The 132,619-nt window shown below is 39.4% G+C and overlaps 1 protein-coding gene across 12 annotated transcripts; it reads left to right on the forward strand.

The window, feature by feature from the left end:
* The first annotated feature begins 27,817 nt into the window (after positions 1 to 27,817).
* ENAH (ENAH actin regulator) lies at positions 27,818 to 118,249 on the forward strand. 12 transcript variants are annotated; one of them, XM_064648082.1, is made up of 16 exons: positions 27,818 to 28,178; positions 70,556 to 70,721; positions 72,125 to 72,302; positions 82,897 to 82,908; positions 83,269 to 83,353; positions 97,924 to 98,243; positions 99,442 to 100,242; positions 101,964 to 102,271; positions 102,538 to 102,686; positions 103,067 to 103,121; positions 103,388 to 103,436; positions 105,107 to 105,173; positions 107,631 to 107,693; positions 111,188 to 111,266; positions 112,992 to 113,049; positions 114,183 to 118,249. In XM_064648082.1, exons 1-16 carry the CDS (start codon positions 28,174 to 28,176, stop codon positions 114,218 to 114,220), a joined length of 2,433 nt encoding a protein of 810 aa, XP_064504152.1. In that variant the 5' UTR covers positions 27,818 to 28,173; the 3' UTR covers positions 114,221 to 118,249. The 12 variants fall into 12 exon arrangements, with proteins under 12 accessions (XP_064504152.1, XP_064504153.1, XP_064504154.1 ...); XM_064648089.1 differs by having other exon boundaries at positions 27,825 to 28,178; positions 100,132 to 100,242; XM_064648083.1 differs by lacking the exon at positions 82,897 to 82,908 and having other exon boundaries at positions 27,819 to 28,178.
* Positions 118,250 to 132,619: the final 14,370 nt, after the last annotated feature.

Genomic DNA, 132,619 nt, shown 5'->3' on the forward strand with positions numbered 1-132,619 from the left:
ACAGCTACGAGCACACACATTCCTTTGACGTCTGCAGTATGGCACCTTTCTATAAAAGATGTCTGATACAGAGCTAGTGTAGCTATTGGGCTTGCAGGCCCACATAAAGCATATGTAGGAGCTAGGATCTGTGCTGAGAAGAGCTTCCTTATTTCCAACATGGTGCTGCTGTTAAGATCCTCGTCACAGAGGTTGCAAGTATTTACCTGGCCCTTTGGTTGGTTTGGATCTGCAGAGGAATTTTAACCTCAAATCTCTAAGTTTAGCATTTTCATAAGATTTGGAGTAGATTAAAAATATGAAAGGAGTTCTAGGTGGTGTTTAGGAGTGGGGGCAGGGAGAATATCTGTATAAATTACACTCTATTACTGTGACTTTATGTTGAAGGGATAACCACTAATAAGATTTGAAATGTGCCCTAACCATTGCATTCGTGCTGCGGTGTTTTTTTCCTCTCCATTAGCAACTTTTACTGATCTCATTTTTCTTAACACTAAGTTGGTCAAAGGTTGAAGTGATCTTCCTCCTTCAGGAATTAATGACAAAATTCTCCTTTCTTTTAGATGAGACAAAAGTTGAGAGGTCGCACAGATACCAGGAACACACAGGCAGTGGATGTGAATGAAGGAGGAAACACTCACTGCTCTCACCATTTCAGGGCCCAGAGAAAGATGAGGGGCCTTCAGGCAATTCCCAGACTGCTGCTGACCCTCCTGCTTTGTCTCCCTGCCTCTTACCCACTCCTGGTTGGGAGGGAGAGGAACTGGAAATGGTAGCTGCATGTTTTCTGATGAATCTCTTTACCAGATCTCTCTGTATAAAGGATTCAGCCAATCTGTGTCCCCTTTATGCAGCACAAAGAGATGAGGCAGGGCATTGAGGCTGCTCATACATATTTCAAATCTCTTTCTTTTTTTTTATTTTTTTTCTGTAGGGTTGTTTTCACTTTTATTTTAAAACAGGGTAAATCTGGCTGCCCTAAAGCTAGCTCATCTTCTATATAGCTTACTCTTGTTGATTTAAAAACAAGAATCATGAGAAAGGTTTGCCAGCATAGCATTTGCTATGCAACATTTACATGCAGCTGCTTTGAACTAAATTCCCAGCAGAAGTGAAAGGATTTTGAGGCTTCCAGATCTTAGCAGACTACTGGTTTTTTTTGCAGACAGAAATCTGCATCATATGTACTTCTCCAGAGATCCTTCCCAGTCAGCTAGGACTGTACTGTCCTTCTCCAATCCCACTGAGACAGCTTTTGGGAGGGGATTCTTCTGGACCTAGAAAGTTAATTAGTTTTGCTTACAAATATCTGCCACTGAAGTGACTGATTACTTTTTGGAGGTAAGGAAAACTCGTCTCTCGAGCTGAAAACAGCAAAAGCATGTGAATTTGTGTAGATTTTGATGCTTATTTCTCTTCTTTGGGGCAACACATTTCTCCATATGTGGGCAAATTTTTCCAGCAATTCCAGTTCAGTTCTGAAGTTGTAGGCTGAATGACAAATCTAGTCTTATAGATCAAGAATATGATCAGTAGTATTTGAAGGCTGTTTGCAAATCAAATGCTGGTACTTTCTAGGAGGATAAGTCTTGCCCTACCTGACTCCAGCCTGACCAGTTTCACAGAAGCTGAGAATCTGTTGACACTGATAGTTTTTTTGGGTAATGAAACCATGATCTAATCCAGGGCAAGAGCAGTAAACAAGTGGTTTGTTGTTTAGGCATGTAAGGTAACTAAAGCAATTAAGGTAATGCAGGTCGCTTACAGGTGAGGTGAAGATGCCTCCTGGTTGACACAGGAACCTCCTCACACCTTGGTGGCGATGTTAACTTTAGCAAGCGGATGCTTTTCCCCTTAGGAGCAGGATCAGTTTGATGCCCCATAAATCTTATTAGGTATTCTGTTCATTCTTCAGAGAAGTATCATGAGGGTTAATTATTTCTCTGCTCTGACTCAGACAGTGATTTTGTGCCAGAGGATTCTGGCACTAAGTATAATCCTAGTGATACCCTCAGTGAGGAAACCATTGTTAATGATGTTGATGAGGAAGCGCTAATGGAAGCTGAACCAGAGCCTGTTATAGAAACCGAGAGACCCAAGGCAAACAAAGGGAAGAGGTTGGAAACCTGGCTGTTTTCAGCTTTCTGCAGCAGATCTCATGAAAAATAACTCTTTGTCTTCTTCCCCCTTGCCCCCCCCATCCAAACGCAGGCGGCAGAATGGCTCTCCTGAGGCTGAGCTGTGCTAGAGGGAGGGAGGAGATGTGCTGCTGGAGTGGTGGTGCTGACCATCATTCCCTGGGGAAGATGTGCAGCAGGGGGCAGGTTTCAAATAGAGTGTTTCCTCTGCAAAACCAGGTTGCCAGATGGGGGCCGAGGCCCTTGCTCTGTCCAGGCTCCAGCAAGGCATTGCTTCAGAGCCGGTTGGCACTGTGAATTATAAATACATTGGCCATCTTACTCCATTTAGGACTGGTGCTCTGGAGTTAGATGTTGCATGAATAAAACATATATTCCATACTGATCTTTCTGCTATCAGTATTTTATTAACTCAGGATGAAAGACCAGTGATATCTACGTGCTTTTAACTGTACTGAGAAGGGTAGAAGGGCTCCCTGCACCCTGCATTAAGGACAACTTAGCCCTTTAAAAGTTTTCCTTGTCCCAAAGAGGTTATTTTCCTCTCCTAGCCTCTTGTGGTTTCCAAGGCCCATGTTTAAACATACAATGACATAGGATAGATAGCTATTTTCCATACATGGCCTTGGTTGTTCAGCAGGAAGCATTCATTGCTTTAAGACAGTACTGAAAGGGATTCTGTTCTGCACTCCAAAAGAGCAGCAGGCAGGATTATCTTGGGTCACATCTTTCTTCTATTAGTCAAATGGTGAAACCAGACATCTGAGTTGTTTCAGTCTGTGGCCTTACCCTGTGCTTCCTGACAGATCTCACAGCTTTTCAGTTGTCCCTAGTTTATATGCAGGATTCTTCAGCCCCCCTGACAATCTGCATTCTTATTGGAGCTTTTTTCTGGTATCTTGGGCCCTTGGGAGATCACAGCCTCCCCTTGGTTTCTATGTGGCTGCATAGCTAACCACTCCAATAATTCACTGCCTTAGTCTGGATCCCTCTGCTGAACAGGCTTAAAGGTATTCACAGCCTTCTCCAATGTTTCTTGATGCTATTCAACCTATATAGTGTTCTTTCAACTTGCATTCTTCCTGGATGCCTCCAGAAGCAGTACAGCAGGCTCCAACATTTCCTGACACTGTGGCCCTTTATAGCAACCAGCAGCTTACACATTTGTCATTCAACTCACAATCTGCTTCACTCTTTCTGGCATCTTACGGTTGCTCTCTCATTCCCTAACATTCTATAGCCTTCTTCAGGCTCAGCAGCTGCTCCAAGAAGGTTCCTAAGGCTTTGGAGCTTTTTGCTGAAAACATTTTTCAGATTCTCCCTTATGCTCTCTAGCAATGAATTTTTTTCCCCCCATTTTGTGATGTGTTTTTCCTTGGCATATTTATAATTGCTTCTTCATTTACCTTTATAGGTCCCTGATCTCCAGCAGCATGTGTTATTCCTCATAAAATATGGACACTGACTTTGACATTCTTGTAGTTATACCCAGCAGTTTTAGCCCTTCTTGATGTGATTGCATTCAGTAACACTCCCTCATATTAGCTGACTGTCTTTTGTGTCCCCATCAATTCTCAGCCTTCTCTGGTTTTCATCATCATCATCCCGAGGCTTACATCTCATAGCACTGTGAGGCTTTCTCAGACAACTCTGTCATGATGATGTGTCCTCTGGTTTTTTTGTATCACCCTGGGACGTTTCTTGACATACATATCTTATTCAACTTTCCTTATGTCCCACAGCACTACGCAGACTTCCTACATCCTCAGCAACTTTCATGGTACTCTGATGTCCCCTGGCTGTTATCTGCCTCTCTTTGATCTTTCCCAGCTGAATCGCAGCACTCTCTTAATATCCCTCTCTCTATCCTCTATGATCTTCGTAGGCACCTCTGGCTTGCTAATGGTTATTTCCACATTCTATTTTAAGTCTGTTTCAAAACATTTTCACTCATCTACAAACATTTGCAATCATGCAGCCAAAAAGGACTTTCTGCTAAAGCAGCAGTTCAAGCATTTATTTTGTTTCTCTGACAACATCTTTTTAAAAGAAAATACGTAGTTGTCCCGATGAATTTTGAGAAGAGGAGGTTGCTACAGCATTTGCAGAAATGTATATGAGCAGTCTGATGCTCTTTTACTAAATGACTAAAGTAAGGTAAGGATTATACCATGGTGAGCTTGCCTCATATGTAAAGACCCTGCAGAGAATAAGACTGGCACTGCTCTCAAAAATTTGATCCATAAATTCCATAAAATGAAGCAGTGCTTTTGCTTCTCTTTGTTAAAATGCATACCATTGTTCAATGCGTATTCATGTAGTAATATTTGTAAAGTACTTGAAATATTTGGGCTCCATGGAAGGTTAGACTGTTGCTATTCTTACATTAGACATCTTTACTCATAATGATTAATAAGAAAATCCTGAGTTGGACAGGATAAAGCAATTTTTTGCTTGCCTGCTGGTTGGTCTCAAAACTTGTTTGATGTCTAAGGTTTTCAGACAAAAAAAAGAAACAGATGCTGAAGTTTATGAAGCTCTAGAATTGGCTTTATTCTAATATTACCTCTTGAAAATATATGAGCATGAAAGGATAAAAGTTACATTTCTCATTAGCTATTTATGTCGTAGCATCATCGTCATCCTCAAAATCATCTCAGCTGGTATAATGTAAGCCAACAGCATCCATTCTACATGGATATAATTCTAGAGTGAATATTCCTTCTTCATAAAAATTCCAACGCTCAAGTTTGTATACTTTGACTCTTTCCTTGTCCCCAGTGTTTTGCTTGCAGTAAGAATCCTAAAATTAATTTATTCCTATTGTTTGTCTTGTGCAAACATGTGCTGCACCCATTCCTGGTTTCTACTTACAAAAATTACAGAAAAGCCCACGTGATATAAATCATACAGTAGTGCATTACAGCTTTATTTAGTTCCTTAGTCAACCGTGCTTTTAGTTATCCCCAGCAGTAGATGCCATGTTTAACAGTGCAAGGGCTACATGCTTGTGTGCTTACTTTATTTCCTTTGCTGCCGAAGTTCTAAAGCAGTCAACAGCACTTTAAATACGGATTTATTGCTGCTTACGCACCACTGAACTGCAGGGGAGGGAGGATAAAAATGTTACCCAGTACAGTGGGGTCAATCTCTTTTTGCATGAAAGGCCTGTTTGGCAGAGGGGGAAGAAGCTGAACCTGGTGCCAGATATTTTTGCACTAGCCAGGTCCTGTCATCAAAACTGCACAGAGGCTGTGCTAACTTAACTCTGCAGTAGGGTAAGGTTAACTTAAACTTCCAGATGTACACTTTCACAAAGCCCTGGTCCTTTCCTTCCTTCCTCTCTTTTTGCTTCTGGGACAAGTGCAGAAGCCATTTCAGCTGGCTAGACATCATCATCTGTGATGGTCATCATCACTCTGGAGAGCTTAATTCAGCAAGTGATCCAAGTTCAGTCATGGCCTCACTGGGTATAAAGGTTTTTTTGTAACGTGAAAGCTGAGCTGGACATGATAGCTTTTGGAAGATTTGAGGGGAAAGGAAAAACAAAAAATATTGAACATAGTCTATATTACTTTTGCACCAGATAGATGTCTCTTTTATTGTATTTCCTAAGTCGGAATTTCCCTGGTGTTAAGGATTCCCCTGTGGGTGCAGAGCCAGCATCAAGGGTGCAGCCTGCTCTCTGATATAGGCTATCATCGTGGAGGCTGGAGAATAAACATTCAATAATTTAAGCTCGAGTGGTCCTCCAGAGGTAATTTGGTCCAATCTCCAATCCAAGCAGGGCCAAGTAGATGAGACTGATTCCTGATGATCCTTCACTGAGAGATGGCCCATGGCGAAAGTAAAACCTTCAAGTTTAGATTAGGAAAGCATTTCTTAAACTTCTTCTGAGCTTAGATAGACCTCTCATGAATCATTTGTCTTCCCAAGATTTTTCTGAGTGCAGCAATTCTGCCCAGACTAGGGAACAGCTAACTTCTGCTGATAGCAACAGCTCAAATTCCTCCAAGGTGAGGGAGTGAGAATTGATTATAGTTTACTTGTTTGACGTGTGAAGATCCATTTCTTTGCCTTGGAAGAACTGCACTGCAGTGAACAGTTACATGAGCTTGCATAAGTACTTGCAGCCAGTTCTCATGCCTATATTCTGCAGGAAATGAGCAGCATCTAGTAAGTAGATCAATTATTTTTCTCTATCTTGTTCTTTTTACTATATATTTCTTTTTCTTCCTGTGATTTGCCTAAATTTATGGTTCATACTTCTTAGCTAAGAAAGAAAATATTTCTTTCTCTTACATGTCTTAGACTCCTTGTGATTCTGTTTGAATCCTATTTCATTGTAAAGCATAGTCTTAACTGTCTTTGGCCTAGCACCGGACAAACATCAGAAACAGAACTGCTGGTTAATAAGGAGATTGAACATGGGCATTGCAGAATTAAGTTTTCTATTGCTTTTGCTTTGTAATTTGCCTCATGGTTGATGCAGCGGCATTACCTCTAGCAGTGCTGGTTCTCTCTTTAGCCTCTGTATTGATATTTCTCCCAATAAGTGAGAAATCTATTTTTGTGAGCATCTTGTGACAACCGGCTCAAGTGACACAAGCCACTGAACAGCTATTGAGCAAATCAAGGCTAGATTCAGAATAGTAAATTAGAGGGCCAAGTCTCCACATTCAAATAGCAACAACAGATTAATCTGGACCAAGTTTTTGTCCTTCAGTTTCTACTTGGTGTGACAACTGTCCACTTAAAATAGCATTTAAATGAAAAAGAAAGGAAGCTGTGTCAGTCCTTTTGGTCCCCCTGCGGAAGATGTTGGTACACCCCTAATGCATAATGCACAGCCTCTCCAGAATACACATCTCTTCAGTTCCCAGTATCTGCAATGTTATAAAGCAGTTCAGAAAAGAAAGGGAAGAATAACTTCTCCAAATGCAGCTGGAGAGAGAAGTTTGAGGGAGCACTGGATATAATTACCTGAGCTGGACTCTAGCCAGGAGAACGCTGAGCTAAGGAACAGTAAAGTCCTGACTCTGCACAAGGGATCCAGACAAATTTAAAAGAAACTGCAATAACAGAAGTGGGATTTGAGTGTCTGGGAAGACGTTTTAGAGAGTGAATGAATACAAACTAAGGCCTCCAGGGAGTCTGATAGGAAACAAAAGGAGCAAAATGAAGAACAGATTATAATGGTAATATATATGGCACTGTCTGCCTTACACGCAGTCGGGGCTATCTGGTAAAACTGTATCCTCTGCATGATCTAAGAGATCTGACTTCTCTGAGTTCATTTACCTCTTTACCCAAGCCAGACTACATGAAGGAGGATGAAAATAAGACATGTACTCTCTGTTGTGTTCTTAAACAGCGATGAATAAGAACTGAGTCAGACCTGATAAATATGTTAAATCTTTAACATAGCACCAGGTTAATTAGCCACCATTAATGGAAAGCTTGTGCAGGAAGAAGGATTTCTCTCTGTTTGACTGCTCCCCAGCTAAGGAGAACTGGTCTCAGCTCAGTAGTATTTTACCTTTAATCACAGATTTCTTAAAGGATAGTTATTCTACCACTTGGCTACTGGTTTTTGACAGGACTGGTGTCATATAAACATTTTAATTTTCCTTCACTCTTTCCTCTTTTACAACATTTCCTCTTGTACAAAGTCTTCACAACTGCAGTATCAGCAAACCAACATACCCAGTGGAAGGATGACACAAGGGTCTGCTATCGACTACCTTTCACTTTAAGGTCCTATTCTTGGGGTGTTTTTTCACATTTGCTGGGAGCTAAAAGCATACTCAGGCAGCTACCATTGCACAGACCATGCTCAAAGCCTTTTGGTCCTTCCAAACTGTTCTCATTCAGGCACTCTAAATTCAAAGAGAAGTGGTTTAAAAAGGAATGCAAATGCAGAAGTGAAGAGCTGATAGATTCGAACAGGGAAGGTGGTCCACATAGCAATGGTAAAAAAAGGAAAAAAAAAAAAGCAAAAATAAAAAAAGGAGGGGCTGGAAGGAAGGTGGAACATGACGAAATCCAAACAGGGTAGCATTTGGGATTTGAAACCGTGCATTTTTCCCACTGGCAGGTTTTTTTCTTCCTTTCCCTTAGTCCTTTCTTTTTTCACATTCCTTTTCCCCCTGGCTCATTTGTTTTATGCCAAGAGGCTTATTTGTCTTTCCTGGCTCATTTGTAGTGCATCTGGATTTAGGCATTCTGATAAATCAGTTGCTCTGAAGACTGTGATCTAAAAATGAATGTTGAGTTGGATTTTGAGCTAATTTAAACTGATATACATCTGATGAAGTGAAGTTTAGCCATGTAAAATTCCACTGCTTGAGCAAATGCATAAACAATGAACATTATTCCCCTTCAGTGTGTCAGAAAAAGATGTTGTCTGCTCCCTACCAAAAAGATTATTTAAAATTTGAAACACGTACCTATAAATGCCTGTATTTTGCAGTTTTGAAAATCTAAGCATGGAAATGTATTATGTTAATACATAGCACACACTTTAAGAGATTGTCTTCTACTGAGCACATTATTTTGAGAAGAGCTAAACCTTTCGTTAGTTTTATCTGCCTGAATGTATTGGTTTAATTGTGTGTTTTATTTGCTTCTATAATATGTGTGCTTACTGTGCTTTAGCAAACAAATGTAAGCCAGGGTCAGAGTGCAAGCTCAGACAACAGTTTGCAATATTCAGCACCCTGCAGGATTTGGGATTTCATTAGTAATTTTTGGATTTATTTTATTATTAAACACAGAATGAGAGCACCACGGAACTGATTCATCTTAGTCACTGTTCTTATATGACTTGCTTGGAATTGAAAAAATATATTTTAGAGACAGCTTTGCTTCTGATGTTAGGGAAAGCACTGATGGGAATTAGTTAGGCGCTGCATCTCAAAAAAAAAAAAGGCAGATAATTAGAATCCAAATTTTAATCTTGCTGCCTTTGAAAGCCAAACAAAATCAGTAAAAATCTAAAATCATGTCCCTTGCTACTTTTCAATTTAGTCAGAGCAAGCCTGATTTCCACTTATGCCAAGAGCTTTACTGCGTGTTGAGAGATGAGCTCTGGTGAATTTTGCTGCAGCAGCTACAGATGTCACTGCCTTGGCTTCCCAGCCTGCTGCTTTGCTGGAGGTTATTGCCACCCAACAACACCTCCATTTCATCATGGAAAACCTGGTTGTCTACTTACATTCACCTCAATTGGATTCTTAACTGGATTTTTAACTGGATTTGCACCCATTTCCCCACAGAGGTGGAAGCACAGGCTTCCTGCTGCGCACTCGGCCGTCAGGTGGAAAACCTCCATTAGAAGGACTGGACAGCTGAGGGTGGAAGCTCTTGAGTCCACCACAGCAACACTCATCTGTCAGTGGTGGGGAGGCATCAGCTCATGGGGTACCACAACTGTATGTAGACAGCAAATTATGCAAAAAAGAGATTAGGGGCTTTAATGGCAAAATAAACAAAAATACACATGTATAGAAATAATAGAAGGACAAAATGCTGTAAGATTCAAACAAGAATTCATATGGTCAGTAAAATGAAATCTTCCTTTTCTATCAAATACTTTTATTGTCATATGCATGAGGGCCAAGTACCACCACATCAGTGGTGCCTAGGCCTTTTGTTATCTCTGAAGATATGAAAATTACACTCTGAATGAAAGTGCAAGAACACTGTGGCTTCCACTGGATCTACCACCTGCCATTAGAGTAAAAAGCTATCATTAACTTTAGACATTTGGACCGAAAAGATACAGCTATCCCAGCCCTAACTAACTGTTCTTGTTCTGTAGTCCAACTGGAGACATGTTTGGACATGTAATTTCTTAATTAATTATTCACCTTAGTCCTGACTAGGAGCAAAATGCATTTGTCCAGCAAACTGCATGCAATTGCTCTGGGAACTGCTGAGCTCCTGCCTTTTTGGTGTGCTGTTGAAAATCAAATTATATAGCTTCAGCAACAGTACTATAATTAGGGTCAGTGGAAAACTGTGGGTAGGATAATATTGTGGATTCTGCAATTTTTTGTCATGTTGCTCTATAATATGCCAGAAACCAGTAGTTTTATTGCTCTGCAGTGCATTAGCACTGTCAGTGAAACATCCTCTGCTTCCTGACGTGGGACTGACCCTTCTGAGAGCCTGTTGCCAAGGCTGGCCTCAATTTACAGTAATTCACAACTGTGCTCCTCCTGGAGTTAGTGGCAAAGCTTCTGTTAACTTCTGTAGGAGCTGGGCAGGCCTAGGCAGGGAAAATGGGGATAGACAGGGAAGATGACAGAGCAGAACTGAGGAGAAAAGCAGGCTATCGTGTTTCATTATAATCTCTCCAGTTATCACTGAAACTCATACTGGTATCACCAGGAGGTTTGTTCAAAGATTAAAATTATGTTGTAACTAAAATTTAATCAGTTCTTATTTTCCTGTTCTCCATCACACTGAGAAAATCTCTCCTCAAGGCTACTGTTGCTTCTGCCTCCGGGCTCTTAAGTTCCTCCTTTTCCTCCTTGGATGTTCTTTTGCTTACCCCTCATCCCCCCTGCACACCTTTCTTCCAGCTATTTCCAGATCTTGCCTCTTGGGGGGTGTCATTCTCTCCACTTGCACCATTCCAACCCCCAAAATAATGAGCTGTGGGCAGGCTAATCACTGACTGAGATGTGCCATTGCTGGCCCTCTCAGCCAGGAGAATACACCTCTTGAGATCATTCTTTCAGGATGTCAGCAAATTCAGGCAAATGTTACAAGACTGATATCATAGTTGGAAGGCTGCCTAAGATCAGTTTTTATCAAAAAAATTATGATTAAAAAAATCCCTGAGTTTTAACTCTTGTGACTCTAGTGGTGGTCTGAAGACGTAATACAAGTTCAAACAATTATAAAGATAATGCAAGATCCAGACTCATGCTTCATTCCTTGTGACAGAAGAGGGAAATAAAAATGAAGAAGGAAAAAAAAGATGAGTTAATTGTGGAAAAGCAGAACAGAAACAGAAGAGGTGGAAAGGAAAAGAGCGATGGAGAAATACAGAATGCTCTCATTTTTTTTGAAAAAGTGTGAAAAAAGCACCGAAAAAAGAAATAAAATCTAGGGAGTGAAGAAAAAATAAAAGGAGGAAGAGTAGGAAGAGTAGCATCGTAAGCTGGGGGTTGGTTGAATTCAATTTGAGCGCTGCAGTGAAAAGTTCCAGCTATGGAATTACAATCCAGATTCTTTAGATTGCAAAGTTGTCTGTGAAGAGACTGGCTCTCTGACTTAGGAACTACCACCACACAAATACTTACAAATGCTAAGAATAAAAGGTGAAGTAACTCTGGTGCACCAGATGACTTGGAGGAACCTCTGCATGAGGTGGCAGAAATAAAGATGGTATAAAAATGGAAGTGATCCGAGCAGATGAGCAATGCTTGAGCTCCAATTCTTGTATTCCTGTACTTCCTACTTTTTGAATGTATTTTCATTTCAAGTTCCCTGCAAACTAGTTTATGTGTATACACACACACACACACTCACACATATATCAAAGAATTTCACAGCTTTTTAAGGAAGGAAAGTTGATTTCCTTTCACATGTTACTACATTTAGTTCCTTTTGTTTCATTGGAAGAAATTCCAGATCCGCAAATTGAAGTAGAAGTTGATGGACAGCTCTTATTATGTAGAAGTGTATTATCCCCTGTGCAGGCTGCAAGGAGACAGTGGATCTCCATAGGAAAAACAGAAATATACCGCAACTCAGAAATTCTGGGTTCTATTCCAGACTCTGGGAGGAACCCAAGGCACAGAGTCAGCTCTTAACACAAATTTGAAATGTTCAGCTCCTAGTTCTTCTAGCTTTTCCTTCTTACAGTCCCAATTTCTCCCCCTCTTAGCCTTACATCTGCTTGTCTTCATCCCTGTTTCTCAGTCTCCTTTGAGCTTCATGTTTTAGTCCTCACCATTGCCACATTCCGGCTGCCAGGAGCTCCTTCTTCAAGTCCTCATCATAGATTCTGCTGCTTCCAAGCTCCATAGGTCGGTCCCTGGTACGCCAGGTACCCCCTGGTACTTTGCCACAGGGCTGCTCTCCCACCTGGCTCTCTATCACATCACACAAGTTTAGTCCAAGCCTGCCCATTCTTGACTGAATGAGTAAAAAGCAATTTTCAGAGATTTGATCAAATTGAGAGGCTCATGGTATGAACAGTAAAAGGTGACTCCTTGATATCAGCATTGGTGATCTCTCCCTCCTTCAGAGTAAGGATGGGTTAGGATTACTACCAAAAAAAGATGTGAATGTTTTTAAGACAAAATTATATCCTTCTTTCTTGGGTTACTTTGGCTAGAATTACCCAAAATATTGAAATGAGGTGGATACCTAGCAGTGTAACTTTTGGCTGCTTGCTAATTTTGTAATACTGCAATTCAGCTAGAAAACAGTGAATTAAATGGACAGTGTAAAAACCTCAGATACAGGAAGCCTTAACTTTATTATCCATAATGTCACAACCTCCTTTCCAAAATAGCTACATCTGCTTTGAAAATTGCAACTAAAGACCTCAGCTCACTTTAAACACATTTACAGTCTCTCAGACTTCCTAGGTCAGGGAAATTATTACTGTGAAGGCAGAAACAGAGATACAGAAGCATCAGAGGGCAGTTTCAAAGTGCCACAGGGGGACCCAAGGGAGAAACAGATCCCGCATTAGCCTGAATTCCCGTTGTATGCTAAATATCATAATTCATTCCCTGTGGCGTCAATGGATTTAAGGAATTCACAGTAACTGAAGCATAGAGAGTGCACAACAGGTATAGTAGGAAAGGCAGGCATCAGAGAGCTCATCTTATGCCATATATCAGAGAGACACAAGCAGTTCTTTTCCCAAAGAAATTTGTTATCTTGGATGCTGTTTGCTGTTGTATCAGTTATGCCAACAGTTAATTCACGTGTGACAGAGCCCAACCTACTCAAAGGTCCTTATGACTTGCAGAGCCATGGCTTAAGAAATGAAGTTAAAAATTAACTCCTGAAAGTTTTTTGCTGACTCCACCTCACCAGCTTATTTGCCATTTAGCACATGTCATGGATTTACATATGAAACATGAGAGGTTTTTTGCTCAGATGCTGATGTCCCAAGGCTATGTGTGTGTACATGAACCGTATGTAAAAGAGAGGAGCTCTGTTTTCCAAGTGCGAAAAGGAAATTGTTCTAATGCGAGACATGCACCATCGGCATCCCTTTCCCTTTGTTCCCAAACATGGTAAAGAGCAATAAAGCTGTTTGTGGACTATAGGGTGACGTCACGTAAGAATGCCCAGTTCCCATTTTTTTATGCATATATGTATATAACAATGTCAGTGCGGGCATCCAAAGAATTAATGGTTATGAAATACTGAGCAGCAGCAATGTATAAAAGGTAAATGACACACGGCAAAAGAATCTCCTTCAAATCACATAGCACAAGAAACCATTTTGGTCTGTGACAACTACACCACTACATTTTTTCCGTGTTTATCCAAAGTAGCTTAGTAAGCATATCACGCATGCCATTCACTAATTCTGTGCACCAAAATACAGAGTGTGATGACCCTAAGCAATGTCTGCAGTGCTAGTAAGCTTGACAGAAAGGGGAACTGCTGATACTCCTGTAAAGTATTTATTTGAACTAATTTTTGCGAGAGAAGTGACAAAAATAGCTCTCATTCTACTACAGCTATGCAACTGTTATTTTGGTGGAATTACACCTGTGTAAATTTCTTAGAGGTAGGAGTTGTGCACATGTTCTGTGCACTAATGAGACTTCAGAAAAGGTTGTCAAGGATGGCACAAGGCATATCTATTATTTTTGATTCAGAACCAATCCACGTATCTTTTCTCTTTGCTAAAAAGGGCAATTTCAGGGTTTTTCTGGTGACTGAAGAAAAAAAGTAATGCTAGATGCAGGCCTCCTTCTGTCCCATATGTCTTAAGTGTACAAAGCTTTTTTTAGAGAATAGCTTTCTTTCAGGGCAAACCAGTTCTTACTAAAAATAATTCTTATGAGATCAGATAAAATGAGAGGAATGTTGTTGGCAGATCCTGGTGCCTTATTCACAAAAAAAATAAGGCTAAATCAGCCTAATCCAGACCTGTAATACGAGGAGAGAGCTGAAGAACCTTCCCTGTTCCCCAGGGCTGTGGTTGACAGCTCAAGAGCTATTTTGGTGGTTGTGGTCAGAGGATGCAAAGGGCTGTACAGATGCCTCCTCTGGTCTACCCTAACCCCTGTGACTGGCCCACAGAGGCACACATGGCCAAACACTGAGGTTTTTGGAAAGGCACAGGGGCAATCTACATGCCCGTCTTGGGACCTGAAAACACAAAGTACAAGAGCATCTCTTAGTTTAGTAGCACCTACTTAGATACATAACTCTCTAATTATAAAAATTCAGGCCTACCTATGACAGAGCTAGAAATATAGCAAGGACTGGGTACATGCATGGAGGTGATTCTCCTTCCAGCAGGTCTTGAGATCAATCACACCCAGCATGAAAGTAAAACTGAGATAGATGTCTTTCTAGTGTAAATGTGCTCTTGACTTTGAACTTCAGAGTTCTGTCTTCCTTCATACCAGTGTCTTCTCTCAAACCTTTAGTGTTGAACAGTGCCAAATCGCTGCTAGTTTCTGCTGTTGTGTATTATTTTCCATCTTTTTAGGCCATTTTTGAGGTAGATAGCAAGGCCCTGAGGCAGGGGCTTGCGTCATCTATTAAAAAAAAGCTCAGTAATTATTTATGATTCATTTGTGGGATGGGATTTCAGCATTTGTGTACATTATTTAATAACAGATATGGACCACAACTGTTGAGCTGACAGGATGATCCATATTGTCAGAAAGAGTGAAGGTGATTTTGCAGACTCTGCATGTTGTAAAATGCCTACATCAGTGGACAAATTTTGTGCATATTTACATTCAAATCAATCCAAAGCATACCGGTTGCTTTCTAGTTGCATAAATATTTGTTCACACAAAGCATTGTGAATTGTGTATCCACACGGTTACTTGAACTGCACCAAACAAGCTTACTTGGAATTGTGTTGCCTGGTTTTACATCTAGCTTTCTTTATTCTTCATTTAAGAGCAAAACTGAAAGGTCTGAGAGGGACTGGGGCCTTTTTCTTCAAATAAAGCATTTTCTTATAAAGAATTCATTGACTTAACGTGTTAAAAAAGTGACCTTCCATCAGGTTAATTTTATTTTCGAACTAGATGAAGAATCCCAGGATCCAGTTGTTCATTTATAATTCATCACTAAGCTAAAGAAACGAGCAGAAAATGCATAGTTGTAAATCACAGCAGCAGCCACAGAACAATATAATGCCGAGCAGCCATTTTAGGGTTTCAGTTGCTTTATACCCTTTCCATATAATGAAGTCTGTTAAATTAATCCTTACGGGAATAATTCATGCAGTTCGTGTTTTTTACATGAAATTCCAAATACGAGAGCTTAATTTTGTGAAGTAAATGGTCTATGTTCTGTAAAAATTAGTTCAAGGTACTTTTTTTTGGAAAGGCTTCTTGCTTTCTAGGTGTAACAACAGTTTTATCCTTTTAATAAAATGTAGACCCATTCTCTCAGGAAAAAAAACCAAACAAAATAGAAATAGATTTCAGTGGAATTATATCAGTCAGATTGAATAAAGGTGGCAACCACAATTCCTGGCGTATTTTATTTAGAAGGATTTGTTCTCTACAGACATGCACATAGACCAGATCCTGCCTTCTCTATTGCAGAAATCTCTGAAAGAAACAAACTGTTGCTGTTTCATTCCAGTCTTCAAAGTGAAACCCTCACAGTGCACCGAGTACAGACTCTACTCAGTAAATGTGTAATTCTAGACCACCTTTTTTCCTAATGCTTTGCTGATGAAATTACCACACTCTCTCTTCCCGAAATTTGCTTGTGGATAGATGTATTATTTTTCTCAGTGAGAAATAATCCAGGTGTCTGATCAACCCTAAGGTTGTGCATTCTTTATTTCTATTTAAGTTAATTAGAACTGTGCAGATGTCTTTTCTATTTGATGATTTGCTTCCAGAGAAAGACTAGAGAATTAATTAAAATACACAATCTAATAGAACTGAAATCATAAGATTTTGTTTCTAGGAAACAACATGTTAGTACAATGGATCTAAAGTTGTGCATTCATATCTAATTAGAGAACGTATCATTTCAAGCCACTTCACCAAAGTTTGAGTCTGGGGTTAGTTTTTGGACTGCAAGTTTAATTTAGTTTCAGAATGGAGCTTAAGATTCCCAACGTCCAGAGACCTGGCTGGGGCGTACGGGGGGGAAACACGTGATTTTGGTTTCAGTTAATTTTAGATTTATTTCTGTTTATGAGATCAGTTGTCTCTTTCTAAAAGTGTTTTCATTTTGGCAGACTCCTCAAATGAAAGGCTTATTTCGAGACATTTCTTGTCGAGTAACTGATGTTGCTGCTGCTGAGAGGTGAAGGGAGACATATACAATGCTGAAGGGAACGTGTGGTAGTGTCATGGTAATGACAAGCATGAAACCAAAGATTGCCAACATCTTTCCCTCCATTGTGGAGGAGCTTAACAGGCAGTGCAGAGGAAGAACACAGTATATAGTGTTAGCAGATCTATTCCTCCAGGCTGTTGGGTGTGCTCTACTAGCCATGTATTCTGAACATGGGCCATAATCTGTGTTTCGTGTGGTCACAGTTTCTAACACTTCCCTTTTCTTGCACAAAGATTCCCAGTAAGCTTTGCAAATGATCTATTTTTGAGGAGAACAGGGATCGTTCATCATTCATTTCCACTGTGGTAAAGACACCAGAAACCAACAAAGCTGAAATGTGCATGATACTCCTACTTGGATGAAGCCATGGTAAAGTAAAATATCAGCCAAAAAAAAAATCTGTCTTTTGAGGTCAATATTCAGAAATCTTGGCATTTTGATAAATTATGGAAGATCACTGTTCCCAACTAAGCATTCCTTTCTGTCTTCCCCTACTAATGACCACCCTTGTGCAATTACTCCATAGTTTCTGTACCCATCTAAAATGATCATCCAGTTTCACAGCCATAATAATAAATTTAACATCAAACAAAGAGTTTCTTTACATAATAACAGGAGAAGAGACAATGCAGATGCAATCCTGGACACTTAAGATGAATCTTTTTTAATTGCCTTGTGGATGTTCTGCTGTTAGTTTAAGTCCCTCAAATAAACTTAGACAAGCCTTTCCCTGGTTCTTACAGTCAGCCAGAACTCCTTTGTATAGTTGCTGTAGTTGCTGTAAGAATGCAGTAGCTGGATAGAAAGCATTAAATGAGTGAGGTCAGCATCTCAGGAGAGTATGTCTGCAGAACTGCAGAACAGATAGGTAAAACCTAGGCTATGGAAGGAAAATTCTCAGCTTTTGAGGAAAACCTCAAAAGGATTTAGCAAATGTATACAGTAGGATATAGGAAGAGAAACACATTTGTGTCTGCTTGAGAGCCCTCACAGAAACCAGTAAGATATGCAAAAGGTGAAGGTCTAAGGATTGGAGGGAGAAATGCTTATGAAGCTGAGCAATTGTCTGAATTGCAGCTAAATTCACAAAACTCTTACATGAAGAATAAAAAATGCAAGGCAGCCTCTTGTGTGCTTATTTAATGAAAGTAATTAATGCATCTGGATCCACTTTTTTTGGTGCAAAGGGATCTTAATTATAGCATAAAATTCAGATGTAATTAATGTAAGAGATCTTCATGTAAATGGAAAGATGAGCTGCTATGCTTGAAATGAAGGGAAGAGGAAACGCCCTGTTGTAAGGTCACAGTTTATGTGGGTCAGAGTCTCATATGATTTGCATGTGCTAAAGGTCCAACTCACACAGAAAGCAACATGCTCAGATACTTCTTTATCATACAGACCAGCATTACATTGTCAGGGGTGAGACTGTAATGCAGTGATAATGAGGATAATTTGCTTATTTCTATGAGTTAAAAGATCCATTACAAAAATTGCCTGAAAATATACAAATTAAGAGTTTTGTAGAGTCAGCTCATTGATTTAGCTGTGCTCAGGCAGAGCTCCTGTGTCCAAGACTTTCCTGCAATCTGTACCAGACTAATCTACCTGAAAAAATTCAACCATTTTGGGCTTTCCTCCGTGATACAGTCTAAGTAGAGGCAAGAACACCTTTTTCTTTGTTAACATATGAGTGCAACCAATATTTATTTAGTTGGGTGAAATTCTCTACATCTCTGTACAAGTCACAGGCAAAGATTCAAAAGCAATGCTTTTAGTCTCATTTTGTCAGGTTTGAAGGCATCACTTCTAGTGATGCTCTTTGACCTACATGATCTATGTATAAAATTCCCATAGGATTCCTTGGGCTAGTTCATCTTCTGAGCTCTACCTAGCTCCTCTCTCTTCCCAGGCATATCCTGCAGCAGCTTCCAGACTGCTCTGAGTTACCACAAGCATGGTCAATCCACAAGGACCATTACGAAGCAGGAAACCTTGCACTTTGGCAGGATGGGAGGCACATATCCCCTTTCAGCTGTCCTCTGAACTCTCCATTTATTCCACATTATGGAGAAGGATGTGAAGTGAATGATGATTTTTGTCAAGTGAATGAGTCTTGTAATGTCTCTGTTTTAAAACTCCTTTTGAGCTTTCATGATGAAGTTAAGAGATGCAAGGGTGATGCATAGCAGCTTTATCAGAATAGATAGCTGGATTTCTTTGGTTTTAAAATGGAAATTAAATTGATAAATGCAAAGCCCAACTCTACAATGGCAGACCGACTTTGGTATTATATTTTCCCTGGGATTTGGCTTAGAATAATGGTCTATGAAGCATGATTATATCGTAATTCCTTTAAAAAAATACATTCCCTGGCTTTGTAGATTGATGAATTGTTCTTTTCTCAGAAAAGTGCTCATGAATGCCTCACAGAGTTTTGTAATTTTTTTAGCATTCTAACCTCACCACCTTTTTGCTAAAAACTCACTTCTTTACTTGCTCTTGTTCTCAGCCATTGCTCCAAAGGACCACACAAGCATTTCCCTTGCAGCTGGGTTTTAGGAACAGGCTTGCAGACTTGCATTGTTCCTCATTCAGTTCAGCATTTTTCACCTTATCAGTCACCTCTTGTGGAAAGAGATGGGCTTTTCATCTTTCTGACATTTTTTATCTGAGCATGCTTTCTTACCATCACATCAGATCATATTCATAGAATCATGGAATCATAGAATGGTTTGGATTGGAAGGGACCTTAAAGACCATCTGGTTTCAACCACCCCTGCCATGAGGAGGGACAACTTTCAATAGACCAGCTTTCTCAAAGGCCCATCTAAACTGGCCTTGAACACTTCCAGGGATGGATGCCATGATCCACGTGCAGAACCTTACACTTGGCCTTGTTGAACTTCATAAGGTTTACATGGGTCGACCTCTGAAGCCTGTCAAGGTCCCTTTGGCATCCTTGCCCTCCAGCATGTTGATGACACCACTCAGCTTGTGTCATCAGCAAACCTTCTGAGGGTGCACTCAATCCATTGTCCCTGTCACCACAGAGATGTTAAACCGTGCCAGTCCCAACACTGACCCCTGAGGAGCACCACTCATCGCTGGTCTTTAGCTGGACATCAAGCTGCTGATCACAACTCTTGGAGTATTACCATCCAGCCAATTCCTAATCCACCAAGTGGGAATTTCACCAGACTGCCATGACTTCTCATATATGATGGATAGTGGCTTAGCCACTTCATCCACCAGTTCCCTAAGGACCCACAGATACATCTCATCAGGTTCCATGGACCTGTACACCTTCATATTCCTTAGGTGCTCTTGAACTTGTTCTTCTCCTACAGCGGATGGTTCTTCATTCTCACAATCCCCAGTTTGGTTGGTGTGGCTGAAGCACTTGCTGAGGCAAAAGAGCCGTTGAGTACCTCAACCTTCTCCATGTCCTAGGTCACCAGGTCTCCCATTTCCTTCTGGAAAGGGCCTACATTTCCCCCAGTTTTTTTTTTTATCATCAGTGTACCTATAGAAGCTTTTTCGGTTGCCCTTGATGTCCCTGGCCAGGTTTAACTCTATCAGGGTTTTGGATTTCTTAACCTGATCCCTGGCTGCTCAGACAAATTTTCGGTATTCCTCTCAGGCTAGCTGTCCCTGCTTCCACCCTCTGTAGGCTTCCTTTTTCTGGCTGAGCTTGTTTAGGAGCTCTGGGATGATTTTACTGATGATTTTGTGAATAGACTAACCCCATCAGATGCTAACGGTTATGGTTGCTACCAGCTTAGGATGATTCTAAACCATGAAGAAGTAAGTGATGGAAGGGTTTTTATTTCTTTGCAGATATGCCAATACTCTAGTATTGTTGTTTTAATAATAATAATAATTTCAAACATTACGAAGCTGGTCCTTCCCTTTCGCCCACTGGTGTAGTCACAGCAGAATGAATGGATCATTGTTTTAAGAGTCATTTTGCCACACAAAGCAACCTCTATTCACAATTAAAGGTTAAAAATGTTCAACCAGTCATGAAAATTAAATAAAATGACTGTCTGAGCATCCCTTATATTATAAACCACTCTGTGTCCACTCAGTTGGTGCTACCTGTCTTCTCTTGCAAATCCGCAGCATCTTTTAGACTGACAACAGCCCAAGTGGAAACAGTGTCATGAAACGTGATTTTTGTTTCTGTGTTCAGAAGCAAAGAGCAGTTGCCTGTGCCTTGAATAAAGACATGAGTCTTCCTCCCTGGACTAAAGACATTGGAGGGAGCTTAGAACAAAGCCACAAAATGATAGCAGAGGCTTTTATATAACTGAGCTATGGGAACATTGAAAAATCTTTTTAGTGACAGAGAGCACTTGATGGTTCAGGGATAGCTGATGTCTGAAGAAGACTGTGATAAAATTTACAGCTACTGAGAAGAGAAAAATACAGGGAAGGTAGAATATATCTAAGCACAGTAAGCCTAAGAGAAAGAAGGAAAGTTTTACAAAGAAGAACTTCCTGACAGTGAAATGTATTCCAGATAGCATAAGGTTGCTTTTGAACAAAACTCTTTAAACAGCCTAGTGAGGAATCTTCATTGGTCTTTTCCTAGCTCTATTTAATTACATTCTTCAGAAGATTAATCCTTTCTTACTAGCCAGGGAGAAACCCCAGCATTCAGCAAGGATTTGAATGTAGACTCTCCAGCAGTACTTTTTAATAAGTGGTATTCTTGGAAAGCAGTTTTTTGACCGTAGTACCTAAATTCCTGACTGTCAGGAATGACAGTCAGTGTCAAACACTCAGTATGAGTTGTTTAGAAATAAACCTGTGACATAGGAAATAGCGTATGAGGTTCTGTTCTGTCTGAGGGTGGAAGGAAAGAAAAGCAGAAGAAAATCCATCACTGTTTATGTGATTGTATTTGTGAAACATGGGAAGCAAACTACTAGAGGAAGTAGAGAATAAATAAATACTCAGCAGAGAGAGTGATTATTGTTGAGATCCAGATCCCTAGTCCTGGAAGTGTGACTTAGTGTGACTTAGGGCCAGTTGCAAGGAATTCCTTCTCGTTGATTTTATAGAGTATATTTAAATTTTGAAATTGTTGCTAACTAGTTATAGTAATAATAATGGCATGGTTTAGCATTGTAATCTCTTAAGAGCTCATTTCTTCATGTCTTTTTATAGAAACATTAATTCTTTTGGCAAAAATTTTTGTGATGTTCTTTCTAAAATACTGAGGAAGAATATTTTTGCAACTGCTGCTTTGTATATTTTGGGTCTCATGCATGATTTATCACTTACTAAATTTGAAATCCAAATTACGGAACTGGCTATAGCTATTGCCAGAAAGCAGAATCTGCAGTGCTGGAAAGGACAAAAAAGGTTATCATCTGACTAAGCTGCTACCTTTATTGGAACAATATTTGTATTGTAAGTTACTTCCAGTTTTGCAATCCACAGGTGCTCACTCACAATAGCAAAAGTGTTGTCATTCATCTATAATCGGGACATTATTTTGACTGCAAGTTATTCCAACTTTGCAGTCAGTGGAAAGTAACCAGTTATAGTAAAAGTGTTGTCATTCATCTATAACTGGGACTGTACTTTCATCGTAAGTTATTCTGACTTTGCAGTGAATGGAAACTAACCAGCAATAGTAAGCGTGATATCAGTCATCTAAAATAGAAGGGAGGAGAAAGGAGAAAGATGGGCAAAATACAGAACATGCTTGAAATGGAGTCTGAGTAGAATAATCCCAGGGTTTCACAACATTTTTTGCAATTCTTTAGGTTTTGGTTTGGTTTTGGGCTTTTGGTTTTTTGTTTCTTTGGGGTTTTTTTGTCTGCGAAAGATAAATAGCAAAGGGCAAGGTAGCATTAAATCGGTGAAATTCGCTACAGGCTTCAAACTGAAAGGCTACACCACCTCTTATGATATCTGCCTGCCTCAATTAGGGCAGAATGAAGGAGTCTGGTGCAGTGAACGTGCTCTGGTAAAGTCAAATCTCTGACAGTGTTGTGGAAGCTGCCTGCAGAGCTCAATGCAGTTTCAGGTAGACTGCACCAGATAACTAATACCAGCTGAGTATTTTAAAGCCAGCTCAGATATAGAAGACTGCAGTGTAGACATCCTGTAGAGTACATAGCTCTTCTAGGCATGAAACAGGCCTTTTTTTATGCCACAAGTGCACTGTAGGCACTTAACAATTATTAATAATAACTAATTAATAATGGCCCAAATCCTTGGCTGTGACTGAGGAACTTACAGCATAACTCATCTAGAGTTGTAAGAAAAGATGGCTCAAAACAATCTTAACCAAATCCTGGGCCAGCTTTGTGCCTGGACTTTCCTCCAGCATAAGACAAAGCAGTGGAGTACAATTTGTTCTAAGACATTAGCAAGGGAGAGCAAAGAACATAATGAATAAATTTTATTGGTAATGCACAAGAAGAAGGCAGACTGGTGGCAAATAAGACCATTAGGGGATAAGAGTACAAAATTAGATGGAAAGGAAGAGATGAGATTGGTCTATTGTGCTGGTCCTAAATCAACATTTCATCTCAGAAACCACAAAAGTCAGCAACTAAGCGGAGGTGAATGAAAGACAAGGGTCAAAACAACAATTATAATTTGTCTGAGTGTCAGAAAAGCATTTTTACACTCAGTACACAATGCACTGATTTACACTTGATAGACAGTACTTACACAAAAAGAGGCTTCAGCTCTCACTGAATAGCCTACAGCACAATACAAAATCTTTTCATGCTAAACCTAGGGGGAAAAAACAATCCCTGTTTCTTCAAGGCATTTTCACTTAAATATTTGAGTCTACTGGGAACAGACTGAAAGACACCTACCATACTCCCAACTCACGTCTAGAGAGGCTTGTGGTTAGATATGCTGATGCTATTTGACAGTATAAGGGGCTCTATTAGGAACCTTGTTGGAGAGAAGGACAGTGGAAAGCTTCAGCTGGTGTTTTCCTTTCACTTTGGAGGTGCTTGATGGAAGACCTATGAATTGTTTACTTGTGCAGGAATACTGAGCTTCCCCTTCAGGAGCCAAAGGACTGTGTTTGATAGCAAAAGATCTGCTTCCTTTTCTGGTGGTGTTGTTTTTCCTTTTTTACAACAGAATAAAAATGTTATTCCTTTAAGAAAAGACCTTGCTGGCTATTGTTGTTGTTATCTGCTGAGTCATGCCAATCACTGTTTATTTTAGCATTCCTAGAGAATTTTAGAGATAGTTTTCTCCCCCTCCCCCAGAAGACAGTTGAGAAATACTGTCTAATTTCATAAATAAAAGAAAGCTAAAGAGTTTTTGGTTGAAAGCATTTCCTTTAATGGTCTGCTATGCAACACTTCAGCAGTTGGCTGATTCATGGCAACCTGAAATTGAAAATGACTTGAGGGTGAGGGAAAGCAAGAGGAGGACAGGAAGAATTATACTATCCAGTATACTTTAACTATCTATATAAAAGTCTGATCCTCATTTTGTTCAACTAACCATGACCTCACAGAATTGGTTTGGGCGTCAGCTCTGTCTCTGGTCCAGAGCAGAAAATGTATTTATAAATTAGATTAACATAATCAGTGATGAGAACTATATATTCAATTACTTAATTCACTTCTGTTTTGATAATCTTCAATGCCACCAGAAGCACACCGTCTGAGCAATTTTCTTTTAGTCCACCATTTTTGGAAAGGCCTTCACTATTACAGAGAGAAAGCTCACGCTTTGTTGTTGCAATTCTCTCACTTCTATTATATAGAAAACTGTGTTCTCTTTCTATACTAATTCTGTGGAAAATAATCAAACAAGAGAAATTAAGTATCTTTCCCGCATTTTCAAAACCTGAACTCTAGATGCATTAAATAAAAAGAACAATAACCTTCAAAAAAAACCCAAACCACCAGAGAAACACACTTCTACCTGCTCCAGAAACCTTTCTGACTGTATTCTGCATTATGCTATCTATGTACAGCCATCAAAGAAGGCCAAAGTGATCTTCTACAAGTGCTGTCCTAGGACACTGACTGTAGTAAGTACTTTTTCCTCTTAAATACAGACTTTCCAAAGAAACAAAGGCTCCAAGGTGGGAGATGGTTTCAGAGAAGATGGGGGAAACCTCACTGTGAGAGAAAGGATTACTCTGCTTTTGCTTTTTGAAGCTTCTGGATTCCCCGAATGTCTCCAGAGCATTAGTCATGCATCCTGCTCATGACTCTGTATCAAGGGTGAGCCATGCTGATGAGATGCGATGGAGTCAGCTGGGTTTACTCAGGAGTAGTCTGCCAAGCCTCTTGCAGAGGCTGATACTGAACAGAAATACATTATCTTCTGGTTTATGCCTGGTGATCCATTTCTTTAGCATTCAAAAGCCTTCATTAGGTTGTTTGGAGAGGAGGCAGGCCATACTTTTCAACCTGAGCTGGCCTAGCCTTTGGAAACATTGGAATTCCAGTTCTCAGCTGCAGCTGAGCAGCAGAAAATGCAAGTGGGAGGGATGCAAAGTGGTTTTGGGGTATTTTGAGCTGCTTGGATCTAGAGGAAGAAGGGCATGAACACAGTCCTTGGACACAGATTAGAAGAACCATTACATGGCTCTGCCTCATCAGTTGTCGGGGGCCTCAGGTTATTAGCGTGACACCACCAGCTATGAAGGCTTTCTGCCACATTGATTTTGTCACTACCAGAAGAAGGGAGAGCAGCAGGAGGGGATGCAGAGGGCATTGACATCCATGCTGTGCCGATGGAGGATCCCGTCAGCGGGAAAGATAACAGCAGGATCGCACCAAGCGACTTGGACACATTGAATGATTGCAGCCTGAGAACACGCAGCTGCTATGAGAGCATACAGATTTCTCAATGCATAATTCAGTATCATGACATATACATGACACTAACTCATTCTTCTGCTAGACTACTTTAATTTCTTGACAATAACCTCACTAAATTGACCTGGGAAGAAAAAGGCACTCAACGTTTATAATTTGATTTCTGCCCTATATAATTTTGGCTCCCCTCCTTCTCATGTAGCTGCTAATATGAGTTGCTGCAGATTTAGTATTTTGTTACAGATTAATTCAATGAGATTTTTGACTAAGCTAGTGTCCAAAATGACTTTGCACTTGGTGACATCTGCGATGCCAGCATGCAAAATGATTCTTCTGGCATTTTTACAAATTCTGTTGTACCACTGAGCACGTCTTGAGAAATCCAGCTACGACCATATCTGATTTGGCTAAGAACATCAAGTAGTATAAGACAAATAACGATAATAGTTATTTTGCAGGAGTAACAGCTTCTGGCTATTTTCATTCCTTCTCAGGCAGACATGTAGCCCAGGCACACTTTCAATGTTTTGTATATACCTGTCACAGTCAAAATTGTTTTAAATTTGACTAATAAGACCAGACAGTTGCATCGGGACAGTCACATTATGATCCTGATGTTTTCTGCTGTAGAACAACTGGTCCCTTCGAACAAAATCTTTCTGACTGTATCTACCATTCCTTCCACTGATGTATCTGCTGAAACCCATTAGACATACATCTTAGATATATCTATACAGATACATAGATATATCGGATACAGCTCTTAACATTTCTATTTGGCTGCCTTCAAGGGACTTTTCATTGTCAGAATGGCTTTCTTTCCAAATCTTTTATTTGGAGGATGTTCTGGTGATAGGAAGCCCAGATCTTAGGAACTTCATGATGTCTTAAGAACTGAGGTCCACTGTTAGTCATTAGAGTCCTCAGTAGTTGCTGGAAGCAATCAAGGCAATGTTGTTTACCAGACTGATTTGTGTCCCCATTTTCAGACTGTGTTTACCTTGTGGTCAAAGGTACACAATTTTTAAGACTGCGATGCCGCTTTTCTTCTGATTACTCATCTGCATTTTGTGATTCACCTCAACTGCAACATTTTCATTGACATCATCTCTAGGCCAGCAAAAACATGTTTTCTTACTAAACTCTTCATTAGCTTCCGTTTCAGAGCCTGTCCTTGTTCCTGAGTTAGTATTTTCTAACAATTGACCATTTTTTTCATTGACCACCTCTTACTGCATTACTAGTGATTAATTGACAGCGAACAACCCTGCCTCAGTACCACACTGATCGAGGAAGAGATTGTGTGCATAGTGTCAAGTAACTGAGATTCGTGGTAAAAAAAACTTCACTGTGTGAAACCTACATCAGAAATACATAAAGATATGTATTCCTTTACTTTTTTATATCTAAAAGTCTAGACATCTATAAAGAAGATTCATACACATTTATTTCTCATGTACATTTTTAATAACTAGACCCTGGAAAACACTGGTATCCATGGGGGAAAATGAAATCGGAGATGCACAAGCACTAAGATGGCTTAACGGCATTGGAAATCACAAAGACACTTGCTCATCACTTCTTTTAGCCCAGACGAAAGAGAAAGAGTATTCCGCTTGGCAGAAAGGAGCCGAACAGGAGCTGGGTTAAAGTTACGTATGAGGTTTGCTGGGTCCGCTGCGGGCACCGAGAACAGAACCTAAATCCGCATTTAGGACAAACGCGGGGCTACGGAAAGATGCAGAGCTGAAATAACATTCCTGTGTTCCTGGAAAAGGCTTAGGCCATCGGCTTCCGAGGGCACAGAGGGGCGACTGCCCGCAGTGCTGTCGCCTGTCAGTGCGTGCCGCGCTCGGGCAGCGGGGCTGCCGGGGCTGCCTGTTCTCTCCGGCAACGCTGCACCGACCGCCGGGTTCCCGGGCGGACAGAGCCCGGTGAGGCAGCGCAGGGGCCGAGTGGGGAAGGGGAAGGGTCTGCTGATGGATGGGGCCGTTCGCACCCCGGGAGGCGCCGAGCTCCGCTGGCCGGGACGCGGCTCTCCGGCAGCCCATCCCGCCCCTCCGCTCCGAAGCGACTCCCGGGGCCGCCGGGGCAGGAGCCGCCGCGGGCGGGCCGATGGTTCTCCCGAGGAGCCGGCGCTCCCTCACCTGCGGCCGCCCCGTCCCTCCACCCCCGCCCGCCCCCGCGCCGGGGACGCCGAGCCCCATTGAGCCGCCCGGGCACAGCGCGGCGGTGGGCGCGGCCTCCGCCGCCCGCCCCTTCCTCCCGCCCTCCCTCCTGCCGCTGCCCCCCCGCGCCCCCCGCCCGCCGCCGCTCCCGCGGCCCCGCCGGTGTCTCCGGCCGCCCCCGCGCTCCCCCCTCCCGTTCTCCTCCTCCTCCTCCCCTTCCTCCTCCTCTCCCCCCGCCCTTCCCGCGCGGTGGTTCGCTCCTCCCCGCCCCTTTCCCCCACCTCTGCCGTCCCCTCCCACCCCCGGCTCCCCGCGGTGGTCTGGCCCGGCCCGGCGGCGGAGGGAGCGGCGGAGCGGGCGGGCGGGCGGCGCTGCCGGGCGGGGGTCGGCTCTCGCTCTCCGGGGGTCTCGCTCTGCGGGGACGCGGCGAGGAGCGGGGCAGGGCGGGAGACACAGCGCGGCGAGCGAGGCAGCGGGAGCGGCTCCCCGACCGCGGGCAGCACCATGAGGTGAGCGGCCGGCCCCGGAGCGGGCGGCGGGCGGGGAGGGGGGGGATGCTCCGCGCCCCCCGCTTCGGACCGCGCACAGCCGGGAACGGGAATAGGAATAGGAATGGGAAGGAGGGGGGGGCTCGGCTGGCGGCGGGGGAGGGGGCCGGGCCGAGGGGAGCCCCGCGGTGGGGGAAGGGCCCATTGTTAGTGGCGGCGGGGGAAGGGCGGCCCCGCCGTCCCCGTCCCCCCGCGGCGGCGGCGAAGTTGCGGTCGGGGGGCGGCGGCGGGGCCCGGGCCGGGGCGGGGGGCGGCCCCGCTCCGGCGCCTCCCCCGGGCCGGGCACGCCGTGAGCCCCGGGCGCCCGTCTCCTTTCTTTCTCTCCCGGTGTGTTTTTTTTTTTTTTCCTTCCCCCCTTCCCCTCCGCCTTACCCGGCGCGTGTTGCATTGCAGCAGCAGCTGGGCTTTTCCCTCGGTAATCAATAAAGAGGCACCGGGGGGCGAGGGGGAGGGGGGACCCCCCTCTCGGCAGCCGGGAGAGTGTCGCGTTCGGAGGTTTGGGATGTAAACACAGAGGTGGCCGCGGCCGGGGCCGGGGGGTGGCCGGGAGGGAGGTGGGTGCCTGCCGCCTTCCCGCCGGGAACTCCCGCTCCCCGCCGGCTCATTCATTTGAAGGCGATTTTCTGCCTCCTTGGCCCGTCCCCCCCGCCATCCTCCCCCCCAGCTCTCTTTTAGCGCCTGTTCTGCTTCCATAATCTCCTTTCTGGATTGGTGCAGGACCCGCTGAGAAATGCGGCTCGGTGGCCGAGCGCTGGTCTGGCTGCTCGGGGACGCCGTGCTCCCTGTAGGCCTGTCCCTCGCTGGAACAGCTGGGGAAACGAGTTACTCGAGCCTTCCTTTTTTTTTTTTTTTTTCCCCCGTGGAAGTTATTGTCTGCTTTGCAGTTGGATATGAACCTTCTTTGTCTTAAAGATGACTGTAAATCGTCAGGTTCTTTAGAGTAGAGGTCCGCAAGATCTCCGTGATCAAAGTCGGCAAATTCCTCTGGTGCATAAAACTGATGAGCCATTTGAATTCCTTGTAAATTACGGGAAAATCCTAATCAAATTTTTTGAACCGTAAGGGTTCCCCCTTCAGTGCACCTTCAATGGAAAGGCTAGCATTGCAGCGGGAAGCATGGGAACAGTCTCCCTGCTGTTTTGTTTAGAATTGTGTTCCTGTATTTCCCTCTAGTTTTCTTTGTTAAATGTAGGTATTTATGTCCTGCGTTATTTTAAGCTTTGCTTTGTCTCGTGATAATTTATTTTCGATTATTCACATTGCTCATGTAGAAGTCAGATACCCTGCAGATGAAAAGTTAAAACTTGGAAACCCTACAGTTCGTACCCAGATCCTTTACACAGAGGTGTTCTTTTTAATTATCTTGACAGCCTTTAGCACAATGAAATGCTGTTAATCGAGCAGGACTTGGCATAAATTTCTTGGGAAGCCCCGTATAAATTTGGGTTTCTTACTGGCAAAAAGTACTTGAATTGTGCGGGTGATGCTGAGTGAAGTGAGCTATACCAGCAAGACTGCTCGTTCACTGATGTAACTGTATGTGTGCTAGGACTTCTGCCAGCTTGGAGGGAGCACAAGTATTTCTCTTAACCAGCATAACAGGAAAGTGTCTGGGTTGAACCTACCCTTAGGTTGCTTATTTAGAGGTTTGAATAGTTGACTTGAAGCAGTTAGTAAATGTAGGTAAATGAATATATTACAGGTCTGAAACTTTCTACCTGCTCGTGTGTGTATACGTTAAGGTGGTAAGAGGGAAACGTGGTTGCAAGTTGGAGGGTCGCTCTGAGTGGTCTTGGGGTATTTCAAAGAAATCTGACTTCAAGAGCGCTCAGTTCCAAGCCTTTGGAAAAAAAAAGCAAGCTGTACCAATTAAACTGCACAGGCTAAGAAAATGATGTGGTTAAAGAAGTATTCTCTCTATAGAGGCACTATTAAATTCACTCAGTTTTGCTTAATTGGTCTGATTCCAGTACAATGGCAAGCTTTCAGTACATGCTCTGTCTTTGGACTTGTTTAGACTACGATTGACGGTATATTTCTGAAACATGTTTAAACAGTATCTTCAAACTGGATTTTGTTCAGGCAATGTCTTTTAAGGTGTATTTGCTGGTCAAGGCAAGTTGTGACAGGGGAGGAGTGACAGGGTAGGTGGGACAAGTGTCCAGCGTTTCACATGCAGCTCCTCTGTTTGCAGGTGGTGTTAAATCTTAGCAGTTAATACTAAAAACATACTTTTGGCACATATACTGATGGTCTCCTGGAATGCATAAACTGCATTCTACCATTGCTGTTAGGCAGGTAAGTATGCAGTTGGTGCTTCAAAGAGTACAAAAAGAAGCAGATGAGCGGGGGCGGGGGGGGAAAACACCCTCAGTTTCTGTTCTGTCCTTTGGCACATATATATATATATTTATGTGTTCTTGAGCCTTCATGAGCCTGATCTAATTCTGATGATTTTGTGTTAAGGTCTTGCATGTTGTCTGGGTGACCAACTGGTCAGTTACTGAAAAACAAACTGGTTTTTCCTTATTTCAAATAAAACTAATCATCATTGTGAAGAGCATCTTGGAATTATAAAATAATCAGCTATTCCGTAAGATGCAAACATCGGCGGTACACAAGAATTAATTCTTGCAGAAGTCTGCTTTGTGTTCAAATTGAAATGATATGCTATTTGAGTAACATCTGTTAGGGGTTTTAGGTTGCTGATAAACTTTGAATATTAAATATCCCAGTTAAATGGTCTCGCCTAAGTATGAAGTTACTTGGATCAGGAGCCAGCTTGAATAGGTCTTGTGTGTGTCTCTCTCTCTCTCCTGCCTTAGGTAAACAGGTGATTCCTATGAACACCTGTTGCTCTCTTTGTACGGAGGTTAGCTGACCTAAGTACCCCTCCTAATTCAGTTTCCTGAATGCACTTATATTATAATAGGTATCCAGGAATCGGCATATTCAGTGAGGTTTCTGTTCACTGGCTGACTGGAATGTGGTGGGGGGGAAAGGTGGTAAAGATCTAGGTAGCAGCACAATTTGGTGCCCTGGTTCTAGTAATAGCATGACTTCCCATCGTATTTGTACGAGAGGAATATGTGTGAACAGACTTTTATTGTAGCATATGCAGAAGCCTGTATTATGGGAGCTGATAAACATAATTCTACTGCTAGGGCTGGGGTTCTACGGTGAAGGTTAACTGTATTATCTTAATTTTTTATTTTTTTTTTGTATCAAGCACATTTTGAATGTTAACTCCAATAAAAATAAACAAGCTTTCCAAGATACTGACTTCTTAAAAATCAAACTGTACAGCCTTCTCTTGGGATTACTACATCCATTTCTTTGTGTGGGAAAGAATTGTTTTTCATTAGTGTGCTAGTCAGAAAGCAGACTGCTTAGTTAGGTTTCATTACTCAAGTTGCAGGAACTGAGAAAGAAACCGTATTTTCAAGGAATTTTAAATTCTAGTGTTTTCAGAGCTCAGTATAATGCTTTGTTTGTGATGGGCTATTATGTATATCATATATGTGAATTTCAGTGCATGTTTAGATAAGGCAAACAGCTAAGTTATTATAGATTGTGCCTTTCTAGAAAATCATGTCATATCCTCATATTTTCAAGGTAAAAAGTAGGCTAAATTTGTGATCTCTAAACCATACTAAAACTTCTATTTACTTCCATTCAGCAGCTTTTCTGCTCAAGTATGTTGCTTTAGAAGGTAGTTCATGCTATTATTTGAAAGTCAGCTTGTTTTGTGCCTGGATTGGTAAGCCCTCATTATATTTTAAATGTTGTGCTAAGAAAACTAATACCATACTCACTGTTTACTGAGTGAAAGCCCACAGCAGCAGTAACAAAACGTGTACCTTCATTAGGACTAGGAATTCTTGAAGGAACCCACACACGTTTCCTAGGGTTTCCAGGAAGGTGGGCATACAAGAACATTATTAGTGACCGTAGTGCAGTTCAATATACTGCAATAGCTGCACTTATTTAAGGTAGAAAATTACACAGCAGCAAAGCCATTAATTTTGATGGTGACATTAAGTTACTATGTACATTGATATGTAAGGTAAGGCTTTGGAATCGTGCCTTCACTTTAGTTTTAATAATAGCCTGAATAGTGTATTTGAAGTAGAAGGCTTAATTTAGTTGAGAAATATTTGACAAAATGTTGGAAGTGCAAGCAGGCAGTTAAATTAGGCTGGATATGCATAACTGCAACCAATACAGTTCCTAAAATTGCTTGTATCTCAAGAGAAAAATTGGTGGTGTAGGCAGGTTTTTTTCAGGTGGATACAAGAATTCAGGTTACTTTCCTTTTTCTTAAGTAAACTAACAGATGGACTGAGTCATTTGTCTGCAGTCTTTAGCTAGCACTTTATTTGTGAGAGTTGCAAGTAATTTTTGGACAGGTTGTTTCTGCCCACCTGATATGGAATCTGACAGCTGTTTTGCCCTCAGGGCCTCTAGATAGTTTAGTGAACTATTTTGATAGTAAAAGTATAAGTCTTTAAAAAATTACCATGTGAATGGAGAGTGCAGGAATCAGAATACAATTTTTTTAGAAGAAGCTATTTATGACCATCTTAGCAATTATGTTGTCAGCCTCTAAAAATTAGAAACAGTCTGGGAGTGCATATAATTCAGGAATGCTCACTGGAAGGGCATGTACAAGTTTTTTCTTGACTCTGATTCAGGGTTTCATGTTTTTTGTCGGAGGTCAGACAACAGGACTGAGTGAGTTGGTGTCCTACTTCAGGCCACTATAGCGTAAAAGCCTTTTTTCTACACTTCCATAAACAGGAGAAAAATTTTTCTCCCAGCACCTGTTTCAGCGAATGCTTTGCCCCAAGTGACGTATCTCGGCGCTGCCTTAGGCATGTGATTGGAAATACTTTGTAATGGGGACTGCTTCTTGCCATGCCAGGGCATTTCATGCGGAACTATGGCAGAAGTAGGTTATTGAACCACTGGATAGAGTCATTAGCTTTCATTACTAGAGAGCAAATGCATTTTGTGGAACAGATATTATTCCCTTCTTTACTTTGACCTTTCATCTAGAATTGCTTTTGACAGTTCATGCCTGCTTCCAGTCAGCAGTGTAGAAATACATGTGCCAGCTCTTTAAGCATCCAGACATGTTTAGGTTTTAAGAGTGCTGTAGTGTTGAGAGAAAGCAGAAGATATGCGCTTTTTATGTTCGATTCCAAAAAATTTGACTTTTAGTAGTAGCTAAAATTAAATGTAGTGGTGACAGAAGTCACACAAGCCTTGTTGAACTACCTCAATATATAAGTAATTTTTGGTAGTGCCTATCTCACTTCCCCAGCCTGCCTTTCCCTGCCAATCCTTGGGAATTGTATAAAACTACCTTGTGTTCTTGGGGTGTTAGATCCTCTTGGAATGAATAAGGGAGGGAAGCTGCTTTTGTGTCTGTTGTATTTAAATCTGCCAGGTGAAGAGCCAGTGTTGTGTCCCTACTGTCCCTTTCCTTCCCTAATTTCCTATGTTGTTCTCACAAACCTGGAAAAGAACACAGTTTGTATAAAGCTTTTTTTGTTGATTAATATACAGACTCTTTTTCCCCTTTTAGAAATAGCTGCACTACCTAATTAATTGTTGTAGTAATTGTTCAGCCTTTCTCCTGCTATCACTTGTTACAAGTATCCTTCAGTGTAGCTATTTCATGATTAATGTTAAAAAAGTTCCGAAAAAGAACATGAGAACTGCGCTTACCAACTTTTGACAGCGTTATGCTTGTGCTCATCCTAATGTGATAGTTCTGTAGGCACTTATGGGAGGCTTATGGAACTGCTGCTGGGGAGGTGATGTGACATCTTTCTGGGTCTGCTGCCCAAATGTTAGTGACAACGTGCTGGAGAAAGCGGGACTGTTCAGTATGACGTGAAAGGAATTGTCAATCCACTTTGGATTAGTCTTTCCAGTTGAACTGCTAAGTGTTAAGCACATATTTTGGGAATCAATGCACAAGTAAATGTGAGGAGTTGAAGTAAGATTCTGTTGTCTCTGTGAGTAATCTTTAGGCAAGGCTCATTAAAAGAAAACACAGTAAATATTCAGGCAAAAAATAATCTGCTCTTAGTTTCACATGTTGAAAATTCTCCAAGCGAAGCTGTCTTACATAAAGAAAGAATAGTAAAAACTATTTCAGTTTAGTGCAAAACTAGTCTGCCTCTTTGCTAAGTGAGTGGGTTGGTGTGGGTTTTTTCTTTTTCTCTTTTGTTTTTTTTAAAATTATGGTAAAGAAAGGTGCTGACACCAGGTGATGTATGAGGGAAAGAAGTGGAAACTGATTGCACTCCAGAGGGTGATACAAAAATGCTACTTCGCTGGACTGGTGTGCTGCCAGAAGTAACTCTGTAAACTCTAGTTCCAGGCACAAACATGATTGGAAGGGTTTTGTTTCAAACATTCTCTCATTCCTTTGGGTTTTTTTGTTACAAATTTCAAACTTCTGTTTCCTGAATTGAGTTCCAATGTAAATCTAAACTTACTGCAAATTCTGTAAAGAAGGTGAGGTGAGGTGGGTGTGTGCTATAATAGCCGCCTAGTTCAAAATAGAAAAAGTTTTAAAACTTGGAATTTAGCAGAACAGTAAAAGAACAAGAGTAATCACTAGATTACCTACTCAGTTCAGTGTTTTTCTGACCAAGGCTGAGGAGAGAGGTCCGTCTTGGAAAGCTAGAAGGGAATCCGTGTCTAATTATGAGTAGAAAGAAGAGCAGCTGAATGGTTAGATCACTTAAGTGTTAAGTATTTGAACTTAAGCAGAAGTTGAATCCGGTACTTCAGTTGCTTCTTCAGTGTTTTGGAGAGTAATTGAGAATGAGGTTTTGTAGCATTTCAATGGCTTTTAGCTAAGGAGCGGAAGTGCAGTAGTGGCTTTCAGATGAAAATTTTTACTTGAGATTGAGGAAGACGACCAAAGCATCAAACACATGAAAGATGTAAATCATACAAATTCTCCACCTTAAAGATCTTGTGCTGCAATCTCAAGGATTGTGGTGATACTGTTCTAGTTTCCACAATGCACTGTGATGAGTTCAGTAGCCTTTGGTTACTGGACTGTGTTAACTGCATCATATATGAATTATCCTCAAAATGATTACTGCTGCACTTTACATCTGATCTTGCAACTAAGTTGTGAGGTGAAGAGATCTGGCCTGCTGGGTTCAGGGACTTCATTTTGTATTTTGGCAGTACCTTTGAGTAGTCTTTTCTTAAAGTTTAGAGGAATAGGTAGTCTTAGGCCTCTTGGTTTGGCGTACTATAAAGGCTAAAAACCAAAGAGTATTCTTGTATATTTTATTTGATGTGCCTTTCTTACTCTCTGAAAGAACAGTCCTATGTTCCTGTAATTGCCACTGTTTCCAACAGTAGCTAAACCCACAAATGGATGGCAATAGCATAAACACAAGGGTTGCCTTGCAAGTTATGAATACTGTTGCTGTAGCTGTGTTGCTCTAAGGATATAAACAAGACAAAGGTTTTATAAGGACAGGCACTATCTTTTATTAGATCAACTGCTGCAGTGGCAGGGAACAGGGCACAGGCAAACTTTCAGACATGCAAGTGCTGAGCTCCTGAGAAAGTTACTCAATTGTTTGGAGACACCATGTGGAGGTTTTGTACTCTGTGGATTGTCACAGGCACGTTGCAGATACAGGTAAATGTTGCTGTGTTATTTTTTATACATAACTCATAGTTTTGATGCCTGACCTAGTAGCAATATATGGTCCAATTCTTATTTCAAAGAATAAGGAATTAGGTGCTTTATAACAGGTTAGCAGCTATAGGATGTTGTTTAAATGGCCACTTGTTTTTGCATTGCTCTGCAAAGATGATGTCTGCATGAAGGATGTGGAGATTGCTTTGCAGAGAGCACTGTCAAAAGGTAAACCTGTGAAAATACTTCTCAAATGTTACATCGTCATGCTTTACACAGGAACAGTATTTTCCTTTGAAGCATCTGACTACTGGAGATCACTGGGGGGAAAAATGCTTGGAATGCCTTGTTTAAAGAGTTCATTTTTGTTATTTTTGTGGTGACATGGTCTGGGTCACTAGTGTGGCTTTTGTGTAGTAAATCTGTAAGATGCAGATAGTGTATTGCACTGCAAGGGTTGCATCTTTAGATGTGACTAATGCTTAATAATACTTAATAGTAGGATTTTATTTTTGCCCTGTTGAAATCCCTAGTTACTCATCACGCGATAGAGGAGTGTACAGTTAAGCCAGTTCTGAGTCCTCTGAATATCTTGCCTTAGATTCATATATATCCTTTTCTTAGGGCAGATGGTTGCAAAACAAGGAACCTCTCCTCTTGCACTGCTCCCTGCCTCAACAACAAAAAGAAAACACTGTTCCTTATATGTTCTGTTAACCTCTGTGTGCTACCTGTGCAGGTGTTCGCTTGTTTGGGTTTTCCAGTACTTGATGCACAATCTTCACCTACAATAAGGTATCAGATTTCTATCCAGTCCATTCTGTCTCTCACTAGTTGTGAAAAAAGAGGAAGAGAAGTGACTGTATGATAAGAGAAATCTCTGGCTGTTTTGAACTGGGAGGTGTTTGTTACCTTGTTCATCCATGGTTTATGGCTTTATGTTAACTAGGCCTTCTTAATAAAGCCTTCATAATGTCTTTCCTTAACTTGTTCCTCTAAGTAAATTGCATGTATTTTATAAGTGCTGTTAGGATGAAGTCTGTCAGTGTAACTGTTAGGAATGCTTTCAGATTTGGTGACTTGAGTAGTGGCAGTCTCAGTATTCAACATCCATATATTTGAAATCTCCCATTTTTTCCTCCTGGATTGAACAGAACTCCCTCTCCTCAAGTACGTCTGCAGTTGGGGTAGGTGTAGGCAGTGGACTCATCCCAAAGCCCAGTCATTAGATATTTTGGTTGTAACTCTCAGGGAGCTTACCATGGTTTCGTGTGGGAATGGAGAGGCTGTTTAAAAAAACAGCAAAAAAACCAAAAACCCGAGAGGATTCTCTCCAATTTGTTGATGCATATTTTCATGTAACTTATGATGTATCAATTTCCAAACCACCTGAGTGACTGTAATTTTCTTATTCTTCAGGGCACAAGAAAAAATTTGATGCAGCTCATACTGTCTGACAAAAAACTTTCTTTCCCACAAAGAGATACACAGTTTAAGTGTCCATATATAGTTTATCTTCAGAATTCATAACAGATCTTAAGTTCAAAGTAGTTTGGGTTGATGCTCATTTTTATTTTTTTTTTTTTTAAAAACAAAACCAGTCCCCCAAACAAAACAGAGCAAAACCATTTAGAAATAAAGCCACAGGCTTTTCTAGAAGTTTCGTGCCTTGATTTTTTTTTTACATAGTATGACAGAAATACTGTATAAAAGGATGAAAATGTTTCACACTTAAGAATGGTCTGAGAACTTTTTCTTGGTCATAACTATAGAATTAAAATGCTGCTGGCCATATGCATTGCAGCAGTTAATTTTCTCTCGGCAGCACCATACCCTACAGCTGTTTAAATGTATTTAGAGAATCACTTTAAAACAGAGTGAGTGTTAGGTATAGCATCTTGGGTAGATTGGTGACAAGGGTTAAGAGTTTTATGCCATGGATTTTCTGTTTCTCAGGAAGACTGGGGTTAATTGTGGCTTGGCAAGTAAAAAAAAAAAAGTTCCATATTGTTTTTCTGCAGTAGATTCCTGTTGCTATGCAACAAACAGAATGTCACTTAGTACAGGATATATTAAATTGGTATTCCCGGCACATATCTCTGCCCGTTCATTTTATACTTTAACAGGAGGGTATGGTTCTGGCTTCCTGTAGGACTGTAGTATGAAGTATATATTTGAGCTTCTATTCTGGTGCTTGCTGTAGCTGCGGTGACGTCAGTGCACTTGCAGAGCCTTTCTTTGTTTTCGGCTGGATGGGACACCTGTGCAACACAACCAGGCTTCCAAACAGACAAAAAGGGGTGGTGGTTATCTTTCCCTGTGGTGGGTTGGTATTGCCAAGCAACATGTTAACACTTCAAAAGGGAGAAATTTCTTAGAGGGAAAAAATATTAGGCTGTGAATTCTGAAAACCTTTGTGTGTGATGCTGAGAAAATTAATGCAGATGGCATTGTATGAATCTTTAAACCAAAAGATCCAGTAATTTTTTAATTATTAGAATCAACTTTGATATTTGAATATGTTGATACTTCCTCTCCCTACCTTTCTGTTCCCCCCCCAGTGCTAAAACCAACCAATCTCAGCATCTGAACTCTTTAGATTTGCTCTTGATGGATTCTAGAATAGATGTTTAGGGCGTGTTTGGGAAAATTACTCTCTATGGCTCTGGAACCAGTAATTAAGTAATGGACAAATGACAACATCTGGTAAGGCATTATTTTATAATCTAGTTAATCTTCTGTAGTAGAGAAGAAGACAAAAATGATTTGAAAGCTAGGAGGATGTTAATTTGATCTTTGCCTCAAAGTCTGTCATGCAGTATAGATGTCTGAAATACAGAAACTTGAAAGCTGGGGATTTGTAATACTGTGCTTTTAGAAAGCATGCATTGTGTCTTACATGCCATCATATTTATACTGTGTAATGACCCATCTTATTTTAAGCAATTCTGTGAATTTTAGTGTGGAATTTGAAAGCCAATTTACAAAAATCTATCTGAAATTAAGTTAGGAACTAAAATTAGCAGGTCAAATGCTTGCCACTGTTTCTGCTCTTAGAACTGAAAGATGCCATTGTCTACCATCTCTTTAAATTATCAGTCTGAAGCAGGTTTGAAAGTAGCTGGTTTTTAAAATACTGTAGTAAATGTATTTATGTGTGGTTTCTTAAAGCAGAAATCAAAAGGAAGAATAAAGTTTGGAAAGATTTAAAACACTTCTCAGTACTGTACTCTTGCTTGTTTTGCCAAGGGGGTGCCTCTAATCTGTAAAGCATCATTGAGCAAACAGCCTTTAGTAATACAAATTTCTTTCTTGTAGTCTGATGCCTAATTCAGACCCCAATGCAGGGGGTTCTGTGCCTGTTCTTAAGCAGACCCAGTAAAAAGCATTCCTCTGTGTACAGAAAGAGAACTTGATATAACTTAAAAAATTCTTATGGCATTTGGTGAGATCAAACCTGAGCTCTGTCACAGAGAAATGATTTAAATACATGGATGGGGATGCTTGGGGGCTTTTTACTCTCTGTTTTGGGAAGAGGAATCTTTGCTTCTGTTGCGCAACTGTTTGGAATGAGTAAACTGCTTGTGGCTTTCCATGCTATGCTGACTTGTTTTAATTTTATCTTTTGACACAGGAAACAGTAGGAATTTGTAAAACTGTCTCTACTTCTTAAGGAGGTAGCAGAATGTAATTTAGTTGTGAAGTTAACAGATTTATCTGTAACTTTAATGACATGAACTTATTTTAATGTGTAGATAGAGAAGTTCTAGAATACACACGGGAAATCAGGAAACTTGAGATTAAGTTATAAGTAGTGTGTTGGTGGGCTACTTTGGTAAGTCTTAAAGGAACTCAAAGTAGAAAGTGGATGTTCTAAAAACACTAATTGTAGGGCAAAGAGCATTTAAAAGTTAAGCTCAGGTGCTGTGGTGCAATAAATAGGGCTGTAACAAAATGGTCAGCTTTTCATATCCATCATCTTCCTCCCAAATTGAAAATAAATTGTGATACTGGTAGTCCAAAGTTCTGTTTGGGGGTTGAAAAGAAATCAATACATTCTTCATGTATGTGTGACCAGTGACACCAGCCTGCTAGCTCTTGGTCATTATTTAATACCTGTATGCATATACTATATGCAGAATTATCTTAAAAAGGATGTTGAAGCATGTGAATGATTATATGCTATTTTTTCCTCCCCTACAATAGAGACTGGATTCTGCTTTGTAGAAAGAAATAGATTGGGGTTTGAAGATTGCTTTTCTTTTAGGTTATCTTTCTCTGTTGCAGGGGTTAGAAAGTCTCTAATGAGTGACGTAGGGAATTGCTTGAAGATAAGATGGTTTCATGGACTCAGCTCAGTGTTTTCTGCAAGAATGACTGCTTTTTATTTTTCAAAGAATTTCTGTCCTTTGGTGCTGGCTGAGTTGTTCAGAGTTGTCAGTGGTGTTCGTTAGCTGTGTCCTGACTTGTTATCTTGCTGACTAACTTGAGTCTGTGGGCCCAATCTGTCAAAATATTAAATTATTCAGCATATACCTTTGTCCTTTAAAGCACAGAGAACATTATATGGCCACTAAAGACAAAGGGGGCCCTAGATCATCTTGGATTAAATGATCAGCATCAGAAGGCTTGGTGCACCAGTTGTTGTGCTTCAGCTCTCCAGTGGAGGAAACAACTTCCCGTCTTTAATTTCCAACTTTTGCTTATTTCTTAAAAAGAAGCATGTTCAAGTTTAAAGCTCTCAAATGATCTGTTTTATGACACTGTGCTTAAACTGCGAATAACTACTGAATTTGGTATTCAGAACAAGTTTTGATTAATGTGCAAAAAACGTCACTGCACATTGAATAATGAAGAAACCTACTAGCTGTTCGTTTACTCCTCAGTTCATCTATCCTAAGTCAGAGGCAGTCTGAGAAAAAAGGTGGGAGGGGTGAGAGGAGTAAGTATATAACTAAGACTTTTTAATGGTTTTACAACTGTAAGTCACTCCTTCCTTCATATATAAGCAGCCAGAACTGTTAGTTGTTCTCAACTCTTGTAATTTTTTTTAACCATAATACAGTGTAATTTCTCGTGTTCTTTAAAAGTTGAAATACTAAGCCAAACATAACGTGCCATGATATTTGAAATACACATAGATTTGGAACAGCTAGATTGTCAGCTGCGTGTTCTCCCTAAAATCATTGTAACTTTTGGTAGTTCTTGTCCTATTAGCAGAGCATGCACATGCAGGAAGCTGAAACTGTGATTATGGCAAGGTCTTCTTACCAGACAGGAACACTAGGTCCTGGAATCTATTGTTTCCTTGTACTATGCTTAATCAGAATTGCTAACTTCAACCAAGCTAAGATCCATCAGTAGTTATCTGCCAGTTTTTAAGATAGGACTGGGACACTTAATTCGTTGTTTTAGTAGGTTAGACCAGGTGGCTTTTTCTGAAGATACTTCAAATTGGTCTAAGTTGGTCTCTGTGTTGTCTTATATAATGGGACAGTCCTCTTTGGTGACTCCTTTTAGATAGTCAAAGGTGCAACTGGTCTATAATGATGATGAAATGGTCACTTTTATGTGTTTTGGCTACATGGCAGATGTAGGCCTGGTTATTAAGGAAGGAGGTGTTGCAGTACCCTCTGAGGAGCGAGGAACAGGTTTTCAAAATAACTGTACATGTTCTCTTTGTAGGGTCTGGGGAAAAATGATACCAGGGACCAGTCTGGTCAGACAGATCTTTTTCCTGCAGACTCTGGTCTGTAGACTGCAGTTTGGGCACATCAGTTAAATGCATCTTTAATCTGAGATGGTGTCACCTCCATCAGGAAACTTACTCCATTCTGAATTATGTTTGGAGTTTGTCTCACTATGTGATTTCATCTTGCTGCATATTAAGACTTCCATGCTCACTGTGGACAGTACAGAACAGATTATTCTCTCCAAAGCTACATCTAGTGTATATGAGACTTCACGTTTCTCGTAAGTCTTTTCAAGATTAAAATCACCAATTTCATTAATATCTCACTGTGATCTGTTTTTAGACATCCTGCCAGTTGTTACTCTCCACTTGGTCTACATAATTTGGAAGCTGAGGCTGATTGTTGTCCCGTCTGTCATGTACTGATTTGCATCTGTTCATTGGAACGTATCTAAATGTAGACCTGAACTTTTTTTCTCCAGGCACTTTTCTGGTATGCCAGTATTATTCAGAATTCTTACCCTACTTGCTTGCATCTTCTTCTGGGTTTTTGTCCTCTCTGATGATAGCAAGCATATTCTTCCATCTCTTTATTGTTCTGCTGCAGCACAGGCATTGCAAAACTGCACTCCATATAATTTCTCTGAGTGTAGCATTGATAACTGGTGTCTGAATATGGTTTTCAAAACTCCTTTCTGCTCTCCTTACAATAATTTTTGTGTATATATCTCTCTTACAAAAATGTCCTCTGAATTCTGTCAAGAACCTATACTGGAGGTCATACTACAGCGTCTGCTACTTCTCTATGATAATAAGAATAGGACTCCAGAAGAACTAGAGGAAACTAAACTTATCTGATGTTATTAGTTCATAAGTAGCATTGAAGATGTATTTGTTATTTTTTAGCAGGTTTTCACTGGTGTTTTTCTTGGGAGTGAAGTCAAACGTAAGTTCTTTATAACCCTGACAGCTTGATTCCTCTCCCATTCAGAACCTCTGCTCTGGACGTAACACTGAGCCATGGGCTTCTGCAAACCTGACTGACATCCCTCCATGGTCTGAGGCTCTGAACACCAGCTGAAAACATGGTGGTAATAGTTTCAGGGGAAATTTTGCTGAGTGTCTCCTCAGCTTGGAATTGAATCTGTTCAGCGTAAGCCAAACAACTGCAGTCTCCTGAAAACCAAGGCTCGTAGCCATGACATTCAGAGTTTTCTCTTAGGGAAAAGATACATAGTAAATGCAGACACAAAGTACACGAAAAAAGTCATCTGTCGTAGTTGAAGCTTGCAGATTTTTACGCAATTGAGAACATGGGCTTTGTAAAAAGCAGCGTGGAGCAATCTGTTGCTAGTATCACTGATAGTATCATGGAGAAAAGACTAAAGCTTAAAGAATGAGAATGGTATCAGCTTCCTTGGTAATGCTTGGGGGTATGGTGTTGAGAAGGATTACCCTCTTGGGATCCAAGCAGGATGTAACAGTTTATGGGGCAAGATGTTGGGCTACAACCTACTGATAATAACCTAAGAGAGGGGAGGAGGTTGGTTTTGTGGGAATAACCCTCTTTTTACCATAAACTCGTTTTGCTATAGCTACACAATTGCAGTGTGCTTCAGGTTTCATTCCCTTAAGGTGGTACTGGGGCATTGCAGGCGCCTGATTAAAATCCTTTCAGTCAGACCCAGGCTGTTGTTTGCTGCAGTGGATTGTGGCAGAGTTCTGTGCTGAATCTTAAACTTGCTCTGACTTTCAGGAGAAACTCCAGGTTTTCATCAGAATGAGTTATATTGTCCTAACAGGAATCTACATAGTCTAGAAACCTTGAAGGAAGTCTAATGCATTCAAGAGTATTTTGTGACCTGTGGTCAGTCTGTTCTTCTACAGTGTAAAAGCCAATTGTTTTTCTAAAACAAAATGTTTTACGTGAAAATAAATCCCTGATTGAAGAAGCTTTGTTCTGTACAATGAGAGTTAATTTTGCTGAGATGTAATTAGCAGTACTCAAGGCTTCTGCACCTGGCAAAAATACTACCTGAAAAGACAGGTGGTATTGCCTCCTTTGTACACAGCTTATTTGTGTTTCATAGTAGCCTGAAAGTGTTGGAAATACTGCTAGACAGTGTTATTAAATACTAATTTTCTGTGTAGCTAGTTGGTACACTTAGAGGATAAGCTCTTAAACGGGTAATCATGGATTATTTACTTCTAGAAACTAGCTGAATTTTCATTAAAAAGTGTCACTATGGCCACTTCTGTCTGCAAAATAGCTTGAAAATGCAAAAGCCTTTTCACTTTCCTTTTGTGTTGCAACAAGCCACTGTTTGTAGTTATGCTCTTTTCATAGAGTTTCTTTTATCTCCTGTACACTGCTGAGCATCTTTAGGTTTAGGTGAGTAACTTCATGCTGCTTGACTCCCTATTGGAAATTAGGCTTAAAATGTCTCATAGGCAGTATGGAAGAACAGATCATAAGGGGAATGGAAGTGGGGAGAGTGCCCAAGCTTTTTATCCAGCTCTAGCGAATGCATGTACAGAGAGAGTTTAACTTACTCTTTTAAGTAAAATCCAGAGGTGCAAGGTAAGTGGCCATTTTTCCTAGCAGGAGCATCACATTCCTTTCAAAAATGAGTGCTACTTTTTGCTCTCCGCTGTTAATCTTAACTAATGAGACCAGCAAAGGCACAAATGAAAACCTGGAGCAGATACTTATATTTTAAACCTCTGTCATTGGAATTCTTAATGAAACAAATGGTTTCTCCCTTTACTTGGCAGTCAGTGTCTTTCTGTTAACCTGTCAGGGGTGCTTTCCAGGTGATTGTTGTAGGGTTACAGATACCTGTAGATGGGATGGTTAGAAGAACATCCACAAGGCCATCTTTATAGCTTGGGTTTGTAGCCCAGTGGTTGTGGAGCTGCTACCAAAAAACGTAACAGGGTGAACAGGACTTGACTGATAGTGGAGTTTTCAAACTTGTGTCATGCATACAGTCATTCTCATTTTCTGTGATTTACCCCAATAACTTAGCTCAGTACAAGGTTTTAGAATTTAATTAGGCTTGGTCAAAATAGATGTAGTTTATAAAGCTTATCTGATCTGTGCTTTGTCCGAGCTTCAGTAAGTGCTGATAAGTGATGTCTAACACTTCCTAATATTGTAGTTCATTGTGAACTTTGTGGAAATGAGAGCAGAATCATAATTTTTTTTTGTTTAAACCTGTATCTGCTTTTTTGCTGTTATTCTTGTCTTAAAAATTTTGAAGTTAATGGAATGTTATTTTGTAATGTCAGTTAAAGCCATTTAAAAAAGATTTTATTCCTGTAAATATCTCTAAATTTCTTTCTGTGATTGGGCAGCTGAAGTACCAAGTCTACATTTAGCTTGCATTTAATTTTTTTTTTATATGCTGTGTTTGCAAAATAGGTTCTTGTCTGAAAATGAGGGGTTTTGTTTCCTATCTTTAGAATGTCTTGAACTATGGTTTAGGCAAGGCTGGGTCAGCTCAAACCACTTTAGAATCTATTTGCTCATCCTCAGAGATAATAATGTAAAAAGCCATTTCAAAAGGTGGCTGCAGGCTGTAGAAGCCCCAAGACTTCCCCCAGTATTTCCCCAGTGTGGGGAGAACTTTAGTGACAGCCTGTGTACTGCGTGTGACCATGGCGAAATATGCTGGGATTATTTGCAGCTCTATTTGATCCATGGAATGCACTGCATCTATTGTTAGCTCTCCAGCTGAAGCAAGAGCAGGAGTTGTTTTTCTTTTTTGACATTGCAGCAGGTCTGGCTAGACACTGCTGTATCTGTCTTGAGTAGTTAAGGGTGATAGTATTGGCAAACTTCCCATCCTTTTAGTAGCCGTGGGGGAGCTGAGATGTGGGAGATCATAACTTATGTGGTTGGGTTTGCTTTTTAAATTCTTCAGAAGGCTGCAGGCAGCATATCTCTTGAAGCCTATAAAGTTCACTGTGTTCAGCTTCCTTGTTCAGTTTAGAGTCTCTTGGAAGTATAAGTGCTTTTCCTGGATAATTCCTTACCACAGAGATTAAACACTGTGTGTGTGATAGCAATGAGCACAACATTGTCACATCTAGCCTGTAAACACAACAGCCTCGCTAACCCACATACATGTGATTCTTTGCTGTTGCCTGTTGCAGAAGTGATCATAATCCTCTTTTATTTTCTCCTCAGTGTAAAATTTGGATATTGAACTCTTCAGTTTCATTGCAGAGTGCACAGATCTTTTTGTTGTCTCAAATTCAGTCTTAGTCTGCGTTGTACTTCAGTGTCTCTTCTTTCTCAATTTCTCCCATCTGATAGCATGCTGTAAGAGGGGCATGGAGCAATGCTTTTCTCATGTTGCCTGATAACTAGAGAACAGGCCTTTTAGGGCCTTGGTTTAGGTTGATCTGTTTGTTATGAAATATTAGAGAAAAATATATCAAAAGTAGTGTAGCCATAGATTAAGTATGAAATAATGCAAATAGGTTTGAAAGCTGTTATAGCTAAAATTAATGCCAGATTAAAAAAGAAAGCTTGCCAAGATTTCCCCAGTGGTGATCCCTGGGCAGAGTGGCTGTTTATTTAAACTGGGACTTCCTTCTGACTACTTAAAACAATAGAAAATGACTCTTTATCTAAAAGACTTTGCTTCCTATCTTAGATTTAACTGCCCTGATAACAAAACAAAGAAAACAGGATGTATAATTTAAAGAAGACAAATTTCAGAGTTCTGTGATTCCCTGCCCATGGAAAGAGTTCGGGTTTGTGCAAGTGGGAGAGATTTCAGTGTTAGAGTAGCATTAAAATGGAGAAGTGCCCTGCTAGGGCAGACCAGTGTTTGATGCAGTCCCATACACTGTCTTGGAGAGTAGCAGTAGGAGAAGCTTCTTGGAAGAAACCACCAGCAGCCCCTTAGCAATCCCTTTTCCTCCCCCTCTGCCAGCACCCTAGAATCCATTGTCTGTTTCAAGGTGTTTTGGAACATGCCTATTGATTCCTTTTATTAATTTTTTTTTTAAGAACCTGTTATCTGTGAATTCTTCTAATTCCTTTTTAGCTTGCTGATCTTATCTGCATCCATAACTTCCTGTAGCAGCAAAGTCCAGAAATTCACCATCTCTGTATGTAACTTTTTAACCTTTAGGGTGGTAGGGATTTATGTTAAATCAGAAGCTCAGATTTGGCAACTGGCTTCTCTTTGCCCTGTCATTGTGAGTTCTGCTTCTGTTAAGCAGCCTGGTTTATGGTATGCAGTGCAGTACAGTGAATATATTTATTTGCAAGTGAAGTGACAGGGAGGAGTAATCATGTTGTTTGTGCTATTGTAAGACCAAAAGGGCATTGTTAATTTTCCTTGGCGTGGATTAAGTGGATATGCAGCTGAAGGATTTTAGACCGTCCAAGTAGCACCTTCCAATTTATTCCTTTTAGCAAATAAAGGTCTGCACTAGTAAGGAACGATCTCTCTAAACATTTTGACAATTTTTTGACAGGTTACTTTGGTGATTGCTCTAGCAGTTTGTAATATTTTTATGGAACTGTTTCTATAAAAGTATTCTTTGTGTGTCTAGCACAGAGGCAGTACATGTTGCGTAATTTTTATGGCTGGAGGGAAGAGCTTGAAACTTGTGCAGCTCCTGTGTATGATTTACATTACACAGGAACAGGGTTTCCTTGCAGCTATTGCGTCAGGTCAGTGTCCTGCTGCTGTACCTGGCTCATTATGGGTCAGTTTTGCTCTTTTTTCTTTTTCCCTTAGTTTTTTAACTGTACCCAGGCAGCTGTGTTAACAAAACACAAAAACCAGAGTGGAAATCCTATGACACAGGGGAATATTAAATTTGCAAGTTTAGAGCATGTAATGCAGGAATACTAGTATGAGGTTGTTTTTAAATTCACAGCATCCTGGTAAGTCAGGAGAAAAGTCAATACCTTTTTATGGAGTAGTAGTATCGGTTGGCTCTTCAACATTCCTTTCCTCTGTCTCCTTGTTACCAGAGTTGTAAAACTAAAACACAGTGACCTCAGAAGATAGTTATGGTGGCAGCACTCTATATACTGTGACTTTGATAGAAGTGTTTTACTTGACACTTGAGTTTTTCAGTGTAAGTATGTATTGACTGAAAAAACCCCCACCATCTATAAAGATCACAGTTAAAAGTCTAGTGCAGTGCTTGAAATGACTCCTCTCTTAAGTTGTATCCAGGCTATTACATTCTTATTCCTTATATTCGTGGGTTGGCGTAGTTTGTGTATTGTGAATGTTAGGATTACTCCGGGAATTTTCACATAAAATTTCTGGATGTTTTAAGTCTTAATCTGACACTAATGAAGGTTTTGGGCTTGATTTCTCTTACATCCTCCATTATCATGAACAGGTGTAGGAGTAATTCTTCAGTGATGAAAAGTGGAAGTTTTGTGGGCTTTGGATATTGAAGATGTTAACAGTCTAATATTGGATTACAGGCAAGAAACTGATGAGTAAGGAAACTTCCCATTTTGTTCTGGGGAGTCTGAAACCCTGTTTAAAATTAAAGTTCACAGGTAGTGTACACTCAGAAGGTACAGTTACTTACAGCAAAATTCTGATTTTTTTTGTCTGACAGTTTCTAGCTGTACAGAGTGAATGTAACTGTATGTAAGAGAATGTGGTTGTGTTCCAGTTAATTCAAAATTCAATTACATTCCCATGTCAGGACCAAAAGCTGCCTCTATTTACACTTGTAAAGCTCCTGTTGAAAGAAACTGAGGTTACGTAATTTAAATTTAGGCCAAGCTAGGTTCTTTTGGATGTTTTGGAACAGTGAATGATGCAGGAAAGGCCTTATTTGTCTTGTGTGTTAGGACTGTGTAGGGGTAGCACCTAGTGAGAATATATGCTGACCACAGTGGGATGCCTTTGCAAATAACTTGCACAGAGCTCCCATTTTAAGGTGGAAAACTCTACTAATACAGAAAACCTCTGCCTTTTGTTTCCCTTAAAAGCAGGTGTGAACTTAATTAATTACCCATTTTGTCCAGTTAAGAGGCCCAACTTTATATTAACTATTTTATTTCTCTGCAGTAGTTTTGCAGACAGCTAGCTGTGAAAATCAGAGTATATTTAGGTGTTTCAAACATAACTTCTTCTCACATGCTTTTTTTTTTTTTTTTGTCCTGGGAAATGGAACTTTTTGACTGAAAAGGTGTTCAATATTTGTTTGGATTTTTAAAATAAATGAATGTTTTTTCTGCTAATTGCTTTCATAGATACATAATACCATAACCTAGATTAAAATACAAAAATACTACAGTAAATTTGGATTCCTACTAAAATTGTAGTGACAGCAAATTGATAATGAAAACTTGTTTATAGCCACTTGTTTTATAATTGGACAGTTTGTTTAAGTTTTATCACTGGAGTATCCAAAATTGAATAGTGATGAAGAGTGGACATGATTCTGGCTGTCATTGCTGCATTAATTTTGCAGAGAACAGCATTTTTGGCTGTTGTGGTTCTGCATAGGTGTACAGAAAACAAACCGAACAAAACGTATTGAGCAAGAAGAAATATTTTTCCAATAAAATCAAAATGGTGGGATTGTTAGTTAAATGTAAGTACAGAGATTTTAGGTGAGTTAAATCTAGGCCACATCAAGTAAACTAAATTTAGGGTACAGTACTAACATTACAGGACATATTAATTTAATGCTATGTCTTTCTCTTCAGAGGAAGGGCTGATGTATTGCAATTCTCCTTTGGAAGCATCCAGCAGCCTTGTTGCTGACCAGAGAGGGAGCTTTTTGTCACAGGTGCTGTGTCTCACTCAGGCTTCTTATGAAGCTGCCAGAGAGGCCTCAGCAGGTTCTGCAGTAACCCACGGTTTCAGCAGCACCACCTAAAACTCTGCAAAATGTGGTACAGTGATAGAAATTCATGCTTTGGTTTCTGGTCCTAAAGAATCTTCAGAGACATCAGAAACTGAGTGCAGCTGTTTGTTTAAGGTATAGGACTTGATGGAAATCTGTTTTAAACAGCCTCAGAATGAAGAATGTGGGGCTTCGTAGGGCGTTTTTTTTCCTGCCAAAGTTGTATAGTTTTCAAGACTGGAGACTGCTATAGAACAATAAGTGATGTTATGATACCAAAAATTATTTTAAATACTTCTAAAAGTTTGAGGAAAGAGAACTTTATTTACATTACATTACAGCAATGGTCATGCAAACTCAGTCAATGTATTGACTGAATCAAGCTAAAAATCGGAATGCAAAGAACAGGGACTTCTTGTCTTTGGGATTGCACTGTGAGTCAAATGGCATGCACCTAGCAGGAATTTGTGGAGTCATTCTGCAAACCTTGTGTTCCATCTGACAGGTTTTTTTGAATCTAGTTTGTTAAAAATATAACCTCTCAATATATGCTGAAGTCAAAACTTTCAAAAGCAGGATTTGCTGATATGTTCAAGTTTTAACTCTAAGCTTTCATTAGCCACTATTTCTAAAAACGTGACTTTGTATACAAAGAGGAGCATGGATAGCACCAGCCTAATTCTAGGACAAAGAACATCCATGCAAACTTTCCTACACAATTTTCTTCTCTGTTTTCTTGCAGACATACTCAGATCAATCTATTAAAAAAAACAAAAGAGAAGGTTCCACATTTCTTCTTCATCCTTTATACATGTTTATGCACCTGGCATGAAAGTCCATTTGCAGTGGCTGGAGCTTTGGAGAGCAAAAAGCTGACTTCAGAACTAACACCAAATACAACAATCCCAAAGTGCTCAAATTGTTTTTAGGAAAATCGAGTTAATAGTTGTTCAGACTTCAGCGGTCAGTTGATTGACTCTAATTATCAGAGTTGTAACAAGGTGTTACAATTTATCCAGACACTGTAGAATTACGCAGGACAACTGATACCAGTTTTCTCGGGGACATTGGTAAGATCGATTGCTCACACATTTGTTGCCACTTATTGCTATGACAGAAGTTTATCCCCTAGCTGCTACATCTGAAGCAGTTAATAACTGAAGTTAAATTAGGCTGAAATATGGACTGCAGCTTCCGAGAAGCTAATGCATGTGTGCTTTGCAGCTGTGCTGCAGAGATGGCGTGACCTCGGGTCAGATGGTGAACAGATATAAATTGCCGTAGTTGGAATTACCAGGCACTTGCAGATGTGTGGCAAACATCCTTGGGTTTCTAGAACAACCTGGATACAACAGCATTTTCAAAGAACAGGCAAGTTGTAAGGGACCACATTCGGTCATCTGGGTTAACCTCCCTTCTCCAGCAGGGTCATCCCAGAGCACGTGGCACAGAATTGCATCCAAATGGTTTTTGAGCATCCCCAGTGAGGGAAACTCCACAACATCTCTGGGCAATCTGTTCCAGTGCCTGATCACCCACACAGTAAAGAAGTTCTTCCTCATATTCCTGTGCATCAGTTTCTGCCTGTTGCCTCTTGTCCTATTGGCACTACTGAGAAGAGCCTGGATTCATCCTCTCAACACCCTTCCTCAGATACTTACAGACACTCATGAGGTCCTCTCTGTTGTATCTTCTCAAGGCTGAACAGGCCCAACTCCCTCAGCCCTTCCTTGTAGGAGAGATGCTCCATATAGCAAGTTGATAGTGCACTAAATGTGAAGAAAAGCTATACATGCTCAGGAGTTTTTTGAAACTACCTGTAATCCAGAATTTTGAAAAACAGCAGATAAAGATCCAGACTGTTTAACCAAAAAACTTGCATATTCTTATTAGCTGGAACAAATACCATTTGAGTAATCACAGTAGAATGAGTTGACCAGGCACCTAAATAATTAAAACAACTGAAACTTAAGTAGAATAATACTAAACCCAAAATTATCAATTTTACTATATTAAAAATTGTTGGGAACAGACAAGAGTCTGTTTCTAGACTGTTTAGGGATTGGTTCCATTTTGTTTCATGTTAAGAAAAGTTATTGCTAAAGTCTAATGGGTTCTAGAAATGACAAAAACAGATAACACCTGATGTTGACCTTTTAGTCTCTCTGTCAGTGTATGGGCAACACTAAATTAGAACCATTATTATGCAGGTACTGCCCCATTTTTGGGAGGAAGGGGTTGTCTCTTTGTCATCAACCCTGAAAGTCCTTGGTGTATCTCTATCTAAGGAGGCAGAACATTTGTGCTTGTTCTGTAATTTGTTGTCCTGGGACTCAGAATTAATCAGATGTCTACTCATAATTTACCAGGATCATTTCTAGATGCTATTGCATTTGAGGGACTGTTTATCCTGGGCAGATAAGCCAAAATACAAATCACTTGGAGAAGTGTGAGAGAAAACAGTAAGAACACTTCTGAGCTGTGTCTCATTTATGTTGATGAGATACTCTGAATTCAGAGAAAAGTTTTTCATTTCCCAAACTACTGTCGTAAATGTGAGTGTTTAGATCCTTGTTCAGTTGATTTCCTGCATATTACTTTGTCTCTTGAATGTTGAAGGAAGTTGGGATAGTGTAGGCATCGGGTTTTTTTACTGCCATGGATATTGAGAGGCTCAAATAACACAGCATGGTGTTTTGGGCCACCAGCTGGTGCTGTAATTGCAAATTAGCTGAGTAGCTTCAGATCCTAATAAAGTTATGCATGCTCCTTGGGTGTTTCTCAGACATGGGACCAGAGCCATGGTCTGGGAACATCTGAGCCAGATTCATTTGGCTGATTGATTCTTACTCCGTACCTTCTGAGACAGCAGCCTGCTGATCTGAAGGCGATAAAACCGGCACCTGCTAAGTGCTGCGATGCATTTAGTAACCCTGCTGCTGGATCTTGACCTTGTTTTGCATAGAGCCAGTGTTGGTCTCTCCTGTGGCAGGGTTCATCCCTGGTGGATACCTGTGACCCCGGGGTGCTGTGGCGGTGAGGTCACGGACTCACGTCGCTTCCCGGAAGGGTTTCATGTGCTGGGGTTCTGTCCCTCCTGCCTGGAAGTGTGCTCTGCTGGGTGTGAGGCTCAAGGGCTGCCTATGCACAGGGATGCTCCTACAATACCAAGTTGAGAATAAAGAAGCTAATAAACTTACCTTGACATGTGTTAACTTTTTCAGAATCTTCCATGGGATTTCACAATATTTCTAAATAGTCTGTTCCAGTATTTCACTGCTGTTACTGTTAGGGGAATTTTCCTGTTATTCATGTTTATGGAGGATGTTGTTAATACATCCCCAGGTTTTTTCCTCTGTGTTTGCTCTTTTATTTTGTAACCTTGTAACCCCCGTGTCTTTTTCTGATACACTTCTGCCCTGCCAAGCGTTTTCCCAATTTGTATGTCTGCTGTAGTCCGAAGTGCTTATGTTTGTAGAAAGCTAATTTGAAGCTACTTTTTCCTTATACTTTGGATTTTACATCTCCCACCATTTTAGTAATTATTATATGGCAATGTTTAATTATCAAAACCGTATCCTTAGTGTGCAGTGCTTCGCCCCTGTCCTGAGTAACTTGGGTAATGATGAAAGGTAGTGGCTGTCTCTTCTGTGTGATCTCTTGTTCTTCCTGGCAGTGAGGTGATACTTTGCTTATAGTTTTGTATGTGCCCACATTACCTGAGCCAGATTATTACAAGCAGGTCCCAAACAACCACTAGTAGTTACAGCTTTTTCCCCCCTACATGCACTATTTCATGACGAGCTACTTATTAGTGGATTTGCCACAGAAAAGGTTGTAAAGTGGTAAATCTTAAATTCCACAGGTAACTAGGAACCTTGATTTTTATGAGCATGGTTTTCATACTTTGGGGTAAATTTGCCTCTCAGCAGGAAGTTCTTGCTCTCGGCAGTAGTTGATGCTCTTTGGATTGTTTTGGTCAAGCCAGTTTTAGTGTCTGTAGGTCTTACAGTATGAATGCTGGTTACTTAATGGAGGTGAAGAAATTATTTTATACATTTGTACTTTCTACGGTTCTTTTTTTTTTGTTTGTTTGAATTTGTATAAAAGTATTCCCTATTGGCTTATGCTGCTCTATAAAAGGCATGTATTTTCACAAGTCTGCTCCATAAATTGAATGTCTTTACCCAACGCAACAGTAGTTTTAGGTAGTTCAGGATGCTGCTTCACCTCTTTGAAGGCTTTTCTAATTGTTCCTTTAGCTGTTGAGGTGAAGGAAACACTGGTGCTCATGGTGGGTCCCGCTCTAAGCTGTGTTTTGTGAGGAATTGTGAATAGTATTGGTTCGTTCCCAGACTTTTCAATTTGCTTTGAATGCTACCTTATAAAGAGTTGGCTACTTCTCTGACCATTGTTAAGCAGGAAGAGGTAAGACTGCATGGTGGTGCCTGTTATTGTATTTTTTCATTTGGATATTTTCTTCACAGTGACTGTGCTCATTGTGTTGGTTTTGGGTTATTTTTTGAGAATTCTTGCTCCTGTGAACATCTGTGCGTGTCCATTTAATTTAGCAGATATTAGTTGTTAGAAAACACTGCCTGATGTCCTTGCTGGTGGAGCGAGATGTGTTGCCATAGCTAGATTTAAATAACCTCTGTGTCCTGCTCTGAGTGCAAATGATGCTGTTAGTCTGACTCAGTACCATAAGGAAAACAGCTACTGGCATTCAAACTACTGCTATTAACAAGGCCTGGATTTGATTAGACTGCCTAGGTCACTGGCAGCCTTAGATCACTGGAATAAAAGCTGAAGTAACTGGTTTCTAAACCAAACCATAACTTTGGATTATTCAGTGGATTGTGTTGATGGGGTAGCTGGCCAGTTTGCTTCTTTTCTCCTGTGGCCTGAAACAGCCTTTCTGTAGCTTTTTACTTTGTTCACTCATTGCTGGCAATCAGAACCTTGAGTCCCCCCTGCTTGTTTTTGCTTCCTATTAGTCCATTTGTCTCAATTTTAATTTTGTAAAAAGCCATGAAGCACTTCTGAAGCAACTTGCGTGAGGATGCAGAAGCAGAAGAGCTGCATGAAGTAGCATGTGCTTCTAATAGTTTATGGTTACATTATCCTCACTGGCATGCTGGTAGATGGATTCAGAAGTAGTTTGCAGTCTGACAGAATATGATTAGTCTGCACTTACTGGTACACGTAGTGTCTGGGAAACCCTGATGTAAGTCTTGAAAGGCTTTATCTCAACAGTTTTGCTTGATAGCCTTTGGGAGCTTTTTTCCAAAACAAATGACTCACAGCCCTTAGGTACTTCATAGACACGGTGAATGCTGTTCTTTGTACATGGGAGGAGGGAGAACAAACAGTTCACCTTTTTGCTTTTAAAGATAAACTTTATAAACAAAACAACCCCCACAACTAATATGCTGGTGTGTGTGGGGGGGAAAGGTCATAATGGAAAAAGGGGTTGAAGTATATAATTTTCTGAAGTCTATAATAAGCTTGTTAGTGTTTTCTGGAATGTTACCTGTTTGTTTTATGCACAGAGATGTGTAAACTAAGTTCCTTTGACTTTCTGTCATGTTTCATTAACCAAATTTTATCATTACATTTCATCGTATGCTCTTTAAGAAATGAATTTGGTCAACTGAATATGCATAAATAGAAAAAGGGTTTTACTGTATCAGGGGCCAGCTAATTGAACTGTGGTTTTAGCATGTGACCACATATGGCATAAAGCTGATAATAGAACTACTCTTTTCTCTCTATCTCCCCACAGAATACCTTTTTAGGGCTGGTAGTGAAGTCTTGCCTGGTTTTGTTTGCTTACCTTAAGTTTGCAGCTGATCACGTAATATATTCCAAAATAGGAATGCTTGGCTAGTCTGAAAATGCAGTATCATGTTAAGCCCCTTGTCTTGTGTATTGCTTACCTGAAAGAGGGTTTTTGTGGGGCAGGTAGCAACCAAAGACAACTAAGTCTTGTTAAGTGTGTAGCTGGTGTTATCAAACTGATTTGTGTGCTATAACATAGTAGTATATGCTTATAGCTTGGGTTAAAAACAAAACAAAAAACCCCCTCCATTAACACAAACCCCCAAACTGCCTCAAAACTCCTGTTTGCCAGCAGACCCGAAGGCCCTGGTTAGAAATGCTTTTGTTAAGAGGGAAGATGCAAAACACTCCCTCTGTGGTTTAAAGATTAAACTTCCGAGGGTAGCTGTTAAAAGGGTGTCGTGACACTGGAAAAACCCAGGCTAGTAGTAAACGCTGTAAATAGCAGAAGAATGTTCTGTGACATGAAGCTTAAGATATCCTGGCACCAAAATGACTCTTGGTGACAGTAACATAATAAATTAAAATGCTGATTAAAATGATGCAAGATTGCCTGGAAAAGGTGGTTTCTAAAATGAAGCTATAGCTGGAGAGGAAAGATAATACAATGGTTGGACTGTTGATCCAGAGTAATGAAAGCCACGTTACATTTCTAGCTCCGTAACAGCCATCTTGTACAATGGAAGAGGCCCATGGGATGCCAGCTGGATTGTGCTGCCTTTATGTGTTAAAATAGCGTTTTCCGATAATTACTGCTGGATTAGCTGAACTAGTGAAAATCCCTGTTCAGATAAAGCTTTCTGGCACTTGCAGTTAGCACAAACCTAAACAATGGATATGCTGATAAGGAGTCTTAATTTTCTAGTGTGAGCAGAATTGTTCTTCAACTCACCTTTGCGTTACAGATACTCCACTAAATAAGTTATTAGTACAAATAATCAACGGATATATAACTTTTAAATTCTCTTTTCCCAATTGGCATTTACAAATTTTTTTTCAGTTGAAAAGTATGATGGTTATTATAGGTCTCTACCTTTTAGTTCCTCTGATGTATTTCCAATACTTAAAGACACAGAATAAAAACCTTAATTGGCTAGAGCTGCTGGTCTGTTTAAGCCGTTCGTATTCCTGCTGTCTAGACTGAATTTATAATTTCAGCGTAATGAGAAGTATTTGCTTATATGTAATGATTCACTGAAGAAACTTGGGTAAGAAAAGATAGGCAGAAAAACTATGTACAAAGTAGTAGTAACCTATGAACTACTTTCAGTTAAATACTGGGCTCTCAGTGGAGATAAGGTGTAGTGAGTTACAGTCATTAAAAAGGAGGAAATAGAATAGCTGACATCTGATAATAACTGATATTAGAAGAAAGTGTCTAAATATCTCTTCCAGTTTTGATAGTAATGGACTAAATGCACTCTTATTAGATTAGGATTTTTTTGGATCCAATTGCTATTTTGAAAACTTTATTTTCCTGTTTTTCTAGTAAAGGAAGCCAGTGACTACTTTTGTCCCTGCCCTAAAGGAAAAAATATTTTTGTCAGAACTTTAGGGGACTTCCCGAGCTGTTAATACCATTGTGTATAAAGGACTTATACAGTGGATTTTTTTTTTAATATAATGCATTATGTATACAATATAACACACAAAAATATAAAAATCTGTAGACTTTTTTCTTCCGAGTGATGTTTTAATCCAATTTTGACCGTTCTGGAGTCAAATCTTGTGCCCAAGTACAAATAGAAATTCACACGCAGAGGTTTGAATTTGTTGCATAATTATTTGTGCTTGTTCATGCAGATATACTTAAAGGTATGATTTGTCATGTCTGGGAAAGTTTTAAAATGAAATGACTCTTGCTGGGACACATATTTAAGATTAAAGTAACTGCAAAACAGAATTGACTTTGGATTCTTAAAATTCAGGTTTTGTCTCTAAACACTGAGCATTTGCAAAGCAGAGAGAACAACTGGAGAGACAGCTGAAACATTTAGGAACTGGGACCAGAAAACCAAGGCAAACACAATTTCTCACTGTTTAGCTTGGTAACTGTTTTTCTGGTGTGAAGGCAGATCTCAGTGACAATATTTAAGAACCTAACTTGCAAAGCATCCTAAAATGAGGGGAAAAAACCCATTGCAATCTTAAACATTAATTACATTGCCAAGAGGTTTGAAATACTAAAAGAGCTACTCTCTGGAAAAAATCAGTGTGTAATGTTACGATAAAGAGTTTTTATATTGATCAACATTTCTTGACGTTGCATCATAATTTAGTAACTTCTTATATGTGGGTGTTATCTGCTCTAGAGTGAGATTGTTCTTTGTTTTTTTTTTCACATTGTAACCATTTTGGTAGAGTTTTGATAATAGACCTATTTCAGGGGGGCAAGACATGGTGAAAAATAGTTTTGGTTTTACTCATTGAGATGACAATTCCGATGTCCATTTATGTTGGCTGCTCTGCCTGGGTAAAAACGCTGCAAACAAGTGTTTCAAGCACACATCTGCATTGATACACTGCTGTTCAAGGGCTGTGTGCTTACTGCCTCTTCACTCCAGCCGCTTAATTTTTATTGCAAGAGATGCTTGAAATAGCTGACATTGTGAGAAAATCAAACAGCTTCTACTCAGTGGTTCATGGTGCATCTAGATCATCCAATTTTCTGGGACAGAACATTAGATGTAATGAATGCACAAATGTTAATTATTAACTAGATTGAATTAGTTACTGGAATCGTCTGCTGGTGCTCAAAGTTAAAAGTGGGTCACTGAGTCTCAAAATACTTTTGCAGTGAATTCTAGCATTGATTTTCGTATTTCTCCTTGTGCTCTTCCTTGTCCGCTGGTTTAGAGAGGAAGAGTAGAGCACTTCAAGCCTTTTACTTACACCCTCATTAATGTAAAAGTAACCTGCCCCTTCTGTTAAAATTGCAGTAGCATGTACATTTCAGGACAGAATCCTCTAAATCCCTCTGCCAGCTACTGAAAAAGGATTTTCTTTTTAAATTAAATGTGTGTACTATAAAATTGCTGTAGAATTTTTAGATCATACTACCTTTATTATCTTGTCATCAAATTCATTAACTGGTGAAGCCAACTTCAAACTTAGGGAAGTGCAACATTTTTTACTTTTAGTTCTTAAAGAGCACTGTAGTGATCACATGATTGAATGATTACAGGTTAATTTAAGCTGCATTTAATAGAAGAATGTATGAAAGTGGGATTTTGCTTAAGTAACTAGATTTTAATTACCAGACTTAGTACTTTGAGGGAAGTGTATTATATGAATTGCTGGAAGAAATAAGGAATAGGGCTTGTGTGTGAGGTGGAATCAGGAGTTTCTTTGAGTTAGAGGCTGAAATCTTGAAGTCAGACTTGGAAGAAGGGCTTCTGAAATGACTGTGTGAGTAGCCATTTCAAGAAGGATATTACCAATACATAGGGTACAGGAGGAGTGAAAAAATAATCAGTTGTGTAAAAAGGGATATTTAGAGATAAAATGATGTGGGAAAGAAATCAGAGTTATTCTAAATAAGGCTGAATTAGACCTGCCAAAAAGTAATTTGGATCAAAGAAGAGAAGAGAGGAAGAAAAATGTGCTGTTCAGTGAGTAAATGCAGTAGTTTGGCATGAAAATTGAATTCATGTTTCAATATAGGTGATAACTTTGAATGTGCTCTATGGTAAATGTAAATTAACCATAATTGAAGTGGAAGCAGAATGCTTCCAGATTGTGTCAACTTGATGATGATAACCTCTCCTTGATTTGTGAAATTTGTATGTGGAAACTGGGCTCAAAGAGGAGAGTAGAGCTCTACTGTAGAGAGGCATTTAAGTGGAAATTTAGTATTCCTTTGGTTTACAGATTATCATAAATGTCTCCACTAAATGCACAACATGAGAATGCTCATTAGATCTTCCTGTGCAAGGAAACAATTGTAACTGGAGTAATTTTTGCAGATCAGTGTTTGTTTACCACACCACGACTGCTCTTGGGTTGCTTAAGAATTCACTTGTTTAGAGTCACTTGAATAAGGCCCTGAACTTGCCTTATCCTGGTGCCCTCGGAAATAAGGACAAGATTGTCAAGAGACGTGTTTATATTTGAAGTGTTTTGTAGCACAGACTTGTTAAGAGATTTCAGAAATTCAGGAATCAATCTTACATCTTTTATTGGGAGGAGAGTATGCAAGAAATAGGGCTTATTACTTATTAAATATTCAAACATTTATTTGGTAGTACACGTCAGCAATACAAATACTATGTAGTTTATTTAAACTTCTTACTTTTAAACACTGAATATTAGAACTACTAGCAGTGCTTAAGATCTTTATTTATAGGCTACAGAAGGAGAGGCTGGTTGCAACTTCAAGTGTGAAATGCATGTTGTTATTTTTGGGAAGAACATTCCAATAAAATGAGGTGCTAAAGCAGAAATTGTCATAAATAAGGTACTTGTATATCTGCAATTCAGTGAGGTGTTCTCAAAGAATTTTATTTCTTCTAGAGCCATACAGTGTCTTATTCAAGGTGGGAGTTTTTGGAGTTCATTTGCTCCAGTCACCTTGGTTGGGTTGCTTAGGGCCTTGAGATTCCACAGCTCCTCTGGGCAGCCTCTCACTGATGCAACTTTTTCTTACCTGGTTAGAAGCCCCTTTTCTGCAATGTTTGACTGTTACCTCTCATCCTTCTGTAGTGCGCTTTGCAAAGATTGTGTCTCTTATTCCCTGTAATGACCTATTGAGTAGTTGAGAATGGCTGTTATGTTCCTGCATTAGCTTAAGACTGAACAAGAACAGCTGTTGAAGCCACTCATCGTGCATCTTTTTCTCTAGCCCCCTTTATGGTTTTCTCTTTAATTTGCTCCAATTTGTCTAAGTCTTTCCTTCCACTGGGGAGCCCAAAACTGGGCACAATGTGCCAGATATTGTCTGAATATAGGAGAATAATAGCTTTGTAAAGCATTGTGGGTTTTTTCCTAGCTGCAAGTTTTTGCTCTTGCCTCCAAATTTCTTGATGTTTCTGTCATCTGGTTTCTCCAAACTCCTGAGACACCTCTGCACAGTAGCTCTACTGTACAGCATATCAATCTAGCCCAATTTATGGAAAGCCATCCATAGACTTGCTGAAGTTGCATTCCATCCCATTTTTCTGGTCATTAACAAGTACCTTAAACAGCATCATAGCTGGTGTTGACCCCTGAGAAATGCACCAGTCATAGCATACAGTTAGATGTCAAACTGCTCACTGGAACTCTTTGGGCCTCTGGCTCCCTAAACCTTGGTTCTTGTTCTGCTAGAGGGTGATCATGATATTGGCCTTTTTCAAGCTGTCAGGAACTTCTCCTAATCACCTTGTAAAGATATGTTAAAGTGGCCTCACAATTTTACCACGTAGTACCTCCACCTGTGTTGGGTGCAAACTGTTCCATTTGATGGACTCCCTGTATCCAGTTCATCAAACTGGAACCCCTAACTTTATTTTCCTCTTCTTCAGGTAATACTCCAATACTCATGCAGACCTGGGAAGTCTGAGAACAAAAGTTGCCCTCAGAGACTAAGGGAAATACATGTAACCTTTTCTGTGTCCTTTGCTGCTCACAATTACCTTGATTAACTAATACAACCACAGAATTGTTTGGGTTGGAAGGGACCTTTAAAGATTCCCACCCCTGTGCCCAAGGGCAGGGACAGCTTCCATTACACCAGGTTGCTCAAAGCCCCATCCAACCTGGCCTAGTTTGCATTCATGTCAATGTCAACTTGGTGTTTAAAAACAATTAAGAAAATACAGGTTTTTTACTTTCGTATTTTTTAGGCGAAGTTAAATTTTAGAAAGACACTCCTTAAAAGGCTCTTTCTTGTAATGAACTGTGAGTTGCATATTCCTGTGTTAACACTGGGGCCAGGATGTCTCAAAGATCAGCCGCGTTGCCTTTAAACCTCTCTCTACATCAGAGGCTGCCGTTATATTAAATAGGTAATGTAAAAATCCTACTGTCTTGCTATTCCAAGAGGAGTTGGGCGTTCGTTATCTGAAAGTAAAATGAGTTACGTGATCTGTAGTGATGGTAATGTAATGACGGATTCTGTTGCAGTGTGTTTGGGAACTCGGATTGCCCGGGAAATCTGGGCTCCGAATGCTGTGATTTGTACCACGTGTCGAAAGCTTAAGAAATAACATAAGGTCACTTTTTGTTAAAATATGGATAGAAGATAGGAAATGTATGTTAAGTGTTTTTTCACAGGAAATCGTCGGCTGTCAGTCTAGTTGCTGAAGATGTTGGTTTTTTTGCCCACTTAAAAAGGCTTTCCACAGCATGTCGGGCTCAGATTCATGGAATTGTAGCAAGGAAAGCAAAAAGCCACCAAAAAATAGACTATTTATAGCAAAGAAGTAATGTATATGGATAGCTTTTGGCCCTGGTTTTTAAGACCTTCAAGTTAAAAGATTTGAACTTTTCAGTCTGTAATGATTGTTCCTATTCAGTAAAAATACTGATTTTATGGTTGATAGCTTTGTTAAATTACAGGGTACCCTGGTCCTTACAGATTGGTTAATTCCCAGATTTTGCTGTAGAGCTTGTTTTTCATTAGCTTTGACAACAGGTAGACAAACCAAGAAAGTGATTTTTGATAAAAATCTGTCTTGAGATAGAGGAAAAATCATGGTAGGAATCTTCTGTTCCTGTTTTACTGTTAAGTAAAATCACTATCCAGACAGTATTATCCTTTACTGTGGCAAAACCTTTGGCTTGCATTGCCACTGTATCGGATCTGCATTGAGGAAACGTAATCTATTTCCATTACTGCATAGATACTGCATAACCTTTTAGTGTAAGTAAAGTAGTAAATGCCCTTAAGAAATATGTTTGAAGAATCAGTGGAAAAATGGATTTGATTATAACAATGCAGTATTTTCAGGAAAAAATCTGGGTAAATTACCAAAAATGCCATGTCTAAGAGAACACCCTGTGTAAAGGGATAAAAGAAAACAAGAATATGGATGAGTGCATGGAGGAAGCATGAACTGAATTATCTTATTTCATGGTTCTGTGGAGTCTAAATGTAAGACCTTATTTTACCAGGATAAAAATAATGGCTAGAAAGACTCCCCCATCAGTGTAAATGCATTACGGTGAAATAGCCTCTGTGTAGTTCTGATTTTTTTTCAAAATATCCTTTTGAAACCTTTATTGGGAAAAAATCTTCATGATTCTCTATAGGATAAAAAGATCTAGAAAATTCTATAAGAAAGTGAGAAAATATTGCTTTTGTCACTTGTAGGTTGCTTCACTGAAAATCTTATCTCAAAGCTCAATAATGAAGGCCTCTAATAAAGTATTTCTGTTGAGTTATCACTGGGTTTGCATACAAGGCAAGGACCAAATCTTGTGTATAAAATTCCAGCATATCCAAGTTCTTATTTCTCTGTCTCAAACTTGGAATTTTAAGTAAACCTAGTATTTTTTTGACAGTAAGGTTTGGACAAATTTTGTAATGTCTGGTTGTTCAAAGTAAATTCTTCACTGAGATTTAAAAGCATCACATTTTATTTTAAGGATGTAAAGTATTGTCTGTACAAGGCTGATCATTCTTTTCGGACATGTATAGGTAACATTCTAGTGCTGCATTTTTTTTTCAATCCAAATTCTTTATAAAGAAAACCTTGACCCTGCAATGCAAGCCATGAAAAGTTGTTCCATTTAACAGGCACAAAAATAGTTAAATATCTGGACAGGAGTACAGTAATACAAACAAGTATTTGTATATATACAAGTATTTGTATAAGTACAAATCAAGGTTAACAGGTAACCTATGGCAAATTAAGTGATAGACATGAAGTCTTGAGTTTGATCTTGGTGTTTTTAGATAGTAATTTTGAGCATCTCTGGTTTTATAGAAGGCAGTGTCTACTATGGATGATAAAAGTTAAGAATTTTAAATTTTTTAAAAAGCAAGACAACAAATGGTTGTTCCTCTTGTATGCTGGAGGATACACAATTCCTTTGTGTATTAAATTATTTTAGTTTCTGTTCCTATTTAAAAACTGGTATCTGGTTTTGGGTAATTATACAGACTCTTTAGTTCAAGAGTTGAGAAGTGGTGACTTGTACTGGTTAAATAGTTCCTCGCCTGAAATGTATGCATGCTGGGTATCTAGTTTCATGCTACTCAAAATCTATGGCTTTTATTCTCCTCTTTTTAATTCCTATCAATACTTTGGGTTTTTTTAAGGTTTGTCTCTGTGTAGTGTGGCTGTTTCTTGGTTTGGCTGTTGTCATATTCTTTCTTAGATATTCCTGATTTCCATTGAGGGAATAGGTGAATTTTTATGTGACTCAGCACAGGAAAAACCTAGAGACAGTATTGAATTGCCAACACAAAATTACTTTGTCCACTGCATGAAATATGGCATGTGAAACAATGTTTGGGAAAAAAAAAATTTCCTTGGGTTTTAAATTGATAATTCTGTGTGAAAAGCAGGCTTCCATTTGACATCAAGCTGCTGTTCTAAATAATGTTTCTTTTTCTGCCTGAGTGTCCTGCAATGATTTTCTTCAGCTGTTTGATATTCACCTGCTGCTATGGAACAAGCTACAATTGCAAAATCATCAAGGAGCAGATTTATAGCAAGAGGAGAAATTTATGCTGTAAATTTTCTGGCTCCAAGAGCAGACTGCTCTTAAATTAATGTTAAATGCTTTTATACACGAGATGAAAAGCAATTTTCTTTCAGTGGAAGGTGCTCATTGAGCAAAGTAAGTTGGCCTTCAACAAACTGTACCAACTAAAACTCTGGAGTGTTGCAGAATTCTGTGCCAAAAGCAAAGCACCTTTCCAATGCCAGCTATTAATCCTAGTGATTCAGTTTCCACTGCTTCTCAGCAGTACTAGTTTTATTTCTAGTTGGGACTTTCCTATGCAGGATTTTCCACTGGTTTCTGATGTTGCAGCTAATCTGTATTCTGAGTAATTCATGAGAAGAAAAAGTGGGAGAGATGAATGAATCTCGGTTATCAGAGACTGAGAAGTGGGAGAGATGAATGAATCTCTCGGTTATCAGAGACGAAAAAGTGGGAGAGATGAATGAATCTCTCGGTTATCAATCAAAAGTTTTCTAGGCACAGGCAAGTACTAACTCATTAGCAGCAGAGCTGTTAGTGAAGCAATCTGGAGCTACTTCTGTATTCATCCCCTATTTGAACAGCAGCTCTCGAGTTTGATCTGCTAGAAGGAATCAACAAGCACTCTTGTTCTCTGGGGCATTGTAGTGTCTGAAGAAAAATCCACATGAAAACTGATGAGATCAATCAGCTGGTCCTAACTGAGTCTTATTTTTAAAACCTAAATAGCAAGTAAATTCTGTACTAGCTGAGGTGTTGGAGTGGTCATTTGAAGTTGGGTGCAAGTAGAATAGCACAGCTTAGTTCCTTCTGCTGTACTAAGCCTGAAATTTTCTCCTGCAGCAGCATATTCAACTGGGTTTTAGTAATGCAGGAAAAAGTTGAGACTCTTGCCTTTTTGCTGTGGATGAGTTAGAGAAAATTGGTTTATTATAAGAACCATTATGTTAATCTTTGCTGAGTCCAAATGGGTTGTATTTTCCATGATGTCCTGTTGGTGGTGTGGATGCCAGACTAGTTGGCAGGAGAAGGTAGCAATTGTTATACTCAGCCTTCTCTGAGATGTCCTTTTGGCTAAAGTTCAAGAAATGAGTAAAATTAAAGTGGTTGATTATGAGTTAAAAATTAAAGTAACCCAAAGTTCTTCCCCTCTACTCACTCACATCACCCTCCTCAGCAAATCCAACCCCCTTCCCCTACTCTCCAAAATAAATATTTATCTATATAATGGAGTTCAGTCTGGATTTCAGCAGACTATAATGTGAGGAGCACATTTGAGGGCATAGGAAACATTTCTTGTGTTAACTGATGCTGACAAACATTTCTGTGTTAACTTGTGTTAAGATGCTGACAAGTAGCTTAATTGTTGTGTTAAGCCAAATGAGCATCTTGGAATACATGACAACTTTGTCTACGGGGTGTCTGTTTTAGTTAATGAAAAGTAGAGGTACAGTGCACAGTGTGTTGTGGGCTTTTTGTTGTTGGTTGGTTGGTTTTGATGTTTTTAATAGCAAAACGGAGAACATGTGTTTTCACCAGGATGTGCCAGTCAGGGTTCATGAACAAGCAGGGAAAATCATCTTGCAGAACACCACCACCAAGGTACATAACTTGATATCTGGACCAGCATTTAGCTGCTTTTCAAAAACGTGTATTTTTAAGACGTTGGGATTGGAAGTATTTGGAATTTCTTTCTAGCTTTGTGCCACATGGTTTGAAAATCCTAAACAGGCGTTTGATGAATCAGTCTCTCTTTCCATTCCTTCTGCCCCGCAAAGACTGCACATTTAAGAACATGTTGTTATGTCTCTCTAAATTGAGAACATAGCAAAAAAAATCCCTGAATCACCAGAAGCAGCGGTAGTGGGAAATGATTTTTCAAAACCCTAATTGTTACATCACTGAGAAAAATACTAAAGGTTGAGAATGAGAGCAATCACAGCTTTTCCTTGCTCTTGTTAGTATAGTTAAATGATCTATTCTGTGGCTGCTATCGTGCTGTTTTTCATATGAGTTTGATCAGTTAAGTATGTTTATCCTTTTTAGTTCTTGAGAGAGGAAAACCAAGCATTCACTTTTTGTGGAGAGGGAAAAAAAAAAAGGCTTAAGTCAGCAGACTGTGGATTGGTGTCACTGTGCATTGAGCTCAAGAACTTGGGAGTGAAAGAATGAACACATTCCATCTGGGCAAAAGAATGATGTCTGTTAGGGTTCAGTTTGCTATGGTTTTTGAGCTTTCCATATGATCTCATCACTGGAGGAGGAAAGTATATTCTCCCATAAGAATAATCTTATAGTTATGATTCATTACTACTGTGGTTTTTTGTGTGAGCCTTTTGAGTGCCAGACCTCCCCCCACTCTTCCACCCCAAATAAAAACCAGCCACCCTGTCTTTGGCTTTATATGGTATTGCTGTAGGTGGACTTACCCAGAATAATGGTTGGCTTTAACAATCAGAGCCTTACATCTTTGTCTAGAGAAGAAGTCTTCCTAAAATATATTTATTCAGCTATTTGTCAAGCTTTACATTTTGGGAAGAAAGCTTGTACACTTTGTTTCCTAAGGTTTGGTAAGCACTCTTTTGCGTGAATGTTCTCTTGTATGAATTTTCACTTTTCTGCGAATATATATATATTATAACTCATATACTGAGTTTAGTAAGTTTACTTGGGAACATACAGTTTCTCCATTTTTCATAGTTAATGTTTGGATTGTCGCTTTAGTTCCCCAGACCACTGCCCTAACGAGTTAGCAATCAGTTCTCAGAGCAGCTGTGCCTTTTGGCAGTATCATTTGAAGCTGGAGATAGATCCCTTCGCTCCTTCTCCCTCATCCCCCAGTGAGCTCTCATATGGGGAAAGGGCAGGCTAATCCAAGTGTAATGGTTTCTGGAACTGTTACACGAAACCAGGAAGAGGCAAATTTGTAGAAAGGCAAGTAAACCCTGTAGGATGCTTGGCAAATAGGTGAAGACGTGGCAAATAGGTGAAAACCCTTTTTGTTTTCTCTTTCAACGTGACTGTAGACGATTTTTTTATTTCTCACTAGTGAAAAGTAATCTGTCTGTAAGAAATGTGCCTTTCTGAACAGACCAAAGTGATTCTGGTGCAGTGAATGAAGTCATCCTAGCACAGGTCAGTTCCTGCACGTAAGGGACATGTGTTACAGCAAACCCTGTGGAGAGAATTCATGTATAAACATGGAGATCAGTGAAGACTTGTTTCCTGTTAGAAGTACAGCAGAGAAGTGTAATAAGTGTGATAAGCAAGAAATATAATAAATTATACTGTTCTGATTCAGTTGGCTCTTCTTCCTTTGAACTGAATTTTAAGTTCATATATATTTTCAAAGGAATACAAGAGCACTGGCTCAGGTTTTAGCAACAGTCTGTATGTTGAACTTGGCATTTTCCTAGAAAAAGTTGGAACATGGTAAAAAAACCAACCTTGTTTTTCATTAGACCAGTCAAAGACAGTCATGAGCTACCAGCATGAATTTTTGATTTGGTGTAGTAGCCTTTTGAAGTTAGTGGAGTTGTAACAAAAAAAAAGTGATTTTTTTTTTGAGACTTAAATATTTATAGTGTTTAATGGCTACAATATATGATATACTGTATTGAAATGCTAAACTATCAAATGACCATTGAAGAGCAGACTTAAAGATTCTTCACTAAAGCTCATGCCTCCATGCTTTTCTTCAAAACGAAATGTAATCGCTATAGAGAATTGTTACTAAGAGAAAGTAATTAAATAAATCTCCCCTGCATCTAGTAATATGGAATTATTGAACTCTGGAAAAAAGCTGGCATACTGTGATGGTTTAATTTGTTTCTAGTAGGGATAGCTTCATTTTTCCATCTCTCTGTTGCAGCCTGATAAACAAAGTGATGATTGGTGGGAACTGTTGGCAGGAGGGGAGTATGTCACCTTCAAATTGATACCTGGATATGAAAATTACATACCTGGAACACTGAAATTTTAGTTTTAGGATTTGTGTGAAAGGAGGGCAGAAGTTTTATTGTGTAGTGATTGAAAAGGTCAACTGAAAATTGTTTTTATTTGTAACTTCTAAAAGTATGTGAATCATCTCATATCTTTATATGGTTAAGAATAATTCCCTCTTAAGAAAATTGTTTTATTTTAAATGGAGCATGAAGTATTTGAGATCTAGACTTGGGTAATAGTTCCAGTTACAAGGCATAGCCTGAGAAGCAGAACTAAAAATAGTTTAACAGTTGTTAAAGAAAAGCTAGAAATTCTACTCAAGGTCATTGTATTTGCACTTGTGAAGTGTGCCATTGAATACCAAATAGTTCTAAAATGAATAGGTTTTTCTTTTTCTTTTTTTTTTCCTCCTCTCAGTATGTTAAATAAAATCATAAAAACTTCTATAAACTTAGGCCTGAGAAAGGACCAAGGCAAGGCAGGGAGAATTCTCCGAATAAGAACACCTGATCTTTGACGGTCTGTCCTAATAATTAAGTCTTCTGATCACTGTACCATTACTCAATCACTCTCTGGTTCTACCTTCGTTGTAATGGGAACATATTAGCTTAGAATCATAGTCTCAATTTTTAATAGATTTTTTTTTTTTAATCTGTCTGGCACATGACTGAGTTGAAGTTATTTTTTGGCAAGAACTCTGCGAACCACATGGCTCTGCTTCCAAATCAGTATCTAGGTCCTGTCACCTACGCTTTATCATGCTTGTGATTGATCCAAATTCACACGTAGCAAGAAATTGTTATGGGTTCAGAAGTTTTCCAAGTTTACTGTAATACTGTTAGGCATTTTAGAAAAACCACTACTGTTTGTCATGTACTTTGTGAACAGTACAGAATGTTTCTGGGTTTGAACTTTAAGATGTGTGCCAAAATATCTAAAAATAAAGGAATCCAGTAGGTTCTTGCACTGCCCTCTCCTCAAATGAGTGAACATTATTTAACTGTGCCGTATTTTTAATGGGGCTGTGAAACACATAGAAGTTGTAACTAAATTTATTTTCTTTGCATCTAATCTTTCTTCTTGGATCAGATGTGGTCCTTCCAGTCTAAACTGTAAATTATATTTAGTAAAAAAGCACTGTATATATGGATATTATAATTTTAATGTCCCTACATTGAACTAGTTTCTGGCTAGAAAAAGGGTGGTCTAATTAGAGGTTGCAATCCAATTCTTTTCTAGCTCTTGAATAGTTGGTGAGACTAGAACATGTGCATTTTTAAAATTAAGAACGTATTTCCTCGTTTGTTCTTGAATCTCTTGTGTGCATAAGAGACATGATCTCAGTACTCCCTCTTCTCCCCTAGCCTTGAAAAGCATCCCAGCGTTCAGTGCTTTTCTAGTTGTTAGATTGTCACGGAAAGTATTATAGAAATTGATGCTGTTTTCTCAAAAATGTCAGTATTGAAAGTTAACAAAACAGCTGGATACAGTGCAGAATTTTCTTGTGTTGAGAGACAGAAATAAGATATTAGGAAATTCAACATGGTCTTTAAAAAAAACCCAACCCAACAAACACACACTCCTCTCCCCAAACCAACCAACCAACAAAACCCATACCCTCCCCCCCTCCAAGAAAGATGGGTGGGAGAGGCATCCTTCATGAAATATGAAGAAATACTTCATTTCTTTCCTTTTGTAACTTTTGAAGAATGTATGTCTCCTCAGCCTTCTCAATTTTCCAAATGGCAGGCCACATTCCTTACAAGCCAGGCATCATGTGCTTTCTATAATGTTGGATGTACCAGAGTGGTATGTTCAGAGAATTTGACTTACTGATAAGAAATCATTCCTTTCTATTTTTACTTCCTGTCTACATCTGGACATTTCCCATAAAGCCAACTTGCATAGTGTCACCCTTTCCTCTCCTAGTAAACAGTGTGTTTATGGTATGTTCTGAATTCTTGTGTTTCTAATATGATGACATCCGTGATACGCTCCTTTGTAACTTCAGGCTCTACCTTAGCTTCCAGATGACTGGCATAATCAGGAGTACCTACTGATAGCAGTCTCCTGATGAAATTGCACTTTTCAGTAATCAGTGGAACCTTTTCTTAGGGAGAAAATGTTACATCTGGATGTTGACTGTTGTAAAATGTGACAAAACCAAAATGTATTTCATTTACGAGCTGGTGAATTTTTTGTGCTGAACTTTGTCCCATGTGTGTTTGTTTTCTTCTATATGTGTTAAAGGGAGAAAGGGCCTTCCAATTCTCATCTCTTGTGGAAGTAACTGCCACTGGAAAATCCAAACTGTATGAAGCTAGTGTGACACCAAATTCTTTGCTCTTCAGATTTTGCAGAAAACTTCTGTGTACTGTTATGTCATTTAATTAAAATTCATGGTTGGTGGTGAGGAGAAAGCAGAGGGGGAAAGTGCAGGAAAAGTAAATATCTTCTTGATCTCTTTCGTTAGTAGTTAGGCCTGTCTGTCTTGACCATAACTCTCTAGAATGAATACATGTAAGCAAAATGTCAAAGTGCTACAGGGTTTATATTCAGAAAGGTGGGTGTTTCAGCAAGTTGCAAGGAGTATTGCTTTAACATTTTGAGGTAAAAAAAAAAAGCTGACCAGAAAATTGATGGTTTGCCATAAGTAATTTTATTTTCTCCTCCAAAATATTTGTATTTTAACAGTGAACAGAGTATCTGCCAAGCACGAGCTGCTGTAATGGTCTATGATGATGCCAATAAGAAATGGGTACCAGCTGGTGGATCAACTGGATTCAGCAGGGTTCATATATATCATCACACAGGCAACAACACATTCAGAGTAGTGGGCAGGAAGATTCAGGATCATCAGGTAAGGAAATCTCTGAAAATTTGGAATGTTGAGAAATAAATCTTCAGCAAAATTATGGGACCAGTAAATAATAAATGGATTTTTTTTTTTAATCGAAGGAGCAAAACTGTATTATTGCTTTTTCCCCATGAACTAAGCACTTTGCACACCTCCAAGGCAACAGTCCTTTTACCATCCCTTCTTACAGATATCTATCTACAAAGGCTAGTAGTGTACACAGAAGTCATCTGGTTGTTTTTAAGGCAAAGTAGCAACCGAAAAGTTTTTCTTCCCTGCTCTGTGCTGTCAGCTGCAGTCTGCGTAGACACCAGCAGTTGTCTTTTGGCTCTTCCCATCTTATCAAAACTTGGATGCATGATATCTCATTTCCTCCAGTCATTTTGACCAAAAAGCTCTCTGATATTTGGTAATGCTTTGAGAGACTGAGAAGGGAGTAATAAGGATTATATCTTAATTTCCTTGAAGAAGTTACTGGATCGGGATTACATGGCAAATTTAGCATTGTGTCTTGAAATATGCTCTGCCATGTGATACTTAGGATGGGGTTAAAAATCTAATCTTTTATTTGAGGAAAGCTTCTTATATTTGTTTCCCTTTCTCCCAGCATTTCATAGAATTGTTTTGGTCTGTTCTTGGTCATTTATCACACACTTGAAGCATAGACTGATAATCTCCCATGTGATTTGTCACTAAACACTTATTCCAAGTAATAAATGGTTTCTGTGCATTCATCTGAGAACAAACGTGGGGTTTTTTCCTCCCGTTATTCAGCGAAAAAGGTGAGAGTGATCCAGTTATCAAAGTGCAATGGGATCCTCTTAGTGGATGGCTTGTAGTAAATGGTTGTACTACCAGCTCGAATTTATCATCTTTTGTGTGAGCCATAACGATCTTGCAAAATGATACCTTGTGATGCATCGTTGAAGTTCGCGTGAACTGCTGCTGAAAGCCCTGCAGGCCAAGGGGTGCAGCAGCCTCAGACAGGTGATAACTTGGGTAAAAAAAATTATAACAAATACTCTGTGAAATTCATGGAAAAGTGAGTTTCTGAATTCCAAGTGCATATTCACATCAAGTAGTCTGCTGCTGAAAGTCAGAAGTGTTGATGTTACTACATTGCTGTTACGAAACATCGCGGCATCTTTTGAAGTGAGAACACTTAAGCTACAAAAGTTGATACAAAATATCTCATTAGTCCCCTTGTGTATTCTCGTCACTGATTACATACAGCCTTGGAATTAAAATTGAAATGGTTATGTGCTTCAGCATTGTGGTCTTTCAGATTGTGGGTCTTGAATTAACCCATGTGGTTAAGGAATAAAATCTACACAAAGCTGAAACTTGTGATGAAACAGCAGTTTTAAACAGAAGTAATTTATTTTATTTTTTTTTAATGATTGTAGGTGGTAATAAACTGTGCCATTCCGAAAGGGCTGAAGTACAATCAGGCTACACAGACCTTCCACCAGTGGCGTGATGCCAGGCAGGTGTACGGTCTGAATTTTGGCAGCAAAGAAGATGCCAATGTCTTTGCAAGTGCCATGATGCATGCCTTAGAAGTATTAAATTCACAGGAAGCTGGTAAGAATCTCTTAAGTATTTTTTTTCCTAAGATTGTTCAAATACAGAAATGGAAAAAAATTCAATAAATCTTGTTTCTAATCAGGATTCAGCCTCTAGGCATTTTAATTATTTGGGTGTTTTGTCTGACTAATTACTGCTTCTTAACAGTGTTTCTCAACTGCAGTGCCATCCCTGTAAATGCAATTTCTAGCAAGTAAATCAATTTTCATATTATCTATTACCTATAAAAACTGCTGGGTTTGCCTTTTTTTTTTCTTTAAGGAAGCAAAAGCAAAAGACCTGACCAAGAAAGATGTACTCTGTAATTAGAATACTTTTCAGGATTTCTAGAGTCATCCACTGTTCTTATGGTGTGTCAGTATCCTTGCTTCTCATTGATTACTGATTTATTATAAAAATAAGAGGTTTTTTCCTCCAAACTTTGGAATTCAGGTCATCCTCTTTGGCAGTTCTTACCATAAAAGAGTTTTCTAGCTTGAAGACTTTAAATCCAGAGGTAACCTTCAGATGAGCACATAAAATTTAGGCAACAGGTCTGTCATTTTGTCTGTTTGAAGACTGGGGTGACATAGGGTGTAAAACATTGGTGGAAAAATTAGTTGCTTTCAGTCTTCAGGTGATATCTGTAACATATTCTAGGTAGGCTCTACAGCAAATTGATCGGTATAACACTGTGATACACACACAGGGAGTTTTTCTTTTAAAAGACTAAGAGTCCTTTGTGTTCTTGTAACCAAATAGAATTCTTTTGTCCTCATTAAACTTTAAAGATTGCCCATGTAACAAGAGATAGTTCTTCTGTACCGGTTTTCTTTCTTGTGTGTAGGAGAGGCTGTAGATAACTTTACTAGGGCTCTCTCAACTACAGCAAAAAAAGGTGACTTTATCAAGTTGCTCTTTATTCTGGTAGTTGTTTCAAGACTTACCTTTTGAAACTAAGATATCTAGACCACGGGTGATACATTCTGCAGTGCTTACACTGTTATGCAACATATGAGGCCAAATAGAAATGATAGCTAGAGTTATAGGGTTTCTTTTTGCCTGCTAAAATAATCCAGTTGTGATTCCCATTCTCCTACCCTCAGCAGGCATGACAGTGCTCACTTTTTGGTCAGCGTGTCTTCATGGATTATTGTAATTTGTCTAATCCTAATTCTCTTGCTGTCTTATGCAAAATACATGTGGGCTAACAGCTGCATTGATGTATTTTTGCAGTAGCAGAAGTTTTACTGAACTAAGGTGCCACTTCAGTTGGAGTTTGTCTGCTTCATTCAGTTTAAGACCACTTAATCTCTGATGATTGGTTGTTTTATTTTCAGGCAAATTTTGAAATGAGAGTTGAGTATGACTGTAGTATCACAGCCCAGATGCTGGCTGCAGTGCTGTCATCTACTGGTTCGTTCTTGACAGTTTTGAGGTGTAGCTCTGACAAGGACATGAATTAAGTTCTGTAATTATGTCTGAAAGTGACTGATTGTAACCTTTAAGTTTTCCGAGTTGTAAGGTAGTCACTTTGTTTCTCCTTGTGATTTGACTTGGTAGCAGCAGTAGGTACAAGTCAAAATGCATTAATTAGCTGCATCACAAGCTAATGATGGGCATAGGAGATAAGTGTTCTTCCCTAGCCCCTGTCAGCCAAAAAGAACTGGAGTTGTTTAAGATGAGCTTTTTCTGTCACTGACACATAGGTGCTCTTAAGCTTCCATCAAGATGAAATAAAACCAAAGCTTAACATTATCAGGATGGTTTTCAGCAGATGTCTGAAGATGAGTAGTTTAGCACTGCTGCTTTTTAAAAGAAATCCTAACAATGCATATAGGATTGCTCTGTAAGCCTTGTAACATTGTAGCATTTCCAGAGAATATTTAAAGATAATGTTCGTAATGTATCTGTGTTAGAATACTGTCATCAAGTGTTCCTAAGTTTTATCAGCTGGGAGGTTTGTCTTATATGTATGGTCTACATATGTTAATATGTATGATCTACATATTTTCTGATCTCTATCAGTGTAAGAATTAAAAAAGATCAAGTATCTTTCTAAACATGCCTGCTTCAGTATTGGAAATGGGATACTGAGTAGCTTGCAGTTTAGGATCAAGCTAATTGGACTCCTTGCTCAAAGTTTAATGCATTTCTTCTCTCTATAGTTGATATAATTTCCTAAAAGTGCAGCTAGAAATGAATCCTTGCTGTTAATTTTCCCCCCTCAGCGTCTCTGAAATAGCTGAATATTTACTTAGATGGGTCACTGGCTCTGAGGCTTTCATATTAGCTCTACATTTTAGAAAATGGATTGCAACTTCCCTTCTTTTATAAACAAATTAGCCTATTTTTTGGAAAGGTGTTGAGAGAGTATATGTTATAAAAGTAAAGTTATAAATACGTGAAGATCAATGTATAATGTATTGATGGTTTTGTTTCTTTCAATTATCTGCTAGAATTTTGAAGACTTCTAACACATACAGTTGGTATTATGAAGATACTGCTTCAAAATCTGTACTTAAAGAATTGAAAAATCTGTACTTGAAGAAGACATCTTGTCTCTAATATTTTAAATAAATTGCTGTATTTTATAGCATATGAAATATAGCATATAGAGCTTCCAACTCAAGTAAAATAAATGCTGTATAGGTAGCTTTCCTTTTCCTGTAGAATTGCTTACAGTCAAAGTTTGATTCTTGCAGTATCCTTATTTTCTGCTGTGTTTTCTCACTTCGGCGATTTCTTTTATTAGCTTGGTTATTCCATGTTGTATTTTATTCATAAAAGGAAAGCACTTTTAATGTTAGCTGAGCATACTATTCAGAAATTCATAAAGCTGTAGATGAATTTTAAATTTTATGCAAGGGTTCACAGAAATCTAAATGACTTCTGAGGAATATTAAAGATTGTGCTGTGTACATCCTTTTAGTTTGCAAGTCAGCTGTTGGGTATGGCTCTCTCGCTCTTTTTAAAATAAAATTAAATCACAGTCTCCTTCTCTTGCATATATTTGAAAAATGTCATTGATCTTTGCTTGCAGTTGGCATCCTCAGCTGTTCTGCTGGCTGCTGGCGAAATTGGAGGTTGCTTAATTTAGGATCTCCCTCTAGTGGATCTGCCGAAGCCGAGGTGAAGGCACTGGGTGCCCTGTACCGCTGAGCTCGCAGGGATGGGCTTTTCCTCCTTCTGATGAGTTCAGAATGCAGAGTGAAAGTCTCTGAAGTTAAAGGCTTTACTGCAGCTGTCAGTTTTCTTCTAAAACAGTTTTCTTCTAAAAAAACACTGCAGGTTTGTCTCAAAGGGCTCCGAAGCAGTGGCTGCCTTGTCAGTGAAACTGTCTGAAATATTCTGCAGGTCTAGGTTTTTTTCCTTCCCGCTGATTTTCAGGGCTGATCATATGAACATCCTGACTTATATGCTTGAACTCTGCTTATTTTATTTTATGTAAAAATCAAAGTGTTTTAACTCTGCTCTGGTTTGAATAATTGTATTAGCTAGTAGCTGTTCAATCAGACACTATTTTCCTGCTGGCTAGTTGAGCAGATTGTAGGCCACCTGCAAATTCAGCAGAGAAAGACAACAACACAGGACTTTATTTTCTCCTGGAATTTTAAGGTAGACTACTAATACTACAGGTTCTTGCCTCATTATTTAGAAGTTGCATTAAAACTGAACTAAGATTTCTTTCTGTCACACATTTGGGAAGATTTTGAAAGACTTACTTATTTCATTAAATGATTGTTTGGAGTTACACCTTCATCAAATGACAAGTGTGTGCCGTCAGTTTAAGAGGTCATTTGAAGAGGATTTTTAAGACTGTGTGCAATGAGTTCAGATATTCAGTTATCAGTCTTGTCTAAAGCTGATGGCTCTGTGAAAGTTTTGCATTTAATTACAAAGAAAATATTCATATCTGCATTAAGTAGAGCTCAGTGTTGCAATCAAAGTGGCTCTGGAATGAGTAAAGTGTCAATGAAGGGAAATTAGATGGCTGGGAAAATTCTGTGTGTGAGACAATGGATTATTTCTTTGAAGGAGTAAGGGCAAGTGCTCTGGGAGATGGGAGGAACAAAGGAGTATCATACTCAGTTTTGCTGCAGAAGTACCTACTAGTTCAGCTGGAATTGGTGTTGCTTTGTGTGGCATCTCTCTTCAATCTCAGGAAAGCCTTGCTAAGGGAATAAGAAACGAAAGATGAGATTTACATATGTGTAATTTGCATTTGAGGAGGTACTTTGAGTTGTTTGTTGCAGAAGATGAAAGCGTCGGAAGAAGAACTGAAGGATGTCATACAACCGTAAATAAGCCTGTTCTAATTCTTATTACATATACCTAAGGTTCATGATGCTTTTTGTACTAATCTTTAGCAGTTATATATTGATTCTTGAAAAGATTTTGGGGTGTTCTGGATATAAAGGCAAGGGGGGGAATGGCTTCAGTGACGCTGTTGTAGTACTGCCTTAGATTGCAGTTTAATTCATAGGAAAATGGGGAGGAGGAAAAAGAAACAGTTTTTGTGTTTCCAGGGTCTCATTATTTTGTTCATCTAATCTTGGGGAAAAAAGCTCCTGTGGTTCATGTTCTTTGAATTTCTCTTGAATTATTAACTCTAGAAGTTAGGTTGTCCAGTTATTAAATTAAAAAAACTTTTATGGGGTAAAGATGCATGCTTTTTCCATGACTGTATCTGCAGTCCTTTTTCTTATAGCAGAGATAGTTAATTAAATCCTTGCTGATAGGGGAATGCACTTATATCGTGGATTGAATAATTTAATATCTCTGGGAAATGCAAACAGAACCAAAAATTGAGGTTTCCTAATTGGAATATATTGAAAGACAATGGAAGACTGAAATGAGAAAAATCTATGCGGAGCTCACGGGGGGATCTCAGATGCTTCTCTTCGTACTGTTTTGGTTCATGTCATGCTAAAACTTGTTTAGAGAAAAGAGAAATTCTACAGCAGTGAAGTAATTAGGCTATACCTGTACTCTAAGCCAGCCTCTGGAGCAGGCTGTCAGCACTCCCTGTAAGAAAGAGAGTAACGTGATGATATTATTACCTGTGTTGTCAGAAGTTGGATGATATCTCCATTTTTGCTAGCAAGATTTTTCCTTTCCTTTTAGATGTGGGATTGATTAAAGAAAAAATTTTGGTAGTTTCTAGATTTTTACAATAGCTAATCCCGATTTAACTAATCCTAATTTGTATGCCAAAATATTGACCAAGAGGAAGTTTTAACTATTTATTGGACAAAGTACTTCCTTTTCATTTTAATTGCAGTTAAGATTATTGAAAGCATCATCAGTGTTGGTTGTGGTATTTAGAAGTGAAGAGAGAGTTGCTAAGTTTTATGAACTCTTAAGGGTTGCCTTTATGGTGTTTCTGATTTCCATGGTTCTTCAGAATTAGTGGTGTATCACATGAAAGCATTTAATTTTTTTTTTTAGGTGAACAAAGAATTTAATTAAAACTTGGTAGTTGGTCTAAACTGTATGGCAAATATAAATAGAAGTATATTAATTTGTGGATAAAGTTTTATTTAATAAATATTGGGGAATGTCAATATATTTTACTCTTGAGAGTTCATATTGTTGTCTTAAAAATATTCCCAGTAGAAGTTGTAGATAGATTAAATCTGCCTTTTGGGAACAGGATGTTTTCATAAAAATCATGAACATAGTTGTGGAAATACAGCTTTGTTAGGCTCATTTCTGTAGTATTATACAGCAGTAGCAACAGTCATCACCTATAACATTGCTATTTAAACAAATTTTGTCAGAATGGGGTGGTGGTGGTGGTGGTGGTGGGGAAATAGTAAATATTCCACAGTAGATGGTACTGATATATTTTATTTCAATAATTGCTATTGTAAGTTTGTGATACTGTAGCTTCTTTAAGCAACCATAGTTCTCTACTGCTGAAGCTTTGTCTCCCCCTGTATGAAAGGATGGCAGAGGGAAACTGGAAGGCTCCTGAAGGTTGCCCAGCACACTGGTGCTGAGCCAAGCCTGGCACTCAGGTTATCAGCGCCTGGTTTCCAAGGCACTGCTGGCACTGATAGGAGGCTCTGCTGGCATTGATAGGAGGCTTACCTCTACTTAAATTCAAATGTATTTTAATGAATATTTTTGTTATTCTTGCTGCCTTTTATTATCTTGATCAGGTAAAAGTACTTGTGGAGTGAAATGGAAAGTATTTGCTTTAAGTATAGAGTGACGACTAGATTAACTCAGCTGAAGGTACTTACAAAATGGTAACAGCATAAGAGGAAGGAGGTATTTGAAGGAAAGGGAAGTCTCAGCTGAAAGATTATTCACCCAAATAGAAGTACTAGAGAACAGTTTTGTCACTTGTTAATGCCCTAGTTTTTGGCCATCATAGTCTTGCATATAGATCCATAACACAAGTCCACGTCTTGAGGAGTGGTGTGGCTTTGTTTCTGCTGGAGGCTGGTTAGCAAGTCTCCCCAGACTTTGTTCTGTCAAGTCCTAGAGCAGGACAGGCTCTGAATGGGAGGAGAAGGAGCTAGGGACAAGTAAAAGAAGGTACTTCACCATAATTGTGCTTAGTACTCCCTGCATAGATCTCTGAAAAGCCTGCTTTCCGTTTATTCAGAAAATTTAGTAGAACACTTTTTTCTGTTATAAGTTCTTATATTCTAAAACAGAAGTACATCTTAGTGGCTGTGGCTTTGAACTCTTGCCTGTAGTCTTAGCTTAGTAGGTGTACTCAACCTGTCCTTAATGAAAATTGTCTCTGAAGATTATAGTTAGTCAGTACAGTTATGTTTAAATTATATACATGTATAAATAAACTTGCTGTTCACTTTCAGTCTTTGAAAAGACTTTGAAAAGTCAAGTCATATTTTGACTTGGATATCAGACTGTATAATTGGAATGTGGCTTAGTTTTGGCACTAACATGCTGAGAAAGGAAAGAGTGGAAACTTAGTTACTGAGTTGTTTGTATAAACTTTCTCTGGGGAGAAAGTAGAGATCTTCACCTCAAACTAAAATTCTCATGGGTGATAGTTGACCAGCTTTACTGGATCTATTAAAAAATTAGAGTTTTTTTCTCTTAATGCTCTACTCTGAACAGTATAGTAGTTGGAGGAATGAGGTTTTTTGTGTGTGTTTGCTTTCTTGAACTCTAGGGTATGTGGGGTTCTGAGAAAGATTTCGCGTGATCTGACTGTCAGCAGTCCCCACAAAAACCATTTCCCCCATCCTTATGTTACCTAAGCCTGTCCAGCCAAATGAAAATATACATTGTAGCTCATTGTATAACTTGTAATACATGTATTGTGCCAATCTTGAACAGCAGATAAATGGGTTTTTTTAGGGCTATAGAAACCTTATGTCCTCAATGTCAGCCAGGTGCTATGTCAACACTGATAATATAATGTAGGTGACATTAAAAGAAGGGGGATAGACTGTGGTGTGAAACTCCAGAACAGACACAATGTAATTGAAAGACTGGAGGAATGGAGGAACCCAAAGGCATCGAGGGAGGAGAAACCACCTGTTTCCATCTCCAGTTTGCTAATTATGCCTCTATGGGATCGTGCAATGGAAATTGATTCGGCTTTCGAATGGAGGTAGAGGAAAGATGTCAGTTAGGACTGAAAATGAAGTTAAGGAGTTTGATAAACTACAGCTCTGGCTGTGGTTTAAAAGGGTGGTGTTGGGGATGCCTAATTTGGTTAAAGCAGCCCCCAGCAGCCCGTTGTTCTCTGAGCTACGCCAGCGCCAGCATAATTGTCTGTGTGACTACATGAAGAACCAAAACTGGCTGTGATCTAGCTGGTAAAAATGCTTCATGCAGGCTTTTTTTCCCTGGGTTTTTAAAGATTTTTAGACTTCCCATCCATCTCTCACCATGCGGTTGCCTGAACTGTCATAGAGGAAGGGTGATGTGATGCAAAGGTGAGAATAAGCTGAAAAACAGAAAGCACTGAAACTGGAATGGCTGCTGAACAAATTAGTATGAAATTATATCCTCTGTCTGTCAGAGTGTGCTGCGGAGTGCACCATCTGTGCTTTCTTTAGAAAAAGAAAGATGTTAGGTTTTCCTTAAAACTCAGAATGAATAGACTATTCAGCCTCATCTCTTACTTGGCTTGTACTGGTTTCTGAAGATTGAGTGATCCTGTAGAAAGATCAGACTTTTTTTCCAGGCAGTATCTGTGAGATTTTCTCTTGGGGCTTGATTTTTCTGAAGTATCTTGAAGTGTTCAAAAGCCTCTGAGAAAGCTTATTTAAGCTAGCTACTGCTTATTTAATATACCACCTACCCCACTACCCAGACAAAGAAGTGATGGTCTTTGCTTGCTGTAATAAATTTGCTCAGATAAAATGTACTTTGCCACCTGGTATGTGCCTTTAACTTGCCACTGTCCATTTACATGGTAGTTGTTAAGAATCTGTGCTTGCAGAGAGAAATTTGATGAGAAAACTGGCCAAATGACTTGGTAGCTAAACTTTTCTTTCTTGAAAGCCTTTGGTATACTCAAATTGCGTTTCCTTACAGCAAAAATTTGTACGAAATACTTGCAAACCAAGTAACCACCAAGTTAATTGTCAGCAGGTGATTGTGTTCTACTCTCTTGCATATACAGCTATGAAGGAAGGACATCACCGGAGTAGGTTGGCCAAGTCAACTCTAACTTGGCTTGCTGATGATTGCCTTCTGCAGAATTGACAATATGATTTTCTGGCAGACAGAGCTCTGGAACAAAGTTTGAGGCTACAAGAACAGGTTTTCTCACCGCTAGGTTGGTTGGAATAGCCAGTGCAAGTGAAGCTCGGTGGTTGGTTTCTGGAGGGGTTGGCTAAAAAGAGAGTGGGAGCACACTAGTAGAAAGGTTGTAGAGTGGTGGTCCATGTTGAGCTACTGCATCATGATAATACCTTGTTCAAAACCCCCCTGTTAAATAGTCTTAAGGATTAAATGGGTGGAAGCTTGAACTTCTCATTTCTGCTATACTTTCAGTGCAGTAAATGGTTAGTAAATGTCCATAGTATGACTATTTCTTTTTATTTCTGTTCTTTGTTGTTAATTATTAGGTCAATGTGTTTCATACTCAGAAATACGAAGGGAGTTTCATCATATGTCTGATACTTAGTGTTACTTGCAGTTTACACCTCAGACTGTGAACCCTGACTTACTCCAAGCATTCTATTAGACGTGGCAAGCAGTAGTGGTGTATATGGCATCTCTGAGCAGCAGCACAGCTGCTGCTGGATTGTGTCTACTTGTAAAAGTCCATGAAAGGCTGCAGCATGGTGCAGGCAGCAAATAGCCCAGCTGCCTGGGAGCTGCAGTCATGGTTTTATGGGCCTTAAAGCCTTCCACCTGTCACACAGGGGAGATGAGAGCAGGACGTGTGTCTTATGGAAGTTTTAAAGCTGAAAAGTTTTCCAGATGAGCAGTATAACGGATGTTTCTACTTAGTGATAATTTAATTATTGATTATCATTGCAGTTTAATATTTTGCAATAAAAGTAGTATAGATTTATATCTGTGGTTATCTCTTGGAGATACTCGAAGCAAAAATAATACATCAAGGGCAGCATCACGTCATTAGGTACATGCTGAAAAGAATAAATCAGGAAGATACCACCTCTATAGTGCAATTTCTGCTTTTATCTTCCAGAAGTAAGTTCCTACATTACTTTTTGACTGTAGGATACACAGATAATGTACACTTTTATAATTTTCAGGATTAATTGTCTTTATGACCACAGTGGACACAATACTATGCTGTTCTGAGTAAATGAACCTTTTTGTATAGCCTTTAAACAGGGCACTTGTTTGACTGTCCTAGATGTGTCAGTGTATCACACATGGTCTTTTCATGGGTTTGGATGACTTTCACAAGTTCAGATGGGAAACAAGTTCTACATTTTGGTATTTGATATAGGGGAGATCTCATTACAACTCCATCACTGTAAGTAGTTTGGTGGAATCTCAGCAAGAAATTACTGTTTTGCTTTGGGATGTTTTCAGAATTTGACACATTTTAATCTTTTTTAATTCTGCTTGCTTATAAATTCCATAATCTTAAGTGTAGCTACAATCTAAATAATTTACTGGTTTAGTGCCTGTTTTTACAGAAATAATGCATTCTTGATCCCCTGTATTCCATTCCACACTTTGTAATTCTTCATATCTGTTAATTCTTTGTAAATAATTCTGTGCTGTAAATAGACTTGAGAAAGATGGAAAAGTCATTTCATTTCTAAATATACATATTTCATTTCTAAATGTACATATACAGTTATTTGAAAGTTGTATGATTCAGAATTGCCCATCAGTAAAAACTGAAGATGAATTTGCGTGTCCTTCTCTTTTGCATCTCATGTGCTTAGCAGAATTCACAGTTTGTACATTGGTGATGTGCCTCTGTTCCTTTGGACCCAGTACTTACCTATCTAAAAAAGAAAGTCTTTGATCCAAGTTGATGAGCTAAAATCTGACTAAATTTTGATGTGACCTGTAGAAACATACTTTATCTTCCTTCTCTCAATGTGGTGATAAGGTTCTGATGTTTTTTCTCTCCTGTTCTTTTTTTTTTTTCCTTTTTTGTTTTCCTCTTCCCCTTTTCCAGTGTTCTATTTAGGTGAGTGTTTTAATTTTTTGAGCCCTTCCTGTTCCTCCAAGAGTATTTGTTTATTGTTTTAAGAAAATCTCAGACTTGGAGTGCTTTTCAAAGCTTTTGTCAAATTCCATCATATATAAAATCTGTTTTGCATTTCTGTGAAACCTTTCCATCCATGTGAAATAAATTCATTCTGTAAATGCGTAAGGTAACATTTGTTGCAGCTTTTATTTGCTAAATTATGTTTTTGAGCTTGTTTGGCTTAAAAGGCAAAAGCGAACAGTTCTTAAAGTCATGTGGTGGCTGGCCTTTTTCCTTGATTATGTGCTTTTTTGCATGGTAAAAATTCAAACCATTTTTATGGTCTGTCTTCACTTTTAGGTCCTACGTTGCCTCGACAGAATTCACAGCTTCCCTCTCAAGTGCAAAATGGTCCATCACAAGAAGAATTGGAAATCCAGAGAAGGTACGGTATTAAAAGTGAACAGATGTTAAATTCAAGAAAGTGATACCTTCTAAAGATGAGAAATTAAATGTCAAGGACTTAGAATTACTCTCTTGCATTAGGGCAGCATTTGTATGCGTGTGGTTTTCCTTAGTGCCGCTCGACCATGTAAAAGCTTTGATTGTAGCTGATCCCTTGTTCGTGCTCTCCACCCATTCAAACAATGCAACTGGTATTGGCCTGTCAGGAAAGAGCTGAAGATCAGAGGGGAAGCCTTGGGAGGTTTCACTGCTGTCATTTTCAACCAGACTAATTAATTTTGCAGTGACTGTTGTGTCTTCAGTTTTTGACACACGCTTGTAAGGAAGAAAGCAGCAAGCAAAGAAGGAAGTTTTAACCTTTAGAAGCAGAGAATTGAATCATCACAAATGACAGCTTTTCTTCCTGAACGTGGATGCAGTAGATCAGAACATTCTATTGGAAATCTTGTTTGCCTTCATCTGTATTACTTAGCAAAGAAACCTTCCTTTTCTACTCCTAGTGTATAAATTTATGTTGCCTTTAGTTGTTTAAGTTTCAGCTCTAGCAGTGCTGGTTGTATCTGTGCTGCCTTCAGCGAGTAGTCTGTGTTCCCCTGACCAGCTGGCATTTTTCCAAGCTAAGCTGTTCCCAGTGAACAATGGTACAGAGGCAATGTGAAGCCTCTGTACCCTGTCCTATGCCCTGTGGGATATTTTTCAGACCCAAAGCATTTTTAACATACGGATTCTTTCTGTTCCTTTTAAAAATTGCTATGTATCAATGATGTGCCCAAGTTCTAGAAAACTCTGTAGTTGCCAGATTCCCTCATTTGTTTTGTGGCAGTACGGGTTAATGCTGTAGATCTAGTGTGTGGGATATGGGTACATGAAATGGCAAAGTCTTGTAGGACAGTGCTGTTAGACTGGTTAAAGGAAAACAGCAAGACCTTGGGCTGTCTCAAGCATACTGCCTGTGATGCAATCCTGGATTGTTTTACCATCAAAATACTCCCAGGAGATTAGCTGTTCCCTTCCTGAAGGGATGCTGGGAGACATTTAGGTCACATGCAGTACAGATGCAGGGAACAAGATCCTTGAATAAATGGGAGGTGGTCCAGACTGATGGTGTAAAAGCACCTAATAGCTTTCTGTGGTAACTGGAAAAATGCTTAAACATGTTTGGGTCTAATTGGGACTGAAGTTTTTTCTGTGTTGATATTTGGCACTTAGTTTGTTTATGAAAAGGTGAGCAGAACCAGATTGCTAATTTGGGAATAATTCATATTACGGGTTTGATAAAATAGTAACTGAAACATATTGAACAAAGTTTTGACATCAAAATTGGTCATACTTGTCTATCTTTTTTCTGCGGTATGTTCTTATTCTAAGCTGGGATCACTTTATCTGAAAGTTACCTTGTTTAAAAACAAACAGCAAGAAGCTCATTACAAATTCGTCTGTTTGATGTACTTATGTACAAGTTTGCTGTCATAGTAAAGGTCTTTTATGTCACTTCTTTTGACAGACTTTTAAAAAGCTTTTTTCTTTAGATATTTTTTTCTGTTCTATATTAGTGGCTTTTAGTATTTTTATTTCTTGTCTGTTCCTTAAGAAGGCTGTATTAACTGAAATTTCTAATGCTGAAATATTTTTCAGAGTAGCATTGTAGATAGGCATCTCTTCAGGAAAAAGTGCTACCCTATATTAAGAGCTCTGCAAGTCTCTTGAAATTTTTTGTATATAAAGGACATATTATCAGATGGCATTCTTATGGCTTCATTTCTCATTTGATCAGCGTGCTCTAATTGTTTTCATCTAATGTAATGTCCTCTTTGAAGTCTGGTCCTGGTTTTGATTTGTTTTTTTCCCTAAAAGAGGATGGAGCTCTGGAGTGTTTACTCATGCTGCCAGCCAGATTGTCTGTGGAAAGACTATTGGCGTTGTGTCATTAAGCTTTAGAAGAACATGTAATTTTGTTAAAACATTTCACAAGTGCTTCTTCAGTCTTGTTACTACTGTAACTACATGGTTTTAATGAAGGTCAATTAACTCTAAGCTCGAACTTCTGTTCTGTACTAACTATCTTTCAGCTTTCAGACTGTAAGAACTTACTCCCATAATGTAGAGAGTAGTAAATAGTTGGGAAAAAAAGGTTTAGGCATGTACTACTTGTGACATATCTATGAGTGACATTTCCAATCTCAGTAAAGGGTAAAGGCAGTGTGGGCAGAATTGAATCCTGTGGGGAGCACTAAGGCTACAGGGAATGTAAGAAATGGGAATAAATGTTACTGCGTAGGAAGGAACATGGGGTTTGTGACGGATCAAGAGAAAGGCAGGCTTTGCTAAGTCTGTGGCTTTTGAAATATGTATCTGTTGGATGGGGGTTTTCTTTCAAATGTGGCTTGATAATAGTTGTCTTTAAGTGCTGTTCTCATATCCCTGCCCTTAGGTGTACCTGGATTTAGTAGTGTTTAACTGACTACCATGTTGAGTGCAGGAAAATATTTTTTGAAATTATTCTAAGCTGGAGAAAAACATCTGCTTGCGTGAAAATTAAAGTTGGAAAAGGGACCCTGTGGAGGTCTAGTCCAACCCTCTGCTCAAAGCAGGACTAATTTCAAAGTTAAATTATGTGGCTTTTAGCTTCAGGGTTTTCGTAGGCAGAAATAGAAACATTTCTTCAGAAGTATTTTGCCAAAGGACTGACCAGTGAAGAGTGGCATAATAAAGAAAGCTCTTCAACAGATCCGATGTTTGTTTTCCTTTGCTTTTGTAACCAGTGTTCAAGAATCTTGGGGAAATTGGGAACTGAATTAGATCATTCCCAGCAAAAGTGTATTATTTTGCTTCAAAGAATCTTTTCTATTTTAGAAAGGATTTAGATACCTTACATTTTAAGGTGAAGTGCTAAAGTAGTAATATTACTTTGCTTATTTTGCTGCAGAGCTTCTTACTTGGATGCTTGTATTGCTTACTGTGCAGTGAGACAATTTCTAAAGCTACAAGGACCAGATGTACGATCGAAAACACCGAGGGTTTTATGAAGCCAAGATTACACATGAGGTGTAATAAAATAATTTTGTCTGGTGAATTGTAACCTTTGTTACTCTCTTTTAAGAAACCTTAATGCATGACTTATGCTTTCCCTTTCAGGGAGTACTTGAAGTTAACTGTAATTTTCCTTAACTTGCACTCACTCAACTACAGTAATAACAAGCTTTAAAACACTCCAGCTTCTATTTTTAATCCTCAGAACTGAAGGGATATTTTGTTATATGGGTTGTTTTACATTTTGTCAGCCTGGTAGTCAGGCAGTGTTTATGAATTCCACCGATTGATAATGAGCCAAGTTGAGTTGACATATGTATTTGTTAATAACTTCAGAGTTACTTAATGTCAAACACCATTTTAAAATATAAGATTAGTTCATGGCATGCTTGTGTGTGCTACTCGTGCATGTAAATTTACCTTCTCTTCAGACATGGTAAATATATTGTCAGGAATATGAGTCATTGGGTTGGTATCTAATATGACACTTGGGAATTTAATGAGTTAATGTTTATAAATAACTTCAAAATCATCACCACTTCATAAATAAAGAGACCAAGAACACCAGAAACAGAGGAACTGTATAGATAGTAAGGAATAATGAAGGTATACAAGCCTCCTGTCGTCCTTCAGGGACGTAATGGACCAAAACTTGACCGAATTCTTTCGTAAGTACTCAAAAATGTTAGAAGCTTGCAAAACGCAACAGCAGAATATTGGGGGGGAGGTTATAATCGTTAAATACTTCAGATTTGCTTACAATTTTAGTTTGTTTTGTGGATTGGGTCGACCATGTTAAAGAAAAGTTGGTATGTGGCTGCTAGAAAATAGTGTTGATATGGTGTGGTGTTTTCATAACACCTTGTGAAAGGCTTCTTAGTCTTAGATAGTGCAAGTTCAGAGGCTGTCAAGGGTAGCAATTTCTTATTTATCAATAGACTCAAAGGAAAGATATTTATTTTACAGATTTAAAATGTTTTTTCCTGAGACTTTGCTAATTTTAATTTTTTTAACTATGGTAAAAGAATTCTCCCCCTCCTTGTAATTTAGTAATTATTACATAGGTAATTTCTGAGCTGTTTTGAAAACATGGACATGGTGAAAGAAAAAACCTGCATCCCACAATTCAGTAGTAATATAGCTATAGTAATTTGGAGAATGAAAGCTTGCCCATCACTTTCTGTCCCTGATAGCCTGGTTTCTACTGATTTCCCACAGCCTGTAACCTTTTCCTACTTAGTGGCCAGATGCAGTGTTTCCAGTTTTCCTTTGCTTTTGAAATTGTACCATTTATCCAACAGCTTATTTCAGGAAGTAGGATTTCTTTAAAAGGCGTACAGATTGATTAGATTATAACTGACCAGTCAGTTCTAATCTGAAATACGCATCTGAATAGATGTAGCAGTTGGATTTTTGGTTCAGGATTTTCAGAGTGGTCAGTAGAATACAGTCATATGATTGTATTGTGTGCTGTGCGTGTTACAAAATCTGCATGAAGTTTGCACCCCAGAGACATGGTTTACATGGAATTGTGTACTAGGACAAGAGACAAAAGGAGACCAAAGCAAGACCCATCAGCTGGTTTTGTTTGTCATCATAAAAGGTTAATTTTTTTTTTCTTGCCCTCAAAAGTTTCTTGAGAACAGGGTTGAGTTTTGGTATAATAATGACTATTTTCCTTTTTTTTTTTTTTTTTTTTTTAAGATGTGTCATTTTCTTTCCATTCGTGGTAAGGTTTTCCTTAGTTTTGTCAAGTCTAGTTTTCAGAGACTTAAAAGGCTTTTGAGGAGAGGTGTAATGGGTGCTGTCTGGTTAGGCACTGCCTAACTATACATGCTGGGTAACGTTAGTCTGTTTAGCAGGCTGAGAAGAGCACTCTTCCATTAAGCAGTCTTTTGACTCCGATGACAAAGTTGCTATGAAATCTTATGCTTTTTGAAAAATTTTCAGTTCTGTGGGGTTTTTTTCTATTTAATGTGAAATGTGTAATTTGGATTAGAAACTGGTCTATATTTTTCCAGATTTTTAGTTATTGTGGTTCCCTTTCATGAAATTGTGTTCCAGATGTACTCACTGGAGTATACCACTGAGAGGGAGTTGCCAATAAAAGTAGATTTTTCTACTACTGAGATTCTTATTTGTTTTTCTAAAATTGTATGTGCACAGGTGTCTTCCTGCAGTCTGGCTTCTGCCAGGAAGGTTCAAGTGTTCTGTTAGTTTAGATGATATATTGAAAAAATCAAGGTGAGGGAAACTGGACTTAATGAGCTTTGATCCAAGAGTATTAATAGATCCCTTTGTGTATTAAAATTCCTGTATCTAATAAAATGTTGTTGTATCTCTATGTCTTTATAGTGGTGGCTGGCTACTAGTTTTTGCTTGACCGATAAAAGCTAGTTCTTAGTACTTGCAGCTAATGCATTTTGAGCTTATAGCATAAAAGCTTCTTGTTAAACCTTAAATCCCTTTAGATCAAGGAAAGAAAAGCCTTTTGGGCTTTTGACTTTGGTCCCAGATATGACATAGGATACTAAACTGGACACAGATAACATTTTCTTTTGCAAAAGCAGAAAGGCTGTTCCTGGGCTTTAGTAAAGCATTTAACAGATACCAAGAGGGAATTTCTTAGTTAATGTGGAAGAGAAAAGGATTGCTGTGGACGTGTGTGGAGCATAAAAACAGGCATCAGTGGGACCAGGAATAATCAAATTTGTTCTGATGTTTTGGTGAACAAAGCAAGTCCTTGATGCTGATGTGAAAGAGAGCAGGAGTTGGATGATCAAAATGGAATGAGAAATAGTTCATAGTAGGTGTTCTGGTTTTGGAGGGGGAAACCACCAATCTGTAGACCCTACCAGTGTATGGAGAAAATCGAATTGACAATGGAAGTGTTAAATGCAATGGTGATTAATCAGGAGAAAGCTGCCTGAACACTGGAAGTAGCTATAATGACCTAGTTTTTGCTTAGTGTTTCAAAATCATGATACATATAGTCAGTCAAATGCCTTTATAATTTTGCATTAAATTGTGTAAAGTGTTCTTTGATACAAATTAAAAACAAAACAGAATCAAAAACATCCCAGACCCAAAACCCCCATAATTTGAAACAGTCTCACCTCTCACTGCTGTTTAAAGAACCGAAGGCCCACACCACTGTTCAGACTGGCAGTAATTATTAGTTTCAGAGCATATACATAAACTCATTTCACAAACCCTGGCCTTCAACAGTCAGACTATGCAGATCTTCTAAATTTCTGTTTCTTGCTCATTGTATCAAGGTGACTAGATCTTGTCTGAGTTTCTCTTACATGATGTGCATTATGCTCAGGTAGAAGCTGTAGGGGCTATCTAGCACTTGAAAAAAAAATTAAGCTAGCTTGGTAAGAGTTTTAGAGCATATAGCAAGAGTTCAGTTTGTAAAGTGAAGTTTGTGCAACTGAGATTGCTTAGGAAGATGCAAAGAGGTGAAATATTGATCACTTCTGCTGAGGTTATGTTATTGGTGCATCAGTGTACTTTTTATTCATGGAGATTCTCAGTCTCTGTGGACTCTGCCTGTGTTTGATGTCCACACATATTGTATATTTCCAAGATTTAGGCTATATTTTCTCTCTGTAAATAAATTACGAAGTTCAGGGGGTGGTGTGTGTTCATTCTGTGGTACACAACGTGTAGGCCTTAAGATACATATTCAGGAGGTTTGCGTGACCATACAGGAGAGTGAGCTCTGTGGTAAATGCTGAACTTTGGAGTGATGAATAAATATTTAATATTAACGATGGAAGAGCAAATTTAATGCTAGGACTCTTTTTATTATTCAGATAAGTTCCTACAAATTTGAAGGGCCATAACAGACACACTTTTCCTTTCCTGAACTTGTGCAGAAGATGATCAGGGGATTAAACCATTAAAAATCAAACTAGCAGCTAGGTTCAAAATAACATGTTAAAATGCCTTTTCTTTGTTTCCCCCCCCCCCCCCCCCCCCATAAATGCTTTTAACAGTGATAAAGTAGCTTGGCTCTATCTACTTAAATTGATGTCCAGAGAGTGCATAGGGTGCTGTGCAATAACAAGGTAGCTGCTCTTCTGCAGAGAACAAAGTGCTTCAGATGGAGCTGAGGTCACCCTGCATCTGGTGCTGGTGCCTCGAGCTCAGCCACGCATTGTGTAGCCTGTTTGCAGCCAGCTGCTCTGTTTGTGGCAGTGACTCAGTGGTGGGAGGAGGAGAGCCATCATGTGAGATGTATTCTAGCAAGTAGTGACTGTTGGATTAGATAATGCTATCTGTGCCCACATGCTGGGGCTTCCAGCATTTTAGAATAAAACTCAAAACGTTACTGTCTTGTTTATTGCTCCATAGACTGAGGCGAGGTTAGAGGAGCTGGTGTAAGAGCTTGGAGCAGCCTTGAAAGCCTGGATATACTGAGACTCCAGTTCGAACAACTCAATTGGTTTGGATTGATTAATCTAGGTTTAATTATAGCTGTGGTTGTACACTTTAACATAGTAGTTATTCCTAGATTCCTTGTTTGTGTTGGATTATAAAACTTGAAAATAAACATAGTGAAGCACAGAATGAAAGATGTATACACTGCTGAATGCTTTCATATAATCGCATTTGGTTTCTTATACAGAATGCAATGTTTTAAGCTAGCAGTAGTGTTGCCCTTTGAGTGTTATCCTTTTGTCTCTCTTCTGCCATACCATACTTGTTTGAGAATAAGTAAAAGCACAAGCAAGAAACTACTTTTTGAAAAAAACCAAAAACAAAACCACCATGTGGGTGGGTTTTTTAGCCTGAAAATCTCCCCTCAATTTTATGATTTTTTATTCCACGTTGTTTTTTTAAATGACTCAAATGATGGTTTTTGGTGTCCTCTTTTAATACAACAATCTTATTAGTGCTTTTTTCCTCCCCCATCCTTCTTATTGTTGTTATATCTTTAGGCAGACAAAACAGGGATAGTATTCTTATTGATCTTTCTGAGTGATTTGATGCCCTGCTTTGACATCAAGTTTTTCAGCCAAGAAAGAGTGGAATATGAAATTGGTGTGTACATAAATGATGACTAACAGCTGTCAAACACTATGTATTATCTGCCTGCAGCTGACCTCTTCACTCAATGCAGCAATTACTTCAATCAGGTCTGCTCCTCAAGATATTTTGTTTTCTGCAGGCTTGCCTTGGATCTTTGTTTTCTACAGTGAGTTTTAAAATTAAATACTTCAAACCAGTTTCTGTTCATCTTGGAATGTCTATCAGCTCAGTGCCTGCTGAATTTGGATGTGATACAAAGATGCCTTTGTCTGTACTGTGCATGAAAATACCTCTGTTTTTAATGTATCTGGCTTTGTGGCAAGAAGCCTTCCAGGTTTGTGACTGAACTCTGTTATTGAGGTTGATATATGGGCTTCTCAGTGCAGTTTCCTATCATCTTTTTAGGAAAAAATTCAATGGTTTGATCTCACTTCCAAGAGCAAAGCAAGCTAGTGTTAGAATTCAGCAGATTTATGTGAATGTAAGGCAAAACTTTCACTTGAGGAAACAAGGTGACCTGCCAGAGCAGGCAGCTATTTGCTTTTGCAAGCTGTTTCAGCTCTGAATTTGTTACTCATAGATTTTTTTTTTTTTCTCTTGGTGCCTTTGTGACAGCAGCTCTGTTTTTTTGACAAAATGGGAGTTGCTTAATTTTGGGGTGGACTTGCTCTGGTGGAAGGACAGTCTTTCCACCAACTGAGACACTTGCAGAAACTCTTCTGCAGACGACCAAGATATGGAGGCTTAGATGTGAAAAGTATTGCAGAAAAGGACAGTTTCTCTCTGGCTATTAAGTCTGTTCTGACACAAAATATTGTTTTACCAGTTTCTTAATCTCTGTCAGTCATTTCATTTTCAGGAGCAGAAGTTAAAACAACAGCCTCTTCCCTTCTTCCTCACCAGTATAGATCAAAAGATAATGGATAGTATTAATCTGAGAGAGCTTCCTGGTTGCCCATCACAAACACACTGGATTTTGAATGTACTGGTGCTATGTGCTAAAGGCATAATAGAGAGTGATCTTCATGTGCGTGTGTATTTGGCTCATTTCGTAGATCAAGAGCTGAGACAGCAGCACTTAATTGTTATACCCTTTTATGATCTGACTCAGAGCAAGCAGGAAGGCTTTCTGTGTACTCGAGTAAGGAAATTAACTGCAATTGTGTTTTGCAGTTGTCACGTAGGAGAAATTCTAAACCCTTTCACCATCACAGAGTGCCCGTTTCTTCAGCAGAGATGCAACAGTGTGTGCTTCGTTCTGCTCATTGCATTTTTCTTCATGTGTTATTTCAATAATGTAGTTGTGCTCCTGATGCTTGTCTGCCCAAAGAACTGCAGGATTTGTGCTGATATTAAGTCACAAGTTAGTATAGTAAATATGATTCTTTCTTCATCCTCTGCCGGTACCTCCCAGTATCTCCATAACTGGACAAAAGTATAAGGGCAAGAGGGGAAATAATTTTAAAAGTTGATGCAGTATTAAAGTAATCTAATATAAAAATAGCACAAAACCCCACCCCAAACCAAAACAAAAAACCCACAAACAAACAAAAACCCAACCCAAAATCCAAAACCTCCACCAAAACACCCCAAAGTGAAGTTTCCCAAGATGCTTTTGACACAAAACTAATTAGGAACCATAAAGTTCCATGAGTAGGATCTGTGATAAAGCTAGCAGCTACTCTGAATTTCTGAAGTTGACTCTCTGAATCTAAACATGTGTAACAGTACCTTGTGTGTGACTGACATGCTCTACAGTTTTGTAAATTAACTCTTAGATTTAGTAATCCACACTTCCAAAATGGTTAGAATCACATTTCCTTTGCGTAATGAGCATTTCATTATCAGACAACTTTCTAGAGCACTTTTAGTACCTCTTCATCTTTTTCAAAAGTTGTCCTGGTGGCCAGATACTGTACATTCTAAGGCTGAAGGATTTTCATATGTTGCTTTCACAGTGTTCTTGAACTACCAGTCTTGACATTCAGACATACTTTAATTGATGTGTGATGACACTTCGTAATCTAATAATGCTTTTGCCTAATATAATTTTGATCTCTGACAAAATTTTAAAATAAAATTATGCTATCTAATGCTAACTAAACAAAACCAAGGGGGATTTAATGCAAGTAGGTTTTTTGTTTTAAATAATCAAATGAGTTTTTAATCTTTTTAAGCAACAACTGTAACAGTTGTTAAGCTTAGTTTGTAGTTTACAAAATTCTTCCTTGCTCATTAAGTTGTGTTAAAGCAGCTTAATTGCATTACTGGCACACTGACGTTCTGACCTGTGAACCTTTTGCTTTGCTGTTCAAAAGGTTTGTTGAAATTGTTAAAATTACAGTAAAAATGTAGTGGGTTGTGAGGTGGGAGAGGGTGCAGGGGGCTTTTTTTGTTTGTTTGTTTGTTGTTTTGGTTTTGTGCGGTAGAGTTTTTTTATTTTTCTTGTTGACAAAGGGATGGTTCAGCAATGTATAATGAGAAAAAATGCTCAGTGATGCTGTATTTAATCTCATATCTTGCTGCATGGGAATTTTATATGTTTGCAAGGTATTTTGCTGCCCTCTCTTGGTAGAGCGTTTGTATTGTAAACAAAATGCTCACCTTGTTCATAATTTTTATTTGTACATTTCAAAAACTGGTTTTATACCTTTTATTTCCTGTAAAAATGGAAAATGATGATTCTTTTACTAAAAAATGAAATGTTAAATTCTGACTCACTCAATATTTATTAAATAATCAGTATTATTTTATTCGAGTCTTGCATGGTTGGAAGTGCTTATCTCATTGCCTTTCATCTGTATCTCATTAGATAGCCAATACAATTTGATCATGTTGATTGCTGATTGAAATGTATTTTGCCTCAGATTAATTTTAAACACTTAGGTGCATTTTGTTATGACACAAGGGTGTTGTGTGTCTTTATAGCTCTGTGAAGAGAAGAACCCCAGGAAAGCTTCGGGAATGTGTTAAGATGTATTAGGAGAATCAATCAATCCCAAACACAGTTTGTTTTAGGCATAGCTACATCTTGAACTTTAGCTAAAATTGTTAAATTTAGCTAAAATAGCTAAAATTTAGCTAACTGCACATAGTTACATGCTATATAAAGACAGAGTCTTCCTTTATATACGCTCTCATCACCAATTCCTCTGTGTATATAGTACATAATATACACACGTGCACTTACCCTGTCACTAGTTAGAAAAGCATTAAGTAAAACCCTTCTGGGCCAGGGCAAACACCTGGAATACTTCCCTCTGCTGCTCTCTCATCTTCTGGGCATCCCTTGGTTCAACACCTTCTTGTGCATGATGCCATTTTTTTTTCTAAATGGCTTCCCATGGTTGTTGGTTTTATTCTATGGGCTTTTTCCTATTCTTTAGTTGAATCACTCTGGCAAGGAGTTCCACAGCTTGTCTGCCTGATGTTCAGAGGAGCTCTTTTCTTTTGAGCTTTGCTGTTATTAGTTGCATCAAATCTTTCCTCTCAGCTGTTGTAACAGGATTTCCTCATCACTCAGGATTTTGTAGAGCTCCAGTTGTCTTTTCCGGAATGCAGAATTCCCACTTCTTTAATTATTTTTAAGTGGAAAGTGTTTGGTACATTTGATCACAGTGTTGCTGCTCTTTGAATCTTTTCAGTTCTGCTGTTCTCCCCCTTTTGATGTGGGAACAGAGATTCAGGGTTTGTGAAGCAAGATGGTTCTGTTTTCTGTACTGCTCCGTAATCCTTTCCTGATGTCTAGCATCTGGTTTATGTTTTTGAACAGAACATATCAATGAATGGATGTTGTCACAGACCTGTGTGTTGTAACCCTAATATCTCACTCCTGAATCAACAGTCAACTCAAAGTCCAGCGTTTTGTATATGAATTTAGCAGATTTCCCCTCTCTCTCCCCTGCTTCACTTCAGTTATATCTCAGTTGAGTTTTATTTGCCAGGTTAGTTGAAGTTGGAAGATCCATCAGTAGTTCTTCATAATCAACCATCATCCTTGCTATCCTAAATAACTTAATATTTTAAGCAGCTTAAAGAAGAGCACCTTGCTGTTTCTTTTCCAGATTGCTTATGAAAATATGAATAGCAGAGCTCTTCATATGGCTTTATTGCAGAACCGCCTTGGTGATGCTGGTCTTGTGTGAGGAGTGACCTATATTGAGGTTCTATTTCTGTAAAGAAATGAAGAACTTGAGCAAAAGAAATTTTTTGGCAGTTATTTGATGTGTTGTTAAAACCCAGTGAATTGATACCTTCTAATATTATAAACTAAATGTAACATGAAATTATTATAACCCCAAATGCCGTATCTGCATTTTAGTTTTAGGATTTATAGGTAGAATATGCTCATTTCTGGCAAATAAATGAAAAAGAATGAAGACAATAAACCTGCTTTGGAGTCTGTCATTGTTGACTTCTGCTCTGAATAGCCTTTTAGCAACAAATGTGTGCACATTCACCTCTCCTTTAGGGGAAAAAAAAGAGCTTAAGATGAGCAAGCTCAAGTTAGCTATGATGAAAACCCTGCTTTCCTTAAATAATAGATTTTATCTGAGGGGGAAAAGAGTATATAGGAAAACTAGTTTTGCACAGTACAGAGCAAGCAAAAATGTAATTTAAAAAATACTATCTCTTTTGGAGCTTACATTTCTGTGGTTTATATTACATTCTCTTAATATTTTATAGAAATCCTCTACTGGTTCCAAATATGTATGGGTCAATCACCAGACTTTTTAGTGGACTTCAGAGGCTAAAAATCAAACATTTAACAAGCTGAATTGCAGTTCTGGTTTCATGGTGACTGCTATTACAGCTTTGTTATATAGGAGAGCAGGAGCTGAGGGAAGGACTGATTAAAGGAGCATAACTATTTTGCTGCTCCTGAGGATGGTGGGTAACAAGTTCAGTAGGGAAAAAGTCCTTTTGCTGTACATAACTCAAGTTTTATTGCTCATAGCAGTTTCAATATTTGCAATTTATTTTTGTTTGTAAAGGAAAAACACTGGTCTGAAAAATGGGTGGACTTCATAATAGTTCATGGGCTAGAGTTTCCAATTATGCCAATATTTTCTAGGCATGAAAAGGAGTGAAACAGGTGAAGTTCCCTTCATTTTCAGAATTCAGTTTGTAAGACTCTACACATTGAGTATAGAGTATACACATTGCCAGTGACCTGTCCATGAAAAGCGCCCAGTGGTGTAGTATGGAAAACATGTATCTAGCAGATTGAGGTGTCAAAATTCAGGTCTCCTTTTTGCTTCATAGTTAAAAGCTGGCTGTGCTTTGTATTTGTTGAGAAGCTCTCTTCAGTTTGCATCTGAAGCATGGAAGAAAAAATGACTGTGTGATTTCTATACAAGATTTTTTTTTTTTTTTTTTTGGAAACAAGAATTCGAAGAGAACAACAACTTATAACATTTTCAGTGTTATGTCCTGACAGGAACATACTGGCCACAGCTGGGAGGAGGATGTGCCTGTTTTCTGGTTTAGCAGCGAGTTATCCCCAAGAGATGAAAAATCTTTAAAAATCAAAAAGGTGTATTTTAGCCAACTAGGAAGATTTATTTATCTTAAAAACAAACAAACAAACAACCTAAAGAAAGTGCAAAACAAGTTGAGGAGAAAGAATCAAAAAGGTGGTATATAGGTTTTCCCACTATATTTTTGCAGGAAAGTCATTTCAGCCAACCCAGAGGCTTTGGCAGAGACTTGCAAGATTCCTCCTTACCCTTAGGAAGTTCTTTATATTTCTTCTGCCTGCTTTATACTTGCCTTCCCCCTCTCTGCTTTCCTTTGCAAAGACTCCCATGAGCTGGAAAACCTGCCAGCTCCCTGCAGTGTTTCCTTGGCTGCTCCACCCTGGATTTTCTTTGACCATGTCCAGTTTTCCCCTGCCTTCAGGGTGTTCTCATGTTGTTGCCAGTTAAATTGTATGTGTGCATAGTACTATGCAAGTGGAGACGGACATGTCCATGTTTTGATGCTTCTGTAAAACTTGGATAAATACTAGCTGACTAATTAATCCAAAAAACCTAGTTTATGTGGGGGTAGGTTTTTTTTAAATGAATATTTGTGTTATTACTGTTTCACTGTACTTTTATTCACTGCTTTGGGTATAAAATACCATACAAAGAACAAATGTAACTCCATATCCCAAACTGGGAAGATTGTATCAGTAAATTAGCAGCAGCAGCTTTCTATTCTTACTTCTTGAAAGCTGTTTCTCAGAATGTTCAATTAGTTAAGAGGAAATTGGATATGTGATTTTTTTTTTTTTACTGTAAACATAATAAAACTCTTATCCAGCTCAGAAAAATGACACATAGAATTAAGAATTTTATGTAGGTACAAATACTGTGCTTTTGTTTTTTCTGGTGCAAAGATTGTTGGTTAGTTTCTCTTCTTGTCCTCTTAACAGTTGCTTCACATTTTTGGTTTTCACTTTGCAGCTTAGTCTTTTTCCTTTTTTCACAATTGTAGACAGTTGCAAGAGCAACAGAGGCAGAAGGAGCTGGAACGGGAAAGGCTGGATCGTGAACGAATGGAACGGGAGAGGCTGGAGAGAGAGAGGCTAGAAAGGGAAAGACTTGAAAGAGAGCGCCTAGAGCAGGAGCAACTGGAGAGAGAACGGCAAGAAAGGGAACGGCAAGAGCGCCTAGAAAGGGAGAGACAAGAGAAGGAGAGGCAGGATCGAGAAAGACTTGAACGACTTGAACGGGAAAGGCAAGAAAGAGAACGACAAGAACAGTTGGAAAGGGAACAGTTGGAATGGGAAAGAGAGAGAAGAATTTCAAATGCTGGTAAGAATTTCAAAACCTGAGCGTGTTCAACTATCAGACTACTCTTTATGTGTTTTGGTGATGGAGTGTGAGAGGAGCAACAAAGGGCAGTGAGTACAGTTTTGTGACAACAGGCTTTTATTTGCTGGAATTCCTTTTTTTTTATGGCAAGAAGTCCAAGAGCTTTGACTTTCCTGTCATAATTTTCCATTAACCCTGAAATAAATTTTTTTGCACTATTTGCTCACTCCATTGCTGTACTCTGATTGCTTGAAGAACTTGAAGCGTATTGGACGCCCTCAACATTGGTTAAAGTGTGATGAGTTAAACTTTCTAAATACCTTATCATTGCTTGCTCTATTCAACAAGATGTATTTGCAGTGCATAATTTGGGAAAAAAACCCTAAACATGCCAGGTTGACTGTGTTAACATAGAAGGTATGTACCCATATAAGGCAAAGTAATATTGGAGAAAAGCTTCTCAGTCTGAAGTCTGGCTTAATTTATCATTGTAGTAACATTTCGGTGAAATGTATTGTATGTGCTTGTAGATAAGATAATGCAGTGCCTGTGGAAATGTATCCAGTGATGACTGAAAGCTTTCTCATTTTGGTAATATAATGGAACATTAGTCAAGTGCTTGGTTGTTCTTTAGTAACAAACTCAATTTGCATAAGTCAGCTCATGGTAGAAGTCAAGGAATACTGTGTAAGAGCTAGTAATTTTAGAGCAGAGGATTTTATGGGTAGTTGTATTCCCAGCACTTTCAAGTTTACAATGGAGCTTTTTCTGGGGAGTAGAAAGATGATACTTGCTGCCTAGGGTAGGAATTTTGTTAGTGGAGTTGAAACAAATGTTAAGATCACTACACTTGCTTGCAGTTTGCAACCAAATACGAAGATAAAAGCTCATAAAACACTGATTACTCAAACCCTGTATCTAATCCATCTCACAGATGGGATTTGAGAAAACTTTCTCTGGAACATACTTGTAAATTCAAATGTTGGCACAAAAATAGTTGGTAAGATTTAAAAGCACCTGTTGATAATATGTAAAACTTTCCTAACAGTATTTTCACTTGTGCCTAATCCTCTGGTACTAACTGTAGTCTACATTTATACATTTTGTTTGAATGCTGGTTTTGTTGCTTCATTAGCTCCCTTTTTCTCTTTCTCCTTTTTTATCCTGCCTTTGCTGCTGCTTTCCATCTTCTGTCCAGCTCCATCTTTCGACAACTCCCCGTATAGCACTTCACTTCCTGAATACTCCAGTTGCCAGCCTCCTTCAGCACCTCCTCCATCATATGCAAAAGCAGTCTCAGCACCAATGTCAGAGGCCACACCGGAGTACGCTGTAGTGACTTCTGCACCACCGACTTCCACTCCCCCTACACCGCCTCTAAGGCACTCTGCATCACGTTTTGCTACATCTTTAGGCTCAGCTTTCCACCCTGTTCTCCCCCATTATGCTACGGTTCCTCGTCCGCTGAACAAAAGTTCTCGGCCCCCTTCTCCTGTCAATGCCATGGCGACTTTGCCTCCAAATACAAAGCCTGTTGCCTGGTCCGCACCCAGTTTTGCCCCTCTCCCCCCGTCTCCTCCAGTAATGATAAGCAGTCCACCAGGCAAAGCTACTGGTCCGAGACCTGTCCTCCCAGTGTCAGCTTCTAATCCGGTGACCCAAATGTCCACGTCTCCCACGGCTCCTAACGGGCTTCCTGAAAACCTGGCTTATCCGGTTCCTTCACCTTCTACCTCAGGTCCAACGCCGCCTCCGCCACCTCCTCCCCCCCCACTGCCTTCCCTTCCGCCTCTGTCACTCTCTGGACCTCAAGCTTCTCCTTCTCCCAACTCCCCGAATGCCTCGACTCCCTCATCCAAGCCTAGTGTTCTCCCTTCTCCCTCTGCAGCTACCCCTGCCTCTGTTGAGAACTCTCTAAACTCTGTGCTGGGAGACTCCTCTGCTTCTGAGCCAGTCTTGCAGGCAGCCTCTCAGCCGATTGAACCTACGACCCAGCAGGGTAAGGCTTTCTGTTATTGCTACTAATGCGCTAAGCAGGAACGCGCTCGAAACCAATTGGTGTCAAAGCCCCTAACTGCCCCCAGGCATTAATACAATGCTTCCAAAGTTGCAGTGATCTTAATACCACAACGAAATACCGTTTGGAAAACTGGGGTAAGGGAAACTTGAAAGCTCCTGTGCACAAGAGCCGGCGTTCTGTGGCCTGTCGTAAGCAAAAGTCCGATTTCTTAAGCTCTCACCTGTCTACATCTGAGCTTGTCAAATGTTTGCTTGGTAAATATTGCACTGTTAGTTTATTTGGAATGAGGTGTTAACAGGCAGCATCATTAGTTTCCTCACGGTAGCCAACACAGAAGAACACGCGTGTAACACCTACAGCATTTCCTTTTGGACAGTGATTGCATTTGGATACATGGCTGTATGTGCACACATATATATAGATAGGTCTTCTGTGGTATTCTGTCAGCGTAGCTAAAGCGACTTTAGACATAAAGTTTGATTAAGCAGGTGACAGTCTTAATGGACGCTCCACCAATGTGACAGACATACGTGTTTTACGTGGGTCTAAATGTCTTTGTTAACCTGAATCCTGCTTTTATATTGATTTGGTAGATTTAGATCTTTGTACATAACTCTGCAGTAGCTGAGCTAAAGGGATGGGCAGAGGGGCTCCTGGGGGATAAGCAGCCTGTGGCTTAATCACACACAAGCCATGCAGAGTAGATCCTCTTTATACTCTCTTGTCTTAAATGAAGATGTGAGCTACTCTGGGCTGGAGTGGAAATAGGGTGAACAGCCTCACTTCTAGTATGGAATAAAAGTGTGCACTTGGATGGTGAGTGATGCCTAGAGAGTTTAAAAGGCTTTTGAATTTATGCAGTAGTTAGTAGACTACAAAACCAGGCAGACTTGTATGTGAAATTCCTGCCCTTAGAGACTGCTTAAGATAGCTGTGCAGCATTTTTAGTACCTTATGGCAGTTTGGATAAGATGGGGAGGGATGTGCAGAGCTATTGTCTTAGTCACAATTTCTTAAATTCTTATTATAATAATAACACAGTGATCATCAGAATATTACTTTTTCAAAATACATTTTGTATTGGATATCAATGTGAATTTAAAGCACTAAAAGAATGATACATAAAAAATAGAAGAGCTCTTTCTCATCAGCTTGAAATATGTCAGTCTTCTAACTCACCAGTTAGTGTTTGTATTAAATTATTAAAGTTGATTAGTGGAATGTTTTTTAGAAGAAAGATTTATATATAGCTTAGAAATTAGCATTGATACTCAAGCAGTTTAAGGGCTCTGATTGGGTGATGTGTTAAATGCTTTTTAATACAATGAAAGGTCACTCTGTGTTTAGCACTATGTGAACACTCAGTATTGTTCCTACATGGTACGATGCTCGTGCCTTACTTGACTCTTTGCCTGTTTCCTGGTGTAAAGTTCTTGGTTGCAGCACGGAACCTGACTGGAGGGGTTTCCTATCTAAATGTCTCTGAAACTGTCTGATCTCTCATACTATACTATGTAATATTTTTAGTACATTGAATAAGAATGTTTGTCTCCTGCTGAAACTTGCAGTGTTTTCTTGCCTAGTATCTTACCAGTTTTGGTGTTTCATGCACTGAGCAAAAGAACCACCATTTCAATGGAAATAAGACATTTCTTTTCTAAGTCCTTAATGTGTTCTGTTTGTTTTCTCTTTGATACTAGGTGGTGTCCAAGGACCACCAGCACCTCCTCCTCCACCTCCCCTACCCCCTGGCCCAGCTCAGTCTTCAGTAGCAGCCCCACCTCCTCCTGGCCCACCACCGCCTCCTCCACTTCCACCTTCAGGGCCTCCGCCACCGCCACCACCGCCTCCTCCACTTCCTAGCCAAGTTCCTCCTGTTCCCCTTCCACCTCCTGCTCCTCCCCTCCCAGCCTCTGGATTTTCAGCGGGGTTCGTGTCCGAAGATAATCGCCCTTTAACTGGACTAGCAGCTGCACTTGCTGGAGCCAAACTTAGGAAAGTCTCACGGGTAAATATAACTTCCGTTTCATTTTCCAGTTCCTGTCTCTAAATCCTGTCTTCCTGAACCAGTTGTAACTTTTGTTCAAGATTAATAGCAGTATCAAGACTTTTTGGGTAGGCTTAATTAATTATTAAAAAAGAATTACAAGATGTGCTACCAGCCCATCACATTCTTTATGCAGTTGTGTCTTTCCTGTATGTGAACTCTGCTGATTTCATTAAGTCAGCTCTCATTCTGTTTGCACATCTGCTGTTATTTTGTGTACTTTGAAGGGTGAAGACTCCTCCAGTTCAAGTGGAGGAGGAGGAGGAGGCTCTGCTTCATCTGCTTCATCTAAAACAGATGGTGGCCGTGGAAATGGACCACTTCCCTTGGGAGGCAGTGGGTTGATGGAAGAAATGAGCGCCCTGCTGGCCAGGAGGTAAGGTTTGTGCTGTGCTCCAGCTGCTTGGTCATCATAGAGGTAGGATTTGGGGTGCCTGTTTGCAGCTGGCTGAGGATCAAATAAACATCGGCTTGCTCATGAGGTTGATAATGTTTCATGAATACCCATTTTTATTTGAGTGTAATCCAGTACTTCTGTACAAGTCTTTGTGCAGCAGTAGGAGAGGGGATACAGACTTTAAATTGCACAGTTGCGTTCGCCAGGAGTGTGTTGTCCTTGAAAGTATTTTGAAAGTACCTCTTTAAACACACTAATTTTCAAGTATCTATCAGGCTGTGTAGGTCTTTAGTTGCAGTAAGCGACATTCTTTCATTTTAAAGCCATGATGGTCTTGTTAACTTTTGTCTCTGTTATAGGAGAAGAATTGCTGAAAAGGGATCAACAGAACCAGAGCAGAAAGAAGATAAAACTGTGAGTTGAGAAATTTTATCTACTTCTCATTACTCATTAAAAAGATTGAGAGAGATTCAAATGGTGTACAAGAGCTTATTTATACTTTACTATATATTTCAACACACACACAACCACTATTTTGTAAAGTGCCTAGTGCTTGCACGTTTTCTACATACATTTTAAATCTATATAAAAAGTGAAATAAATATTTAAACAGTTGAGACTGACTCTTGTGAGTCTAACACTCCTCCCTCCTTTCTCCTTCTCTCCTCCATTTTAATCAGGAAGAATCAGAGTCTTCAACTTCTAAAGTTTCTTCAACAAGCACACCTGGTAAGTAGCATGGGTTTATGAGCACTGGGGCTCTGTAATGCTACAATCTAGTGACAAATCTCAGCAGCTCTGCTGAATTTTGGAACCTGCTTCTTCTCCATAATTACAGCCTTGAATTTTGCTGTAGAATGGGTCCTGGTTGAGAAGGTGACTGATAAAAAGAATATAAGTGAATAAGGAATATAAGTGTATGGAGTTGAATTCTTTATCCCTGATTCCTCTGCTGAGGAGTCCTAGGAGCTAAGTGTGTCCAGGTGAAAATAACTGGAAAACTTAATATTGAGATACAGCCAGTAGTCTAAAGAAGTTAGACTGCAAGGCAATAAATGATGTAACACAAATGAAGTTTTTACACCCCCCTCCCTTTTTTTTTCTCTCTCCTTAGAAGTTTGCTTCATTCTGTTAAACCCAGGGATGAATTTAGCCTTAGGGAAATTAATATAGGACCAAAAGAGGGAAATGAAAGCCAGTAGAAGTGGTTCCTTTAATTGGTTGTGATGATAAGAAGCCTCATCAAACTTGTTAATGTTAGATGCATTCAGAATTTAACCATTTCTTTCCAGTGGAGAAATTTCACTTCATTTCTTGATGTGAGATGCTCTGGTAATGCTGTACCTCATCACTGGAATGTATCTTTAAAATGTTCTAAAAGGAATGCTTAGCATCCCCTTGAGCAAGCTGCAGCCATAGCAGAAGTTACTCAGTTTTGCAGATATGGCTAAAATCCCACTAAAATAACTCCTATGGCAGGACAAGCCCTGAAGACTGATGTGTAAAAACAAGCTTCAGAGTTATTACCAGCACTGGCAACCTTTGTTTGGCTGGGTCACAGGCTATGCTAGCAGACTTCTGCAATTCAGATACTCTTCTCAGTATCTTGCTGCATCCCAGAAAACTTTCTGGGCAACATGAGACTCTGAAAGGGCATGTCTGCCTCTCTGCTTGCCCAGCTTAACAGAAAGGGAAACAAACTCCAAACCTGAAATATAGACTGATCAGTAGCACATTGAAGTCCTGAGTTAAGTAATGATTGCAAGTAATAATATCTCACACTACAGAAAGTTCCTTTAGTTTTGAGTCTATTATTTTGAAAGGGGAAAATGATATATTACAACTGTAGAAGTATCCTTTTGGGGACAAGACTTTGGAAAATAAATATCTTGTTGCTGAAAAGTTATTCTAATTGTGTGAGGTTGTATCATACCTTCTGTAACTAAATTGAAATTGGCACTGAATTAATTTTATATAATTCATTAGCAGCTCAGGAAAACTCCTTTAGCTTAAAATCCTCTTCCTCGAGTATTTGAAGCTGACTGGTTATGTTTCCAAAATTCCATATTTCACAACTGAAAGCAATCAGATACATAAAGTATAGGCAGACCTTCTCCCAGTTGGATTAAGAATCAAATGGCATTTACAGTGTCTAGGACACATGTGAGACTCTAAGATGCTCTCACAACATAACTGGTAGTATGACTAAAAACTACCAAATGAATACAAAAGATGGGTACAAAAGGAGGCAGCTTAATATGAAAGAACTAATGCAATGTAGGAACAACAGCAAAAAACCAACCTGGTGACTTAAGTTGCCAGATACTTGACGTTTCCTCATGTAAATTACACAAGGAATGGAAAAAGATTGTTTTTAATCTCCTCACTATGTTTTCCAGAACTAACAAGAAAGCCTTGGGAAAGAACAAATACAGTGAATGGAAGCAAGTCACCTGTTATCTCCAGGTACTCCCCTCAGCTATCTTTTCCTTATGTTTGCAGTTGCACATGCTGCTGAAGATGGTGGGCTAAAATAGCAAAGCTCACCTTAATAGTGTTAAAAGTAAAATGTATGGGTTTAAAATTACTGCTGCGAAACTGCTTTTTGGCAGTTCTAAGTAGGAATCAAAAGTCACTTTTGGAGAATGCTAGTAAGTGAAATTTTTGACAGTAAAATCAAAATTAAAACTCAAAAATATTCTTTAACAATTGCTAGTATATAACTTGAATTACTAAGGTGTATATGTGCCTATAGCAATGTTTAATTTTTTCTATTTATTTGAAGTCTGAAATTTCCTGCAAGGGAAAACCAAATTCAGTGCTGCAGTTCACACATTCAGTAGTAAATCTAGCGAATAGGTGTTCTCCCTTCTATCACTGTGCTAGTCATAGAATGGTATTCTAGACATTTAAGCTATCTTGGTAAGATTTGATTCTGTGACAATTTTCAGTAGCTGTCTCATACCAATCTAAGGAAGTCTGTCATAAAAGACTACATCCTTCACTGCATTAACCAGTCTTCGGTAACTTGTCAGCTGGAACTTCAGTAGGTAGTGGGTGTTTCAGTAGGCATTTCAGTAAGTGAAATTGTTGCTTTAGGTATTTTTTTTGGAGGTGTGTTTAATTGCCATTTACATTAAGCAGAAGGCTTGGGGTTCATTTAGAATTCCTGTATGTTGTGTGTACAGAGGTTAAAGGATTCTGAACTGCGATAATCTGACAGAATTACCTGAATTTCTTGAGAGAAAACAAAAGAACATGTTAAACTTTAGAATGCTATGTTTGAAATTACTTGAAGTCTCCTTAGAAGTCTGGTCTGTTGGAAACAGCTATACAAGATTTGGTGATTATAGTATTAAAAACAGCTGTTCTTTAAGTGACCTCACTTGTAGTTGAGTTTGCCAGTTCAGTTCTAAAATACAACACTAAACATTCTCAGCCTGTATCAATATCCTTGTCTGTCCTTCTTAAGTAACTTAATCCCAGGAGCTCAAGGTGTCTGCAGCCTTGATTCTGGTTGCTTGCTTTGTTTTTTGTCAAAAAGCAGGTGACATTGGTGATGATGTTCTCTCTGCCACACTGTCAGTGTAACAAAATGCTGCATTGCCTTTAGCTTTGACTGTCCACTGCCTTCTTCCCCCTCACCCCCCAGTAGGTCTTACCTGCTTTAACCAAGGTCTCTTGTACTGATACCTCGTTCTGCTTCAATATGTGGCATTGAGGGGGAACTTGTCACAGAAATATTTTGTGTAAGGAATCCTAAAGAGCATTTTAGATTTCATATTGTTTAAAACAGTTGCTGACCTGTCCCTTTGGCTGTAGATACCCTATGGATAAGCAGTTGAAGAAAGCGAAGGGATTAATAAGTAGGGCAGCTGTCCACATCGGACTCTTTTGGGGAGTCTGGGATGTTCTTAAGTCTTGTTTCTACCTGACCCTACAATAGCAGGTTCTTGTAAACTGTTTTATGCATCTAATTTCACTGATCTTTTTTCAACTGGTGAAATTCAGAGTTGCTGAGGTCTTTTAAAAAAATATTTTCTGACCTAGAGGAGTACAGGACTACAGAGGATTTTTGAGATTTCTCTTGAGATGCATTGAGACATTCTCTCCATCAAGCTTTTGTCTTCACTCACCCAGTGGAAAATGTTGATAGAATTCAAGTTGATGTGGGCCTTCATTGGTGTATACTCTAAAAATACTTCTAAAATAAGAATTCTATGTTTATTGAACATCAGTATTATTTTCCAATGCTGTCATAACCTACTTGCAAGTGCCATAAGAGTATACTTTAAGATTGCTGGTACAGCTTTCTAGTCAGTGTTTACAAGTTGGTTTGCCAGGATGAGGAATGTTTCACAGACTAAGAAAGAAAAGGTGTCAGAAGAGGTCTCCCTTGAATATCCTTGCATTTTTCTTAATTCTCCACGCTTGCTAAGTTTGTCTCAGCAAGCAGCTTGTTAAACTTTCTTTGAGTGAGTTAATAAAAGTGTGTTGCTATTTGAAACACTAGTACTGTGTTTGCCAAAAGGGGATATCTTTCACCTGGTAGGGCTTGAGAACCTGCTTCCAACCTCTACAGAGAGGATGAGTCATCTACAGAGGTTAAGCAAAGTGTGCTTAAGAAACTGGCAAGTAAGCAAAATTTTCTCTTCAGAGCTTCCAAACAGGTTGACAATGAAGTTTTTGTTATTCAGAATGAATGTTCTAAGCATTTTAAAATAAGCTAGTGTCCTGTTTAAAAATCAGGCTTTTTTTTTGTAGCAAACCGAAAAGACTTAAGCTTTGTGCTTTTATTTCCTGAAACATTCAAATAGAACTCTTGGACCTACTTGAAACTCCATGGTGTTTAAGGTGCTAAAACTGAACAAAATTAAGACCTATTATAGCTTGTTAAGGTAGTGTTTCTCCCCTTCCCTGTAGACGGGAATCTCCGTGGAAAAATCTGCTTGCTTCTGAAAACAGGTTCTATGATTCATTAAACAGGTATCATCCTGTTGGGATTTGAGACTTTGTAATAACCACTTTGACCAGTTCAGGGTTGGACTTTTTTTACATGGATTGGTAATCACCACACTCACCATCTCTTCACATTTTGTTTGTCCAGTTGAGCCCATTTTTGCACTTGTTAAAAGCAGATGGTGTCAAAGGCAAATTGAGATGGCTGAAGAACCAGATATGAATGCATATTAAATACTGGTTTTCTGGCAGTCTCCACCTGCAAAGATGCCAATTCCTGTTGAATGCCAGGATTTAGTGAACCGTTTGCGGCATTTTGAGAGGCAGGTTTTCAAAACTGTAAAGTTTAGATACACAGGAATAGCAATTACTTTTCCGAGTGAGTTTTCACATTTGCTTTTTGATAGAAGACTTGTTAAACATAAATTAATGTTTCTATTTGGAACATACTCACAAGTTAAAGTCAACATCATGTATTTTTTTTCCTGTAGATCTAAGTTTCACTCTCTAGTGGTACTCATAAAGTACTGACATTTAAACCTTTCTTAGGAGAACTTTCCACAGGTAGAAGTGTCACAGACCCCTCAGAATTACTGAGTCAGATTCCAGCTTTGCTTTTCGTGAAGGCACTCACTGTGGTGATTACTTAATCTTTTGTATGAAAAGTTCCCCTTTTAGCTACTTATCTTGGGTGGTGTATTCTGCATGTTGGCATGAAAAAAAATCTTTACCTTGCATGCTTGATTTAAGGTGTGTTAGGGACTGTCAGAGTTGCCTCACTGTCCTGTTAGGCAATGCTATGAAAAACCACATGGGAGAGCTCTTTAGCTGTCTATGGATCGAATGGTTGGGATGATTTATTGACTGAATTTCAGTAGTTAACATTTTCCTTAATGGCAACTGCATTCACTGTTAATCTTTCTTCTGAGCAAGTTGAAGAGGGAGGAAAGAAAGGTAGATTTTCCTGATAATAGAAATTATTTAGTTTACAAGTTGCTGTCTTTCAGTATTTAAATTCAGAATGTCTTGCATTTCGGAAAGCAAAAATGGAAGACATTCTTAAGACTGAGGGGTAGAGTTTTATAAAGAAGCTTTCCTGTTGAGATTTTTGACAGCAGGAGTAGGTCATGTAGGGTGGGTAAAGCTGACTTTTTATTCTGAAGCTCTGAAGAAAAAAAAACATGAAGCAGTCATTTTGTGGAGAGCTTTTCTTTGAAGTCATCTCATTAAAACATTAAAGTCATAAGTTATTTTTTAAAAATATTAAAAAACATTTAAGTATATTCTTGTTTGGGCTTTTCTATTAAGGCAGTAGGTGCCTGTTATCAATTGCCAGGAGCTGTATTTAAGAGGATACTGGGGGTTTTTTCAGTCATGTTTGTTAAATGCTGTAATACCATAGTGCGTGGGAACAAAGTGGTAGTCAAGGGAAGTGATCAGAAACTATATATGAAGAATCTGAAAAACTCATGCTATTCTGCTTGGAGTAAGTCGGTGTTCACGGTTTGAGGTGTAAACTGCAAGTAACACTTCAGATATCAGATACTTTGTGAAACAGCAATTGCCAAAGATCTCATCTTGATGAATATTTTAGAGCATGGAATTCTTCCATTATGAACTAAGCACTGTAAAGAGTTTTGTAAAAGATCCTAAACTATGGTTTGCCTTCATAGCATTAGCACACACAGTAGATTTTGTGGTGGTTGCAAAGTGAACTCTATTTTTCAGCTTCTTTCGCTATCAAGTTATTCAGTATTTCATCTTTTGTCTTACTTGGTGGATTGTGTATTTCTTTTTGGGGTGTTTCAAGCAATACTAACGTTAGCAGTTTCTCTCTTGGAACTTACATTTAAACACTGTAGGCTTAAGTCTTAACAGCCGTAGCAATTGAGTATTGGGATCCCACATGAAGAACAAGTATCAAACCAACATTTTGGTGTGTGCAGTCTTTTCTGTTTGGAGTTTTGAGTGTTCTTGCTTCAGGTAGCAGATCCAGAAAATATTCCTGTCAGGTTGTAAAAGTCATCAAAACAATCCAGTGTGATGTTCATTCAGCTCTTATTGAACAAAACCCATGTAATAGGATAACTTCTCTGTGAATGAACTGCTGTCCTGTAAAGGAAGATGTATGAAAGCTGAAGAGTAGCAATTTGATAAAACAAACTAGGAAATATATGCATATATATGTTTGCTATTCTTTTTCTTTTGAGTGAGAACACAACTTTTTTTTTTTTGGTTAGCTAAATTAAAAATATACAAATAAATGAGAACAAAAACATGGGATACACTGCTTGTGTCCTTCACGCATTCTGCTTTTTACTGAAAAAAAGTAGGTTTGTAGTGCATATTCAAAAGAAGATAAAGCACAGAATTGTGCCTTTCTTGCTGGTTTTTTTTCTTTTTTTTGTTCCTGTCCACCTTCCATTGTAATAAATAAGGCTGCACCATCAGGTGACAAATCCAGAAAAGTGCAGTGCTTAATGAATTTCTCCTGTGTAGGAATTTTGAAGTGACACACTGAGTTTAGGCCAGGCTTTTTTTGTTCAGTGAAATAGGTCCCAGTTTAGTCTACTCATACCCTGCCCTTCCTCAAAGTTAGCGTACTGTGATAATTCTAAACACTGGGGAAACCTCTTGACGTGAACTTTGTCCCACGCCATCCATCCCTCCCTCCCTGCTTTGGAGAACCGTTTTGGTATTCCTGCTGTCAGCATCTAGATACTGTCTCTGCTCATAGCTGTAGTAAGTACATGAGTCTGAATTACACCTTCTATAAAAGAGGGGGTCGGGAAAGAGAAGTGAGAAGTCAGAAGATCCGCTTCTTTTGGAATCTGTGTTAAAAAATGCAAGATGATCTTGGAAAGCAAGTCTTTGTCTTAAGAGAGTATTGCATCAGGAAACATCGAACATAACCTAGTCCAAACCACTGAATTTCCTCTCACGTATTATCTTACTGTTGTTACAGTACCTGCTTTCAGTAGCTTTAAAAAGCAATTGATGGAATAATTTAATTTGGAAGGGTGTCAGATAAGGTTGCTCAGCCATGTCCTGTCAAATGTTAAAAAATCTGCCAGGGTGATTCCGTGGCATTCATACAGTCAGCATCAACATGTAGTCATTAGTTAGTGGGAGTGTTTCCTTGAGAGAGCCTCTTTTGAATGAGTAAGCAATTGAAAAGATAAAGTATTTGATGTCTGAAGGCGTTCAGCTTTTCATGCCCATTATGAAGAAATCAGAAACCGCTGACAGTGAAATCTGTCTGCTACTTTGAAAGTTCTTGGTCTGAACTAATAACTCTTATTCATATGGTAATTAATATTTCCAGAGTGTGGAGAACGTTCTCGGTTGTTGCTTTCTATTCTGTGTGGTATTTTGGGTCTGCTTGATTTTCCCACCCTCCCACTCCCAGCATTTTTTTTTTCATTCTGATTCTTTACTGTGTTTTCGATAGACAAGTGTTAGTAAGTTTGATGGGGAAGTCCTATGTATCCTGTACTCATGGATGTGTTTTTGTACTGCAGACCAAAATCTACACCAACGGGACAACCTAGTGCCAATGGAGTACAGTCAGAAGGTCTAGATTATGACAGATTGAAGCAGGTATGTATATAATGCTTTGAATGAGCAACTTGGATATATAAGGGCTTGTAGCTGTCCCATACCAATTTTTAACTGTGTTAGCTAGTTCCAGACTTAATGATTTAGTAATTGCTTGCAGGGCTATGGTGGTGGCAGTGGTTTTTAGAGGGGTGTGAATTGTCGAGTTGAAGGATCTTCCTGAAGAGGTGTTTGAATCAACGGCCTTGTCTCCAAGTGGGGAGGGAGATTCTGGTGCAAGCTCCAGCTTGGTGTTTCTGGAGTGGCTTTTAACTTGGTGGTTCCTTCTAGACCATTCCGATTTAGTGGTTGGCTCTAAATTGGGTTATGGATCAGCAATCTGTTCTCATTGCTTCTGGATTGAGTCCTGACTCAGCAGGCAGTTCTAGAATGGGTTCTGGCCTGGTGGGAGGTCCTGGAGCATGTGTAGGTTTGTTCTAGAATCTAGTTTTGTCATCTCGAGAAGATCTGTGGGACTCTTGCTACAGCTTCTGTGAAATGCCACTGCTGATAGCAGTCTAGCTGCTTTTTTTTTGCCCTTCTTCTTTTTTCCTGGTCTGCTTTTATTTCTTTTCTGTGGTTCTTTCAAGTTGAAGGCACAGAGGATGAGGACCCCATCATCCCATAAAGCACAGCTCTCCCATGTTTTACAGTGCACTCATTCCCACTGCCCCTGTTAAGATTATTTTCTCTGGAGGCAAAATCATCTCAAACTCTATGTCTACTGGACGCATGTCAAGCTCTTACTTGCCCTTGCCAGAAACTGGTGGCCACACTCCCACTCCGAGGCTTCTTGCTGTTTGCCCAAGAGTCTTGTATAAGACTTGGCAAATGGGGAGACCTACCTACTCTGCAGCTTTGGTACATGCTCTTACACCAGGAATGCCTTCAGGCAGGAAAAGTGTGTCCATGCATGTGTTGGTGCAGCTCATAAGGAACCCAACAAATGTAGAGCACATGACAGTAATTGCATGCTCAGTTGTGAACAGCACGGTTGTGAACAGCATGCTGACCCCAACACTGGAAAAGAAGCAGCTGGAATCCCCTAGATGACTTTTGTGCTCACTACGGATTTGGTGAGGAGATGACAGTCTCTTTTGCAGAAACAGACACTACCCCCCGCTCTGCTTGTAGACACACTATCAATTCATCAGTTAATATGACTTAGAGGAAAGGATGGAGAAAACAGCAAGCAGGAGGTGGCACCTTTGCCCTGTTGCCTTCATTCCCTCACATTCCGCTTGGCAACTGGGACCTTGATAACTTGATCTCCCTTTTTTCTCCTTTGACTATTTCCTTGGCTTGTGGTGCTTAGTTAGCTCCTTCTTTTGCATTCCACATCACATTTCACCTGTAGCAAAGCTTCGTTAGTTTAAAGGAACGTGTCAAGTTTGGGGTTTTTTTACTTCTTTTTTTATTTGGCAGTTACATTAGTGCACTATTCTGACTTTGAAATGTCACTTCTCATAAGTTCTGTGGAAATCAATTTATAGGACTTCTATGGAAAGTTTTTCTCTGTATTGTACTGCAGTAAGGATGTTTTATGGATGCCTGCCTTAGGTTTTGAGGATTAACTTGGAAGCTGAAGGGTGGGTTACGTGTTTCAGAAGCGTTAAGTGTTGTTTGGAAGAATTGGATTGGAAGAATTTTCGATTTCTCTCCACAGAAAATTACAGGTGGCAAAACTAATCTGTTCACTGATCTGTTATTTTTGTTTTGACGCCACAGGACATTTTAGACGAAATGAGGAAGGAGTTAACAAAATTAAAGGAAGAACTCATTGATGGTAGGTACTGCTGCGTTTGCTGTTGCTGTTGAGTTTTAGAGTAAGTAGCTACAGGTGCTTTATAATGTGTTTACAAAGTGTTTCCAGCCTTGGGAATTATATATCGGTAAAACTAGCTTTGTTCTTAGCCTGGTGGCAAACCATTTGTGCCAGACCTGTTCTGATTGATGTGCTTTGTTTTCTCTCCTGGGAATTTTGCTTTAGTAGAACATTTATACCAAGTAATGTCTTTTAAGAGTGGTTGGAGGGATGCTGTATTTGGGTGATTTGCAGTTGTCCTTAGTATCATGTGGTGGTAGGTAGGTTATTTTGAAATAATCCAGATGCCAAGGTGTGTATTTCAAAACTGATAATATTCAGACTAGAATGGTGCTTCCAACTTTGTCTTCTCTTTGATTTGTAACATAGGAGTCAAAGAAAAAAATTCTCACAATTTTAATTTTTAACAGAAGACCTTTTCGTAAGTAGTCTTCTGTAGTTAAGAGAAAACACCGAGAAAGAGCAATCTTAAAGGTCCACCAGTCAGGAATTAAATAAAACTCTGTGTATAATTTACTACCTTGGTGGCCTTTATTTTTTTTTTTTTTTTGCTTTGTGGAATGTACCAAAATAAAGTATTGGGGGGAAAAAAAGTCACATTAAACTCATACGACTGCTGATAAAATATCAAATGTCATCAGCTGATGTTGTAGAAAGAGCTGGCTGGTTTTGGGCTACAGAAAATGTAGTGCTTTTCCCTATATTTTGACTGCGATATGTTGTACCTCAGCCTTTTACAACAGTACAGTGCAAACTGTACAGGGCCCTGAGGCTGCTCTTAGAACAAACAAAAAAACTTAAGTGAGCCCAAACATATGCTCCTTGATAATCCCAGTGGGAGTGATTGTCATTAGGTAAGGTCATAGGCTTGCTGGAGATGGGAACTGAAAAATAAGATGTTAACTTTACAGGAAGGAAAAGAGTAGTGCCTGGTTGATAATGACAATTGTCTGAAGCCACATGAGACTGTCTTATTCACACTGTAAGACTGTTGGAGCAGGGTGAGCCTTCTTTAAGGGGTCAGTTGTGTATTCTGGCTTTCTGCCTTGACTGTGACTATTTGATTTGCTAATTTTCTCTCTCTTTCTCTCCAGCTATCAGGCAGGAACTGAGCAAGTCGAATACTGCATAGAAAGACTAGTACTAAGCCGATGTGACTCTTTAACTTGATATAAAACTGACTACGTTTTGTGAGCTGTTAGAAGAAAACGGAGACAGACAGACAGACACTTGGAAGGAGGGAGAAACAACCTATTCTGAAAAGCTTCAGACACATCACTCTGGTGATATGCTATTCCCCCTCCTAGTTTGCAGCTTTTTTCTGACCTTTACAGCAGGGTGGAAGAGACTCTTAAAGTTACTGTAATGATTATGCAGAAATTCCTACACCTATCAGACAAGATCACAATGCTTTGAAGTCTACTCATGTCAAGTTAAAATTGCACATGTTTCAGAATTCATGCTGGTTTAAAGGTAAACCGGTGGGAGAAAATGAACCTAACTTGAGAGATTACAAGTCAGACTCACAATTTACTAAGAAGATTACAATAAATACAATGATCCAGCGAAAACTGGTTTTAACCCCCAAAGACAGATGTATAACCCAGCACCCTGGGACAAGAACAGTGCTTGTTAGCCCCTGTGCTGAGCACCACGTGGTCCCTCGGGTGCAAAGTAAAAGGAAAGGAAAACCTGTTGGTCCAGATGATGGTCGCAGTCCTGTTGAGGTAATGATCGCAGTTGCAGTCCTGTTGGAGTTCTGGTCTTTCTCTCGATCTGCCGAGTGGTACCAGAAGTCCCAAAACCCCAAGGTTATATGTGCTCAGGTTCAGGTGGGAATGTCCAGTACCTCCCCTAGGGCAGGGAGTTTCACAATGGGTGATTTAACTCTGTGAGTCATGGGATATTTTTGGAGTCTTTAATGGTCTAGGTCCTTGCAGCTGCCTATTATGCCAGTCCAGTATGGCCCATTAGCAGAGATGACCCCTCAGGCTGGGTGTGAAGGTGCTAATGCTTCCCGGAGGGGAGTAATCACAGCTGAGTCATTAGTGTAAAGACAAAGAAACACTCCTCACAGAGTTCTTTAACGCCCAGCTTGTAGCCTGAGGTGTCAGGTGTGCCCTGGGCAGCTGCTGCAAATGATCTATTATTAACAGTCCATCAGAAATGACATAGAGGGTGTAGAATACACAGTTTTGGTTATACCCACATTGTGATAAACTGGTCCCGACCCCTGTAACTAGGACAGTTGTTAAGACAAAAAACAGGGAAAAGCTTGGGAAGGCTTTTCAGAGAGGTTTTCTTTATTAATGAAGGAGTTAGCAAGTTATACTGTTGTACTTCAAATGTATCTCAGGTTTGTCTTCCTATCATATCTGATATTTCCATGAATAATTTAAGAGATCAGATGTGTAGAAGTTCGGTTCACAAAACACGGAACAATTAGAAACGCGCGCTTTTAAAGGGCAATATTTGTAAGTGAATGACCTAGACGGTGATAACATATCAAGACTTTGGAATTTTATGATAGGAAGCCTCTCTAGTTAGCCTTCATGCAATTTTATAGGAAAACAAAAAAAAGCAAATACAGTCCAGAGTTTAAAGATGTAGATGCCTTCCTACATTGTTACGATGCTTTACCAAATCTAAGACTTCTACATAATGCGAATCAGCAGTCAAATGTAAATCATTAGTATGTTGTAGATTTACAGTAGATTTTGGGGCTTTTTTTAGATTTATGCATGTGGACATTTTTGTAATGTAACACAACACAGCCAGCTTTTTAATTAAAAGAAAAATTGCATGTCACAGAGTAGCCTTTTCATTTGTAAGGCTTAATTTATGCCCAGAAAGATGTGGGATGAGGGAGGGGGAAGGTGACACATTTTTATTACTTTCTACACTTTTTCTTCATCTTACATGCATGTGTAATAATGAGGAAAACATAACTTTTATCAGTAACCATGTTAATGGAACCAGGTACTTAATCCTTTTGTATCTTTTTTCAGTTTTCTATTTGAAATTCAGTAGTACTTCCATAATGGTTCTGAAACTCCCAGGTGAACCAAACTCATTTCTCAGTGAGAGAAAAAATGTGTAGGCATCTGAATTACTGAGGATGCCCCTGTGTAAGTGCGTTGTCCTTTACCTTTTTACCATGACCTTCTGCTTCACTCTTTTCTGAGACTCCTTTTTTGATTGTTTAATGAACAGAACAGCAGTTACCTTAGAACAACAGAGCATCAGGTCACAGTAAATGTCCCCTTCTCCTCCTAATTTATCTGCCATCCTCCTTTCCAAAAACAATCAAAACCAACAAAACCCCCCACAGCTCCACACAACCCAAACCCAGAAAAACAGCAATGCCATTGGTTTTGTTCAACAATTTGAGAATCATTTTTAGGGGAGGTGATACTTTTCTGTTTCCCAGGGTTTTCAGATCTTATGCATTTAATTTTTTTTTTTTATTTTTTATGGTTTTTTTTAATGTGGTACAATTCAGTGGAATAGAAATTCTTTCAATTGGATCTGTAGTGCTTTGGACAAAGAACATGGATCAAAATCTTTCCTTTCCCTTTGCACGGTCAATTTTTCCAAGCTGTAACAGTGCCATGTTTGCTTTGGGATCTGTGCTGATCAAAAAGAAAAGTTTACTTACAACTTTTGGAGAGATTAGCGTTTCAGCTTATGTGTATGTGCAGCTTCATTCATAGGACAAATGCTTTCCATAACATACTGTCTTTGAGTGCTGAACACCAAAGCAAAACAGCACTTAACAGCTTTGGAAAGGCTTCAGTAGGAAATTTTTCACCTGTTCAAACGTTGCCTATTTGTAGAGGTTCAAATTCTAAGAGTTGACAACAATGGAAATATTACCTAACTCCATTTGTTAATTTTTTTTTTTAAATAAAGAGAAGCAACAACATTTTTCTGCATGCATTTATTGGAGGCATTAAAAAAAAAAATCCATAGTAAGCTTGTCAAGTACTGTTTTTCTCAAAACAAGAGGAGGCATTTTCATCTTTGTTGATGTAACTTTTTGTTTTACATGGACTTTTTGAGCATTAAGAATGTTTACCCTTGTCAGAAATCACGTTTGATTTGTTTCTAGGAGAGTTCAGGAGTAGCATAGTGGAATAGTGAATGGGTACAAGTGGTCCAAAATTAAAGGCTGAACTACTAGATTGTGCAAGGAACTGGCTTATGCACTAAACGTTTTGTGCCTTGGTCTACAATTAACATGATTTCTGTTTAAAAGAAAAAGGAACAGATGTTGTCTTTTGTGCTGCTTCTACATACATACTTTCTGTAATCCCAAACTGCAGAATTGGTTCTTTCCAGGAAATCGGATTGAATTAAAGATTACTGTAGACATTTCCTGACCTACTGACAGTTGCACCGTTTCCAGAGATTTCAGTATTGAAAATGAACTGCAGAAGCTAAGATTATTTTGCTTACTGGTGACTAAGTTCTTTAAAAACCATATTGTGGTGGTTCTGTGCTTTTGTACAACGGATGTCTTAAGCTGAGGGCAGTTTAAGGGATCCTTTCTAATGCCAGGAGGGCGTTGCTTTCCTCAACACTGTGATCTGACCTGTGATAAACCTGCACTACAGACAAGTGGCTACCAAGTCAACTGCAAACCAACTGAATGTAAAAATCTTAGTGCTGGTGCTGAAATCTCTTCAGATAGTTCATAATGATTTCCAGTTCATTGTTTTAAAGTTATCGAGCATCAAGTGTCAATCAAAGACTGAAGCTGATCACTAATGAATGTTGACTTTTCATGCATTTAGGTTTACCTTCTTTTTAGTTTCTCAGTTCATTCTCTGCTATTTTTATCATATTGTGTCATTTTAAATTTCTTACATGCTAACGTTTTGTTTGAGCGAATGAAATAAAATTGCAATATATATACGTTGCCACCATTTATTTCTGGAATGTCATAGAGACTCTCTGAGGTTTACTGCTCAAATTCCCAAAATTTTTGATGACCTTGGTCATTCCTTACCCTTGATTCCACCTCTCCTTTCTGTTTCTCCATCAGAAGATTCAACAGAGATCAGTGAAGACTTACCTTATAAGGAATGTAATTGCAGGGACTGTGTAACATTCATGAATGGTAACTGCTGTACATAAATTAAAATTAATTTTAAATGTATGATATGATTTACATTCTCACACAATATATATTTTGATCTCTGTATCCACAGAGAACTTGGAAGGGAGGGAGAGAGGAAGACCAGGGGGAAAATACTTGCAAACAGTCCACCTTTTTCTCTTACTGCTTTTATGTTCGTGACTTATTTTCAATAGTGGTAATAAAGCAAACTTACCATGGCAGATCAATAGAGCTTTCTGTACGCTAAGGACAGTTTTGCTCAATTTATCCTATACCAGAATATTGAGCATAGCTGTTTAAATGTCCTCGACTTGACATCCTGAAGTTGTACTTCTCTGCTGTTGTTGTTTGGCAAACTGTTGGTCCCAGTGCCAAGTTTGGCACCAACCTTAATGAGTTATAAAGGTTTGTTTTTTTAAATAAAATTATCACTAGATTCTAAAATGGTCTGCTGTTATTGGGGCAGTGTTTAGGCAACAAGTGTAAACATTCCTGATTAAAATGTCTGAACAGTGTTACCAAATCTGTCCATTGGTGTCAAGAGATGGATGGTATCTACTTTTTAAAGTTGTGTATTACAAAAGCAGGAAGATGGGCTGTGGTTGATCAAACTGATGATTGTCAGCACTTTGCATGGGCTCTTCTGAAAATGTTTAACTGGGCTCGGTTCCAGTGCTAAATATTACTTACCAGCACGTTCTTACATCTAGTCATACAAAGCCTGCAAAATCAAAGAGAAGATTTTCCTCTATTTTCAGTAGGTGAACAAGACTGGAAGCAAGAAAAAAATTTTCCCAAACCGACTTTTTACCAAAAAGTCACAGTTCTTTTTGGGGCTGTAAATTTTCTTGACACTGTAGGCTACTGCTGGGCAGGGGGTGATAGAGAGCGGGTGACAAGGGAACGAGAGTCTGATTTTGGTGGAACTGGGGCCAGTGCAAAGTTCTTGAAGAACAGGCTAAAGATCACTTAAATTGTTTGTCTTAAGGGGTTATTTTTGGGTATGAGGATTATTTAATGCTCATTTACATGCTATCTAGGAGAGTCTTAACGAAGGGAGAAGCAGGATGTTAAATCAGCTGTCACCATATAAATTTACGTATTCGAAACAGCACTTCTTTAAGTCAGCCTATGTGAAGGCCTGACAGGAGTTAAGTATTTATTTCAAAACTTTAAAGACTATTGAAATTGGTATGTCAGGAGATATATTCAAGTCAATTAGGTTTATAATAATAATAATAGACATAATACAAATTGGTGTAATTGTCCAAGATATGGAAGAATAGGTATAGTTCTAGATGTTGGGAAAGCTCAGCCAAACCTTATAATCACAGCACTGTTATCTGCATGTTGCATTGTAATCAGTATCTTAATTCATTGCTCAGAAGGTTCTTTGGGTAGTTGATTGTCACAGTGATGCTGAAATTCAAGGAGCTTGAAAATTACCTCCATTTTATAAATGGATCCCAGGTAAACACTGTTATATAAATTCATTGTCTAACATTTGCTTTATAGGGCTTAGTGTCCTGAATCTTACTCAATGAGTATTCCTTATCTGGTGTCCTATTGAGCTGTTCAGTGGTGAAGATGTGGAGCAACTACTGCAGCTGAGCTCTGTTGCTGCTCTGGCTGTTGCAGCTTTTGACTGCAAGCTGACAGTTCTCTCTGAGATGCTTAATTTTGCCATTATTGTTATTCAGTGATGGGGATCACCTTCTCTCTTCTCAACATGTTTTACAGCTTTTACTGGTGTGATGTTTTCCCTTCTCTTTGTGACTTCAGGTCTCTTCTGCAACTGCTCAACCACAATAGAGTTGGAAGTGGTCTCCCATCATCATCCAACGTTTACCATCTTAAATGTTATTTTTTATCACCAACCAGCTGGAGCCACTTAAGTCCCTTCCTACTTTCTGAACAACTTTCCACTCAACAATGAAGTTATCTGTGCTAATTATGCTGTAAGTGTGCTGAACTGGTTTTCCTTGAAGAGTCTCTGGGAATTGTCCCATAAGCTGCTGACACAGGCAGAGGAAAACGTAAACAGTAGTGAAAGAAGAGAAAGTGTCAGGGAGTTGTGAAAGTGTTCAGGCTATAGCTGCAGGGACAGACACTGCTGGAAATGGCCTGCAGGAGGCTTGAAGACACACAAACAGGTTTTAAACCCACTATGGATGCTGCTGGAATCCACAAATAGAGACAGGCAGGAAAGATGGCTTTCTGGATGGTCTTAAGGCTGCTTGCTTGTCACTGTAGGGTGAGGATGTTAAAAAAAAAAAAATGTCTGTGTTGAAGTTCAGTTTTCTGCTGCTTGACATTTTTTCCCCAGTACTGTATTGTGAAACTCATTTTGACCCTACATAGCTTGGTAAATCCTGTGATGTGGCAGAACCAGCCCCAACAGCTGACATGTAGCCCTGACAAAAAGAGAGGTGCAGAGACGCTCGTTGTGCCTCCTGATTGTGGTCACAAGGGTGTCTGTCACTGCCGTGAAGCCTTGTGGTTGGAGAAGCTGAGAAACAGTTTTACATGGCTCTTAGGCTGAGACCTTTATCTCTGCCAGTGACTGGCCAATTTTGCCTCAAATACAAGCATCAAAAATGTGCCCAGTAATCCTTGCTCCCCTGATGAGAAAAGCTCTCCTCAGCTCATGGTGCCACAGGTTGACACACTACAGGTAAGAAGTGGAGGGGGGTCCAAGGAGTCCAGTCCTGATGGAGCTGGTCCATCAAAGGGCTTCATAGGGTAAGTGAAAAATCCTTTTCCTTGCTCAAAGTGCATCCTGAGGAGTACTGGCTGATGCTGCTGGCTGCCTGTTATGCTAGAAAGACACTGGCATTCATGAAAGACTTGGCACCTACACTGGATTTGTCAGCACATCTTCAAGGATAACTGGATATTCTGTGTTAGTGCAACATACTCATAGCCTGACCCAAAGGGCAAAGCTTTGTATTTTTCATATAATGTGGCCTTAAACATGATCTTTTTAGTTCAGATGTTTGCTGGAGATGTTTGGTTTCTCAGAGGTGAGAACCTTGTTATATCCTACTCTTATTCTACTTGTTACTACTTGTATGGGAGTGAATCTCTCAGTTATGGAACCAGTTTACATGTTCCACCTCCCAAAAGTGACTTGAAGTGGAGTTAGTCATATAGAAACCTGTAAGGAAGCTGAGGAGTTCAGTCCCATCAGACACTGGAAGTTCAGGGACCTCGGAGTACGGTGCCTAATAAATACTGTGTCCCCAGAGAGAGAGTGCAGTTAACTATGGATGCACAGGTTCAGGCTTTGATGGTCAGGAGGCCTTTGTCCAGGAGGGAAAGGAAATACAATGCTTGTGGCCTTTTATCTTTTTTTTCCACCTGAAATCTGTTATTAAAGAGATGGTAAGTGATACTCCAATCTTCAGCTTCTCTTAGTATCTCCATAACATGGCAGGTCAGTGTGTGCTCAAGACATTTTTAGAGGCAGCATTGCTGAATGAGGCCTTTAAATTTGCTTTGTTGTCCTGTTTCTGTTTGATAGGGGGAAAAAAGTCCTTCAAAGATTTAAATATTATTCTCAGATACTTTGGAGTCAAGCAACTTTTCCTGAAGCTGTGGTGACAAACTCAGTATGAGTCTTCACAAGGTCACATTCCCACACAGATCTCAAAGTACAGGAAAGGGGAACACACAGGCTGCATACCAGAGACAGCTTTTAAGTACTCTTTAAATAAATTATTAAGCAAAAATAGAAAAGAAAAAGAAAGAAAAGCACTCTTTGAAGGCTTTTACAAAATAACTTGCAAGCTGGAAATACGACGATTCTGCAATTTATTGGTTGTAAACTGAAAACATGAGTTTTCAGTTCTCTATCAATCTGGTAGTTTGTGTTGCTTTCCAGATGGTTTTCCATCTCTTGCATCTTGTAATGCTTGGTGATCTGCTACTTGCTATAATAAGTTATCATAGAGCCAGTGAGATGCTCTGTGCTCTCAGGTGGGAATGAACAATTCTGAGTTCAGTGACCAGCCAGGCTTGGTTACCACTTGCAGTCAGTGGCACAGGGTGCCTGGGAAGAAAAACCCTCGTGTGAGCTCTTGGAAGCACCTCTGAAAGTCACCTGAAAGTGGAGATCTCCAGAGATGAGCTTAGGGATGGAAATGGAGTAGTGCACCTTTAGGGAATGTAGGTAGAGAAATCACAAGTCCACAGCAGTGGTAGGCAAATGAGAGGACTCCAGAAGAGAGGGACTGACAGTCAAAAATACAAATTCCTTCCTTTAAAATGAAGAAATAGAGTTGCAAAGTGCTTTGAAGATGGTGGCACATTTAGCATGGTCAGAACAACCAGTGTGAATTCGGGCATCCGGGTTTCGTGTGTTCCCAAGCACTGTGTGTGAGGAAAGCCAGACGTTAATAAGGGGAGGGGAACAAGCACTTCATAAAATACTGCAGTTTCTTGCTGTACTTGCTTTTCACTTACATGCTTTTACTTTTTCACTGATGGCATAGAAACATAAGGCGAAATATGTAACCAAAATCATGTCTTTTACATACTTGACTAACGTAAAGGAAGAGGAGTTCAGGTCTGAAGCACTGCTCCCCAAGGGCAGAGCCTGGCAGGGTCACAGCTCGAGGTCTGAGCACTGCGCAGGATCCAGCACAGCCTGTCCATGAAGCATTGAGCACAACCAGGGCTGCACCAGCAGCGAAACTGAGGTCTTTTCATTGCATAATAATTATGTTTTACATATCTGCTGAAGGACAACTTCATTGCCTTGAAGTCATTAGTCTTCTGGGGAAAAAAACAACACAATTCCTTTAAGTGTCAGTCAGTCAGCCTGAAACCTTTAGAGCAAACAAGTCGTTCTGTATTTACCCTCTACTTTACTCTAAAGGCAAAAGGTTTTGTTCGTTAACTGGACCCAAATTGTGAATGTTTCTCTGTATGCTCTCAGCTGTCATGAACAAAAGTTGCACGTCTTCAAGCCCTGAGTGTTCTCAGCTTCTCTGAAGTCAATACTAGTTTGGCCTTTTTAGTCTGAAATATTTCCAGCCATCAGATGTAATTGTCTTGTATTTATAGAACCTAGTAAATACTGCCCAGCATTTCTATGCATTTATGAAAAATATCTAAGCAATAAAATAAAACTTGAATTGCAGGAAATTACTTTTTTTTTTTTAACAGGAGGTTGAGAATCCTGCTTCTAATACTGTCAGGGGTGCTACAGAATGGCTCAAACTATTTTTAATTGCTTACTTCCAGTCTATATGCTCCTTTTCTGTCCAGTGTTTCATGTTATCAGTGTCTCTAACTTCCATACTATCATATCACTACACTGTCATATGATATGTCATATACAGTATGCTGTGAGTAAAGAAAAGAAAGCATCTGGCAGTATTTCTAAACTCAAATTGATTTGCTGAATAACTGAGATACAGATACTGAATAAATAAATAGCAATTACTGACAAGTAAGGTCTCCTTTTTGAGCAAGGAGCTGGATAGTATTGCTAGCTGGTGCAATTTGGAGCCAGCATTGCAGGGAGGTGCAGCCATTGCAAGCGTTGAGGGACTTTTGAGCTCTGCTAATGAGTTTCAGTGGCACTAAATTTGCCAGAGGTAAGAAAAACACCTTTTTATGGAGAGATTCCGCACTAAAATTTCAGAAATGGCTTGATGGCTGCTTTAAAGGGAATGAAAGTGAAAACGCTCCAATTACAAAGTTATCTCAGAGGGGCTTTTTTTTATATCATTGCCAAAGCTAATGCTCCCAGAGGAAAACTTCCCTGAAGTGCTGCACAGATGTATCACAGACAGATTGAGATTCTGTATTGCAAACAGTGACTTAAAAATAGTCTTTTTATATTTTATGAACTGCATATAAATTTCATGTTCCAGTTAATTTCAGGTTTTCCTCTTGCAAATATGTTTGTTTGGAAAACACAGGGGGAAGCTTGTATTAAAAGTTTCTTGGTGATAATGGATTAACTCCTCATATCCATGCTTTGCTGGTTAGAAAAAGGCGCTATTTTGATACAGTCAATATCAGTTTGCTTTTTGAAATAAATGCTGATAGTTTGGCATGAATGTAAACTGTGTAATGTTTCTCTAGCAGGGCAGCACTGATTTTTTTCTGATCCTGGAGAAAGGTAATTGAGGTGCTTGAGAGAGGGCAGAAACAAGAACAGTCTGTGCTCTGCAATGGCTTGTTTTTAACAGAAGGATTTACATGCTTAATGAGTAGAACAGTGAGGATAATCAAACCAGATTTGTTTCACAGTCACCATAGTTTCAGCCTAGGGGATATCCTACGGTGCAGTTGAAGCAGTTAATGGAACTGTTTCCTTCCAAATCAGGAGAGCAACTTCCATCAGGTGCTTTCAGTCTTAAAACAGCTTCAGAAGAGGCAGGGGATGACTGTTCAACTGTTCATAATCTTTTTAGACTTAAATTAATTTTTAAAGGTAGATACAAGAATATGGATTCTTGTTCTTCCTCCTGGCTTCCCTAAATCTTTTTGCTGACCAGCTTCTCCCTTGCCTGTTGACCAAAGTTCTCCTGCCGCACACGTGGCAGAGCTGTATTGTGCACCACTTGTTTCTCTTGGAGTTTATTTATCTCTCTATTATCAGTAGTAGTAGTACTTTCAATTATTAAACTGTTCTTGTCTCAACACATGAGTTTGTGTTTTTCGCAATTTTTTTCTGATTCTCCTCCCCATCCCACTGAGGGAGGAATGAGCAAGCAGCTGTGTGGTACTTAGTGGACAGCTGGGGTTAAACCATGACACTTTGCTGAGGTGACTTGGGTTATACTAGTTAGTAACTAGGTTTAGGTTCCAGAAAACCTTCTCCTCACTGGGAGTTCACTGGGGCTTTTTTAGCAATCGTGTATCAGTGGTGTATTCATTCCCTACAGCCAGAGTCCCACCATATCAGGATCTTCTTTGGTTATTATAAAAAAAAAATTAGTGATGCTGTAATTAATGGAAAAATAGCCTATCTGCAGTTAAGGAGGAGAGAGGAGAAGGCAGGTGATGTGGACTATGCTGCTTGGTATAATGTGCTTTCTCATTAAACAAGCAGAAAAAATACCTGGCAAGCCTCAGGACACAGTAGTACAAATGCCCAAGTATTCAGTCCACTATCAAGAATACAATTTAAAAATAGAAGCCTATGAAATACCCTCCAAGATTGCTCAGTCTGGAGTGTTACTCAGATGACTCTGTATGAGCAATCAAATAATCATTTGCTGAGAAATTCTCCTGCAAAGGCAGCAGCAGGAGCAAACTCCAGATACAATGCCCAATATTGTGCTATGACATGGGAAACATGTAGGAAAGCTGGAGCCAATGGAGGAGAAAAATAAGGTCTGCGGGAACAGAGGTATTAATTGTAATTTGTGTATGTGTGTGTGTATTTACACTCTACTAGCTTCAGTAAAAATAAAATGGGTGGATTAGGGTATGTTCCTGTGTTTGATTCCTATTCCTAAACACAGGACATTCTATTTAAAATGGAAAACTGAACATAGATCTTTCTAAGGATATAATGGGATTGATGAAATGGCAGTCTGAGTGGGATGCAGGGGCAAAAGTATCACTCACAAAGCTGGATCAAGACAGGGATAAGGAAGAAGTTATCAGTGGCAGAGACAATCTCATGGAACAGTAACTGGGAAGCAGTGGTGGAAATGTTTGGGAGTTGAGGAAAGGGTTGAACCTGTTTGGGGATAAGTCAGAGGAAATAAAGGGTGTTCTGTCCTCGCAGCTGATGTGCAGCTGCTGGGACAGCACATACAGGTCTTCTCTGCCAAGTGGCAGGCGTTGTTCAACAGCAACATTCTCCGTCTTCAGAAGAAGCCTTGGAGTAAGGGCTGGGTATTTTAGTGTCTATTTAATGATGTCTATTTAATGTACAAGTGGTTCCAGCCCATGGCCCTGGCTGGTAGGGCAAAAAGGCTTTGGGGAATTAGTAAAGTGAGAGTTGTCACTGATACCAGCCTGACATGTTATTTGTTTAGCTGAATGTTGGTGCACACATAGTGGTGTGTGCTGGGGGGCTACTGCATCCTCAGCACCTTGCTGTAGAAGAGATCTGTATCTACCTGAAGGTCTGGTTTGTCCGCAGAGAGAGAGAAGGAACTCAGGAGTGGTGTTCAGACATCCTCTTTTCCAAGTGTGACTGGAAGAAATCATCTTGGGAATAGGAGAAGGTCAGGAGCAATAATTGCCAAGGGTAGTGCTGGTAGCCATAAAGGCAACCAACAGCTTCAGGAGGGATTGGCACCGTCAGTTTTCACACCCATGTTAGGCCTCCAACTCTAAATTATTCAGCCTAGACAACAGTCACCAGAGAGGAACCAGCATCTCCAGAGGATGAAGACTTCATCTCTTCCATGGCTTGTCAATATGGGGCCATAGTTGCTCAAGGAGAGCCTTTTGGCTTTTTTTCTCGCAAGGAATTTGTTCCAGTTCCCTGTGCAGCTGGTGGTTTGGATGCTATGGTAAGGAGGTTTCCGTCATAACCTGAGGTCAGTGAGATTATGAAGGGAACAAGGAGTGGACTCCTGTGGATGCACCTCCTTCCACAAGGGCATCCTGAGTGGAAAATTCCCTTCTGAGAAACCCAAGACCCTGGAGGAGAATTTCTTCTCTTTCCTCCTGGGAGGAGAGTGCTTCTCTCCTGTGTCCCTCTCCATCTCTTTCAGAAGCTGGTGGGCTCCTTTAGTTCCGAGGATATCCAGGAACTGTGTGGATGCCAGGGTGCTTTTTTTAAGGGTTCACCTTGTTCCTATTCCCCCTTCTAAGTAAAGCTATTATTGATGTGTTTCCTTGCCTTCCTGTGCCCAACAGAGCTGTCTTCAGAAGCGGTGATACCTTAATTATTGCTCTGCAATTTGCAGGCCCACCCTTGTGTTGTCCAACCTTTATTAGAGCACATGATCTACTGTACATGGTCTCCCTCCCACCTCCTTTACAGTGTCTTTGTAGCCATAAGTTCCATTTAAAAACAAAGCCACGTTCCTGGTGCAGCTGTGGGAGGTCAGGGTGTGGTCACGCCTGCCTTGCTGCTGGGACGAGCTGCTGCCTGGATAAGTCATAGGCCACCACTGTCAAGCCCTGGTGTGGCATTTTGAGCCTTATCAGGCTTCTCAGGCTGCTGAACTGGCAGCAGGCAGTAGAGTTCCTGCAGCTGGGCTTCTCCTATCACTGAGTAGCTGTCTCCAGCTAACCTAGGCCAAGAACAGCAGAAGGGCTCTTCCACTGCTTCCCCACAGCCTCTTCAAGGACAAACATGTATTGTCCAGGCAGTTTACTGGCAATAGCGCTGCTCTTTCCTACTCTGAGCAGCGTAAAGATGTTCAGAGACCGAGAGCCTGACCAGGAAAATATTCCAGCAGAGGTGGAGCCTGATCTTCCCCAGACATGGCTGCTGATGCCTGCTGATTGTGGGATTTCCATGCCTCTGCCTAGTCAGGTTTCTTGTATCAAGAAGCAACAGTCTATGGTGAAACTTCAAAAATAAATCAACAAAAAAACCCAAACCAAAAGCCAAGCCCTTTTCAGGTTATGTTAATTCCCTATGGAAAGAGACTGGGATGCTTCATGCTGCCTGAGCACCAGCAGGTCTCTAAGGATGCAGGCAGCACAAACTTCAGGCAGGATGCTCCAAGCGTGGCTGTTTCTCCAGGTTTCTGTCATGCCCCTCACTGTCCTCCTCAGCATCTGTCAGGGCAGGTTAAATACAGTGATCAGATCTTGCCACATCCAGCCTTTGTGTGGCATCAAGCAGTACCTTCTCGCTTTGCCATGCTGTGGTTTTCTTGCTGCACTAAACACAGGAAAACTCAGTCCTCTGAAAGGGGTGGTGGTGGCGAGGATTTGGGGATATTTTTTCCAATCACCAGCTTCTAATTTAAGTAATTCTGGGAAGCTGCTGAGTAAGTACGAAGATGTACCAAGGAACAAAAGGTCTTAATCTCGACTTTTTTATCTTTTATAACAACTTTACTGCAGTGGCATCTGCTGGCAAGGTTAACAACTGCAGGGCTTGCAGTGATGCTGAATGGGATTGTTGGGTGTTAGTGCAGGCATTAAAGAATGTTTTGTTGAACTATTTAAAACGCCATATCAAGGGCATTTAAAGCTCTGAGTCAGCAGGCTTGACCTTACAGCTGACCTTGGTTTGAGCCAGAGGTCTGACAAGGCATTCCCTGGGTTTGTTCTAGCTGGAATTTCCCTGCAATCCACTTTACAAGTTTGATTCTTTGCTTCAAACATCATGGAATAAACTCCATGATTTGCACTTATTTATTTATTTATTTTTAAGGATTTGCATTGCCTGAATCAATGTCAGTCCCAAAACATCTCAGCCCAGCTGAGGTCACCTTTCTTTGGGGTCTGGCACAGATGACAAAGGGCTGAACCACGTGGATGTGTTTCTCTAGTCAGGCCGGGTAACTTCAGTGTTTTTCGCTGGGACACTGTTAAAGCAAGTGATATGTCTGGAAGGAGGAGCAATGCAAGCAGGAGGAGGGACCTGAAGAGTCCCAAGCATGTCTTCAGCTGCATGTGTGTTTCCCTGGCACTCACCTATATGTGTGCAGCCTCTCAGAGGTCAACTTAAGCCATTGATGCAGATGTGTAGAAGAGGGAACAGATGTCATGCAAATCATGCTTGAATTAAGATTGCTATGAAAACCCCTCAAACACTGTGCAAGTTTGGGGAACTGTACTTCACCTCTCAGGACAGACTTTATTTTAAATGCTGAAAGAAGTTATTTCTGAGACAAACATTCAGTGATTTAACCTAAATAAGCAAAACTCTCCCTTATTCTTTCCCAAGGCTCCCCAGCAGAAAAGATTCGGGGTCATCTGAGTCTCTCATCACGTGGAAGAACACAGCATCTGCTTTTAAAACACAGAAGGGATTCACTGTTCTTCAGGTAACGTAAAAAGATGCATTTGATGCATTCAATTATTCAGTTGACACGTCTCTTTACATGCAAAGTCAGTGGTAAATCAGAAGCAATTGTAATAGAAGCTTAAAAGTCCTTGTAGTTAATTTTATCCTATAATTCGAAGTATCATTGTCTGGTACTGATGATGTCTTTTGAAGACCCAAATTGTATGTTTGGTTTCCAGCTGTGTATTTTATCTGAAATGGCATTAAATGTATGGTGTATAAGTAATCAAAAAAAAAAAAAACAAACATCTGAAATATATCTTTTTCCACTGGGAAAATTTTAACTTGACTTAGTAGGCCTGCATAGATACTCTTTGGCTTCAGTGTTTCAGATCAGTACAGAAAATATCTACATATGTTTTATAATTATACAGTGAAAGACTAAATTAGCTAGATGGCCCTACTGCTACACTGCATAATAATTTAGCAACTAAACATATCGTTGATGAATAAATCAAAGGCATCATAAAAACACCATTTACCTTTTTTCTTGGAGTTGCAAGAGCCATTTGTACACATAACATATTCTCTACAGCAGGAAATGAGAGAAATTACACAGCAAAGCACTGATGGGCCTTTGTGAAGCCTATTGTGCACTACCTTGGTGTTATATAAATGAAATTGTTTCCTGTGTTATGTTTCAGAGCTGCAACGGCATAAACACAGCACAACTTGATCCTAAGTAGTGTCTGAGGTTTTTATTGATGCAACTCAATAGGACCGATGCTCTGATACAGTATATTGCACTTTTGAAACAGTACAACAGGAACTGTTTTGAAACAGCATAACAAAAGGCTTAAAGGAGCTTAATGTTGACCTAAATAATCCAATATATTATTTTTAAAAAACTCTTACCATACCATCTGGGGGGTTGATTCCTGACAGCTTACTGAAACTTCATTTTGTTTTTAAAAAAAAACCCCTCTCTGTGTGGCGAGCACTTCAGCACCACCGCAGGGAAATGAACGCGCTGCGGCAGCGGCAGGAAACGATCTGAGGCACAGAAACCACGCGGGTGAGGTGTGCTGCCGAAGGCACAGCACCAGAAAAAAAAAACAAATGAAAAACCGAACAAACCCCCTGGCCCTTTCCTCCCCACCTTTCAGATGCCACCAGCTTGTCCTGAGGGTGAGCAAGGCCTCAACGAAGTTGGAAAAGCTGCTGCAAACCTTTGCTCCATGTCCCGAGCGTGGACGGCTGCTCAGCTCACCAACCCCAGCGAACCCATTTCCTCCTGAGGAGGGCTTGGCTTCACTTTGTGTCTGGCTCCTCCTGGAAGCTTAAACCGGTGCTCTGTGTGAACTCTCACTGAACCTGACTCTCGGTTTCCATATTCACCATCTCTTTTGCTTCCTGTAGTAAAGTCCTTCTTGGTAATCTGTGTCCTATGGAAGAGGATCTGCATTCCTGCAGCCCAGCAGCCAAAGTGGAGGAATGGGTAGGGAGTCCTGGAGATACAGCCAGTGCCCATCCTCAGGTTAGCTGTACACTGGTTACAAGTTCCATGTCCCACAATCCTTCCACAGCTCAGATGGGGCACCATCTGAGTTTAATCCAACTTAATAAACTGAAACCAGAGATTTCATTAATTTAACTAAATTTTTTTTTTTTTTAATTGCGTAATGCTTAGGAGGTGGAAAAAAGCCCAGTTGCTGGGAAGGTCCTGCCCTGGTTGTCGGAATTCTAGGAATTTAAATACATGACATTGAATTTCGCCCTGTGTATTTTGGGGGAGGGGAGGACAGCAATCTGTAAATGATGACGTATCTACAGAAGACCATGGTGTACCCGCACACAAAAGATTCACAGGGACTGTCTTGTGTTCCTTTTTTCTAAGGCAGGTACTTCTAGAGCTGGTGTCAGTTTGCTGCATGTTTGTCTAGAATTATCCCACTGTAAATGTGATACAACCTGACAGGCTTTAGGATTCAGCATAAAATGCTGTATCTCACTCCAAAATCAAAACATGCACTACTTGTTACCAGCCACAACTGATGAGGCCACAGGTGTAATATCAAATGGATGCTTCTAGTTTTTTATATGTGACTTCCAGTATGTTAAAACTTTTCGTTTTGTGAGGAATGTCAACACTTTAACAATCTCTTATAAAATATACATTTCAATAATCAAAATTTAAATCATCTTTCCACCCCTTGGGTCTAAGGTTTGGTCAGAACGGTTCTTACATTCTTGCCTAGCAACACAGAAGTGGTCTAGAGAAAAATTTACTTCTGAACATTTCTGGAACTTCATATAAATTCACATTTTAACATATTTCTAGTGAAGCTGAGGTCTGAAGGGATCTAACTCCATTCCATACGTGAAGCAGCGTGGTGTGCATGTGTGTGGGAGTGTCTGTTGGTAGTCTGAATTGGATCTAACCCTGAATGTATAGATTATGGCTGAGATTGAACTTGAATTAAAAGAAATGCCAGTTTGATTCCCTGCTATCCGAGCTGATCTTTCTACTCCTTGAAGTATATTTCAATAACCCACTTGTTATCTCCCTCTGAGTTCCCGTATGCTGTTATTGTTCTTATCTAAACGTTCACTTGATTATGGGACTGCCCTCTGAACCTGCCATCATTGTTGCTGCTTCATAATGCCCGCAATTATTTCTCTGTGGGCTGCCAGACCCACTAATGATGCTGTTGTTGCTGCAAGAGGCGAGGGCTGAGTGTTCACTTCTGCGGAACGTGATTGAAGTTGGAGCTTGGCTGGTAAGAGCAATGTAGGTCAGAGCAGTCTCGGGATCACTTTGTGGGGGCATTAATGGTGGCAGGGGTTTTTGCACTGAGTTCACAACGACTTACTCCATTAGGGCCCTTGGAGTCTCTTGGGCTTTCAAAAGGAGGGTATTCTTGTGAGTTTATGCTGTACCTTTTGATTTGTGCATCACCCACAGCTTCTGCTGAGATCCCCTCCCTCAGGGTTCCCAAGGTTGGTGCTTTTATGGACCCTCTCCAGATCAAAATTCATCTGCTCGTTCAAAACACTCTGCTCAGAATTGGATACTGTTTACTGATGAAAGAACACATCCAATTAGTTCCTCCAATTTACCAGCCAAAGCAGCCTTCCCAGATTTCTGCGCTATCTGGAAGCTGACAGTGAATCCAGTAAGCACAAGATCAATCTTTTCTGTGCTGCTCAGCATCTTCATATGTGAATTAGCCTATGTGCAAATAGTGAAGTTCATGATGCTGAAATTACAGATAAAAACTGAGACCTTTTATTACTGCAGCTTGAAATTAGTCTTGTAAAATTGTAGAGAAATATTTTTGCATTTCAATTTATTAAAATCATATTGCAGAAGTGTAATATGGTAAATAACACACCAGTGCAATGGCACAGCAAATGCAGGCTTTGTTCTTGGAGATCTCTAAGCAGCAACAAGTACGGAAAAGACCATGAAAGAAGTGTCAGACCAAGATTTTACACTCAAAGTTATTTCCCACAAA

This window comes from Pseudopipra pipra, chromosome 3 (assembly GCF_036250125.1).
Source record: "Pseudopipra pipra isolate bDixPip1 chromosome 3, bDixPip1.hap1, whole genome shotgun sequence".
Classification (NCBI taxonomy): domain Eukaryota; kingdom Metazoa; phylum Chordata; class Aves; order Passeriformes; family Pipridae; genus Pseudopipra; species Pseudopipra pipra.

Coding starts and splice junctions, on each gene's coding strand:
- ENAH (XM_064648082.1), top strand. Junction 103,122..103,387: donor AGCAGAAAGAAGATAAAACT/GTGAGTTGAGAA, acceptor CATTTTAATCAG/GAAGAATCAGAGTCTTCAAC. Junction 111,267..112,991: donor ATTATGACAGATTGAAGCAG/GTATGTATATAA, acceptor TTGACGCCACAG/GACATTTTAGACGAAATGAG.